Raw genomic sequence first — 120288 nt, 5'->3', positions numbered from 1 at the left:
TATAATATTGCTGTTTCTCTCTCTCTCCATATATGTGTGTGTGTGTGTATATATATATATATTGTTTTCCTGGTATTGCCCACTTTACTTTGTATGATTTCATTCTAGTCTTTCTGGGTTTTTCCGAAACCATCCCCTTCATCAGTTCTTAGCACAGTAATATTCCTTCACCTTCATATGCTATAACTTGTTCAGCCTTTCCTTAATTAATGGAAACCCACACACTTTGCAATTCTCTTCCTTGCTGTGGTGTTTTCAAGTGAAAGGAAAAAAAGGTGTGCTTATCAGAAAGGCTTATTAGAATACTTTAAAAAAGTACTGTTATTTTCTGAAGGGCATTAAAAGTTTACAAATATTTTAGAATGTAGCCTTTTTAAAATTTGAGTTGCAGAAATAAAGGTATCCTCAACCCCATAAGAATAGATGAACCCAATATCTACCTTCCTTATGCCATGGGGGCCAGCAATGTAGAACTCTGACAGAAATGGGACTTCCTAAGGCAGTTTAATCCCATTATTTCCCAGCTTTTAGACTATTTTAAATCTTTTTTTGTTATAGAGCCTTACCCAAAATATTATTTTTAAATGTATAAAATACACAGAATCAAAAACTAATTATATTGAAATATTAAAAAGCCAAATTCATAGACCACAGATTAAAAATTCTCACTGTAAGATGACATCAGATTTTTTGAATCTTAATGTGGTCCACTAGGTCTTGATTGGGCTCGTCTCACCTAGAATCCAGGAATTCTTATCTTCAATTCAGTTCTTGCTTCCTCCAATCCTTGCTTATTTCTTCTCAATAATTTGAGTCTTTTGAGGTAGCAAGTATCAAAAGCAAATGCAGAAGTTGACAAAATCATACAAATCCAATTTTAATTACTCTTCAACTTAGATAAAACTTTTGTTAAGTACATATTGCATGCAAAGATACTGTATTGTGAGTACAAAAAGGAATATCCCCAAGAGACTTGTAATTTATGTAAGAAAATAGGACATCATTTAAAAAGTCTTTTTGACTATTATAAATATCCAAATTAACTAAAAAGGATATGTGAAGGAAGATTTCTGGAGCCAGAGAACTGATAAATAGATGTGCAGAATGATTGTGTGTGTGTTTACACATATGTATGTGTGTGTACATATATACACATGTCTACTGATAGCCTCAAAGGTGGGATGGGGGAAGAAAGAAAAAATTTACATGATAACATTTAAAAGGAATAATAAGTTATACATAATAGTTATGCAATCATCTTTTTATAATGTTATATAAATGCTTGTTTAATCCATAAATTAAAAAAAACTAAATTGTACCAAATGGCATATGCTAACAGCCAAATGAGTAATGAGACATTCTATTTATATGTGTAATACTCTCAAAGTACTGAGATGGTCTTCTTTTGTGAGCTAAATTTTGAAAAAGGCTATTAGGTTGGACAAATATATTTTGAATAGCATCTATCCAGGGTAAATGAATAATACCCCAGAAGGAAGGCAGTAAGAATGACCCGGAAAGGTTTTTTGAAGAAAGTTCAGATTGAGCTCAGGAGGCTCTACCACAGATCAGGCACAAATAGTCCATTTGAACATTTGGAGTGGAATCATCTCTAAATTTGTTCATCTGACTTAAATAAGGACTTAACAAATGTTTATTGACTGATTATATAGATTAAGATCCTGATTTGAGGTACCTCAGAAGCTATCTGGCAGGGTGGTACAGAGGAAAGTGCACTGCATTTTAGAATCAATATCTGTGTTCTGTTCTGTCACTGTTCCTTCCAGCTCTGAATCTATCATCTAAATAAATGCTTGTTGAAGTGAATATAGACCTGACCAAGGAATCTTCTAACCACCATCAGCAGCACATGTAGCAGGCTTTGCTTACAACCCCTACTGATGGGGAGCCTACTCTACTTTGGGAAAACTCCCTTTTCTTCTCCCAGACAATATTCTACAAAACACACTCATCCATCTAAGATTCCCTGTGGTCTCTGGAGAGATAACAAATCAAATTTCTCTTTTATTTGACAAACTATTTTCTAACACATCTATCCATGTCTCTGTATATCTTTTTCTCCAGACTAAGCTTCCTCAGATACTTAAGCTGAATCTTGATGTATTAATCACCTCATTGAGGCTGCAGTATTGGGGTGTTACCCAGTGCATAAGATTTACCCAATGCATAAGATCCATAAATCCCTTCTTTTTAATTTGATGGGACAAAGGTAGAAAAGATGATGAGGCTCATTTTCCAGTAGTTACCAAAATCTTGGTCACCATCCATTGCATATTTTCCAGCTATGTCTAAAAATATGGTACCAAGTACTGAACAGAATGATCCATATGTCCTATTGTGCTTAGTATTCATGGACATGTTGCTAATGACTCCTACAAGATCATAATACTCTGAATTCTCAGTTATTTGCCTTATAGGTAATTAAACTATAAGATGGTTATTTGAGATAGGTTTTAAATGCTTCTGTTGTATAATCTGAGATGACCCATTTGAAAAAAAATTCACTCAAATTAGTAATGCTTAAGTAACATCCAATTTTGTGGCTAGAAGGATAGCTTTAGAATTGGGAAGACCTACTTTTAAATTCTTTTAATAAGTTATTAGCTTAGATGTCTCTTAGAGGTCCTAGGCAACCTTTTAAGACCATATATTACAGATGAGTTACTGATCTCTAGTCATAGAGAAGAATTATTTCAAAATTTCCCTACAAGATGAAATCACAGGTCTGAAGCCATGCAATACAGAATGTATATCTATTACCTTGATATGAAAATATTATCATTGTTATTGGCAAAAGTAGCTATGTCTGGAAATAGAAACTGAAAAAGAAAATTATAGACTACAAAAATCTAAGAATGATATCTTTACTACTTCATAAATAATCTTTGGATAAAATTCTTAAAAAAACTTTTAAAAAATAAGTGGTTTAATGTTGGTAGTAATAAAAGTAAATGACAGCTTCTGAGTTTTCTACTAAGATAAAAAGAAATTGGAACAGGAATTTTTTGTAGCAATAATATTTTTTTCCGGATTTTAGCAAAAAATGAAAAATTCTTCAGACTGCATAGTATGTTTTATAATAATGGTCTGTTGAAGAGCTATTAGAATTACACATGAAACCACAGAAACCTGGTCCAAACTTAATTGAATTTTTAGAAAAATTTAATTTTTGATGTTTTAAAAATAAAAGCCAATTGCAATTGAACACATTTCACACAAATTATCAAGTGTCCTTGGATAGACTTACTGAAGAAAATAAACTTGATGTTTGATTGTCTCAATTGGATCTCAGGTTTTTTTTATCATGGAATTATACATCAATTTATTTCTCCTAATGTTTTCTTAGTGATAACTTAGTAGTCTTTCAAAAAGATGATTTTTCTTTTTACTTCAAAGTACTTGAAGGGGGCATTCAGAAGGAAATGTCTGTTTTGATTAGGTAAAAGGAGTTGTTGCCCCTTTTGTTTCTCTTAAGAATTGATATTTCCCTCACTTCCCAGGATCCTGGCTACACTTAAAAATCAGGAAGTAGTTCATAAGCTTAGATAGACCTGGCCACATCTCATGTGCTTCTGAAGCCAAACTATTTTCAAAATATGTTGATAATTCATTTCTGGTAGGCAGGGGTTAGCTTCTTTACTCAGTAGATAGTTATATCTTAGCAATTCCTTTAGGAAGGTTGACTTCTTTAGTTTTCAGTAATCCCTAATAGCAAATAGTTATATTTAAATACTGAAATATTTTTATTTAATCTAAATTTCTGTCCACTATAGTTTTTTGTTTTTTGTTGTTGTTTTTTTTTTACTTCAAAGATCTCCAAAGTGGGGACTGGAAGGCCTTACTCCAACAAGAAAGCCACAAGTGGACCTCAAGAAGGATGTGATCAATCAGACGGTGGGAAGATGGATGGCATTTCACATTCTTTGTGTTGGTCAATCATGGGACCTGTCTCCAGCATTACCTACCCTTATTCTGCAACACCCCTCATCTCTTCCGCCCAACCCCTGCTTTCTGACTTTCTTAGATGCACACAGAAGCAGGTGCTTGAATGCCATTGGGAAAATATGTTGGCATTATTATCTTCATTTTACAGCTGAGAAAAGTAAGCCTGAGAGAGGTTGAATAATTTGCCAGGATTTTCCAGCTGCTGAGCATCTGAGACAGAATTTGAACTTGAGTTTTTCCTGACTTCTATTCTATCGATGGGTCACTTACAGCTCTCCTTATTAGCTTCTCAATTTTGAGGCATAATGTAAGTTTTTAGATGAGATGTATTTTCTTGTTAGCTTCCAAAAGAAGCTAAAAATATTTTTAAAGTGATATGTGTGTATGCAAACATAAGCACTTGTATATTTACATGCAGGTATGTATACACATAGGTATGTCTACAGGTATGTTTATGGTACACATGTACATGTTTCCATTCTATTTCCTTTGTTATAAGACACGTTTCTTGAGATCAGGAATTATTTTGTAAGTCTTCTTGTTTTTAACCTCCAGGACATAGCTCAGTCCCCCGAATACATAGGAACTTAAAACTTGCTTGTTGATTGAATAATACTCAGAAGGAGAAAAAAAAGATGGAGGACTTGTGAGTTGAAACATGTTGCTTGAATATTTGACCATTGTTCTTAGCAAATATTTCAATGGATCTGTGATCTAACTGTTATAGGTATTCCCTCCAGCTGTAAGATTTCAGATTATCCATAACATCAAATCTTGTGTGAAGGTTGTCTATGTCCTTCTATAGGTTTTCTCAACTGGTGCATCCAATACACTGGAGACCTCTTTTTAAGTCTCTTGATATTATGTGGGTAACAATGCAGCAAACAGTTTATCCATTTGTTAGCTCTTACTTTTTTAACAGGTAGCACGGAGAAATTGGGGGAGAATGGGTTTGGATGCTGTACAGATGACAACGTGGAAGCTTAGGTAAGCTTATTTCCAGCCATGTGTGACTGAGGGACTAAGGAAAAAGACTGACAAATTGGAGCTGATTATACAAAAAGAATTGGTGTTTCATTATTTCTTTCCTTTGTGGCTGAGTGAGAAGTAGGACTAGATTAAGCTAGAACTCCCTACCCGCTTTGAATTGGGTAAGGGGTAACAGCAGCTTCTTTGTCTCTCATATTGGCCAGTGGCAGTTATTACATGGTGTTCCCAATCCCTGTGCTTCCCTGAGTAGGAGATGGAGCATCAGTTTGTAGATATCCATGTTCAGAAATCTCGTGAGTTCAGAAGATCCAGAGGGTCCCATCAGAGGTTCCATTGGTGACAGAAGTTGCAATGCACCTCAGTGTGGTAGTGGTCCATGACAAAGGGAACATCTTCAATGGATGCTGAAAGTAATTCTAGGGCAGCAGCACTTTTGGAAGCAAGACTGCCCATGGTAAAGAAAAGTGCTGGCTATGGTTGCTAGAAAAGCCCCGAGCTTCAGAGCCATAGGGCTATAATTAAGGAGAGAAAAGGACTTCTGGGCCAGAATTAGTGTTTTTTATATGTATCTCACTACTATTATACTTTAAGCATTGGCCTATCCTTTCTATGAATATTGTATTAATTTATAGAAGAATATGCCTCAGATTTTGGGGGAGGATATTTTGTATTAAGTGTTCATGATATACCTCTTCAGCAAATACCTTTTCTAAAAGCTAATCATTTCTGTCTGATTGTTAATGAGATCACCCTGATGGGGACTGGCAAATCCAGCACCTCAAGGTTACATGAGAAACATAGTTGGGAATGCTAAACAAAGAATGCTATTACTCAGTTTGGGGATTCCTCCAATCACACAGGGATCACTATAAACATCAGAACCCATATCTTTTTCTGGCTGTATGTCTCACTGATGATATATTTCACACTATTTTTGAATACATTTCATTATTGATAATATACTTCAACCTGTGTCCATTATGAGGTTCTCGATTGTCCATTGGTGGACCAAATTTCTTTGGAGGTTGTAATATTCCATAATTTATAGTCAGATAGAAAAGACAGAGATTTAAATTGAAGTGAAAGTTGGTAGGTAAAGCTCATCTTGAAGTATCTGGTTTTACTTGTTTCTTCAAACAAACTCAACACTGGCTGTGTAGGAAGGTTACTGCTGTAATTTAAAATGTTCCTTTTGTCTTTAGAATATTCTTTTAAAATATAATAGAGTTTTATTTATATAATATAATAGGATTTTCTAGGAAAAATGGGACCTACATTCATCAGCCTGGGACCAAGAGTAAATCAACAACATTATTGTCTAAACAGCAGTTTGCAAAAAAAACAAAACAAACCAAAAAAACCTACCACCAAATCCAAAACAAAACTAAAGCCCCCAAAATAAAAAATAAACAAATAAAAGAACTCCCCAACAAACCCCAGTCAACAATTCCTTTCGATTTAGGAACTGTAATTCCCAACTATCTTCCCCCATCCATAAACTATTAAGGACCAGTTTTGGAACTAAAATTCAAGCAAGATGTAAAATTCATAGAAAATGAATATAAATGATTAATGCTAAATACATAAACATAAGCCTAACAGCAAACAGACCAAAATATGAAATAAATTTTGCTCTGGAAAATGTGAATTTTCTTTTAAAATTGAAATTATGATCCCAAAGCATGATTTTAGACTCTTCTAGGTGATCCCATGCTCAATGCTATCAGATAGATATGATGACAGTAAGGTTATCACATAAATTGCTACAAGTTTTAAATGCAAATTTAAAATGCAAATTAGCAAGCCAACAAGCATTTATGAATTGCCTACTATGCATCAGATACCATGCTAGAACCAGGGAATACATAAATAAAATATTACCTTCTCCCAAGGAGCTGACATTTTATGGGGAAGACAACATATTCATATACAAGTATCCACAAAACAACTTCAGTGAATTTTGTACTTAGAACTACTAGCCATGGGAATAGCGTAGAGAGCAAGGGGAGACTTAAAACAAAAAAGGCCACATGTATTGGCAGACTTTAACTGGACTTTGGAAATGATTAGTGGTCCTAAGAAGAAGAGGGATAAGGCAGTGAATTCTAGGCAAAGTGGACAGATTGTGCACAGGCACATTGGTAGAAGATAAACAAGGAAAGTCAATAAAGGCTGTTATTTCACAGCCTTGTGGGGCCAAATGTAGAAATCATAGTGTGTTTCACCCAAGGGTTGTCAGGCAAAATTTATTCAAAGCTATCCCCAAAGTAAAAAGCTTTTTTTTTTTTTTTTTTTTAAACACTAACAGAATTGAGAGTCTAAACATAAGGAACAGGAATAGGCAGATGGGTCACAGGAGAAAAGCAACAACCAAAATAGAGAGGTATGATAATAAGATGGTCATTGAACGGTCTGAGAGATAGATGCTTGTGAAAGGAGACTTTGGAGTATTCTATTTTATACTGTGCCATTCCATTCTATCAATGTTTATTAGGAGGGCCTGTCTGCTCAGCATACATTCAGATGGCTTTTGTTAGGGAGATCCAGTTTAAGTCTTGACCTTGATATACAGAAGCTATATGACTCTGGACAAGTTAATTATTAACTCTAAGTATTCCAGGCAACTCTTAAGTTAGTTAGATAAAAGAAGAATACAAGAGGGTATTTAGGCTATGTAAGAACAAAAGATAGTAATAAAAATTTAAATATTTTTTAAAATGCCAGTAAGTTGCAAAGAAGGTGCTCACCTGAATTGATACGAGTTTCCCATAATAATAATAATAATAATAATAATAATAAAATAATAAGCATTGATATGAGTTTTAATGTCTGCAAAGGGCTTTACAAATTTTATCTCATTTGAGAATTATGACAACCATGTAAGGCCAATACTGTTATTACCCTTATTTTTACAGATTGACGAAACTGAGTTAGAGGTTATTACAGCTCAAGGTAATTCAGCTAAAGCATCTAAGCTAGGACTTGAACTGAATGCTTCTTGGTTTCAAGTCTAGAGCTCTATGTACTGTCCTATCATCCTCTCAATAAACTCAGCTAACAACTTAGGCTCCTTAATTTCTCTTACTTTTATCCAACCTGTTGTCATGGTCCCTACTCTCCTCAGACATGCTACCACCATGGTATAGATCTTCCATATTGCAATAGTCTGCTAGTTAGTCTGCTTCATTACAATCCATCCTCCACACAGCATCAAATTAATATTCCTATGGTATATATCTCTCTATATCACTTCCATATGCAATATATTGCAATGGCTTTCTATTACCTCCAGGATCCAATTTTTACTGGTTAACATTCAAAGCCCTTCACAACCTGGCCCCCTTCTACCTTTCCAGTTTTCTTATATCTTGTCCTTTTCCTGTTCTATACACATGACACTTTATCCCAAATTGGTGTATGTCCTCTTGTGTCTGAGATATTCTCCCTTCTAGCATATACCTCTTGGACTCCCTTGCTTCCTTCAACACTCAGATAAAATCTTATATTTTACAGTAAGCCTTTCTTGATCCCCCTTAATGCTAGTGCCTTCCCCCTGTTGATTATCTCTATATTATTGTGTATAGCTCTTAATGTAGAAATATTGCTTATTGTTTTCCTATTAAATTGAATTCTCCCAGGCTTTTGTCATTACATCACAATCAGCCCTTAACATGTTGCCTGACACATAGTAGGCATTTAATAAATGGTCATTGACTGATGAACATAAAAATGAACTGTAGCAATGAAATCACATGTCCAGTTCCTTTCCTAAATATTTACCAAAGACTGCCATCTTCAAGGTAGTAGGATGCTAAAAGAAAAGAAAATGAAAGAACAAAAAGAAATGAGGAAAAGAAAGAAAAGAAAATGAAAGAAGAAAAATGAAAGGAATAAAGAATCTATACATGGAAAGAAAGAAAGAAAAAAAGAAAAGAAAGCTCTTAAGGTTAGTGGAGAAATATGAATACAAGGTAAAGCAAATTGCAGATAATCTAAGGAACCAACAATGCTAACGAAGTGGCAGCTGAGCCAGGCTTTGAAAGATGCTGATAGACGAGAGTAATCAAGTCTCTTTTTGAACCATATGGCAGTTCCACCTCTTTTTTCCTTTTGTTGTATTATATTCTTAGATTCCTTTAGCCTTTTGGTCCCCATAAAAGTCTAGAAAATAGGGCAGTTATCCCAGTTTGACATACTCTAGGAATGTCTCTGGCAGTTGGTGATTGTGGAAAGTCCTTGAGTTGGGTGGGTGGAAACATACATTCAAGTATTTTCAAGGCTAGATGTAACAAAGGCTTTAGAGATATCATTAGAAAAAAAGGATTTCAATTATTATTATTTTAAAAATAAGTTTCATTCATGCCTTCTGCCATGATATTACCAACATTTCTGGCTATTACCATTCCTTGGCCCCTTTTCCATGTCAGTATGATTCTTTAGCACTACAATGATAGGAACAACTAGCTCTTCTCTTGAAGTGAGTTCTATGAAGAAGATGGATTAAGTAAGAGAAAGGGTTTTGATATAAAGCATTGCAAAATGGTGGAATATCCTTCTCTGACCTTTTTTTTACCCACTCAAATCTCTTGATGCTCTCCAACAACCTCTCCATCAGCATGTCTACACAGTTATCTAATGCTATTTAATTATATATGTTTTAAATAAAAATAATTTTAAAAGACAAGAATAAAATAGGGTTTATTGGAGCAATATTATTTTACATAGACAGCTTATTTTAAGTATTTATATACCATGGCAATCTTAAAGTTGATTTTAATTCTTTAAGTACAAAAGATGAACTACCAAGAAGATGCATGCCTTATCTGTCTTAATTTTATTGGCTATGGCTATGAGTGACATTCTTATACATGAAAATAAATTGCACAACATCATAGATAACATTTATTTTTCTATAAACTGCCCTTGGGAAAAGCTTAATGCTTAATGGTATAGTTGGCAAATGTCTGAAGTTTCTCAGGAAGCTGAGATGATGATGTCTTACTTGCACAATATGTTGAAAGATTTGGCCTGAAAATCAAACTCATGGTTGAAGGAATAGCACTGACCTCAGAACTAGTGTTTTGCTTATATTGGGTTATTGTAATTTGAAGATTTATCTCTATGAGAATTAAATTCTTTCAGTAGAGGTCAGTTAGACTTTTCAAAAAACTTTGAAGATTTTCAAGGGGCATTCATGGACATTTTTGTTTTTGCAATGCATGACAGTCCCAAATGATATTTCTGCTCAATATGGCAGCTTCTAGGTTATGTCATCCTAGGATTAAATGAGTGCCAGAATCATATAAATCTTTCAAAATCCTGCAGGCTGAAAAGCATGAGTGGCTGAGTCAGCTGACGGCTATGTCTGAAAATGCTAGCAAATTCTGAAATGTGTATATTTGATGTTGAATAGATGAGTCCATGTTATAAAATGATATTTTATAAAGCAAAAGAAAATTAAAAAATTAAATTGTACGAACTGTTATGTTTTACTAAACCAAGGAAGTGCAACTATCTAAAATTGCTTGGCGTCTTTGCCAACATTTTGCCTGAAAATACACTGAAAGTGTTTTCACTTTGTTTCAATTTTCTTTGATGGACAAAGAATCCTGTGGAAATGTGGAAAATATGCAAATGGCTTTGCTGTGCTCTTAAGGAGAGCAAGATGTTAGACATAACAGAGAACTAATGTGGATCATATTAGAAACTCTCAAGAAATGTTAATTATTGAATCAATGACAAGAGAAATTAGAGTAAGGAAAATGAGCAAATTCTTTCTATAAACCTCTCTCTCTTCCACTCACCTCCAATGTAATCTCCTGTATCACCTTTCCCCCCCTCTCATTCTATGGCCTCTTCTGATCCAAATTCAAAACAAATTCCCAATAATTATTTTGCCCCACCCTCCAGTTTCGCCACCTGCTCAATGACGCTTGAAATTTATTTAATGGGGAACAAAGCCTTTCTTTTGACAAAAAGAAGACTCAAAGTACAGATCTGCAGGAGAGGTAACATGTTGACAAAATCATATTAAAGCAGAAATGACTGATAAGAAATTTATTCCTGAGAACAGGTTTTGATAAGGAGTGAGGGGAAGGCATTGAGTATCTAAAATGAGGAGGGGACAGGAAGAATAAAGAAAGGGGAGGCTAGGGATGCCCAAGATAGTCTTCCCTTACTTTAGTTGGCCCTGGTTCTCACTATATGTGTATATAACTATGTATCTATATATATGAAAACATATATACATATATACTTATATATGTGTTGCATGAATATACTATAGGTATATGTATATATGTATATGCACATATCAGTGGGTGAAGTGAAATGCTAACACTGACACACAATGGCCATCTCCCTGAGCTGCTGTATTGCCTGCATGAACAGATTACATATCTCTATTTTCAGGCACAGCTTACTATAATCAGTCTTTGACTTATATTTTATTTTAATCCCATGAACAACTATAGACACATCAATAGTTATCGAGTACTGTCAGAGGAAGAGATTTTAACTATAGTTAAAAGGAACAAAGACTAAAGGTTTTTGGATTTGACGAGGATTTTTTTTTTTTAATATTCTTAGCACAAGTCCAAAAAAAAATGTGAATTTCTAGAATCAAACACCTAGATAAATTATCAATGGAAATACCATTCTCAGCCACTAAGAAACACATTTCTCATAAGTACATCCCATTTATGAGGTAGTCCGATTCCTCAGATGTTATGGGCCGGGCTTTTTTGAGTTTCTGTCTTACCCATCGAAGTCGGCAAGCAATCATGAAGAGGAGCAAAGCAGTGATGGCCAAACCTAGTGCCAGGGGTAAGACTGCGCCTGCAATACGGTTCAGAAAAGTAGAAAGGGAATCAGTGACACATGGGACTGCCTACTTGGAGACAGGAAAGTCAAGCCTTTTGAACATCTGAAAATGAGCTCTATTTCCACTGCTCAAGTTTCCTGACTGTACTTTGTCACAACGATGCTTTCCCAGTTTGCTCTGACCCACTTAGAGAATACTTCTGTAATAAAATACTGACTGTACAACTATATTTATGGATCAATGCAGAATCACCCTAATTTCCAATGTAAGAGAGATTTCTGAATTCTTAGCTATATTTGGGCTTTAGGAAGGTTATTGGGGATAAGGGAATGGACTTATGATTTTTTTTCCTGAGTGGTAAAGATAACTAGTCAGTGCTAGTACTGGTCAGTGCCTTCAGGGATTCTAATCTCTCTTGGCAAGTATTCAAGGGATCCTAATGTCAATTCAGTCATTATTTGGATTATAGGATCATAAGTTTGGAGTGGGAAGGACCACAGAGGCTATCTAGTTCAATCACTTCATTTTGTGACTTATCCAAGGTCATACAGCTAGGGCCTGCACCTATTCCTCTCACATCAAATGAAGTCTTTCCATCATATTACATATTCTGTACCTAGTAATTCTTTCCCCCATTTTTTAGTTTTCTTTTTTTTTTCCATGTACATTAAATTTTTTTGGGGGAGAGAAAAATCAGAACAAAAGGGAAAAATCTTGAGAGAAAAAAAAACAGAAGGGGAAAAAAATCCAATACTCAACATCACAAGGATATACAAGGGCTAGTCTGGGTCTTGCTTCTAGCTCATGATAAACTCTTTTTCCTTTGAATTAACACAGAAATAAATATCTATGCCATTCACTCAGCACTTAGAGTATTGGGGCCTTATTTTGTTATTCTTGTATATCTTGCCACTTTCCTTAAGTACATCAAATGCTCCTCAAAAGCAATGACTGTCTTGTGAATCTTTGTATCTTTCTGTATAGGACAGTTTGGTGGCAAAGGGGAGTCAAATCTAGCCTCAGAAACTTCCCAGCTGTATGACCCTGGGAAAGTCATTTAACCCTATTTGCCTCAGTTTCCTTATTTGTAAAGTGAGCTGGAAAAGGAAATGGTAAACACCACTCCAGTTATCTTTGCTAAGAAAATCCCAAATGAGGTCACAGAGAGTTAAACGTGACTGAACAACAACAACAAGGTTTCACAGACTTATTTTTCTTTAGTCAAAATCTATCAACTATTCTTAAACTTAAAAATTCCTCCACTAGGTATAGTTTAGGAATGCTACAATAAGAGCTATTTTTAACTATCAAGATCTTGCCAGCTGGTGCAACCAGAGAACCAACGAATCTACAGCACATGTCTGAACTGGCTTCATGGTAAGTGGGCTAAAAATAGCCATTAAGCATAGAGGCTTGAGCACAGGAAGAGTTCCTATACTTCTTGAGACACTCAAATTTCATTGGTATCATAAATAATAAAAATTCATATTTATAGCATTTTATGGAGTACTTTCCTTAATAATCCAGTGGGGTGTGAAATAATAAAGATGACATATATACATATAGAAAGTTGTAAAGCACTTTTATTTTTCAAATAAATTTTAAATTAAATTTTTTTATTAATTTATATAAGACAAGTATCAATTGATATAAATATTTCTATTTGCAAAGATAAAAATAAAGGTAGATTGCATCAGAAAATGGGAATCTATTATTAACAACATGCCCTTTTTCAAAAAAAGCATATAATAAATTTACCATGATCATTTTAAAGCTAAACTGCTTGTCTTAAATTCTTTTCTTTTCTTTCCTTTCTGTGTTTTTTTAAACTACATCATTAAAAATACTTGTTCCATTCCCATCTACCATCAACTGTCACTGTTGTTGTTTTTCAGGCATGTATGACTCTTTGTGACTCCATTTGAGGTTTTTGTGGCAAAGACAATGGAGTGGTTTGCCATTTTCTTTTCCAGTTCACTTTTATAAGTGAGGAAACTGAGGCAAACAGGGTTATGTGATTTGCCCAGAGTCATACAGCTAATAAGAGTCTTAAGATTGGATTTCAGTTTAGTAAGATGAGTCTTTCTGATTCTAAGTCCAGTACTCTATCCATTGTACCACCCAGCTGCCCAACCCCCTGATCAATGCCACACATAAATAGAAATACTTTCTTGTGACAAATTTGTATAGCAAAACAAATCTACATATTGGCCATGTTCAAAAATAGACATCTAAGTGTCTATAATATTTTTATATCATTCTGCATTTTGTGTCCATCATCCCTCTGTCAAGAGTAGGTAGAATATTACATCATCAGTCCCTGGAGCCATGTTGTTTATTGCATTTCTCTGGTTTCAAGAGTTACAAAAACGTTTACCACCTTGAGTTCATTTGACCTTTTTTTTTTTTCCTTTTGAGAGGCAATCGGATTTAAGTGACTTGCTCAGGTTCACACAACTAACAAATGTCAATTTTGTTGACATTTTACAGTTGGGTAAACCGAGGCAGATGGATTCAGCACAGGGTGATACAGTTAGTACATGTCTGAGACTGGAATTGAAGTGATCTTCCGGACTCCAGGTTCAGCTCTCTATCCACTGTGTCATCTAGTTGCCTCAGGATGGATAGAGAACTTGGAATTAAGGTTAGAGGTGAGTAGGGAACCTATCATGAAGTCAAGAAAACCTGGCTTTTAGTCCTTTTTTTCTGCCATACACACACCCAGTCTATGTGACACTGGACAGACCACTTAATCCCTCATTTAACTTCTAGGCAATGATTTAAGACTATAAAGTTTGCATTAGCTAAGGAAGCTTCCTTACTGGAGAGTTTCTTATATATCAATGAAATCACAGGGGGAACGTCCTGTCCCCATTACTATGTTGCCAAACATTGTATTGGGGGTTAAAAATAGCAGAGTGGGGGCAGCTAGGTGGTGCAGTGGATAAAGTACCAGCCCTGAATTCAGGAAGACCCCAGTTCAAATCTGGTCTCAGACACTTAACACTTCCTAGCTGTGTGACCCTGGGCAAGTCACTTAACCCCAGCCTCAGGAAAAAAAATATATAGCAAAGTGGAATAATTCCTTCTCTTATTCTCTTAATTGGGGGAGACACCAAATATAGGACAGTTCTGCTTTAGGGTAGATCAGGTCAGTGATCCCAAGGACACAGCTACTAGGAACATGGCAGTCCTAGCTGTCCTTAGGGTCTCTTGGCAGTCAAATTCTCAGTGTCAGGAGCCTGGGAGTTGTATGGGTGGGGCAACTGGCAAGGTTTGTGCTTCTCCATCTTATAGGAGGAATTATAATTGATGATCCCAACCCATCCAAGTTGAGTGGTCAAGTTTATCTGGTTAGAGCAGTGGAGGCTTGGGAAGGAGGGAGTAGGGGAGAGGGGTGAAATAGACTACAGACTTGGGTTTCCTTCCACAAGGAAGGGGATGGGGTATCAGTCCAGCCAGGAGGGGGAAAAGGGAAGGCTTAGCAGAAAGGTTGGATGTGTGAGGGGGAGAGCTTTCCAAAGTCCTGAAGGGACTTATGTTTGGGATCGGGGTCCTGATAGGCAGGCAAGCCGGCTGGCTGGGATAGGGAGGGGGAATAGAAGGGAATGACCACAGTGCCTGCCTCCTGAATGGAAGAAGTCTGGGGGTAAAGAGTCAGGTGCTGCAGATTCCCAACGGATAATTCAGGTAACTAGATACTGAATTCACATGTATCAAAACGAGAAAATTATGTAGGGAAATCCACATAGTGACAGTAAAATTGGAAAAAACCTTTCTGATTTGCCAAATATGAAGGAAAATGAAATCTCACAGTATGTTTGAGTCAGAAACTTCCTCATGTGAATTTTAGTGAAAATGATTCCAGATTATATTCTGTAGTAGAATGAAAGCTTCTGAAGGATATGAATTACTTTTTTGTTTTGTTGTTGTATCTTTAGTGCTTACTATGTATATATATATATATATATATATATATATATATATATATATATATATATATATATATATATATATATATATATATATATATATATATATATACATGTGTATATATATATATATAAAATATTGCATAAATATTATATTGTATATAATATAGGTGATTAATAAATGTGTTTAGATTGAATTCTCAGGATCTGGGTGGCCAGCTAGAAATACAGTTTATTTATTTTCAACTTGTACAAATTGAAGACTAAAATGTTCTTACTCCTCCCTACTAAATCAAACCAAGTTATTTTTTAGTGACCTCCTGTGAAATTAAATTCTACTTCTTGGTCACTTGGCAGCTGAGGAAATATTTTTTGTTCTCAAACTATGCCATCAACTGCAGATGACCTATATTTCTCCTACTCTAAATTAAAGAGGATTTTGTTTTGTATTTAGAAAGCAAAATGCCTTTGTTCAATGATTTATGGAATTATTATGAGAAATGCTCATTGTGAAAATTTAAAAGATGAACTTTAAAGCTCATCTCTATCTAGTTTTAGTCAATATGTATATATCATTGATAATCTAATACTCTCAACCCAAGGTGAAAATAATATTTTCTTAATTAGTCAGTCTACAAGCTTGACACTATATCATTTTCTTCCTCTTCTTTTCCTCATTTCTAAATTAATGATCTCTCCTCACTTAGAGCATTACAAAAAATCAGGGTTATATTATCCTGGGAGAATCACTTAACTCTTTTGAACTTCTGTAAAAATATGGGGGGAGATGTCTAAATTTGAGCTTAAAAGGGCAACAGAAGGCACCTAAGCTAACCCCTTTATTTTACAGAAGCAGAAATTGAGGCCCAGAGAAACAAAGGGAATTGTCTAAGATCTTATAAAGAGGGAGCAGCACTTATGCTCAAGTCCTCTTTTCCAAATCAATCTCTTAACAATGAATCAGCCTTCTAGCTCTTGCATCCTAACTCTGTGCTAATATTTAGCTAACATAGTCTTCTATAATTTTATAATTTAAAAGGCATTTGTACTACTTCACAGGTAGTGCAAATATTATGATCACTATCTTACAAATGAAAAAATTGAGACTTAGAGAGGTAGAATTCTAGCTTCCTGAAAGGTTAGTAGTCTCCTTAAGTACACAATAATAATTCATATTTCCATAACGTTTTCAAGCCAGTGTTTTCCTCGTTGCTAACATTTCATTTACATAAGGCTTTAAGGTCTGCATAGGTATTTAGATCTATTATCTTATTTCATATTCAGAATAACCCTGTGAGATAAGTAGTGCAAGTACTATTCCAGTTTTACAGATAAGGAAAGGGAGGCTCTCTGGGCTTAGGGGAAATTTGTTCACAAGCATTCAATCAAGTAAATATCTGAAATTAGGTTTGAACCCGCATTTCCTGACTTTAGGTTCTATAAAGTGTTTTGAAGATATGAGTATGAATTAACTGGTTTTTTGCTAAAATACAATTTCTTACCTGTTTCTGGGATTGGATGTTCTCCTATTCGATTATTCTTTGACTCAGGAATATAATTTCCTTTTTTCTGGTTTATATCTTTCTCTGTGGAGCTACTATCTGGGGAAAATTAAAAAAAAAAAAGATATAAATGCATTCAATTGAAATGATACAAGAAACAGATTGATTACTATCTTTCCCTACCCTTAATCCCCCAACCTCTACCATTTTGGAAAATGAGAAAAAAAATCAATAGAAATATGAGGTCACGTCTCAAAACCTAAATAAGTCAGGATTCTTATGGTTTTGAATTTATTTTTGACCTTTGAGTTCAATTGATGTTCTGTGATTATTATTGCAAGGCAATTGGACTTTGGCAAGCAAGACCTGAGTTCCAATCTTGCCTCCACTTATTAGTTGTGTGGTCTTGAACAAGTCATAAGCTTTTTCAGCCTCATGCTTCTCATCCATAAAATGGGGATAATAGTAGCACTATATTTCCCTATGAAGTTGAGAGGATTAAAATAAGTTGATACCTGTAAATCTCTTTGTAGATCTTAAACCTTATAGAAATGTCAGCTATGTCCATGCAACTTATAATCATGAAAAGGTAGAATTTTCATACATTTCAAATGATTTCATATATATACCTTTTTATTTTATGATTTAATATAAGCTGGCTCAGAAAATTGGTATTTTCTTGACTGAATTTTCCTTTTTGGTTGGTTTCTGATTTATCAGAAAATCTTTTCCTCTATGATTTACTTATAGTCCCCATTAATTCTAACATGACTTAGTAATTTTGAGAGTGAAGAACAAATCTCTAAATGATAAAAATCAACATTTTGATTTAATAATTTGTTTATCCATTACTCAACAATGCCTTTCAACTACAAAGAAGAGGTATAAAATGCAACAGAAATAAAAATTGCGGGATTTCCCTTCATATCTGCAGGGGCCAAAATTATACATCACTATGATGTCTATCTCTCTTTTCACATTTAGCCTTATCTTCCTGAGTTCAAATCTTGCCTCATACACTTCCTAGCTGAGTGACTCTGGGCAAGTCACTTAATCTGGTTTTCCTCAGTTTCTTCAGCTATAAAATGAACAGGAGAAGGAAATGGCAGACTACACCAGTATCTTTGCCAAGAAAATCCCAAATGGGGTCACAAAGAATGACTACTGAAATGATTGAACAACAACAACATTATATGCACTATGTATTGGGTATACAAAGACAAAAAAATTAAGAAAAGCTACTATTCTCACAAAGATTATATTCTATTAGGAAAGATACATGTGTATAATTATATACAGAATAAGTATATACAAAGCAAATACAAAATAAACACAAGGCAATTAAATAAAAGTTAGTTAGGAAGGGAGGGCCCAGCAATTGGGGGATGAGGAAAAGCTTCATGGAGCAAGTGATACTTGAGCTGTATCTTAAAGGAAAAGAGGGATTCTTAGAGAGCATTCCCAGGTAAGATACAAGGTCAGTGTGAAGATATAAACACAGGAGTTGGGGTATTGTATGTGAGAAGTAAAGGGCCAGTTTATTTGACTGGATTGTCAAGTGAAGAGAAGGAAGTAATATAAAATGAGGCTGGAAAAAAGCTAGGTCTTATTTTGTGAAGGACTTTAAAAGCCAAACAGAAGACAATGTTTTCTCCTAGAAGTAATGGACACTTTATTGAGAACAGTGATAAGATTAGATCTGTGCTTAAAACTCACTTGGGCATGTTTGAGGAGAATGAATTGTAATGGGGAGAGACTTCAGGCATGAAGACAAATTAAAAGGTTTTTGAAACAGTCTAGAAAAAAAAGTAATGAGTTCCAATGAAAGGGGATAGTTGTATGGATAGAGTAGTTGGGAATGAGAGAAGTTGTAGATGTAGAAACGACAATATTTGGTAAATAATTAGAAAAGTGAAGGAGATCAAAAGGGTTATGAATCAGGAAAACCAGAAAAATACCGGTAACTTCAACAGAGGAGAGTGGTTTGGTAGAAGAGTTAGGTTTGTAGAGGAAAATAATGAGTTCAGTTTTAGACATAATGAGTTTAAGATGTTTTGGGGATATCCAGTTGGGCATAACCAATAGACTGTTAATGATGTGAGACTATAGGTCAGGAGAAAAATTAGCATTGGATATTGTGAGAAATGAATATTTTTCTCTTGTATTTAATAACCAATTATTAAATCAGGGCCAAGGTTTTTCCCTTTTTCTACTTTCTCATCCAGAAACTAACCAGTATGGGAAATCTCTCTTAAAATTTTAGCCAGACCAAGATCTAATCAGACAGTGCAAGAAATTCTAAGTTTGGGGTAACGGGTATATGTATTCCTGCTCATTGTATTTGCTCAGACAGGTTTTGGGGAAAGCTGACTCTCCCTTTTGTTAAGACAGATAATATGAAAATTGGCATCTGACTAAAAAACAATTGAAGTGTAGTATTCAATGTCAAGGAAAGACTATAATTCAATTAGAATATATATTTTTAAATGACTGGGTCTCCTCAATTGGAGATCACTTAAGTTGGAAATATAGAGAGTCTATATGTCTAGTTCCACTGTTGATTAACAAGGACTTATTTTGTTTCTGACCAGTTTCTGTTTTCTTGACTTCTCCTTTGGCAATCTGGTTGCCCACTGCTCTTGCAGGGGCTCACCATATTACTATAAGACTTGATTTGGATACCTGATCTTCATAGCCTACTATAGCTCATAAATCGCCAGACTGAGACATCTACTAGTCTCAGTTTCTCCATTAGCAGGGATTATAGACATATATATCACCACGCTTGAAAGGATAACTTTCTTTGAGAATTGTAAGTGACTTTGTTGAAAAACTGCCTTGAAATCTTATTGTAAAGTCAACAATGGAATGGAGAATGACAAAGGTTAAAATAGCCCTAATGACCCTGGGAAAATATTAGTCTTAATGTCTTTCCAGTGGTAATATTTTATTGGCATTGAAGGAAAGGCCTGCAAATACATTTTTATGTGGTATGATAGTTATTTTGAAAGATTAAAGTATCTCAGCTGTGGAAACAGTTGAAAAGAGTGTGTTTACATTGAATAATTGTGTTATTATGGTTGAAATACCTGTTGGAAGGTTTGATTAATGATGTTCCTTGAGGACTAAGAAGAAAACAGGGGATTTCCATAGGTCTTTAATTATACCATGAGAAGAAAAGAAAAAACAGAGAAGAGGATCCTGACCACTCTATTAATTCCTTGCTTTTCCTCCCCAACCATGTTTTCCTAACTTTGCAATAACCTAATCTTTAGTTAATCCTGAAAAAAAGTAAAAAAATAAAAAAATAAAAAATTTTAAAATGCCCCTAGAAAGCCTTTACTTTGAGAAATCAGCTATGAGTACGTGACTTTGAGTCTTTTTGTTTTGGTGGAATAAGAGTTTATTAAGTCCTGAAATGATGAGGGCTTAACAATGGGAAATAATTAGTAGGTCAGCATTAGAAATACAATCTTCACTTGTAGGATATCTGGGCAAATTTACTTATCCACATCTATGAAAGCAGAAAAATTGTCAACAGGCCAGGCCTAGAATTGGGAGGACTCAAGTTCAAATCTGGTCTCAGAAATGTATTTGCTATGTCTTTGGGCAAGTCACTTAACTCTGCCTCATCTTTAAAATGAACTGGAGAAGGAAATGGCCAACCACTCCAGTGGCAACTTTTCCTTTCTACTGCTCACTTCTTAAGTTCCTAGCTGTCTTATTAAGTCACACTCAGAGGTTACCTCTGATCCTTCTAGGTGGTAATGAACTTCTCTATGAGACCTTATATAATACATTTTTGTACCTCTCCAATTCATTTATCATGAAATATTAAGTAAAAAGGTAGCCAAGAAAACCCCACACAGGGTCACAAAGAGTCAGATATGACTGGAGCAACTGAACATTTATTCTGTGCTACTCTTGATCATTAGCCTGATTTTAAGTCACTTGAGGGTAGGATTCTGGTCTTAAACTTCTTTATGTCCTATATAGCCAGGCAGCTTTCCCTTGTTTTTCTCCCTTAGTCCTTTTAACCCACTGTTTCAGCTTGCACTGAAAAAAACCAATAATTTATTTCAGATCCATAGCCTGATTTTCCTGTTTTCTAAGTGGAAGTATTGAAATGAAAGAATGAATTCTCCAGAAGCTCCACTTAGTATTTACAGAGTGATTAGAATCAGGATCTCAGTAATTTGACATCCTATAATTGTCCTTGGGCAGGTTCAAGCATTTGAATCCTAGGTGAATTTTGGCTAAACCAATTAAACCCAGCTCCCTTTTGAATCCTCATTACTTCTTCCCTTAGGATTAAAGGGGCATTTACAATGGAATCATTTTCAGACTCCTTTCCACCCTCGCCATAAATCTGGCATTCTCTGTGTGAGTGTGCTGATAGGGTCTGGCCATGGCCTACTTGGCAAGACAAGTTTGTCATCTGGATAAACTCTACTTGGTGGAATCCAGTCACTGTGGATCTTGAACCTGACACTCTGAAATCTCAGAAAGAGCTGGGGCCCCAGCATTAGTGTTACAGATTATATTTCCCACTCATTTGCTTCTGATAGAAATAGAAACCCAGGGAAGCTGCTACCTCATTATCTCTCTAAACAACCGAAGAAAGTATTTTTCTTCACATGGTCTCTCCTTCCATAGTCCAGCCCCCTACTCCACCCACCCTTCCCTCACCTTCTCCCACTGATCTTCCAAATTATTTTTGGTTAGATTAATAACAAAGAACTGAAAGAAGATCAAACCTGGCTCAGAGTTGGAGTGGATTGATGGCTCTGTTGAAGTCTGCTGGGAAACTGCTCCTGTTTAACAAAAGAACAATTGGCTTAAGAAAGGGACACTAGGACAACGATGATCTGTTTTTGAAGTCTCCTTTTATATCTGACACAGTAGCAGAGGATTAGATTGTCTAAGGAATCCCGTCACAAGCCGAATGGCTATGCAATCTTTTCATAGTCTTGAATGTACAAGGCTCGGAAGCAAGTCAGTCAATTCTAGAGGGTCAATATTTTGTTTGATTGTTAGGAGGCATGATATGGATTTAGCCAGCAAAGGAAATTGAGGAATGAGATGAGTAGGAGAGCCAGGAAAGGATAGTGTCATAAAACTCAAAAACATGTGCTCCTCACTGCCACATGTAATACAATCTAAAGTCAAGAACAAGGAGGGGAGAGAAGAAAAAAAATTTACATGATAACTGTATTATATATTTAAAATAGAAAGCTGTATGTAATAGATTTGGAGTTTTCATGTAGTTTTTTTTCTTTGCTATTATGGAAATGCTTGCTTTATTTCATAAATTAAAAATAAAGAAAAATTTTAAAAAGAAAAAAGAACAAGAACAAATGGGAAAAGAACATCATATATGGTAATCAAGGTATCAATGGAGAATGCAATTTCAGTTGAGTGATTCAAACAAATCAAGTGGGAAAATACAGAATATAGGAAATATAGCTAGACCAAAACTTCTTAAATTTTGGATTGCAATTCTGTATGGGGTCATGTAATTAAATGTGGAGGTTGCAAAATATTTGGCAACAGTGGAACCTTTCTGAAAGTGTAGCAACCAAAAATTGATTCAAAATCAAATGCATAATGAATATGAGATGTTTCTGGCAGGTTTGCCCTGATGTATTGTGCAATTTCAATGCAACCTTGGTTCTGAACACACCACATGCACACTTTGCACTGTGCATGCCCTTATGCCATGTAATGCCAACAAATATTGCCAAAAACACCTTGGGCTCAGATTTGAAACCAAGTTGTGTAAAAATTTCTCAAGTGAAAAGGGTTCATGAGTGGGAAAAGTTTAAGAAACCCTAACGTAGAAATAACTTATGAAAAAGACCTGAAGATTTTAGTGGAATGGTAAATTTTATCTCAGTTATGGTAGTCAAAAAAGCTAATGTTATTTTAGGTTACATTAGGAGAAGCACAGAATTTAGAATATGGAGGTAGCCATCTAGAATGGTTATTGCTGTTGAATCATTTTTTGTGTCCCCATTTGGGGTTTTCTTGGCAGAGATACTGGAGTGGTTTGCCATTTTGTTCTCTAGCTCATTTTATAGAGAAGGAAACAGAGGCAAACAGGGTTAAGTGATTTGTCCAAGATCCCACAATAGTAAGTTTCTGAGGTCAAACTCAAGAAGATGAATCTTCTGACTTCAGCCCATCTATCACAGCACCTAGAAGTTCAAAGAATTGGTGTTCACCCCAACCAAGTCAACTAGGACAGTGATAAACATATGAAGTAGTGAGAATTTATGATGTTAATTTTGTAGGTAAGAAAATTTCAGAGGGACTTGCCAATTACCTTCAAATATCTGAAGGGCTATCACATGGAGAATAGATTAGATTTGGGCTATTTATTCCAAAGAAGTAGGCATTTATTCCAAAGTGGGCATTTAAAAAGGCAGATTTTAAATTCACATGAGGGAAAATTTTCTAAAAATTGTTGAATGAGCTTCCTAGGGGTAGTTCTTCCAACACAAAGGTTCAATAGAAGACTGGATTGCCACTTATTGGAAATGCTATTAAGGAGGATTTATATTCAGGTACAAGCTCCAGCAGAAAAAAATTTGGATTTGTTCATATCCTGGCTGTGCTATCTATTACCTCTATGATCTTGAAAAAGTCACTTCCCAATCTTTGCACTTTCATTTCCTCATTTGTAGAATGTGTCTGGTATATACATGGTGATCTCTGATACTAAATTTGTATAATTTTATAATATTTTCTTGAGGATTAGTCTTCCAAATTTGTAGGATCAAGTTTAGGAGGTTTTTTTTTTTTTGTTTGTTTGTTTGTTTTGTTTTGTTTTTTTGTTGAGGCAAACTGAATTGAGTGACTTGCTTTGAACTAGGGTCCTTGTGACTCCAGGACACATACTTCATCTATTGCACCATCTAGCTGCCCTCCAGCTTGAGATCTTAAGAGACCAACCAGGAAGTCAAAAGTGAGACTGATTCAATAAAGAGTATCTGTAGTACTATGAGAAATATCTTTGTATGCTAAATATCTTTCATCTAAATCCTCTAATTTTCAGAATCCAGGAAGAGAAAATTATAATTATAGAGATTTTAAAAAATATTTGGATCATTTCTGGTCTTGATTCACCCAGATAAATGAGATTATGCTGTATATGTTTTTACTCTGAATGGGATTTATAATCTTAGAGAGCTGTTTAAAGTACTTCAAGTGTTAAGAGCCCAGGGTCACAGAGACAGTGGGTCAGATTCAAACCCTGAGGCCTGAATAATGTTAGAAGTTAGATTCAGACCTTGATTCTAAAGTCAGTTCTTTGTCCACTAAAACAAGGTACTTCTCAGATACCTATCATAGAAAGTAACAATCCATATAGAGAAAATAACAAAGCATATTCACATATTTAGAGCTGGAACGGACAGTTTTTATTGTTATTGTTCAGTTGTTTCCTTGATTCTCTGTGACTGCATTTAGGGTTTTCTTGGCAAAGATACTGGAATGGCTTGCCATTTACACATGAGGAAACTGAGGGAAAATGGACTTAAGTGACTTGCCTATTCATAGAGAGATCAATTAAAATGTTTCTCTCATCAACACTAGGGAGGCTCTGAGTGAGTCTTTTCACTTTCACACTCATATTTGGGCATCCTCCTAAGCATTTATTTTAGTAATAGCTTTATAAAAGGAGAATGCAAGCAGAACTGGTTTTATGGAGATGGAAATCAGTGATGTGCAAAACATTCTACAGAGAATATAGAAGTCTCATAAATCAGAAGGCCAGACGGATTATCTGAAACTGCTGAACCCTCTGTAGATCCTTGGAACTCAGTCCTGGACTACCTTCTAAGAGTTACCCAGCAATGGAACTCTTTGCTTATCTTTCCAAAGTGAATTGTGAATGAGGTCACACAGCTGTGGCCATAAGCTCCATTTTCTAAAATAATGAGACAGGAATAAAAGTCAAAAGCCCAAAAATTGCAAAGCATTTCTCATAACTCCTTCACCTATTTTTTTTAAAGGTGGCTTAACTGGCTAATATTTCCACTCAGGAGAAAAATAGGTAACAAATCACAAGCATTTATTAAAACCCTTATGATATATTTGAAATTGTTGGGGATAGAAAGATTAAAAATGAGTCAAATACTAGAGTTATTTTCCTGGTTTGTCACCTCTTCCCTTTAACATTTAAGGGGTGTTTGTGATATGGTTGATGAATCAGCATAGGAACCAGAGGAGTGATTAGACATGTAGGAAGAAAACTGCAATGGAAGACATTCCAAAAAGTCCCAAAGAAGAGAGATTATACAGGAGAAGAGGATGGTAAACAGTATTAAATGCAGTAAAGAGGTCAAGAAGGATAAAGACTGAGAAAAGACTATCAGATGTAGTGATTCAGAGGTCATTTGGAAACTTTGAACATGATGATCTCGGAACATGAGTGACTCAAAAAATATCAGCTGCAAAAGTACAGAATAATGGAGGCACAGTTTCAATATGGTCCAAATGAAAAAGATCATTCTTTTTATTTTTCATTTTTTGATATTAAACTTATTTTCAATAAACAAAAATCTATTTTTTTCTCCCTCCTACCCCCTCACCCACATTGGAAAAGAAAAAAGAAAAGAAAAACTTCTATGACAAATATGCATAGTCAAACAAAACAAATTCCATCATTGTCTGTGTCCAAAAAAATATAGTATGTCTCATTCTGCATCCTGAATCCATCACTTCTCTGTCAGGAAGTGGGTAAAATGCTTCAGCACAGGTTCTTTGGAATCAATGAGTATTTCAAGATGAGAAACACTAATTAAATGCCTACTATGTACCAAGCTAAGCATGGGATTATTGCGGATCATTGTGTTTATCAGAGTTCTTTAGTTTTTCAAAGTTGAAAACAGGGCATTCTTAAGGAAGAATTTATGGCTCACCTAAATATCCCAGACCTAAATTGGCCTTCAACTTTTTTTTTAATGTACATTACTAAAAGTAATTTACTATATCTGTACCAAAGTTCCAGATTCATTTTTTGTATTCTCAAATAAAAAGAATAATTTAACGCAATTATTTTACTTCTTTGCTTCAATCACACTTTTAGGTGAATAAGCAGAAACAAACAAAAGTGCCAAGGTCAATTTTTAGTGGCTGCTAATTTGCTTGGCTGATGCCTCTGTTAGAAGAAATATAGTTACTCCTTCTATATTGAGACTTTCCCCATCATGGTTTTGATAAATCTCAGGTTAGCATGAGAAATTAAATGGGATTTTTTGGGGGGGAGTTTTGCAGAAGCCACATAAAGGCCAACAGATGACACAGAAAATATTTAGAAATTTAGAAAAGCATAGAAATAGAATAGTATTGTATAATAACTTTTTTTTATCTTTTAATACTATAATAACAATGATCTTTTCTGGTAGGAAGGTAGGACCAAACATTTTTACATAGATTTTCCAGATTGAGCACACATCCCTAAGGAATTCACCCAATATTTTCTGAGCGCCAGTTATGTGGATTAGCCCCAAGCAATATACAAAAAGGGAGTGAGACACATCTCTCTTCCCTCAAGGAATTTACAATCTACTTATTCCATCAGTAACTGCATGAATGAGTAAAAATTAGGTTCTTGAAGTAAAGTGTTTCCATTTCTTTTATAGCCACAAAGTAATTCAAGCAAAGCAGAGAAGCAACATTGTCTCTTGACCATCACAATGTTGTTCTAAAATAATTGATGTTAACCTGCACTTGACGGAAACAGGATATCTGCACTGAATTACTGAGTACAATTTTAGACTCCTTATTGACCAAAGAGATTAAATGAGATAATGTGTGTAAAACAGTTTGTAAATCTCAATCCACAAAGATAGCAGCGATTATGAGTTTGATTGGTAATGGGGTAAAGTGGCCAGAGCTGGCTAATTACTATTTGGAAGTCCTGGTTTCAAGTCTCACCTCTGACACATGTTGGCTGTGTGACCTTGCATAAATCACTTAACTTCTCAGTGACTCAGAGAACTTTCTAAGTTATAAAGGAGTTGATGATGTGCATTGGGGATGGGGAGGGGACTTTTACTTCATCAAAAATTCCTTTTATCCTTTCAGCGACAGGTTAGTTTCAGGCAATGTGATTATTATTATTAGAATCTGATAATAGAGCACTGGGACTAAAGTCAGGAAGACCCACCTTGGAGAATTCAAATCTGGCTTCAGACACTTACTAGCTGTATACTCTTAGGCAAGTCATTTAATGCTGTTTGCCTCACTTTCTATCTGCAAAATGAGCTGGAGAAGGAAGTAATAAACCATTCCAGAATCTTTGCAAAGAAAATCTTGAATAGGGTCATGAAGGGTTTGACATGACTGAAATGATTCAATGACAACAATAAATGAGAAATAGCACTGTATTCTGCCATCATTCATTGATAAGTCACATTTCAAACCTATAAAATCAACAGGAAAGTGCTCTCTTTAGATAGCACTTTTTTTTTGCTATCTTAACTATTTTGTTTTATTGTACTGGAAATATTATTTGAGTTTTATTGTAAAATAACTTCTGGTAAAAGTCCTTTTGACCTGTTATCATATTTAGTATTAGCCAGCTTTAAAAAAAATAGTTTACCAGTTTGCCAGAATAGAGTCTGTGAATAATAGTTAATATTTATATAGCTATTTAAGGTCTGCAAAATAACTTCCAAATATTATTTCATTTTATCCTCATAATCATTTTGGGAAGTAAGTGCTATTACTTGTTTCAGAATCTCACAGCTGGTCTTATTTGATTCTCATCTAAAGTCATCTTTGAACTCAGGTTTTCCTAACAATAAGCCCGGCACTCTGCACTGCACTGTTGAGCTGCCTTCTAATAAGACTACTTGTAAGACCTTTATTGTATTAATTTTATTACCAATGTGCATTTAGGGGAAGAGAGCAACCAATAAAAGTATAACAATTTTGATAAATTTTTTTGAGCTTGTCTACAAGGCTATTTATAGAGTTATCTTTTTATGGCATCAGAATGCTAGTGACATTCTGTTCTTTGACAAAATGAAAGCATCATTTTTGTCCCAAACCAAGAGATCAATCAGTGAATCTTGCTATCTCTTCACTAGAAACAAAATGACTTTCTACTTGTCACCCTGAAAAGTAATAAATTCTTATGATAAATTATTTTTAAATTCGGAGAAAACAAGAACTCATTTTGCTTTCTATTCCTTCAAGCCCAGAGTTGAGTTATGCAAAGCAATAAATGCCTAATATTGGCATCTGTTGATTATGATTGATTAAATTACACTTGTTCCCAAGACATTATCAATAAGTTAGAATATGATACTTTGATCTTAACAGAATATGATGCCCACTTTCCTTAAAACAAACTTGGGAAAAGAGCTGTTTTTCTTTTAGCAAAAAAAATCAATTTTCTTCACAGTGATAAATGAATTGGTTTTTATTTGGTCATTTATCTACTTGAAAACAAAATGCTTTTTTGCTAAGAAGGAGAGGCAATAATTCCAATACTTTAAGTCAGGAATTATGAGCACCACAAAGTGTTTGTCAAATTCCTGTAAGTTAAATCTGTCCTTCTCAGAACTAACACACACTCACACACATACAACTATATAACTATAATTTCTTGACAAGAAAACAGGAAACTATGATGATAAGAATGTATGGACAAAATCTTACAGCTAATTAAGTTACAATGGGCAAACTATCTTAGTCAGTATGAACTCTTTTAAGCCATATGCATGGTATGTAATTTACTCTCATTGCCTCTAAGTTTTAGTACTTTTTTGTGTTATAGACCACCCAGCAGTTTGGAAAAGCCTTCATCCCTTCTTAATGTTTTAAATATATAAAATAAAATATACAGGATCACAAGGGAAATGAGTGATAAATTGGAATCCAATTACCAAAACATTAAAAACAAACAGCATATTCTTAGCCCGGAGTTTATAGCATTTTAAGGTTTCCAAAGCAAAACACAGATCCTGAACTAAGAAACCTTGTATTTATGCTGTTAAACAGCTGAACTAATGAAAACTTAGAACTTTGCCACTCAACATACACATTTTGCCTCAATCTCTTAAATAAAATTATATAAATTGGATTTGAATCAAGTTATAAATGAAAAAAGTGTCAATTTTTGTGTGTATATAAAGCAGATCCTAGTTGTCTTAGTGACCAGCTTTCTTTTCCCTTGACCCAGTCAGATAAAAAGACACAGACCACATAATATGTGGCATCTACTGCTATACAGTGAAGTCCTGCCTTTTCACAGAGAGTAAACACAAGGCAGCCCAGACAATCAAAGGGCTTTATCTAGTAACAATAGAACTTTATTCTCCTTTTAATTTATGCTCTCAGATTTTCTGGTATTTATGCTGTACACATAACAATAAAAGAAAGAAAAATACCTAATCTCTTGAGACAGATCCAAGACTCTCCATGGCTTTTCAGGTCATTTGTTGGGCGTATTGTATACATGATTCCTCATGGAGGTACTGGTTAGAATAAATAGCATCTGAGCTCCCAGAATCAGAATCCCAGAATTTCAGAATTGAAAGGAAACTATTTAGTTGTGCCAGTATCTGATCAACAGAGCCAAATACTTTGCTGAAAGACTTTTTATAAAGAGATAACCTATATTATCCCAAAGCATCCAATCTATCACTTCTGTACAGTTCTAATTATTAAGAAATTTTTCCTTATGACGAAGCTAAATTCCGCCATTTTGGTATTTTCTCTCATGTTGCCTGAGTTTTGTCTAATCTACTTTCCATCTGAGACTGCTCAGTTATTAGGTATCCATTAGGTATCCTCTCTTTCCTCCATACTAAATATTGCCAGTTTCTTCAAATGATCCTTATATAGAATAGACTTGAAATCCTTCCTTGCAGCTGCTCCATATAACTTTCTAAAAGTGGTATCCTGGTCTGAACACAATACTTCAATTTTTTCTCATTCAATTTTTTTTTTTAAATTTTTGGATTCACATTTTCCCCTCTCCCACCTTTTCACTGAGAAAACTAGAATCACCAAAATTCCTTTAAAAACATATAAAGTCAAATAAGACAAATTCCTTCATTTTCAGTGTGAAAAATAAAACAAATAAAAAGTATTTCAGGAGCTAAGAAGCATATTTTATATTGAGTCCTCTAGAACTGTCATAGCATAATATTTAAGGTATGATGGGCCAACTAGTTGATGCAGGGAATAGAATACTAGCCCTGAAGTCAGGAGGACCTGAGTTCAAATTTGACCTCAGAAACTTAATTCTTCCTAGCTGTGTGATCCTGGGCAAGTTACTTAACTCCAATTGCCTCAACAAAAAAACAAAACAAAACAAAACAAAAATAGATGGTATGACAGAATATAGAGAGATGACCATTAATTTAGTCCTGAAAATTAAGCGTCTCTTAAGGCAGTCTAAAATCTCATTCATTTTCTTGGCTGCCATTTAACACTTAGATGTTATATTCTATATGTATGTGTGTTCTTTCTGAGTGTATAGACACATAGCATTTAACATTGATGCATGTTGTACTTGCAGTCCACTAAAGCCCCCAAATATTTTTCAGCTGAGTTAATATTTAATTATGCCTCCATGATACCACATTTATGAAGTTGACCTTTTGAGCCCAAGTGGAAGATTGTATTAATATTTGCCCCTATTATATTTCTTTTTGACAAATTTGGCCCAATGTTTTACCTTGACAAGATCATTTTGGTTCCTGACTCTGTGATCCAGGATTTAGCTATTGATTACAGCTTTATTTCATTAGTAGGTATGCCTTTTCTTTGTCAAAATTTCTGATAAAAATGTTACATAGTACCAAACAAGAACAAATTCCTAGGGCACTAGAATGACTTCCAAATTGACACTGAACCTTTAATGACTGTATCAACTTTCAGATTATTTAATAAAATGATCTTTGAATCTACCAACCTTTCATCCTATATAACTAGTCACTCAGAGAAATGGATCAAAAAAGAAAACAAATTACTATTACTAGGATACTTTACTTTTAATTTTTAAATATAGGTATAGCTTCTTCATTTATTATATTAGAGTGATTGGGGCTGATGATCTTCAAATGAAGAGTTATCATTAAATAATTAAATTAAATAGCAATAATCTCAGGGTTTAAGCAAGCTGATGATCTTCAAATGAAGAGTTACCATTAAATAATTAAATTAAATAGTAATAATCTCAGCGTTTAAGCAAACTGATGATCTTCAAATGAAGAGTTACCATTAAATAATTAAATTAAATAGTAATAATCTCAGGGTTTAAGCAAACTGATGATCTTCAAATGAAGATTTACCATGAAATAATTAAATTAAATTACAATAATCTAAAGAATATATTTAGTGAGAGGTAGCATAATATAGAAATAATTCTGTAATGTTTGTCTTGGATCAGGAGAGATGTGGCTTCAAATTCCCCAAATTACACTTATTGGATATGTGGCCATGATTAAATCATTTAAACTTTTTGGTCTAAATTTCTTAATCTATAAAATGAAGATAACAATGCGTGTAATACTTACCTTACAGATTCATTGTGGGGAAAGTTCACATGTTATGTACATTTGATTTAGTATTTCTATTCTGTAAGTTTTTCCCTTCCCTAACTTTGTAAAGGAATTTTGAAATTCAAGTCTTGTTATTTGTACCCAAAAGTATCCCTAAGCTTTGTCTATCAAGTTTTGGCATTCATTGTAGAGAAAAAGAATGAATTGGGTTGGCAAATGAACAACTAAGGTCATACTGCAGAATTACGGAGCCTCAGAGTTGGAAGATATCCCTCAACCAGATGCTTTGCCCCAAATTTCTAACAAATGGTCACCCATGGAGGGAGAACCACCTGCCTTCTTAATAACAGTTCTGTTGAAATGATCTTATTTACAATCTCTGAAAATTGCCTCTTTGCAACTTGTACTCATTATTCTCAGTTCTGTTCTCTAACCCCAGAAACAAGTATAATCTCCATTCGATAGGCCAGTTTTTCATATGTTTATAGGCTGCTATGATATCAGCAAGAATAGCTATGTGGTAGAGTTGAGAAAGTTCTGGGCTGGGAGTCAGAGAAACTCATTTTCCTGAGTTCAAATCTGACTTCAGAAACTAAATTTGTGACCCTGGGCAAGTCACTTAACCTTGTTTTCTTCAGTTTCCTCACCTGTAAAATTAGCTGGAGAATGAAAGGGCAAACCATTCCAATATCTTTGTCAAAAAAATTCCAAATGTTATCATTCTGAGTCATATATGACTAAGAAATGACTTGACAATAACAACAAAATGATATTTCCCCTAAATTTTCCAAGCCAAACATCTTCAGTTCCTTCAACAAATCCTATGCACATTTTTATTTCTTTCCTGGGCATCTTCCTCTGGGCAAATGTTAGTTAAGAACCTTTCCCAAAAGTGGTATAATACTAAACATTAATATTATATAAATGAGTCTGATCAGAGCAGATTATCATCTTCCATACTATGTTAACACAGCCTAATATCATGTTAGCAGGGTTTTTTTGTAGTATTCCTTGACATACGATTGACACATACAAAAATTACAATATCTTCTGTGTGCTCCAAGTAGAGAATTAAGAGATAGGCTATTGTATTTATTTAATATTTATATATATATTTTAATATATATATTTAATATTTTCTTTACTGACTTAAAAAAGATTCTGCTTCCTTTTCTTTTCCCTGTAAACATCTTTGATATGTACCCTTTTATATTTATAAAACTGATGAAAATAAACCTTAATGTTTATGAAGAGGCCATTCTTCAGATGCAGTTGCCCAAGATAAACAATAGCCAGAATGCAAAAATAGCTTAATTTCTTTAAGTCTCATTTTGCTCATGTATAAAATGAGGAGCCTGGCCTTTATAACCTCTAAACTGACTTCTGGCTTTAAGATTCAGAGGGAGAGAGTTTATGATCTCAGTTTACAAAAACCCCAAAATCAAAACAAATAAAAAACCTCATACCTAAAAATAACAACAAAAGGATGTTCTGTATTCAATATATATGTTTTCTAGGCCACTTAAATATCTCTAAAGAGGTTTAAAAAATTATATTTAGAATGAAAAATGATGAATACATTTATAAATATGAGCAGAAATGGTACAGTTCATATTCTTGAATGAAGAAACCATTATATTAATTGAATCACTAACAAAAGGTAGAATTTTTTTTTGGCAGTACCATGATATTTTTCATCCAATCACAAAACTTTTGGTTGAATGAGACCTTTGAGATTTTGCCAATTCCCTAATTTTATAACTGATGAAACCATTGGGAAAATAAAATTTTTTCTGAGGCATAAGAACAGATTTGAAAATGAATCACCCATGTAGAGAAAGCTTGACGAAGATATTTATATAATCATTTGACAAGTAGATGGACAAGATAAAATAGAGAAAAATGCCAGTGTATGTTAGTTCATAAGATCATAATGTAGAAGGGTCTGAGTTAGCCTACAGTATCTTTTCTTATAAATGTACACCCAGCACACCCCAGGAAATTTCTGGGGACTCCCAGGACATGAGCACTTATTGCTTGGGGGCTTTTGGAGATGATAAACTTTCTGGCTTCTTCTGGATAAGTGGTTGCCTAGAACTGAAAGGATTTTGCAAGCCCTCAGGGATCCCTTGCTAGTGATTCATATGACTCCAGTGAGGGTGGAGAAAGATGGATATCTTGATGACCTTGTCTATATGGCAACTACACAGGGGTTTACAACAATGTGAATTTGCACCAGATCCATAACTTCCTTTGTTCTTTCTGTGTTTTTTAAATTTTTTTTTCCTCTTCTCATCTCATGTGAATGAGTATATTGAGATGGCTGTATCCAAGACTGGAGATGGCCTTGACTGAGGTACCATGAAACTCAGAATTGAACAGAAGCATTGGGTTGGTACCTTGTAACTACTTTAACAATCTGGATGGGATGGCCAGTGCTACTTTATGTTATGACACAGTTAAGTATCAATCTTCCAGAAGATTATAAAAGTAGTTAAAAGAATCCTTTTAATTTGTTTAATCCTGTTTCCTAAATGTAAATTTATTCAACCTGAATCCAGTTTAATTGTCCTGTTAATTCATGCTTCTAAATTTTTTGTGTTTAGCATTCCTTTTGTGTGCAGGGAGAAAGTACTTCTACCATTTCTGATTCATATTATATATTTAAAAGAAATAGCAAGTAGTATATAATAGCTTTGCAATTACATGTAAAACCATCCTTTTCCCATTCCTACTGTGTTATCAAAATGCTTGTTTTATTTCTAAATAAGTTCAGAATAAAATAAATTTTAAAAAGAAAGGAATAAGCTATTTGTCCCTATATCCAATTCATATTATATACTGAATACTTCTTTTACTTCCTGCTTTGGGGACACCTATACCTATGATATAAATTATAACTTTTAAGCAATTTTTTGAACTGAATTTATTTAAAAATGGCATTAATGAACTTCTAATCATTAGATACTTTAAAGAGAGAGGCTGGATGTGTTTAGAGGGCAGGAACTTAGAAATGTGGAACTTTAAAATTACCTTTAAGTTGTAAGACTTTATTATTCTACTCTGTTCAAATGCTAAGTAATATTAAGTTGTGGGGCAGCAAAATGGTACAGTGGAAAGAGTTTTAGGGCCTAGTATCAAGAAGATTAATCTTCCTGAATTCAACTGTAGTCTGATTTCTATTAACTAAGTAAAAACAATTGTGAATTTCAAGATTTATCCAAAGCAAAAAAAGAAAAACTCATCAATTTTTGACCCCCAAAGAAATAAAATTGTATATGCTCACTGATTGAATATAAACTTTATTCAGAAGGACAAAGATATAGGGAAAGGCCTCATGCATATAAGAGTACTTATAATAGTACTTTTTGTTACAGCTAAGAACTGGAAAGAAACTGCCTGCCATTTGGGGAATTGCTGCACAACTCTGCATGATGGAATATTATTATGCCATCAGAAATAAAAATACAATGAGTTCAGAGAAAAATGAAGAGCTGAGGTGGGGCTGAATGAGATACATAATTTCAGGTATGACCAACGTGTTGGTTTATTGGGCTTATCTATACTTATTTGCTATAAGGAAGAGTTTCTGTTTGGGACTGGAGAGTGATAGAAATGGGAAAAATAGTGCATTAATAAAATATTTTTGGCAAATGCAGGAAAGGATACAAAAAGAAGCTCAAAAAGGGACATAACAAATAGGATGGTTCTATCATTCCCTTGTTAAATTTAAGATATACTTTAAAAACTATAGGTAACAGAAATTCTGTTTCTTATACAATTCTTTTTCTGTTTGTTGTATATTGAAAAGTTTGTGTTTGCTAATGATTATAAATTTGTATTTAAAAAATAATTTCTTAAATCAGTGACACTGATAAGTCCTTACCTGGCATTAAAGCACTCATTTGATTCTTTGGTCCCTGAGACACTGAATGGTTACTTTTGTCTGCATTAGCTGATGACAGCAGCTGTTTCCTTGTGGGTTTCTGGATGTTCTGTGAAGGGAGACTTCTGTCCTCATCTTCAGTCAATCCTACAGTTCTTTGTTGGGCTGGACTCAGTACAGCATGAGTTATTGTCTTGCGGCCAGGATTCACTGAATGAATGAAGATAAATTAATTATTGTCAGATTTTTTTTGTGTGTGTGTAAAACAAACTGAAAAACACAAAATCCTCAGTCTACTTCTAATGATAACATTTTGAAATTATGCAGAATTCTAAATTCAGCTTTAAATTAAAAAAAAATAAATCCATCATTTCTGGCTTTTAATGGACAGTTTTTGTTGGATCTTTTATTTTCCTTTAAGGTTTAATGACAGAGTCAAAACTCAAACCCAACATTTGTAGATTCTTAATCAGTGAACATTATTAATCTTTTTAATATTGCTATTTTCCCTCTGGGATGTGTTTCTTTGGTATCTAAAACTAGAAGAGTAGTTTAGTGTGTGATTTGGTCTTCATAAATTATATCAAACACTGGTCATAAGAAATCTGAAAATTACTTAAAAGTAAAATGAATATTTATTTAGATTTTAAGAGTGCCCATTATTTGGGAAATGGCTGAATAAATTAAGGTATATGCATATAACAAAATACATTATACCACAGAAACATGGAGACTTGTACAAACTTATAAATATAGGAACAAGAGTGGAATAAACAAATAGGAAAGCAATTTGTACAAGAACACCAATGTAAAGACAAGCAACTTTAACAATGAATGTAATGATCAACCATGATTCAAGGGGCCCAATAATGAAGCAGGCTTTCTACTTTTTGAAAGGGTGGGAAAGGACTCAAAGCAGAAGGCGGCATATGCATACATTTTTCTATATGACCAATTTGGGCATTTGTTTTGCTTGACTATGAATATTTTGATTACACATAAAAAAATTATTTTTTTAATGGGGAGAAGCTGAGGAGAGGAAATGAATGCTTGCAAATTTAAAAAATATATACGCTATGAGCACTTTGGGATCAGGAAAGGGTTCTTAAGTATTAAGTGGTGATAGGATATGGTAGCATCAAATATGTGAGAAATTCCTGAATTATAGACCAGTATTTGAAATTTGATTTACATTTAATCTGACAATCATCACTATTTCACATTTTATATTGAACAGAATCTGCAAAATTAGACTGAAAAACCTGGTTATCAATAACAAAGGGTCTAATAATTTACCTCATTTTAAAATTCAATTTAGTGAACATTTATTAAGTGCCTACTACATGCAATTAAGGAATAGCCATACGATGATGGACAGAATACTGAATTTGGAATCAGGGGTTCAAATATTACTATAGAATCTAATTAGTGTGTAACCACTAGCAAATCATATAAGTTCTCTAAGTCTCTGTTTCTTTACCATTAAGAAATAAAAAGGATGATAATAATAACAACTATAACAAGCAACATTTATATAGTCTTTACTATGTGTCAGGCACTGTGCTACGCCCTTTACAGTTACTAACTCATTTGATCTTTGTAACAGCCTTGGGAATATTATTATACCTATGTTATAGATGAAGAAATGGAGGCAAGGATGAGTACAACTAGTAAAATCTGAGTCCAGGTTTGCCTCTCATTACTGTGTCATCTAGCTGCCCTACAATAATATTTACTTCATAGGATTTTGTGAAGTTCAAATGAGATAATATATATGAAACACTTATAAAAGTTTAAAGCACTATATAAAGGTTTGATACTTCAAAAATGTGGTTATCAATGACAAAGGATCTAATCATTTGCCTTATTTTAAAATTCAATTTAGTGAACATTTATTAAGTGCCTACCACATGCAGTTACAGTATAGTAAAATCTAAGTCCAGGTCTGCCTCTTATTACTGGGTCATCTAGCTGCCCTACAATAATACTTACTTCATAGGATTTTGTGAAGTTCAAATGAGATAATATGTAAATATGTAATTTGTATCTATGTGATATGAATATATAATATATTATAAATATGTAAAAATAATATGTAAATTTGGTAAAAGTTTAAAGTTTTATATAAATGTTTGGTACTGTCATCATCATGTTATGCTCTAATAATACACATCAAGATAGAAAACCCACCCAATGGCTGTCTGAAAGAAGCTGCTTGTTTTTTTTTTTTTTAATTTTAATTTAATTTAATTTATTTTTTTTAAGCTGCTTCTTGTTGTTCAGTTATAAAGTTCTGTCCAATTCTTTGTGACCCTGTGGACTATAGCATAGCAATACAATCTGTGGAAATTTCTTGGTAAAGATACTTGAAGTAATTTGCCATTTCCTTTTCCAGTGGATTAAGGCAGACAGATATTAAGGATAACCCAGGATCACACAGCTAGAAAGTGTCTGAGGTCACATTTGAACTCAGGAAGGTTTCTACCTGACATGAGACCAGGGATCTATCCCACTCAGCCACCTAACTGTCTCAAAGAAGATTGCTTGCTTATAAATAATCATGTAGAGGACAGCTAAGTAGTGCAGTGGATAGAACACCGGCCCTGAGGTCAGGAGGACTTGAATTCAAATGTGACCTCAGATATGGAACACTTCTGGCTGTGTGACCCTGGGCAAGTCACTTAACCCCAATTGCCTCAAAAAAAAAAAAAATAGATAGATAGTCATGAGGGCATTTGGGCTGTGAATCCGCTTCCCTGGCCAGCCAAGCCATTCCCTCCTGGCCACTCACCACTCTGGCAGAAAGCTTCATCAGATCTGTCAGGGCACTGATCCACTCCATCGCAGGCCAGTGTGATGTCAATACAGCAACCGTCATCACAGAAGAAATGATAGCGGGAGCAAACTTTCAAACATTCTGTGTATAAAGCAAACCTCAAATCATTGATAAGCTCCAGCTAAGGGGAAGGGGAAGATAAAAGCTGTAACTTTTAAGGATGTTTGGGGCAACAAAGAATAGGCAAAAGAACTCTAAGGGATACTGGGAAAGTTGGTGTGTCTGGGGACATCAGCTGGCTGAATGAGATGCATTTTCAGAGATGGTTAATGTGTTGATTTCTTTTATTGTTTATTGAATTAGATTGGGCTTTGTATGACTACATTTATTCATTTTTTAAGGGAGGGCTTCAATTTAGGGTGGGGTGATTAATGAAAAGCTATGGAAATACTCAAAAAATCATCAACATGATATAAAAAAATGGAAGAAAATGAAAAAGTTCAGAACAAGTCAGAACCAAATAAGGCAAGCTTCTATGATACCCACTATATAAAACAATAATAATGAAGATTTATGTAAACACAAAAGGAATAAAAAAAATCAAACCAACAAATAAATAAAAGAAAGATATTGTATCTCCACCTGGCTTTCTGGTTCATCTCTCTAACAATGTATGCAAGAATCATTATGGACTTTCCCCTTCTACACATCTCCATTAAGCCCATTTTTGAGGGAGGGACATACTAGAAGGGTGAATACTGGGTCAGCAAAGATCATAGATTTAGAGATGTTAGGTAATATGATTAGTTGACTTGCCAGGGTACCATGTTTTCTTTTTTAATGGCCAAAAGCCCCATACTCATTTACTCATTCATTCATTATTTCAGAATGTTACTGAGCTTTCACTGATGATTTCTGCCACTCACTCCTGCCATTTTCCCCCCACTATATAGATCACATCTCAAGACCTCTTTCCCAAGAACAATAATAGCTACCACTTATACAGCCCTTTAAAGTTTGCAAAGCACTTTAAAAATAATGTCACTTCATTCTCACAACAATCGTGAGAAGAAGATGCTACTTCCATTATATGGATGAGGTAACTGAGGCAGACAGTTAAGTGATTTGCCCAGGGTCACACAGCTAGTAGATATTTGAGGCTGGATTTGAACTTGGCTTCCTAATTTCAAGTCCAGTAATCTACCTGCTTTGCCTCCTAGCTGCTCTATCTCCAAGATGATACTTTGATTTGTTGCTCAGCTGTAGTTGTTATCTGGCTTCCTCGTGTCTCCATTTGGGGGTTTTCTTGGCAAAAATACTGGAGTGCTTTGTCATTTACTTTTTCAGCTATTTTTACAGAAGAAGAAACTGAGGCAAATAGGGTCAAATGAGTTAAATCCAGAATCAAATAGCTATTAAGTGGCTGAGGCTGGATTTGAACTCAGGTCTCCCTGATTTTAAGCCCAACACTCTATTCACCGAGCTCCTTAGTTGCCTCTGACATTATTATTTCATTATTTTTAAAGCAAACACTATACCTCACCATGTGTCACCACATCATGTTTGTACTATATACTCTCCTCGCTAATAGTTTCTTTTGCTTAATCTTCAACCTGTGACTACTGCATCCTTTCAATGAATGCCACAGTGTTCCTGGCATAGGGCAGTATCTTGCCAGAATCTCTGGCTTCTTATTAATGACAAATTTATTTTTTCCAGGTGATGAAATCATATTCCTTCCTGGACTCTCAAGACCTTTTATCTAGTTTATCTGATTAATTTCTAAGGAGAAAGTGGTTTTTTTTGTTTGTTTGTTTTTTTGAAGGAGAATTTATCTACTCATAGTAAGATAGGTCTCATTAAAATTTATAAGAAACAGGAAGAATTGAGGATCTATCTAGACTAAAGGTACCTGGCCAGAGCCAGATCATGAAGAGTTGCAGACATTTCTAGAAACAAGGTGGCTTAAACAGCTTTTTTAATAATGCATATGTCATATTAGATGGGGAGTAGAAGGTACAGTGCATTTGCCCAATAAAGCTTCAGAGATTTCAAGTCTAAAAAAACAAATGAGTCAATTATGCAGTTGGGAAAGTCAGGAAAAAGCAAAGGAGGATCATGAGGAAGTTAGGGAATAACTGGTATTAGAAAAAAAGAGAATAAGGGGGGGCAGCTAGGTGGCGCAGTGGATAGAGTACCAGCCTTGAATTCAGGAGGACCCGAGTTCAAATGTGATCTCAGACACTTAACACTTCCTAGCTGTGTGACCCTGGACAAGTCACTTAATCCCAGCCTCAGGAAAAAAAAGAGAGAGAGAGAGAGAATAAGGTAAGAGCAGTGATAATAATTATCACCAGGTAAAGAACATGTGGAATAGGGCAGGCATTCCAGAGGAATTCAGGAAAGATGGAGAGAAGCAACAGCTGGAAACACAAGGAATGAAAGGATGCAGAGGAGTTTTGAGGTAGCAAAGTCCTTATTAGGTTACATTTTTCCCCTAAATAGCCACAAAAACCCTCTAGACAATAAAGACTTAACAAAAAAAAAATTGGCAAATTTAAATGAACCATTTGTCCTACTTTAAGAGCACACACAAAATGTCAGCTCATGTGTAGAAGAGTTACTTGGGAAAACTTCTTAAAGCTTTCTCATTGGAAAATACACAGCTTCTTCATACAAAATCTAATCCCCCTGAGCCAGATTTCATTGCACAATCAGCACTGTCTGCTGCCTGCTGCTGTGTGATGAGGATGATATGGTAATAAAGTAGCCTTGAATCACTACAGCTCTGCCTGAGCTACAAGGTCATTATTATGTTGCAGAATGATGAGCAGTGTTCAAAATGTTTCCACCTCCTGTTTTCAGTATCTCAAAGTATTTCACTTCCAGGATCTGATTCCTAGAGTCTTATTCATAAGGCAATGATAAAGCCCCAGCTGTAAGAGTGACTCAAGAGAACATTTGTGGTAACTATACTGTTAGCTTGCTTTGTAGAGATATACAAGGGCATTGGAAAGAAGGCGAGGATACGGAGCCTGAAGCTGCTTTTTCAAAGGACATTCATTTCACTCTGTCCCAAGCAACTTCAAAGACATTTTCTCATTTATAATTGCCAAGTTGCTACTGGAGACTGTAGAATCTGGCCAAGTGAATGGATGAAGGCAAATAAATGCTTGGCTAGTTGCCGGCCATCTGTCTATCTTAGGCTACTTTCTCCCTGCCCCCAACACACATAAGAGTCAGCCAGTGAGAAAACAATGCTCCCATATTGTTAGAAATAAAGCTTTACTAATTTTTTTAAGGAACCAGGAATATATTCACCTATTATTTCACAGGTGGACAGAGACAAAGCCTAGTTCTAGGTGTAGGCTCCTTAGAATCAATATTAAATTTGGAGCCTTGGTTAGCCAAGAGAGCCCTCTGACTCTGATACACACTACTCAGAGCAAACCCAACATTTGATGCATGTATAGGACTTGAATCACGAATCATTTAGATTAACACAGGTATAATTTATTCCAGAGAATAAGGTATCATATCCTTCTTGAGAGGAATGCTAGTGAAGCTAGCCTAGGAAACAAGAAATCTGGATTCAACTCCTAAAGTTCATTAAACTAGTTGTGTGACTTGTGGACATACCACTTAAACTTTTTTGTACCTTAACTACCTAATAATAAAATGGGGATAAGAATGTGCCTTTATTTTTTTTTAGAATTTTTTTTCACAGTATATATGCATGAGTAATTTTTTTTTATAATATCCCTTGTATTCATTTTTCCAAATTATCCCCCCCCCTCCCTCCATTCCCTCCCTCCAATGACAGGCAATCCCATACATTTTACATGTGTTACAATATAACCTAGATACAATATATGTGTGTAAATACCATTTTCTTGTTGCACATTAAGTATTAGATTCCGAAGGTATAAGTAAACTGGGTAGATAGACAGTAGTGCTAACAATTTACAAAGAATGTGCCTTTATTATCATGCAAATAAGATTTGTTAAAAGCTTATTATGTGCCAGGAACCAGACTACAGTTCCTGGGATACAAACAAAAGAAAAATTTTAAAAGTCCCTACCCTTAAGGAACTTACATTCTAATACATTTAAATATGTCCAATAACTTATAAAGCAGATGTAAGGCAACCTTAGTGGTGTAAGTAAGCACTAGCTGTCAGGGTATGGGGAATAGGAAAAATATTGTTCAGAAAGTGGTGCTTGACCTGAATGCTGAAGGAAACTGTGTCCAAGTGAAAAGACCTTCCCTACTTTAGGTGACCTTAAAAAGGTATAGAGATGGGAGAAGCCAGCTAGAAAGTCAGCATGATTGGACCACAGAGTGTGGAGAGGAGTAATGAAGAAAAAGCTGAATAGGTAGGATGCAGCAAGGTTGTAAAAGGCTTTAAATACCAAGTTGGGAAGTTTATATTTGATTTTAGACATAATGGAAACATCTGGAGTTTATGGAGTTTGAGGGAGGGGACATGGTCAGACTTGTTCTTTAGGAAAAATCATTCTGGCAGTGGTAAGGGAAATGAATGGAGCAGGGAGAAGCTTGAGGCAGGAAAAGCAAATAAGAAGCTATTCCAGTTCAGGCAAGAGGTGATGAGGGGCAGAACAAGGAAGGTGGCTATGTGAAAGGAAAGAAGGAATTGCATGTGTGAGAGATGTTAGTGCTCTTTAAACTGTAAAATCCTATATAAATGTGAGTTATTATTATTCTGATATATATATCTAGTATATTCAAATGTGTGCTCAAGAGATTGTAAGTCTCTACATGGAACAACTGTTAATCAAGTGCCCACATCTGGACAGGAAATCTACTGATATGGCTATCAACTGACTTATGAACTATCAGCCCAGTGGTGGATCATGGGTAGAGTTATGAATTTTCTTACATGCTCCCATTGCTGGAATGGAGAAGAGTTGTCTAACATGTTTACACATATGCTAACTTCACAGAAAGCTTCAAGTATAGATGGCTAAGAGATGGGCAATAATTTTTTTTTTTTACTTTGTGTCTTTAGCATGTTAGATAGACCTCATGAGATAAAATTTGGGGAAGACATGAACAAGAGCTGCATAATTTAGGCAAATATAAATTATGATCAGCATCAGTGGAGATAATATCTACATCACTGGGATCACAAATATAGTAGAGGATATTCTAGTGAAAAGTATAATGCACTGGTAGATTGTCAGGCTCCATAAGTTTTGAAATCTTAGAATTTTTTTTTCTAATTTGCATGCTTTGATATGAGCTTAGGATAGTTATGGAGAAATTATATTTATATTCTAATTCTTTTCTCCTTATTTAACCCATTGTGTTAATTCCTTTGCAAATAATGGAGAGTCCAAGAAGGTCAAAGGCTTGCTGCAATTTTAGGAAAAGTATGCAACTTTCTCCAAAAATTACTTTTTTAATAAGGCTTAAACAACTTCAGATGTCTCATCTCCAACTTCAGAGCAGCCTAGTACCATTTGTGATCAATGCAAACAACTTATATTGTTTTTTTATATTCATTTGATGTATTCATTTTAGAAATAGAGAGTTTTTAGAAGATAATAAAGGTTGGTGATTATTCAAAATAATGTTAAAGCAGTGAATTTCTTTGGATTTTAAGGTTGCATATTTTAAAAATTACTATTGCTTATATATTACTTATATCTAATAACACAATCATTATTATATATTAATGTGATAGTTATGCAATAGTCCTAAATAATTAAAGCAAAACAAAATCCTGACAAATGTGTCTTATTTATTTTTATTCATTTAGAATTAAATATTGGCAGAGGCTCTCTAGGAAATATGGATATATTCACACGCAAATATGTATATGAATATATATATGGGTTGTGATATATAATACATTTATATATACATATATATATGTACATATGTACATACATATCTATACATATACATATTAAATCTATCAACAATCTTTCATTAACATTCTTTCCAACAAGAGGCCAAGAATTTAGAAGAAATTGGAAAGATCAAAAAGGATGGGGCTACTGTTATGCCTTAAAGCTGTCACACTCTATTAACCATCTCATTGTAAGTTTCAGAAATAAGGACCTCTTATTTTGCCCATACTGAAGTGTTAATCATCCTGAAATGATATCAGATTTGGGGTTCCAGAAAATAAAATGTAAGAAACTACAAAAACCCTTATACTTATAGCATAGGAAGTCTACAGATCCCATAAATAATTTGGCTTTTTTGTTTTTTGTTGTTGAATTATCCTCCATTGATACTTTCATTTTTCTCCCCCTCACCTACTGCAGTTTGTGCCTTGGGGAGGACAGTCACAGAGACATTGTCAGAGCTCCTTTGACCAGCAGTGTCTGTCACAGTCAGCTGGAAGATGTATACTCCTTCTCGCAAATGGGATAGCTTCAGGATTCCTGATTGAGGTACCTGATCCAAAAACAGGAAATATCACATTTCACTTTGAAAAATTAAGATATAGAATTAATATCAAAATTATAAACTGGCAGTCAAACTGGCACGTGCTAACTCATTTCTGTTGCTATGGTATAATTTAACATTTGTTGAGCATGAATAATATTCTAGGTCAGTGGTTTTCACGTTTCTTTGATCTTGCATCCCTGTCAGTAAAACATTTTTAAGCTTTCTATCCCCAATCCATGTGTCCTTGTTTATATATATGTACTACCATATATTAACTTACATTCTAATGCTTACACAAAATAGAAATTAAAAGATTAGATAAAGATGAAATAACTAATTCTAATTTCAATAGCAAGTTATTATTGTTGATAAGAGTAAGGAAGCAACATATTTAGACCTATGCTTTAGGAAAATCACTTTGGCAATTGTGAGGAGGATATATTTATAGAAAATAGACTTGAGGCAAGAGTCACAAATATTTTACAAAACACCTGTGGAAGTGGATACCTTTTGACCCAGCAGTGTTACTGCTGGGCTTATATCCCAAAGAGATCTTAAAGAAGGGAAAGGGACTCATATGTGCAAAAATGTTTGTGGCAGCCCTCAAAGCCTATCCATTGAGTGGATGCCCATCAATTGGAGAATGGCTGAATAAGTCGTGGTCTATGAATGTTATGGACTATTATTGTTCTATAAGAAATGACCAGCAGTATGATTTCAGAAAGGCCTGGAGAGACTCACATGAACTGATGCTGAGTGAAATGAGCAGGATCAGGAGATCATTATATACTTCAACAACAATACTATATAATGATCAATTCTGATGGACATGGCCCTCTTCAATAATGAGATGAAACAAATCAGTTTCAATAGAGCAGTAATGAACTGAACCAGCTACACCCAGCAAAAGAACTCTGGGAAATGAGTGTGAACCACTACATAGAATTCCCAATCCCTCTAATTTTGTCCACCTGCATTTTGGATTTCCTTCACAGGCTAATTGTACGCTATTTCAAAGTCTGATTCTTCTTGCGCTGTAAAATAACTGTGTGTGTGTGTGTGTGTGTGTGTGTGTGTATATATATATCTATATCTATATATCTATAGATATATAGATATAGATATATAGATATATAGATATCTATATCTATCTATAGACATAGATATAGATATATTGCATTTAACATATACTTTAACATATTTAACATGTATTGGTTTACCTGCCATCAGGGGGAGGGGGTGGGGGGAAGGAGGGGAAAAATTAGAACAAAAGATTTTGCAATTGTCAATGCTGAAAAATTACCCATGCATATATCTTATAAATAAAAAGGTATATAAAAAAACCAACAACATCTGTGTAAACCAAACTCCAAGATTCTAAAAAAAATGATAAGATATATATATGAATGTATATATACACATATACATATAAATATGAACCACACATAAACATATTTATATGTGATATATACATTTTTTTCCTGTTTGCAAATATTATCTTGTTTTAGCTTCACAATAATCTTGGAAGATAGGTTAACTGAGTTGCTCAGGGTCACACAGCTAATAAATCTCTGAGGCAGGATTTGAATCAGATCTTCCTGGGTCCATTACTGAATGCACTATGTCATCCAGTTGCCTAAAAAAGAAAACAATCCTCATGTTCATATAGTTTAGCTGAAATGTCTATTATTCAGAGGAAAAAACCCTGAAATTTTAGTTTGTATCCTCATTTCTGCAAATAGAATATGTCTCTCCTTTTATAGTGGAATTCTTTTTTTTATTAATTTTTAATTATAATTTTTTTTTGACAGTACATATGCATGGGTAAATTTTTTTTTTACAACATTATCCCTTGTATTCATTTTTCCAAAATTTCCCCTCCCTCTCTCTACTCCCTCCTCTAGATGACAGGCAATCCCACACATGTTAAATGTGTTACAATATATCCTAGATACAATATATGTGTGTAAAACCAAATTTCTTGTTGCACGGTAAGGAATGGATTCCGAAGGTATAAGTGACCTGGGTAGAAAAACAATAGTGCAAACATTTTACACTCATTTTCCAGTGTTCCTTCTCTGGGTGTAGCTGTTTCTGTCCATCATTGATCAACTGGAACTGAATTAGATCTTCTCTATGTTGAAAATATCCACTTCCATCAGAATACATCTTCATCCAGTATTGTTGTTGAAGTGTATAGTGATCTCCTGGTTCTGCTTATTTCACTCAGCATCAGTTGATATAAGTCTCTCCAAGCCTCTCTGTATTCATCCTGCTGGTCATTTCTTACAGAAATAATATTACATATCATTCATATACCATAATTTACCCAACCATTCTCCAATTGATGGGCATCCATTCATTTTCCAGTTTCTAGCCACTACAAAAAGAGCTGCCACAAACATTTTGGCACACACAGGTCCCTTTCCCCTCTTTAGTATTTCCTTGGGATATAAGCCCAGTAGTAGCACTGCTGGATCAAAGGTATGCACGGTTTGATAACTTTTTGGGCATAATTCCAGATTGCTCTCCAGAATGGCTGGATTCTTTCACAACTCCACCAACAATGTATCAGTGTCCCAGTTTTCCCATATCCCCCCCCAACATTCATCATTATTTGTTCCTGTCATCTTAGTCAATCTGACAGGTGTGTAGTGGTATCTCAGAGTTGTCTTAATTTGCATTTCTCTGATCAGTAGTGATTTGGAACACTCTTTCATATGAGTGGAAATAGTTTCAATTTTATCATCTGAAAATGGTCTGTTCATATCCTTTGAACATTTATCAATTGGAAAATGGTTTGATTTCTTATTAGAGTCAGTTCTCTATATATTTTGGAAATGAGGCCTTTATCACAACCTTTCAATGTAAAAATATTTTCCCAATTTGTTACTTCCCTTCTAATCTTGTTTGCATTGGTTTGGTTTGTACAAAAGCTTTTTAATTTGATATAATCAAAATCCTCTATTTTGTGATCAATAATGATCTCTAGTTCTCCTTTGGTTATAAATTCCTTCCTCCTCCACAAGTCTGAGAGGTAAACTATCCTATGTTCCTCTAATCTATTTATGATTATAGGTGGAATTCAGTAGGACTCGATGGAAGATTGGTAAGCTCTATAGAGATATAATTCCTATAGAGATCATAGGAATATAGGATTTAAAGCTATCGATCATCTAGTTCAACATCCTTATTTGAAAACAAGAAGGGATAAGTAAATGGCTCGACCAGGGTCGTGACTATGACCAACTATTATTGAGACCTGTGCTTTAGGAAGATTGATCTGACATCAATGTTACAGGAGGGAGTAACGAAAGGTTAGTTGCTTATTGTAGTAGTTCACATGTGAGATTTTGAAAGCCTAAAGGAAAGTAGTAGCAGTGGGACTGAGGGGAAAAAAGATATATTCTAGAGAAATTGTTGAGATAGGAGCAATAGGACTTGGTGACTAATTAGATGGGGTGGCAGCAAGAGAGATAGAGACGGCATCACAATTTTGAATAATGGATAACTGGGAAGATGATTATAGCATTAACAGAAATGGTTGTTTTTATTCAGTTGTTTCAGTCTTGTCTGAGTCTTCATATTTCCATTTGGGGTTTCTTATCAAAGATACAAGAATGTCTTGCCATTTCCTTCTCCAGCTCATTTTATAGATAAGGAAACCAAGGCATACAGGGTTAAGAGACTTGCTCAGTGTCACATAGCTAGTAAGAAACTGGATTTAAGACCTGACATGATCCACTGCACCATCTAGCTGCCTCTATATGAACAAATACAGATTCTATTAATTCTCTTCTCAGACCTGGACCTGCCAGCTTTTGGGTCAGTTTTATAGTTTCCCCTGTGCTTTTTTTTTTTTTTTTCTGTTCTCTTTCTCAGTGGGATATAGGATAAAGAATTGTTAGCATCTTCAGATAGAATTGTAAAAATTACAGGCAAAAATATGAGAAACAGCTCTGCTCTCCAGCAGTCTCCTTGGCTCAGTCATAGATTTTTTATCTGTATCTTCTACTTTCTATCTGTATCTTCTAGTTTGGACAAATGACTCAATCTTTCTTGGTCTGTTTCTCCCTGTGTAAAATGAAGGATTTGGAGTAGATGGCTTCTAAGGGTTCTTTTAAAAATATATGCTCTTATCTTAATTGGTTTTGTATGATTACTTTTATATATAGTACCTATGGGTAATTAATGAAAACTATTTGAGATTCTTATTTACTTGCACTGAAGTTTTTTGGCTTATATGACAGGATAAACCAACTTGTTCATAAGATTTCTTATCTTTTCTTTGCAGTTTTTGTCTTTGTGGGCCTCCATCCCCCAGGCACTGAAATAGTACTAGGTAATAAAATTTAAATTATATTATAATTTCATTTGGCATCAAGCCAACATAGACCTTCTGGTTTTTGCATGCAGCACTGACAATTTTTTCCCAGGTGCTCACTATTCTATATTTTCAGTTGTCAATTTGAAATTAAATCAGATTTGTTATCATTATGAGATTATGTGTCTAGTTTGGGGCCCTTCTCTCCATTCACAGACACATTCCTGGTTCTGTCCCTCATCACCTCTGCCTGAACTATTATAATAGCCTCTTAATAGCTCCCCTTCTGGCCTCAAGCCTCTCTCTGCTCCATTCATCCTCTTCACAGCTGCTAAAGTGATTTTCCTAAAGAGCAGTCTAGCCATGTCGCCTCCCTCACACTCCATAAACTCCAGATGCTTCCTATTTTAGACAGGGCCATAGGGCCCCAGACTATTAGAAAATGTGGAAAAACTATTTCTACCTATCTTAAATTTGGCAAGTTTCTGATTCATTTTCCCCGATTTTTTGCTCTCTTGGGTCTTTTTTCTGTGTCCAAGAGTAGGTAAAGATGTGTGTGTATGTGTGTGTGTGTGTGTGTGTGTGTGTGTGTGTATGTGTGTGTGTGTGTATATGTATACACATATAAGACTTGGGCTTGGCTCCTGCCTCAGACACTTATTAACTATATGAAAATTAGCACTCCTATGAATAGTAGTACTCAAAGTGTGGTCCCAAGAATTCTGGAGGTCTCCAAACCCTTTCAAACCTTACAAATTTAAAATTAGTTTTTATTTCTAATGTGCTAAATTTCTATAAACATAGTCCACAAAAACAAAAACTCTTTGGACAGATTTTCAATCATTTTTAACCATTTGAGAACTAAAGTTTGAGAACATCTAGAGACAGATATCTTGGTTCAAATTCTACTCCTGATAATTTTAATTAAAAATGAAAAGTCCAAACTTAAATACACAGCAGAACAGAGAGAAAGAAATGCATATGAAACAGTAAATTGCCGTTTCCTACAATTTTTTAAAGTATATAATAAATTTCATGTTTTTAAAAGTCTAGTTTTTTTTTGCATTTTTTTTGTACTTTCTTTTAAACTTCCTATTCTCTTTTGTGCATAAAAAAAAAATTCTGTTCTCTGGCATTACTACTGCTACCTCTCTTCTTCCACTCTCAAATTTTAAAACTGTAAGAAAGAAAAACACTTTAGAATAAATAAGACTAGTTAAGAAAAATAAATCCTTGCAGTGGCCTTGTATGTCCAAAATATTTATGTTTCTCTGTGCACTTGCAGTCTATTTTCTTTCTGTCAGGAGCTATGTAACATATTTCATCACTGATCAGAGTTCTGAAGTCTCTCAATATTAAGTGTGTATGTGTGTTACAATGTTATGCTTCTGTAAATTGTTCCCCTCACTTCATCTAGTGTCAATTTATAATACTCAAGATTCTCTAAAATCATCTCTTTATTAGGTCACTGCTATGGGACAATAATAATCACATATCACCATGTGGTTAATCATTCCTCAATTCATGCACACCTTCCTTCCATTTTGTTTGCTTTTATTTTTTCCCTTTTAATCCCACATCCCTTTTAGGATCAGGAAGTTAGTTTTGCTCACACCTATTTACTCCTCAGTTTTCCCTCTCCACCTCTACTTCTTCCCTGCACAACTTCTAAACAGAATACATGTGTGTATATTTGTGTGTGCTTGTTCAGTCTTCCTTTTTCAGATGAGGAGCTTTAAGTGATGTCCCTTCTCTCCACCCTTTCCTTCACATTAGTATACACATCTTCTTTTAAGAAATGTCAAGTTCCAGCTCCATCTTTCTCCTTTCTTTAAGAATATAATATTTTAACCTTCCTTTTCTTTTCTCTCTTTAAAATCTCAGAATAGAACCAATCTACCTTCAGGATCTCTGTTTTTCTCAATTAACTTCCTCAATACCCTTTGAAGATATGATCATTCTGAAAGAAACATTAGTTTCTTCTTCCTATATTAGAATTAGCATTTAATCATCATATAACCTTTTTTCCTTCTAGGCTTCTCTTGACATATAGTTACAAGGTTCCACTCAGCTCTGATCTTTTCAACAGAAATACTTGAAAGTACATTAAAAATCCAGTTTTTCTACCTGTAATATTCTATTTACCTTTTAAGGGAAAATTATTCTTGGTTACAAGTCTACTTATTTTGTTTTAGAATATTTAATTCTGATATTTCCTCTTGTTTATAGAAGAAACTCCCATGTTATTGACTATGGTTCCTTGGTACTTGAACTGCTTCTTTCTGCATGCTTACTGTATTCATTCATTCATTTATTTGTTTGTTTATTTATTTATTTTTGATGTGTGAGCTCTGGATTTGAGTTATGACAATTCTAGGACTTTTTATTTGCTTTTTTCAGAATGGTATTGGTGATTTTTTTTCTATCTTCTAAAAGATTCTAAAAGATCTAGGCAGTCATTATTTATGGTTTTTTTTGAAATATAGTATCCAGGTTTTTAAAAAATTTGTTTTCATATATTGAATTGTTTGCCATCTAGGGAAGGAGATGGAGGGAAGGAAGAGAAAATCTGAAACACAAGGCTATGCAAGGGTCAATGTTGTCAAATAATCTGTGAATATGTTTTGAAAATAAAAAGCTTTATCAAAAAAATTTTTTAAATAGTTTTCAGTGAGTTTCATGATTCTTAAATGATCTCGTCTAGACTTGTTTTCCAGGCTAGTTGTTATTTATATCAGATATTTTACATTTTTGCAATCCTTTAAATTTATTCAAATTTTTTTTTATTGTCTTATGGAGTTGTTGATTAATGTCAAACCAATTCTAGTTTTCAGGGGGTCGGTTACTTGGGCAAGTTTTACTATTTTCTCTTTTAAGTTCTTTATTTTCCTTCCAATTATTTCCTAAAGAGATTTTATTTAACTTTTCATCCCTCGCTTCATTTTTTTTTTTTTTTAGTACTGACTGACTTCCTTTTTCCTTTGGGGGCAATCTATATGTCTACAGTTGTTTTTCATATTGGTTAATGTTTTGTTTTACTCATTTCTCTAGTCTTAATTTCTGATCTGGGATCTTGTGTCAGGGTCAGGTTAGCCCCTGCTATGCTTTTGGGATTGTGTATGATTGTCCTTCCTAAGTCTTGCCCTGGTTCCGCTAGGTTCTGACCTCCACTTTCCCGGAATTATTTCTGTTTCTCTTCCATGCCAATCTTGAAATTCAGAATGCTGGATCTTTAGGGCCATTTATGGCATATCAGAACAGAATGCTAAGGACCTCAGAGTCCCTGAGTTTGAGGTATCCTGATTTAAGTAGTGCCACATCATTCCAGAGACTTCTAGGGCCCCACTTGAGTTTTTTTAATTATTCTGGTTGTTTCTGGCACTTATTACTTCTTTGAACTAAAAAATCATTTAACTTTCTTAGCCTTCAGTTTTCTCATTTATATAATGAGGGGTGCTAGATCAGATGACCTTTGAGGTTCTTCTGGTTCTAGATTTTACTAAATTCTTAAGATTTACTCAGCTTTAGTTTCTTCAATAAAACAGCATAATAACAGCATCTAACTCAAACATTGTTGTGAAAAACAAACAAAATAATATATATGTGTGTGTGTGTGTATATATATGAGTTATCATTACCATATGTGCTTAGCATTATTTTCCCTTTTAAAGCACAATTTTTTCTTTGTTCAATTTTTTTTTGGTCATGTCCATCAATCTAGTTGGGATTTTCTTGGCAGAATGGCTTGCCATTTTCTTCTTCAGCTTATTTTAAAGATAAGGAAACTGAGGCAAACAGGGGTAATTGACTTGGTCAGCAACATCAGCTAGTTAAATGTTTGAAGGTTGCATTTGAATCCAGAAAGATGAGTCTTCCTGACTTCAGGCTCAATGCTTTAATCACTACACCTCTTAGCTGTCCAATTTTTACTCATTCTTCCAAATGTCTATTATATACTTATCGAGTGATCTCAGAAATTATTTTAATTCCGTTGGATGATTCTGCAAATATCAAGGGACAACAGATATTGCATTGGCCATTTAAATAATCAATCTGTTAAACGATATTGTTAACTATTATATAGTTTTACACACACACACACACACATATATGTATGCATATATACATACATACATATATAAAACTAACCACAGTCAGTATGGAAAAAATACATTAATTGCACAGAAATTTTCCTTGAACATTTTTTTCCTGGATAAAAGATCCATACCTCTTACAATAATCATCACATGCTAATTTGACAATATATTTGTTGAAGTCCCTGGAGTACAGATCTATTATTTAATTTATTACTCTCATTACATGCCGATTTTTATTGGCAAAACTCTAGAAATTGACATTCTACAGTTTCCAGATAGAACATGCTGTCATTACTATGCCTTATAATGGAAAGTATGTTGTGATTCACTAACTTTATTACAGATTTAAAAAACTAATGTGTGAAATTTTATACTATTTCTGTTTACTGAAAGAAACATTAATTCATTGTGAAATGATTGACTTTCACATCAGTGAAAAAAGACAACATGGGTTGTTGGGTGGTGTGGTGGATAGAATGTCAGTCCTGTAATCAGGATGACTCAGCTCTGAGTTAAAATATGATTTCAGATACTTGCTAGCTGTGTGATCCTAGGCAAGTCACTTAACTCTGTCTCTGTTTTCTCATTGGTAAAATGAGATGGAGAGAAGGGAATGGCAAGTCACTCTAGTATCTTTGCCAAGAAAATCCTGAATGGGGTCAAGAAGAATTGTATACAACTAAAACAACAACAGCAGCACTAAAGGCAACAGCTAAAGAGCAGGATTAGAACCTCGACTTTTTAATATGTTACAAATTTCTGGTTTGGCTTTCAAACTGATTTTAACCATTTTTTAGATGATTTAACAAAACTTGATAGTGTTAATCATCAATAAAATTAACTATATATTTTTTTTGTTTGACCTATCCATTTCTGTTCATTTTCCTTTTATAAAATCACACTAATATTCATACTGTTCTCCTGGTTCTGATTTTTATTTTCCCTTTGTATGGTTTGATGAGGGTTCTTCTAGATTTTAAAATATTTCTCATGCTTATCTATTTTAATTGCATTATAGGAATTCATTTCATAGGATTATAGATTTAGAGCCAGAGGGAATTGTAAAGTCATCTGCTCTTGCTCCCTCATTGCTCTAATGAGATAGGTCTAGTGAAGTCAAATTACAGGCATTAATCTAGCAGAGCTGGGGTTTGACATTGGCATCTCCTCTGATTCCAAATCTAGCAGGTATTATTCTATTTGATGATGATTCTATTACTGGATTACAGTTGTTTTATTCATTTCCTTATTATTAGACATTTTGCATGTTTTCAGAGTTTTTTTTAATACTTATAAATAATATTGCATTGCCTAAAATAAATACAAAATAATATAAATACTGAAATGGATTTGTGATTTCATCAGTCTGGATGTTTCCTTCCTAGTGATAAAGCTTATGTTATGTGACTCATCCATGTCTTCTCACAAATTCACCATAGGAGATCAATCCAACAATCTAAGGGCCCTCAATTTCTCTTGATACTGAGGCCATGCAATTGGAACCCCTGGGCTGTCATCCTTCACCTTATTAACTCTTCTTATTTTTTTATCATATGTTTCCCTGGTGACATCCTTTACTCCAATCCTTCTCTGAAGTTTCTGATTTGTTACACATTGCAGTCTATTCCCATAAAAAACACTACTCACCATTGTCTACCATTTACACTAATTTTCAAATTTTCAGATTGCTGAATCCCATGGCACGTGTGACATGGAACAGTTTCCAAAATAATACAAATATTACAAAAAAATCTTTGTAGCAAATCTATTTGCTTCTCCTTTCCCCCAAAACATTCTCCTTGTAGAGTTATAGCAACAGAAATACTAGGTGAAAATGTAATATTATTGGGGAGAGGATTCTGGAAAGATAGCAGAGTAGGTCAGAAAATTCCAAGCTTTCCAGATTTTCTCAAACAATACAACATAATGTCTCAGGGTAAACGTAGAATAGTTAGTCCTCCTGGGATAACCTGAGAAGATCAGAAGAAAAGTACCAGGGCAGAGGTTTGGTGATAGCAAAATATAAACATCTCCAGATTAGTTTTATTGAAACAAGTGGTGAGCTCTGGAGTTGGGAGATAGCCTTAGCCCCAGCCACAGGAACTTTTACTTCCCAGACACTTTGGGGAGTCTGGTGTCTGAATTGGGAAAGATTGAGGGAACATCTGCTAATAAGGAAAAACCAGGCCCCAGCTGTGGTGCTGAGACATAGCTCTGGGTGAGAAGGAACCAGCAATCCCATGGTGAATGCAGAAGCAGTGGGACAGGAACATGGTTGTGGGGCACTTATAGGAGGGCTGAGTTCTTAGCTTTGAGTTCCAGACCAGAGGGGAGTACTGAAGGAGGACATGAGACCAGAGTCATTATTCTTTCCCTCCTCCCTTCCCCCACTAGAATGATTACACTAATAGGCTCTTATTAAAAAAAAGATTGAGTAGGCAAAGGAGGAAGAACCTACCAAACAAAGTTACTATGGGAATAGAGAGGACCGTGTTCATCTTTAGAGAAGGATATTAAAGTTAAAAAAAAAAAAAAGTGCCTCTCCTACACCAAAGAGGTTAAATAGTTACTGCCCAAAAAGAATTTTAAAAAGAACTCAAAAAAGATTGTAAAAATCAAATAAAAGAGATTGAAGAAAAACAAACAAAAAAGAACAATCCAAGAAAAATAAGATTACAAAATAAAAATTCAACCAACTAGAAAAGGAGATCCAGACTTTTACAGAAGAACATGACTCTTTGGGGGCAGCTAGGTGGGGCAGAGGATAGAGCACCAGCCCTGAAGTTAGAAGGACCCGAGTTCAAAACTGGCCTCAGACACTTAATACTCCCTAGCTCTGTGACCCTGGGCAAGTCACTTAACCCAACTGCCTCAGGGAAAAAGAAAAAAAAAAGAACATGAAAATTGAATTGAACAAGACAAAGTCAGTGAAGTTACAAGTGACCAAGAAATAATAAAGCAAAATATAAAGAATGAAAAACAGAAGAGAATGTGAGACATCTCATATAATCTGGAGATCAGGTCAAGAAGAGAAAACATACGAAAAAGTGGACTACCTAAAAACTATCCCACCTCAAAGAATCTTGATGCAATAAGAAATAATTAAAGAAAATTGTTCTGAAGTAGTCAAACAAGAGGGGAAAGTAAAAATAGAAAAAAAGTCCATCCACTACCGCCTAAAAGAGATTCTACAAAGAAAACTTAGAGGAACATCATTGCCAAATTTTGAAATCTCCAGATCAAAGAAAAAAATTTTATAAGCAACAACAACAGCAAAAAATTTCAAATACATTGGAGCCACAATTAGAATGACACAAGCCCTATTATCTTTAGCTATTAGCTATTAGCAGCTACACTAAAAGACTGGGATCTGGAAATACTATACATTGAAGATCAAAAGAACTGAGATTGTGGCTGAAAATATTGTATTTAGCAAAATCAAGCATAATATTGAATGAAAAAAAGGGATATTTAATGAATTGCCAGACTTTAAGGATTTTGTTGCAAAACCCCCTGAATTTCATAGGAAATTTGACATGTAAGAGCCAAGAGAAATATAAGATAAAGATTAAAGACTAAATTTAAGCAACTCAATAAAAACAAACTGTTTATATTTTTTTAATGTGGAAATGTAAACAATATGTCCAATATCATTATTAGTAATTGGGTAATTCAAAAGAAAGATTATGATAGAGCAGAGTATGAAGTGATTCTAAAAAGCAAAACTAAGTAGGAAAAGATAAAAACAGTAATTATATTACAAATGAGGTATGTGAGCAAGAACTGATACAAAGGAATTAGATGGATGAGGAAGACTAGTAGTTCTGAAATCCTACTCATATCAGAGAGAACAAATATCTAGATGGGTATGAAATTCTTCAAATTTTATAAAGAAATAAGAGGGGAAGGAATTTTACAGTGGGGGAATAAAAGGGTTTGTATTAATGGAAATAGGATAAAGAGGGAAAGAAAGGATGGGGGAGACAAGATAAGGGGAGGAGGTAAGGCAGAAGTAAAGTAGAGCAATAAGGGGAGATAGAAAGCAAGAGATATACACAAAAACAATAATGATCAGGATTAGAATTTATTAGGAAAAAAAAGTAAACATTGACTCAGACAAAGTCAAAGTTAAAAAAGATTCAATCAAAAGAGAAATTTACACTAGAAGTCAGTCATATTAATATTGTTTTAGATTATTCACAACAAAGAGATAGTATAAGTTTGGAATATTGCTCTGGCATAGGAAATGATGAGTTGGTGGACTTAGGAAAATATGGAAAGACTTGAACCTAAAGAGGATGATGTTATCTACCGTCAGAGAAGGATTAAAAAAAAAAGTGTAGTACAATCTTATATAGATGTATATGAATGTATATGTCTATATATGTGTACAGTTATAAGTATCTATATATGGAAACGTGTGTGTGTCTCTGATGTATGTGTATGTTGTTCTTGAAGAGGACTTAAAATGACATCACTATATTAGAGTTGAATTACAGTGCATTCAACTGTGGCTGATCAGCCCAATATGAATTTGGAACGCTCTGCCACAGGTCAGGCACAAATAGTCCCTATGAACATTCAGGGTTCTCTACCTTTGTGTATCTCGAGTTTCTTCTGAGCTAATTCAATTCTGCTTTGCTCATAGAGCACAGCACTTTTCTCTGATAAGGGTACACTGTGTGCTGGGTGGTTCTGTGACAGTGTTTCCCATGTCATATAATTGATTCTAAAGTTTGTATATACAGATAAATCTTTCTTTAACTGTTCTTCTTGGGGGAGATGGAGGGGAAGAAAGGGGAATAAAAGACTAAAGTAAAAACTGCACAGCAGAGAATAAAAAGAAAACCCACAATGGAGAGTTCTGAATACAATATGTTCTATTATATGCTATCTTGAAATGGAAATTTATTTTTACATATTTTGAATTATCTTTTATGTTCTGCTATACATATGACAATTTTTTCTTTTTCTGTTTGTATGTAAATGCTACATAAATTCATTTAATAAAAATGTAATGTTACTTATTTAACATTTGCTGTTTGCCAAATTACACCTTTGCCATCACTGAATTTTGTTTCTTTTGTCTTTTGCCAGTTTTGCAAATTAAATAATTAATTTGATGGACAAGCTAAATCAAAGTTAAATGATTTTTTTGATTATTAGTGGTGAGTATTTTTTCAAATAATAATTACCAATTGGCTTTTTCTATTTTTTTTTTTTTTTTTATAAACTATCCCTATGGACTGGATATTGTCTATGGATAGTTCCTTATATATTTTAGTGTTATTTATTTAATTTAAAATATTTTTCCCAATTCAATATAAAGCAATTTTTTACATTTTTTTTTTAAACTTTGAGTTATAGATTCTCTCCCTCTTTTCCTACTCGCCCCTTCCCCATTGAGAAGGCACATGTGAAATTATGTTGTGAAAGAAAACTTAGATTCCTCCCCAAAATTTTTTTGAAAAAAAAAATTTTAAAAAATGCCTCAATCTGTATTCAGATCAATCAGTTATTTCTTTGAGTATAGATGGCATTTTTCATTGTCTAAGTCCTTCAGAGTAGTCATGGATCATTGTATTGCTGAGAATAGCAAAATCATTCACAAGTGATCATCCCACAACATTGCTATTACTTTGTACACAGTACATTTCACTTTGCTTGAGTTCATGGAGGAATTTTCAGGTTTTTGAGAACATCCTCTTCATCATTTCCCATAGAACAATAATATTCTATCATAATCAGATACCACAGTTCATTCAGCTATTCCCAAATTTATGGACATTCCCTCAATTTCCAATTCTTTGCCCTGAGAGCTGCTATAAATATTTTCATACATATAGGTTTAGCATTCTTCTTCCCTCCTTCCTTCCCTCCCTCTTTCTCTCTTTCTTTTCTTTTCTTTCTTTCATGAGGCAATTGGGGTTAAGTGACTTGCCCAGGATCACATAGAAAGTGTTAAGTGTTTCAAGTCTGAAATTAACTCAGGTCTCTTGACTCCAGGACTAGTGCTCTATCTACTGTGCCATCTAGCTGCTCCTTAGCAGTTATTTATTAACCAATATTTTTTTACATAAAGTTTGTTTTTCAATCTGTATTTTTTCTTTTGTCTTATTGCCATAGCTAAAATTTTCAGAACTGTATTAAATACTAATGAAGAGAGATACACTTGTTAATGTATTGAGAAAACTTCTAGAGTTCATCTTTTGCAAATAATATTAACTTGTGATTTTAAATTTGATTTTGACAATGTTAAAAGAAGGGATCTTTCGTGCTTATGTATTTTTAGAGTTTAAATATTTTTGAAAATTATTTTTATATCAACTTATATCTTTTATATAGTCTCTTTTCTGCTCCTCAGACCCAAGATCTTAAAACAAATAGTTTTTTTAAAAGAAGCTAATAAAAGAAAAAGAGGAAGAAGAGAAAATACATATAGCCAAGCAGCCAGTGCATAAAAATATCTGATGTTATATGCAATGTTCTATACCAACGAACCTCTACATCTGAAGCAAAAGAGTAGAGGGAAGGTAACTTCTCACATCTTTTCATTAAGGCTAAGCTTGTTCTTTGTCATTTCACTACATTCAATTTCAGCTTTTTTATGGTTGTTGTTTCTTCCATTTTCATTGTTGAAGTCATTTATTGTTCCCCTAGTCTGCTTATTTTATTTTTCATTGGTTCATGTAAGTCTTTTCTTGTTCTCTCTAGAGTTTGGGTATCAAGACGATGTTATTCTTGTAAAAGGAGATTGGTAACATGCCTTCTGCTTCTATTTTAGAGAATAATTTTTGTTGAATAGATATTGGTTGTTCTTTCTTTCTTTCTTTCTTTCTTTTTTTACTCAATAGTATTTTTTCCCTCAATTACAAGTAAAGGGAGTTTTCAACATTTACTTTCATAAGATTTTGAGTTTCAATTTTTTTTTCTTCCTTCTTTCCTTATCTCTCCCCTCCCAAAGACAGCAAGCAATCTAATATAAGTTATATGTGTACTTGATTTTTCTTTAAACCTTTGAAAGAATTCACTAAAAACATGTGATTTTCTTTGACAGTTTATTTGTGGTTTACTTAATTTCTTCTGAAAGATTTCTGCTCTCTGTTATCTGTTAATTTGGATATTTTAATCTTTGTGGAAATTGACATGATTTCCTTGGCTTTTAGTTTTGATGGCATATAAAAAGGTATGGTGATTTTTAAATAATTTACTTTATTTCCTTTTATTTATTCCTATTTATTTTATTTTCCTTTATTTTATTTATATCCCTTTTATACCCTATCAGTTTAGTTAATGATTTATATACTTTGGTTAGTTTTAAAAAAAAATCAGCTTTTAGTTTATCAGTTTTATATTCATTGATATACTAGAATCCATTATTCTTCACCATATATACATATATATTTATATTTACATATACAATCTATATAATATGGAATCTTTCTATAAATGTATTATAAAATCTATGATTTTATCTAGTTATAGAAATCTATGACTCAAAATAGCCATTGGTGTTATGATTGGAACTTCATTAAATATAGGTTATTCCAAAAGTCTTCATATAGTTTTAAACTTCAGTTAAGTTAAAATAAACTTTTAATGCAGAGACTTTTTGGAACATTCTGTATATGAAGTGTATTGGAAATATTGTCACTCTTATTGTATCTGTTTGTGCTTTGTGTGGGAAACTGGGTGGTTCTGGACCTAGTTGAATAGATTGGTATGTGGATGTGAGATAGGGTGGATTATTCCCTAGATAGTAATTTTGGGCCTTGCTTGCTGAGGATTTCTATGTGGGTGGTGGCAGGGAATTTAGGGTGTATAATTGAAAATACAAAATGGAAACAAATCAGGATGAGTACAAAAGTAGAACTGAGGGTAATGAGTGATAATCTGGGAACCAGGGCAGCCACAAGAAAGCATATACACATACACTAAGAAAGATTTGCTTTGGATTTGGCAAGATGTCTTGCACAGATTGTAGTGATGTGAAAGCAGGATGGTGCTCTTAATCAGATTATTGTTTCAGTGTTGAATCAACTACAAATAGAAACGGGCTAAGGATACATCATAGGCCCAGTTTTTATTTTTCTGTTTTATCTCCTTTCATTTTCCTGTACAAATTCAATTTTCCAGTTAATTAGGTGAGGTGTTATCCCACAGTACATCTGGCATTTTCCTACCTCTGAACAAATCTGCACAATCTTCCTCCTAGGATGTTTTCCCCCCAATCTTTGGCCATAGAAATGTGTTGACTTATATGAACTTAATGTAGAGGAGGAAAATTTTTTTATTCAAGAAGACCCTTTAAGTCTGAGTTTTTTCCTATTAAATCAAGAGCTTACTAGATAGAGAAATTTAAAATTTCTACAGATCCTAGTCTATGTGACTACATAGATGGCATATACTATAGAAAATTATCTGCAAAAGTCTTTTTAAAAAATTATTATTCTGTGTTTGTGGCAGCCCTCTTTGTAGTGGCCAGAAACTGGAAACTTGTTGGATGCCCACCAATTGGAGAATGGCTGAATAAATTGTGGTATATGAATATTATGGAATATTATTGTTCTGTAAGAAATAACCAACAGGATCATTTCAGAAAGGCCTGGAGAGACTTACATGGACTGATGCTGAGGGAAATGAGCAGGACCAGGAGATCATTGTATATTTCAACAACACTATATAATGATCAATTCTGATGGACGTGGCCCTCTCCAACAACGAGATGAACTAAATCAGTTCCAATAGAGCAATAATGAACTGAACCAGCTACATACACTCAGTGAAAGAACTCTGGGAGATGACTATGAACCACTACATAGAATTCCCAATCCCTCTACCTTTGTCCACCTGCATTTCTGATTTCCTTTACAGGCTAATTGCACACTAATTCAAAGTCCGATTCTTTTTGTACAGCAAAATAACTGTTTGGACATGTATACATAAATTGTATTTAATTTATACTTTAACATATTTAACATGTATTGGTCAACCTGCCATCTGGGGGAAGAGGTGGGGGGAAGGAGGAGAAAAGTTGGAACAAAAGGTTTTGTAATTGTCAGTGCTGAAAAATTGCCTATGCATATATTTTGTAAACAAAAATCTATAATAAAAATTTATTCTGAACTTGACAAGCATAACAAACGTCAACCTTTATACATAAAATTAATAGGAAAAAGATTGTATGTGAAACTGCTAATTTCTCTTTTATACAGGTATATTTAAAATATGGATAAAAAGTTTAACATGTTTCAAAGTTGTTGCTTGTATGTCTCACTCTGAACTTCCATCTCTTCTCATATTCAGTGATACTTTATTTTCTTCTTTCATAATCCCATCTATCGTTAACTCCTCTCCTCTTCCCTAGCTTCCCCCATCAAAAAATTAAAATGATTTTTTTCTTGTTATAATCATCATCAAGCAAAACAAATCACATGTTGTCACATCTGAAACATCATATTCCACAACTCTAGTCCATCCATCCATTCTTTGTCTGGAGGTGGGTAGCAGCTACATTATCTTCTGGAGTCCAGATTGGTCTTTACATTGAACAATTTTTAAGCCTTTCAAAATTATGGCTTAAATACAAATTTTTTTTTTACAATGTTGTTACTGTTGAATAAATTGTTCTTCTTCTGCTCACTTCATTCTGCATTAGTTCATACAAATCTTTCCAAGTTTCACTGTGCCCAATAATAAAACTCTGCATACCCTTTGATCCAGCAATGTCTCTACTGGGTCTGTATCCCAGAGATCATAAAAAAGGGAAAAGCATACATATGTGCAAAAATGTTTGTAGTTACAAGGAAGTAGAAACTGAGTGAATGCCTATTAGTTGGGGAATGTCTGAATAAGTTATAGTTTATGAATGTGATGGAATGTTATTGTTCTATAAGAAATGAGTGCAGAAAAGCCTGGAAAGACTTATATGTATCGATGCTAAATGAAGTGAGTAAAACCAAGAGAACACTGCACACAGCAACAATGATCAACTGTGATGGACTTGATAATGATTCAAGTTAATTCCAATAGACTTGTGATGGAAAGAAAGTATCCAGAGAAAGAACTATGGAGATTTAATGTGGATAGATACATAGTATTTTCACTTTTTAAAAAATTATTATTATTTTTTTCCTTTCTCATTTTTTTCTCTTTTGATCTGATTTTTCTTGCACAACACGACAAATGTAGAAATTTGGAAAAATTGCACATGTTTAACCTATATTAGATTACTTGCTGTCTGAGGTTGGAGGAGGAAGGGAGAAAAATTAGGAACACAAGGTTTATAAGGGTGAATATTAAAAACTATCTTTGCATGTATTCTGAAAAATAAAAAAATTATTATTATTTCAAAAAATCTTTCCAAGTTTCTCTGAAATTTCCTTGGGCATTTTTATGGTGCAAAAATATGCCACTACATTAATATGACATAATTTGTTTGGCTATTTCCCAGTTGATGGGCATCTTATTTTCCTGTTCTTTGCTAGCATAAAAATTGCTGCACTAAACATAATGATATATATGGGTCTTGTTTCCTTCATCTTTGATCTTTTTCAGGTTAAAGCTGAGTCATGGTATTTCTGGGTCAAAGTATATACACATTTATGGACTTTTGGGGCATAGTTCCAAATTACTTTCCAGAATGGTTGAACCAGTTCATAGGCTCCACTGACAATGCATTGATTTGCTTTTTTTCCCCACAATCCCTCCACATTAGTCATTTCCTTTTTTGTCATTTTTGTCAATATGATGAATATGAAATGGAAACAAAGTTGTTTTAATTTGCATTTTTCTTATTATTAATGATTTAGACCACATTTCCCCCACAAGACTTGAATTATAGCTTAGATTTTTTCTTTTCCTCTAGAACTGCCAGTTCATATCCTTTTACATAGCTTTTGTTCTTTTATATTTGAATCGATTCCTAATAGACATTAGAGATCAAACCTTTATCAGAGAAACTTCCTGAAAATCTCCCTTCTCTTCCCCTGTACTCCTCCATTTCACTATTTCCCTTCTAATTTTAACTGTAATTGATTCTTCTTGGGCAAAAGCATTTCAATTATTATATAATCAAGAGGAAACTACATGATGCATTGAACTAGTCTTGGAGTCAAGCAGATCTGAGATAAAATTTGACCTCAGATATTTGACACTAGCTGTGTGACCCTGAGCAAATCACAACCCCAACTGCCTCACAAAACAATTTTATATAATCAAATTGCCCATTTTGTCTGTTGTGATCTTCTTTATTCTTTGTTTGGTCAAAAACTCTTTCCCTATTCATAATTATCAAAATATCTCTCTCCACTGTCCTCTAATTTGCTTAGAATCAGACCTTTTATATCTACACCACGCATCCATTTGGAGTTTATTGTTATATAGTATGAAATATTTGTTTAAACAATTTCTACAGCACTATAGAAATTTTTGTTGAATAGTGAAACCTTACTCTAGTGGTTGAAAAATTAATAAGTTGGTCTGTCAGTCAGTAAATAAACATTTATTAATGACTTTTTATAAGGCAGGCATTGGGTATACAAAGAAATGCAAGAGTGAAGTCCTTGCTACCTCACTACTCACATTCTATTTGGGGAGACAAAATGCAAATTAATGCGTACAAACAAGGCATATAAAGGATAAACTGGAAATAATTCTTTGCTTCTTTATGCTTGTACCTAAATTTTAAAAACTGATTGATTTTTCTATTTTTCTTAACCAAGTGCTAACATAGAGATGATCATTACTTTGTAGAATAGTTTGAGATCTGGCACTGCTAGATCTCTTTTTTTTTTTTTTTTCTCATGGACATTCTCTTTTTACTTTTTTTTCCTCAATAATCTTGACCTTTTGTTATTCCAGATAAATTTCACAGTTTTTTTTTCTAGCACTCAAAAGTAATCTCTTAGCACTTTGGCTACCATTTCAGTGAATAAATTGCTAGGTAGTAAAATTTTTAAAATTATATTGACATGGCCCATGAGCAATTAATATCTTTATCATTATGCAAATATACAGCTATACTATTTGAAGCAATAAAAGTAGAAAAAAGATACAATTCAGGATATTCTGAAATTCATCCTCAATCAGATAAATAACAAATTTAAATATTTAAGCAAGAATCAATACCAGCACTAAAATAAAAGAACATGTAGAGTTTTTTTTAAACAGAAGAGGAAGTAAAGCTACAGTTAAAGATTGAGAATAAAGGATAAAAAAGTTGTATATATAGAAATTATAAGCAAAACATTAAAAAAATCAATGGAAGCTACTAAAACCAGAGTTATTACAGAAAAAAACCCCGAATTTCAGATAACAGAGGTTAAGTGGAGAAATGAGTTCACAAAGTTATTCAGTTATTGAAATGATTATAAATTATGCAAATTTTAATGGCAGACTGCAGAATATAAAGTATAGAATGCTGGAGTTGGAGTCCAGAAGAATTGAGCTCAAGTTTCATCTTAGACATGTCCTTATGGTATAATCATGACAAAGAAACCTTTTTGAGTCTCATGTTAGTTATCTGTAAAATACTACCTACATCATAGACTTGTAAGGATCAAATTAGATGTTTACATTGCAAATCTTAAAGCACTTGATAATTTCCAGCCATTGTTAATATCATCAATAACTTTGGGCTTACTGTCATCTCAGGAAATTAAAAAAAAAACAAAAAAATTAAGTATTATATTTCAATTTCAGGAAAATTTTCCCCCAAATTATAAAAAGAGTAGCAATATATGCTAGAAACAATTTATATAGCTACAATCTGGAAATATTAAAAATTAAACTTCCTAGGCCAACTATCATTGTATCATTGTGATAACTCTTACTCTATAGTAGCAAGTCGTGACATAGTAAAAAGAATGGATTTAGCTTCCACATAGGACCACACAGAGGAATTAAATAGAATATGATGGGTCCAAAATTAATGAGAATGAGAACAAAACTTTTTTCTAGCAAAGCTTCATGTGATGAATGAGGTAAGAGATGAGCCATCTATAAAGCATATGGACTTGGAAAAGTATGTAAAGAGCAGATATACATAAAGAAAGTTTTTAAGCAACCTTAAACTTGTAAGCCCTAAAATTAAATACTTAAAAACAACTTATACCTCTCAAATAGAGACAAATCAGTTATTAATTAATTTTGAGAACCTTTAGAATAATGTTAAATCATTAAATATTTCAGAAGTGTGTCATAATTAAAAACTTTCTTTTAAAAGGATGAAGGGGAGACAGGGTAAAATTTTACTCAGGTGATTTTCAGTCATGTCTAGCTCTTTGTAATTTTGGATTTCTTATTTGGAGTTACTCAGCAAGGATCCCAGAATGGTTTGCCATTCCTTTTCCAGCTCATTTTACAGATCAGGAAACTGAGACAGAGATTTGCCCAGAGTCATGCAGTTAGTAAGTGTCTGGGGCTAAACTGGATAAATCTTTCTGACTCCAAGCCCAGCACTCTAGCTACCACCTAGCTGCCCCCAGGGCAGGATAGTCCTAAAGCAAATTCCCCTGCCTTTGAAGAACTGGGAGTCCAGAGAAATTTGCAAAACATAAAACAAAAGAACTTTGTTACCATGATCTAATTAAATTTGTTAGTAAACAATATAAGTAAGTTTATATCAATCTGGTAAACTGAATAATGATAATTTAACAAAGAATAGTAAAAGAAAGAAATTTAACAGTCATAAAACTAAATAAGTAGACTGAATTCTTCAATAAAAAGAAAGTCATGTTATTGGTTAAAAATTAGGATTCACTATATATTGTTTGTGGAAAGCACATTTGATCAAGTAAGGTTTTCTCAAATTATATGCATACACACACACAAAACATTTGATTATAAGATGGAGAAATAGGAAAAGTTATTTCAATCCTTCTTGCATTAGTTCCTCTTCCATCTATGCTATAAATATGTTTTATATATATAATTAATGAAATGTTGTCTGTCCCATTAGGATGTGAACTCTTAAGAGTTATTGTGCCTTTCTTAGCATCCCTAGTATTTGACATGTTTGGAATAGATTAACTGAGGGTTGTATAATGTTACTACTTTTTTTAAATTTGTCATAGTTTTAGAAATGTTAACCAATCCCTATAAGGTATGACAAAAGAAAAGGATTGAATATTAGCAATTTAGAAGTTAAAATATTTTTATTTTTGGTTAGCATGATTTTATGTCCAGATACCCAAAATATTCAAACAACTCAAAGTAATAAATTACTTTAACAAATAGGAAGATATAAGATAAATTCACACTCACAAAAATGTGTTCTTATAAACTGTCAAACAAAACCAAGAGAAATCGATAAAGAGATTTATAGTAATGACAAAATGCTTCCAAGAATGGGGCATTAAACTATTTCAGACAAATTGAAGACTTATGAGGAAAATTTAAAAAGATTTTTGACAAAAATCAAGTTAAAACTCAACAAATGGACAGAGATTGCCTGTATAAGTCAAGAAAAGAAGTAAAAATGTCAATACTTCCCTGGTTAATATATATAGATAATAAAATATCAATCACAATATCGCTACTGTACTTCATAAGACAATATCCACAGCAAAGTTTATATGGAAAACAGGAAGAAAAAAATATACATACATATATATATATGAACAAGGTAAGTGATTGACTTATTCTTCCCCTGTCAGGAAGCTATTAATACACAATTCCCACACTATCTAGGAAGGAACTTTTTATCAACTCCAATTGTTCATCCCCCCCCAACCTCTGGGTATCTTCAAACAACCTTTTGAGGTACTGATTAGCATACCTTTTTTTTTTTTTTTTTTTCCTGAAGCAATTGGGATTAAGTGACTTGCCCAGGATCATACAGCTAGAAAATGTTAAGTATCCGAGATAAGATTTGAACTCGGGTCCTCCTGACTTCAGGGCTGGTGCTCTATCCACTTTGCCACCTAGCTGTCCCAATTAGAATATCTTTGAGACAGGTCTAGGGACCTGATCTGCCAGGTACATTCCATTTGATCCTGACCCTTCCCTCTCAGTTTTCCCTTTTATTTCTCAGGTCTCCCTGAGAAACCCCCCACCCCCAAGGTTACATTTCCACTATAAAAGATCTAGTTATGATGAAGATCTGTGCTAAATTCTTTTCAGGACTAAACCTACTCTTTCTCTTTCTCCTCATAATGCCTTCTTTCTCCATAACAGCATCTTTATCCTTACTCTAGCTAACACCTGTTACTCTAACTATATGCTCCCCCAACTTTATTTCTTATTTGCCACTCCTGGTCCCTAGTTTATCTCTTATTTTTGTCTGTAACCTCCTCTCCTAAATAAACCTGATTTTTGCCAAAGAGAAGGGCCATTGTGAATTTGCTACATATTTATTTCGAACTAGGAATTGTTACCCTGACCCCATCAGTAAGGGACCTAATATACCAGATTTCATAACCTATAATTAAAAGATGATTTAAAAAAAATTTCCCAGAAGGGAAAGAAAGATAAGTAAATTAATAGAACCCAAAAGATAATCCTTACAAACACACACACAAACACACAAGAATGCAGAGATGATTGATTCTAGGAAAGGTTTTTTTTCCTTTTATTTTCACTAATAGTAGAATCATTATTTTTGCTCAATAAACACTACCAGGAAAATTGAATAGCTGCACAGTGAAAAATGGGTTCGATCTATTCTTCCCCACGCTGTTCTGTACTATAGATTTTTATAGAGAGATTTTATTTTTCATCCTGGAATTCACACAGTGGAAGTGCCTTCTACTCCTTGGCCTTTCCCTCTGATTGGATAACTTCTCTCATTTAAGGAGCTATATCTCATTCCCCTGTAGGCTACAACACAGTCTAGATTTTCTCTACAAGGTGCACTCCCTCCCAACAGGTACATTCATTCCCCAATCTCTTCTCACCCTCCACTTGACCATGAAACCCTCAGTTTCATTTTATGTATAGTCTTCCTCCATTAAAATGTAAACTTCTATAGGAAAGAGATAATCTTTCTTTCATCTTGTATTTATATTCCCAGTTCTTAGTATGGTGACTAGCACCAGTGCTTAATAAATGCTAGTTGACACGTTATTTTAGTTGATTTGCACAAGGTGCTATAGTTTTTATTTCCCCTATTTTTATAAATGAGGAAAGTAAGGGCAGTCTTTGACATGTACTGGCTATCTGATTCAGGGCAAGTCACTTTTGAGTGTCCTAGGCAGAGCAGATTCAGGGCAAGTCACCTTTGAGTGTTCTAGGCATAGCAGAACAGAAGTTGATTAAATTAGCAGAGAGTTTCCCCACTGAATTATCTATCTATACCAATGAAATCACAGGTCTAATCATCCAGTCCCTCCTCATTATTATTGTGTAGTAAAATCAATGGGATTTTTTTGGTATACATTTAAAGTAAAATTCTAAAAAACACTTTGCCAAATTCTTGAAAACATTTGTTAAGTATGTATGAGATAAAACAATGATTTCTACCCCTCCCCCTAAATCCTATCCCCTTCTCAAATCCAAGTGTTTCCCTAAACATATTTATCATTAGACTGAAGTTAAAGTGTATGGAAAACTTTGATACTATGATTTTTAAAAAGTTACCTATCATATAGTTCAATGATCCTGATGTGTAAGCAGCAACCTGAGAAGCCAGTCATTTTCATCTGAATAATTACAGACTAGACTAAATTAAAGAAAGGACATTTTCTTACTTCAAAATTGCCAGCTACAATTAAATAGAAGCTCTTTATGTAAACTTGGCCCTCAATGCAGGGGTTCAATTATATTTAAGTCACTTTTATCTTGTGGGAAAAACCAGGTGTCAGGTAACACTAGATTTAAGGTACATTTAAAGAATGGTTTCTTTCTTTCCATGTTTATGTACAGCAAATAAGTTAACAAAAGAATGGCAGGAGCAATGATTACCCGAAACTTCTGTTACTTAGCAGTAAATCGATTTCCCTCAAGAAGTGTATTATTCCTATGTGATGAAATAATTCTTCCCTTCCTGTTACTGGAGTTGTGAATTGTTAAACTATGTTTAAAGTGTTTTAGACATTGTATAACTGCAAAGTGATCTTTAAAAAAAATCTAAAAAACGTTTAAAAAGTTTGCAGTGGGGATGGTGGAGTGGGAAAAGAGGAGGTACTTGAGAAAATAGGTAAGTAAAGAAAGCTTGAGCCCCAAGAAATATAGAAATACTAATAAAAGGGATGGCTAAGGTTCCCAGAATTTGAACGTGGGGAAAAGATAACAGAAGGGGTGTAAAATTTGAAAACTGAAGAGAAAGGGAGTCAATTCTGAATGCAGGGCTGACTTTAAGCATCAGGCTTTTATAGAACTTTAAGATGTCACAGCTGTTTAAAATTTAGGGTCAGAGAATTTTACAGCTTGAAGGAAACAGACAAATTTTATGGTTTTGAGGTTCTCAATCCTTTTTTTTTTTTTTTTTAGTGTTATTGATCCCTGTGGCAGTCTGGTGAAAGCGATGGAACCTGAGTAAGAAAAATATTTTTCAATGCATAAAATAAAATATATAGGATTGCAAAGGAAATTAATCATATCAAAATACTATCAAAATATTTAAAATCTCCAAATTTCACAGACCTTAAGTTAAGGATTCCTTAGGTTCTAATAATGATAGTGATAATAGCAGTAAGGATGGCTAACATATATAGAGTATGTACCAGGTAGTATGTTAAGTTAATTATGATCTCAATAACTCTGAGGGGTAAATGCTATTATTATCTTGATTTTACACAAAAGGAAACTGAGGCAGATTGTCCAGATCACACAGCTAGTCAGTGTCTGAGGCTGAATTAGAACTCAGGTCTTCCTGATCCAGGCCCAGAACTTTTTCCATTGTATTACATCGTTGCTTTATTCTAACTTTTTTTCATGTTACAAAAGCAAATGGAGGTGAATAAAGATTAAATTTGCTCAGGACTTCCTGATCTAGGCCCAGAACTCTTTCCATTGTATTACATTGTTGCTTTATTCTAACTTTTTTTCATGTTACAAAAGCGAATGGAGGTGAATAAAGATTAAATTTGCTCAAGTTTTGAATCTATTTTTGACTCAAGTCAAGCTTCTTCTGCTATAGCACTGGGCTTAGGTTAGGCTAGCATTCTTCACCTGAAGATGGAAACTGCCCAAATCTGAATCAGGGATAGGAATAAGGCTCCCAACAAAAGATCAAGAAAGTTAAAGTGAAGAATATGGTTATACCTTTGTAAAACTACATATGTATTCACTATTTCACTTAATATTATTTGTAGCAATAAAAAGTGACATTTATATACTTCCCTTTGAACCTTGTAAAGCACTTTATATGCATTCTCACTTGAACTTCATAACTTTCCCTCGAAGGAGATGGATTCTCAAAGACATGTTAGTGTCCACCTCAGGGAAGGGATTAGATTGTTTTAGTTGGGTCTTGGAGCGAAGGTTTCTTTCATTCCCCCCACCCTTCCACAAGCTGCTCCTAATTTTCCAGAGTACATTTCTTCAGAGCTTGGTAAGTGTTACTGTTAAGTGGTATAGCAGGTATATCTCCCCTTCATCTGGAATCTTTTGGCCCCAGCTCATATCCTTATGCCTCCATTAAGAAGCAGATCGGAAATCTCAGCATTATATAGAGACAGCTCTGGGTTCTCAAAGTCTGTATCAGTTAATATAAGCCCTAGCAGGTTGCACCAGCCTGAAAGAATTTTAAGTACATGTATACAAAGTAGTAAAAATATTCTGAGATGACCAGCTGTAAATGACTTTACTGTTCTTAGCAGCACAATGATTTATGATTAATCTGAAGGACTTAATGATGAAAAATACTATTCATACTCAGAGAAGAAACTGATGTGTCTGAATACAAACTGAATCATTATAAAAAGAATTTTAAGTACAGTTCCAGTAACAAACTGTACCTGCTCTGGCTAAGAATGGCTAGGCTACTTGCCAACAAGTTGGTTATGGGCTGATAACATCCTATAAAACAAACAAAAATACGAAATGTACTTCTGTTCTGTACTTCCACAGTGATGGTAGCAGAGTGTCAGAAAAGGAGGCAGAGAGAGGGAACAGGAGAGGATATTTTTAGATTGTCCCTATTTATTCATCCAACTGGTGGTACACTACATGTGAAATCTCTGTCTAGTTACCAATGGAATGCTATCAGGAGTTTAGAACCTAAGATCTGTGAATTTAAAATATTTTTTGATAGTGATATTTAAATATAATGAGTTTCTTTTGTAGTCTTATGTATTTTATGATACATAAATATAATATTTTTTTGTTTTAAAACATTCTGAAAATAGATCCATGGGCTTCACTAGCTTGCCAAGAACAAAAAAGACTAAGAACCTCAGTGAGTGGCATTTCCACTATAAGTGAAGATGAAAATAAGTTACAATTAATAGAAATACCATTTAAAAGTTCTCATGGGGAAGTGAATAAAGAAGTTGATGGAGATGTTTTTATCTTGTGCCCAAAGGCATCAAAAAAAACAAAAACCCATCATTTTATAGGACACTTAGTTACCTTCCCTTGTATTGATCCAGATGAGCATAAGAAAAAAATTATTGTGAATAATTGCAATTCAGATGCCAATCTCTGTAACACTGGATGAAGAAGTAGAGGAAATCTGTGAAAGACTTGAGAAGCTTTCAAAACTAAATGAATGAGATTTTGCTATGAAGTAACTGCATTGTGAAGGAAGGCTTAGAAAAAAACAAAACAAATCAAATCAACAAGAAGCTAACCCTTTGTAAATAAATTCTTTCATCTGAATAATGAATAAAGTTCTTTAAGAAGAGAAATGGAAAGCAACAAACATGGTGAAGTCCAAAGGACTTCATAGAAAATGAAATTGTCTTTATCTTTGTGGAGAAGAAATGATTTGTTATTGACAAAGGAGTAATTTCTGAATCAACTGCTTTATACCCCAACCCTCATTAATTTAGAACAGGGATATAAATCAACATCAAGTTAGGAGAAAGGATAAGATACTTTATGCACATAATTCCCAATTTAAGCCATGTAAACAAACAAAATCTTACTCTGATTATGAAGGGTTTCTCTGTCTCTTTGTTTTTCTGTTTCTCTGAACTTCCCTCTCTGTCTCTTGAGTTTGTGAAATGGAGAAGAGACAGAACATATTTTGAGGGGGAAAGGGAAGGAAGGGAGAAAAAGAAGAAGGGAGAGAGAAAGAGAGGGAGAGGGATAAGGAGAGGGAGAAGATAAGGGAGAGGGTGAGGCAGGAAAGGAAAAGAGAGAAGAAGAGGGGGAGGGAGCAGAGGGAGAGGGAAAATATGATTGAAGGGGATAGGGAAAACTGCCAGAAGAAAAAATAAAGGATAAGAGTAAAAGTAGAACTTGAAGAATTGCCTTTCACTTTTACTTCCTTTTTCCTTCTCACAAGCTGAAGAAAAGAAGAAAAGAATGAGGAATTATGTTGAAGGGATTTGAGGTATAAAATTGGATAGAGAGAAATCATGCTAGATAACCTAAATTTTCTTAAGTATGAGGTAAAATATGAAAAAGAAAGGAGAGGAGTGATAATGGATTCTACTACCCACCAAGTAAAGTTAAAATTCCTTTGTCTAGCACTTTGTGCTCTTCTACAGCAGTCTTATCTCAGTTCTGTCCTTATACACCATACTCTCCTCAGATTGGAAAATTTTTTAGTCCCTTGAATATTGTTTCCATGCCTTTGTTAGGAGCGTTTTATAAATGTCCTCTCTTTCCTTTTTCATTAATTGAATTGTTGATCCTGTAAAGCCATCTCCTCCAGGAAATCTTTTGTGTTGCCTCTGGTTGATAACACCCTTTCCTTCAAGCTTGACTCATATGACATTTTGTTTTGTAATTCTCATATGCTTATTATGTAATAATGGGAACTTTCACTGATATGCCTATCTTATTTTCTTTACTAAATCATCACTTCTTAACTCAGTTTTGTATCTGCCAAGTGTCTAGTTCAGGACTTTGCATGCTACACCAAATAGATAGTTGTTGGACCCTATATGATCCTGCCTTTCCTTTCCTATAACACACTTTCAGCAAATAAATATTTATTCATTTATTGGACAACTACTATGTTTAAGGTACTATATCAGGGGATGATGATAAGATATGTGAGAAATAAAGTTTATCTTCAAAGAGCACAGAGAAGATAGGATATACATAATAAAATAACAATATGCAGAATAGAATTAAAAGTATATGAAGAATGATGTTTTATAAAAAAAATAATCTGAGAAGGTAGAAATTACTTTTGACTGGGAGGGTAAAGGCAAGCTTCATTGAAAAGGCTTCATTTAATCTGGGCCTTAAAAGATGAAAAGGTTTTGATTAGGAAAAAATGGGAGGTGGGAAAAGATGCAGAGGAAATGATTTTTATGCTTAAGAGATGGTGAGTCAACATGTAGAAATGTGAAAGGCAAGAAACAGATCAGAGAATAGTAGTATTCTAATATGGCAAGAACGTAAGAAAAAATGTATATATTTTTAAAAAATGGTATAGTATTGAATGGTAGATTTGATACTCATCCAAAACATAGATTTCACATCAATTGGGAGAGATTCTATTTTGGTGGTTGTTTCCCATGGCACTATGAGTAGTTGAAGAGAAGAATGGTTTCTGGTGTCATATCGCTAGCCAAATTCATGCCTGAAAGAAAGTAAATCTTCTTGGCTATTTCTAGGAGAATCTGTTGAAGAATTGGATTATTTACCCATTAAGGTCCACAAGACTGTGTGATATTACATCACATATATGAGAGAACTGAGGGATAAGAGTACACTGATGTTCTACTTTGAACCTCAAGAATCTAATTGCTTAGAGACTAGACCCTGAAGTTAGCACTAAGGGAGTAGTCACTTAATTGTTACATCAGTATCATTAATTATGAATTCCCCTTATATAGCTTTTGTTGAGAAAAGTAGAGTTGACTGAATTAAGTATAATTTATTCTCTACATGGCTAGCCAGTTTGGCATTTGCTGGGAACCAGTAAAGTTGACATAGAATGCTGTCTATAGATCAGTGCTATTTTTTGGCAAAGGGGGCTCGACTCTGATCAGAAGTTTCCAGGATTCATCCAACATTTATAATGATTCAAGAGAAAGGGCTCCCACTTACTCCATCATTAAATGAGGTTTTCATCTTATAATTTTTAACATAGTGCTCTTCAAAGAACGCATTTTCTGAAGAATCTCTGATGAAAGAACTATTCCCTTTAGCCCTATGGATATTTACATGCCCCTAACCTACTTTAGTAAAAGCCTCTCTAAATCCTCTATATTATGGAAAACAATGCTTAATAGCATCCCATCAGGCTTTACCCGAAGAGTCACATAAGGGCATGGCAGGAGTCGTTTGATTTTCAAGGAAACTCTTGACCAGAATCAGAAGGGATTGATAAAGCCCTACTTTTTTTTTTTTTTTAACCTGATATTTAATATAGCTTAACAGGGAGAATCTCTTATTCAGATTATTTAATAAAGAGCACTGGATTTGGAGAAATAGAGCCCAGACTCAAATTGTAGCCCTGTAGTGTGAATAAGTCATTTACTTTCTTTGGACCTCAAATACCTTTATCTGAAAATTAAGGGGAATTGGATAAAATTCTTTCCACTCCTGCTTTAAAATGTGATACTTTAGATTTTGCTGGGTTTAGTCCCTGGAGAATGTCCTAGCTTTCTTGTATTCATGATATCTCCTGCATTTCTTGGGATTATAAATAACCATGCAATAGTTAGAATTATATTTATTCAAATTGTCTTGTTGCAATTGACTCGGTCAAATGATTTTGTCCTTTCAGTCTTAGGACTGTTTTCCTAATTATAAAATAACTGAGTTGGACTACTAGATGTTGCTTTTAAGTTTGCTTAGTGACTCTTTGGCAAGAGTTTTCTGTAAAGGCAGAAGCAAGATTGGTGAGAGGCTGCATTTTTCTTAAATGAGAAGATCAAAGGAAAAACAGATCTTCCAATGGAGATACTTAGGGCAGAAACTTTCTTTGTTTCCTTAGGACTGAATACTATAATAGCTGATAGAGAATGCTCCTATTTTTAGAAAAGCAAATTTCCTAAATTATTGCTTAATTAGTACAAAAGTTAATCTTGTGTAAAACATGCTAATTTTATTAGGTGAATTTTATATCTGCTTTTGTTGACTTTAACCAGAATAAAAATGACAATAAGAGGCAGTGTAAACAGACTAAACAATACCAGGATTCGAATTTGGCCAGGAACTACATTCATACAATCTATATTACCTTCATATCCAATGATGAGTCACCTTGCTGCAAAGTCCATTCATATTTAATGATTGCATGGTCATCTGTGCTTTCTCGGCCATCCAAAGTCAACCAATCTGTAGGCAGCTGCAAAACTATGTCTTGTCCTGCCTTGCTATGTGGAGGCTCATCATATTCTAAGAAAGAAAAAAACATATCAGTGAAATAGAAAAAAAAAAATTACCTCCTTTTTAATGGCTAACTCCTTACCCCTAATTTGTTTCTTTTCTCAAAATTCTGTTACTGTTAGTCCTTTCTCTAAATCAGGGTTCTTAACCTGGGATCTATGCACTTGTTTTAAATCTATTTTGTTAATATTTCATTATCACTAAAATCCTATTTGTAATCTTATGTGTTTCATTTTATCAATTTAAAAATATTTTCTGAGGAGTCCATAGACTTTACCAAACTGGCAAAGTAGGCCAAAATACCACAAAAGGTCAAGTCTTTTTACATAGTCTCTCTGCTCCTTTTTAAAAAAAATCCCATCTATGGGGCAGCTAGCTGGCGAAGTGGATAGAGCACCAGCCCTGAAGTCAGGAGGACCTGAGTTCAAATTTGATCTCAGACACTTAATGCTTTCTAGCTGTGTGACCCTGGGCAAGTCACTTGACCCCAATTGTCTCAGCAAAACAAAAACAAAAACAAAAAAACACTAAAAATCTCATCTATGCCTAAAATTTCATACCACCTCTATGCTGATTACTTCCAAATCCTTATCCCAAACTTTTTACCTTTCTTTGAAACCCAAAGACTTCTAATTCTAATTGCATGCTTAATAGACTTGATATTTCAATTGCACCTCAAGCTTGATGTTCCTTACAGGTAATTGTTCACTCTTTGCCTCCAATGACTCTTCTTTTATTCCTTCCTACCCTCCCTCCAGTCACCTAGGACTGGACACTTAGAATCATATTTGAGTCGCCCATCTCTCATTTTTCACATCGAGTCAGTCCTACAGATTCTCTCTGTGTCCTTTCTATTACTACTGCCACTAGATAAGACCCTCATTACCTCTTAACCATGAAAATTTATTTCAACAGTCTTCTAACTGCCCTGCTTATTCCTGTTTACTTCTTCTTCCTTTTTATTTTAAGCTTTTTATTTATAAAACATATGGATAGGTAATTTACAACATTGATTTTTGCAAAACCTTGTGTTCCAAATTTTCCCCTCTTTCCCCTCATCCCCTTCCCTAGATGGCAGGTTATCCAATACATGTTAAATATGTTAAAATATATGTTAAATCCAATATATGTATACATATTTATCCTGTTTACTTCTTAGTATGAAAATCTATACTATCTTTTGCTGCCTGATTCATTTAAAGGTCATGGAATCTTAGATTTCAAAGGGACCTCAGAAATAGTATATTCCTATATTTTACTTGATAGATGAACATCTTTGAAAAGAAGGCATCTAGCCTTTGCTTAAGCAATTCCATTGATATAGAATATTAGTATTTCACAGTATAGCTCATTATATTTTTGGAGAGTTCTAATTGTTGGGAAGATCCTTCATATTTAAGCCCTTGCCTACCTTCTATAACTGGCCTTAATTCTGTCCTTTGGGACTTCATAGAATGAAATATTACCTTTTCCACATCACAGGGTCATCTGAAGACAGATGTCACTTAGTGGTTTCTTTCCAGATTAAGCAATCTCACATTTTTCAATTGTTCTCCATATAACATCTTTTTGAATTCCCTTACCATCTTGGACATCTTTTCTGTATACTTCAGCTTGTTAGGGTTCCTTTCAAAATGAGGATTAATATGGCATGGTAGATTGTGTGCTGAACTGAGAATCAGTAAGATCTGAGTTCAAATGATGGCTCTGATACTTATTAGTTGTGTGAAAATGAGCAAGTCACTTAACTTTTCAGACCTCTGGATTCGTGAAATTCCCTAATGGAGTTGTTCTAGCAAAGGCTAGATGGCCTCTTTGCAGGGATATTACTTTCTCAAGTAGAATACAGGACCATATTATTTTTGATGTCCCTTTGGAATCTAAGATTTCATAATACTTAGGCAGCAGAAAACAGTATGGATTTTTATATTAAGAAGTAAAAAAATATAAAATAATACTTGTAGCTTTGTCTCAAAGGATTGAGACTCATTGAAATTATTTATTTAAATATATAATTTATTTATGCTTCACAAACTTAAAAAATATGATACAGATATCAGTTATTTTTAGTGTATGCTATTTCCAGAATTAAGCATTATATTGCAGGTGTGGGCTGATTAGCACAGAGCTCAGTATCTCCACAGAGTTAACTATCTATATTTTTTAATATAATGTAAACATACTTTCAGGTACCTTTAAATCTTATTCCCTACAGCCTAGCCACATCTCTCTAATTTTGTATTTATGAAATTGATTTCTTGAGTTGAACTGCAGTACAATTATTTGATTTGGTCTTTCATTACAACCTTTTTGGATCCTGATTTGATCAAAGTTGTTATCCATCTCAGTTCATTTTATCTGTCAGTTTGTTAAGCATGCCAGCTGTGTCTTCAACCAAGTCACTGAAAAAATACTGAAGAGGCCTGAATCTGATGGAATAACATTAGAGTCCTCTCTCTAGTCTCAGTGGATTTAGATGGAAGGAATCTTAAAGATTATTTAGTCTAATGATATTTCAGATCTTATTTTACTTATATTACCAAAAAGAAACTATCTACTGATAGAGTTTATGATGTAAACTTACATTTTCTGACTCAATACAGAATTCTTTCCTTTTACCTCCAGCTGAAAGTGTTATCTCCTTTGCCTGAATTCCCACAGTACTTGCTTTATATCTCTCTTATAGCATTTTTTCCCACATTCCATCTTGTGTTTATAATTTGTTTTCTTGTCACCTTCCTAGCTAGATTATGAACTCTTTGAAGACATGATTTCTTATTTCTGCAGGTCTAGAGCATGTCCCCTATGCATTTATATTCTACTTCAAGCTCTAGTTCTTTATCAATTCATCTTTTCTCACTAGCTAAAATACAAACTCCTTGAAATCAAGGACCATGTTGTTCATCATTGCATCCTCCTGGCAACATAATCCTTTGAAAGTGGTAGGTAACTCAATAAACATTTGCTGAATAAGAATATTACTCTCCCAAAAATATTATTTGTCACTGAACATTAAACAATTTCCTTAACAGAATGGAGGTACTCATAAAATGATTATTGATAAAAAGAATTGCTGCTTATTAAAATCTGCTGCATTAATGGCTTCTTAAAAATTAGTATTCTGCAGAAATATTTATACAACCCTTGGATATAGTAAATAATACTGTTATGAATCCTATTGAAGAAGACATGGGGAGCTTGGTTGTCAATAAAAACAGACCAATATTACAAGTACAGAATCACAGTGTTATATTCTATGATTATTCAAGCTTGGTAAAGTACTGTGTCTTAAATTAAATTTGTAATAATTCATATAACAAAATTTTGTTATATGACTACAAGCATTACATCCTTGTTATTTTATACTTATCAAAATAATTTTTAGGGCAGCTAGGTGGCACAGTAGATAAAGCACCAGCCCCAAAGTCAAGAGTACCTCAGTTCAAATCTGTCCTCAGACACTTAACACTTTCTAGCTGTGTGACCCTGGGCAAGTCACTTAACCCCAATTGCCTCAGCAAATAACAATAATAATAATAATAATAATAATAATAATTTTTAAAAGCTTATATTTGTATGTTTATATTTGTATATAACTCCATAGTTCTTTATCTTTATAACTCCAAATTTCTAATCTTTTAACTTATTTCCTTCTTCTCCCTCCTATATCTCATTCAGTAACCCTGGCCTTCTTGCTGTGCCTCACACAAGATTTTCAATCTCTAGTCAGCAATTTTCAGTTCTCATCCCCTCCACATATGGAATACTCTCTATGTCCATTTCTATCTCCTGGATCCCCTGGGTTTTCTTTTATTCCAGATAAGATCTCACCTTCTGTAAGAAGGTTTTCTCAGTCTCCTTTAATTTTAATGCTTTCCAAGATTCTCTCTCCAATTTATATTCCTTTCTCCCAAATTTTCATTTGAAAGTGATTTGGTGACTTAAACATCTCTATTAGAAAGTTGTGATTGATAGAAGCTACATTTTGCTTTTTTACAAAATAATATATAAACAAAGTTATTGCCCATCGTTTGGGAAATGTCCAAACTGTAATAACTGAAAATGATGGAATGTTGTTACACTGTAAAATAGACGAATATGAAAAACACACAGTGGAATAGGGAGACATGAACTGTTAAAGAGTGAAATAAGCAGAGAACAGAAAACAATATACATATAAAATTATTCTAATAATATAAATGGAAACAGAAAGACATAAATGATGAAGCCTGACCCTGACAAAGAGAATGTTTTCTCCTTTCTTTGTAGAGACAGGTGATCATAGATACAAAACACTACATAAGTTGTTGAACTTGATAGAAATGTTGATTTATTTATTTATTTATTTTTAGGCTGGGGTTAAGTGACTTGCCCAGGGTCACACAGCTAGGAAGTGTTAAGTGTCTGAGACCAGATTTGAACTTGGGTCCTCCTGAATTCAAGGCTGGTACTCTATCCACTGCACCACCTAGCTGCAAAACGTTGATTGATTTTGTTCAACTTGTATTTTATTATCATAAGGGATAAACAACTTTTTGCATAGGAGAAGGGATTAGGGATATTCTAGAAAATAAAGGTAATATAAAACAAAAGATATCAATACAATTTTTTAAAAAGTTAAGGTAAGATATACAGCGAAATGATATTTTTAAAATGAAAAGAGAAGACATAGAATGGAAAAGTAAATTTAGAGTAAATAAAGATATGAATATATAGCTCTAAACCAGAACAAAGGTTAAAAAGAAATGAACTAATAATTTTTGAAAGAGAAAATAGAAGTTTACAATTACATGAAAAGATGTTCAAACTAATAATCAGAGAAGTGCAGACTGAGACAAAGGTATCATTTTACGCTTAAATAAAAAAATATAGCATAAAAAGATGAAATTCAATAATGATATAATTATGAAGAAACAGATACTAATACACATGGGGCTGCGGACCAGCATAATTTAACACCTGGACTATTTTAATAGACTTCTGGATGGTTTCCTTGCCTCAAATCTTTCCCTATTCCAGTGCAGGCTCTATTCATCTGTTGTACTGATCTTTCTTAGGAGGAAGTCTGACCATGTCACTAACCTATTCAATAAACTCCAGTGGCCCTTTATCACTTTCAAGGTCAAATACATTCAAAGCTATTCATAACCTGTCCCTCACCCAACTTTCTAGTCTTTTAACTTATTTCCTCCTTCTCCCTACTATATCTCATTCAATAACTCTTTTCTCCTTTCTGTGCCTCACCCAAGACACTCAGTCTCTAGTTGGCAATTTTCAGTTCTTATCCGCTTCACATATGGAATACTCTCTATGTTCATTTCTGTCTCCTGGATTCCCTAGTTTTCTCTAATTCCAGCTAAGATCTCACCTTCTGTAAGAAGATTTTCTCAGTCTTCTTTAATTTTCCAAGATTCTCTCTCCAATTTATATATTAAAAAATTTTGTTTCTAATTACATGTAAAAATCTTATATATGTATGTATGTGTATGTATATACGTGTATATACATATACATACATATACATATATATATAATATATACATACATATATATACATATATATATATATATATATATATCCTTGAACATAATTGTTTCCATGTTGTTTTTGGATTAGACTGTGAACTCTGATAGACAAAGATTGTAGTTTGCCTTTCTTTGTATCTCCATTGATTAGCATAGAACTTGACATAATGCCTAATAATTTTCTGACTTGAAGAACAATGTAGCAATATACAGCAATATGATCACAAAGTTGATCATACTTCTTGGCACTTTGCTTCCAGTATGAATTTATTCTAAAATGTATAATAAAAAGAAAAAAGCCTTATCTATACAAAATAATTCATAGCAGCTTTATTTATGAAAGAAAAAAAAGATTTAAAGACTCTTGGTTTAATAAACGATAAAATATTAATATAATAGAACTCCTAACTCCCTTTAAAGCTCAGCTCAAGGGCTACTTCCTTTGAGAAGCATTTTCTGATTTCTTGGGTGGCTAGTTACTTTCCCCCAGGAGTATTTAAATATGACAACGTATAAAGCACTTTGCAAACTTTAAAACCCCACATAAATGCTTCTAGTCACTAAACTGTCTACTGTAGTGATGACTTCCTTCTCTGATCCTTCTGTACTGCTGTTGGGTTCAAGCAATATTTATAGAGTAAGGCAGAGGTTTGCTAGTAAACATTCAACAACTGTTTTCTCTGGAAAAAAATAATGTATTTTTTAATTTTAAAATATCACCTACATTAGTAATACTTTATTAAGTCTAGACATTCAAATGATAAATCAAGCCCTAATTTGTAGGAGGTATAAATGCTCACACTGAGAATTTAACAACTGAGGGATTAGAGGTGGTACTACTATACCTTTAGTCTTATTCTTTCTTAGTTTTGTCTTTGTACTCAGGTTTGGGTGGAAATAAATTATCTGAATAGATTACCCAAGGATAGGGGTGATCTAAGTATGACATAATGTCACTTTCAGCCCCTCATTATAATATTGATTATCTCATTAATTGTTAAGCACTCCTAATTGATTGCCATCTGATGGGAAACATCCCTTTTCAATAGGCATATAAGTTGTGCCCACTGCCATGATTGTCTTTGGTCTAAGAAAGAGATGACCAATGACCATCCTTTTATTAATAAACATGCTGGCATTATTAATAAAAATGATTAAATTACCCAGAAATTATGTCTCTCAAACTTTTAAAACATCATAATAGATAACTTTAGCATAAATTTTAATAGAAGAAACATTATGTCATAAGAAAATAATAATGGTGATGATAGCTAGCATTTGGATAGCACCTACTCTGTGTCAAGCGCTGTGCTGAGTGTTTTACAAATATTAACTCATTTGATCATCACAGCAACACCAGGAGGTAGGTGCTAATGAGAAAATGTTCTGCTTCTTAAATAGCATTTTTACAGCAGATTTATTATTTCTCTCCTACTTCCCACTAACAAAACCATCCTTCAAATTTTGGTCTTGACTAACCTCTGTTCTTTCAATTAATTTGACAATGCTCTCAAGTTATTTCTCTCACCACTGAGATGACTCCACTCTATTTCCAAACTCTTTAATCATACTATATGACCTATAGTATATGGCACCTCCTGACTGTTAATTTAGGTAGTGGTATATTTATTTACAAGAGCTTTTAGAGACAAAAAGAGCTCTATAAAACTGTGTGTGTGCGCACGTACTACATAAGTTAAACTGTAATTTTTAATTTTCAGTTATAATCTTGAATCTAAGGTAATATTTTAAGATTTGCAACATTATTTCCTCATAGCAGCACTGTGAGGTATGTAATACAAACATCTTCTTTTTACAAATGAGGAAACTGAGGGCTTGAAAGGTTACATGTCTTGACTATAGTCGCAGTTATTCAGAGAAAGGACTCAAGGCTTCCCCCCCCCCTTTCCACTTATATGGTCTGCATAGAAAGAAGTATAAAATAAAATGGAAAATATGGTAGAAGTGGAGCAAGAGAGAACATCTGTTCCCATTGGTTGCTTCCCCATTCTCTTTCTGTAGGTGTAAATGCTGCCAGACAGTCTCCTACACAGCACAGCAAGGAAACTGCAGATGTCTATTCTATAACAAAGAATCAAAGTGAATTTGTAGTTTAAATGTTTATAACTATTAGCTATGCCAGTCACTGTCTTTAAAGGCTTCCTATTTCCACATCTAAACCAGGGCTCTTCCCTTCATGACTTTAAGATAAAACTTCTATTTGGATTAAATAGCACTTTACAATTCACCCCCAACCCATCTCTTGTCTCATCATCCATTACTTATTGTCTTTTCTGTAATCTTTAGTTTTTCTTCCTTACTCGGTGCACTTCTCTTGCTTCTGTCTTTGCAAGCAGTCTCTCATGCCTAAATACGCCCTCCTAACCCCTCTCTCACGAACTCCTTAATTCCTTCAAGATGAAGCTTAAGCATCATGTTCTATACAAAGCCCTTTAACTACTTCTCTTGTTTCCAGGAACAATTAGATGGTGCTATGGATAGACTCAAAGATGGTCTCAGATAGTTACTAGCTGTGTGATTCTGAGCAAGTCACTTAGCCCTGCTTACCTCAATTTCCTCATCTGCAAAATGAACTGGAGAAGGAAATGGCAAACCAGTCCAGTATCTCTGCCCAGAAAACCCCAAATGGGTTGTGAAGAGTAGGAACTGAACAAAAACAATCTCATGGTGATTTGTTCTGTATATATTTATTTATGCATTATCTGGAGAAAGGAAGGAAATAAGCATTTCTTTAAGTCGGGCATTATGCTAAGTACTTTACAAATATTTCTCATTTGATCTTCATAGAAACCCTGGGAGATAGGTGCTATTATTATCCACATTTTATAGTCTAAGAAACTGAAAGAGATTAAATGACTTGATCAGGATGACATAGTAAGTGTGTGAGGTCATATTTGAGCTCTTTACTACAGATATAGAACCATTGCTCTACCCATTGTGTCACCCACCTGTCTGACCCAATAGAATGTAAACTCCTTTAGAGTACTGATTTTTTTTTTGTCTTTGTATTTTAGGGTCTAGTAAAGTATTTGTTAAATAGAAGGTGCTTGATAAATCCTTGCTGATTTATTACTTCCCAATCTTCTCCATAGTACCAAAAATGATCCTTACCTCCTCTTATTCTGTAGGTTATACTCTCTCCCTATAATTAGGACTTATATCTATATGTTTATATATGGAGAGATAAAGATAGATAGATAGATATTCCTCTAAATGAATATTTAATCCAGAAATAAGCCATTACTCAATTTACTTTCTTTCCTTGTAACATGGTCTTTTCCCCTCCTTCAAAGACTAGTACTTAAATGAAGGGCTTCTAACCCTTTCTGTCCCAAGAAAAATGTCTCATTTACATTTCTTTATTCTACATTCAAAATGAAAGGAAATAAATCTTAGAGTTTTTAGAGTATCCACACAAGAAATAAAGATTTTTGCTAATAGAAAATATAGTTATTTTCCAAGTTTTCCCATACTCCTTCTCACAAGTTTGGAAACTCTTGATTTATATAAAATCTTTCTTTACAGGATAAAGATATGTGCTCATTGACTAGAAAAACGTATTTCTATCTTTATTCAACAAGTTTTAATTGAGTTCTATTCCAGGCACCAATTTTTGACTGAGTGGTACCTTAAATTATCAAACTCAATCACTTCATTTTACAAATAAGGAAGAGAAAGATAAAGAATTTTCTCTAAATCATAAGCTAATTTATTAAAGGTCTAGGACTAGATTCCAAGTTTTTTATTCACAGGTTACCTCCCTGAAAACTCATAGCAACATCTTGTTCTACCTGTTTACACTACTAAATAATAACAGTCATATTTATACAGTGCTTTCAAGTTTATTTTTTATTAAAGCTTTTTATTTACAAAATATATGCATGGGTAATTTTTCAACACTGACCCCTGCAAAACCTTGTGTTCCAAATTTTTTCCTTCTTCACTCCATCCTCTCCCTAGATGGCAGGTAATCCAATACATGTTAAATATGTTAAATCCAATATATGTATACATATTTATAGTTATCTTGCTTTCAAGTTTATAGAATATTATTCCTTTTGACATTCCTATCCAACACTTCCTCTGCCTCTGAAATCATGAATTAATAACAAAGCATGTCTTGAGCATATGCTCCTTGCACTGTGAAGTAGAAGATGAAATGAGACATGAAATAGAGATATGAACTGAAAAAAATGAGTTAGTTCCTGCTCTCAAGAGAATCACATCATGTTCAATACAGCTGTTTACCAGGCAGGGGAGTTTAGATGATATATTTTAGGAAGAATTTTTTAAAAGTAAGATTTCTAAAGGACTATTAAAAAGTTCACCTGTAAAAATTTGACTACCTTATTCATCCAAAATATTTTACCCCATATTTTCCTTAGTGTTCTGAGGTATCAATTTATTGAAATGGTGTTAAAATTTAAGAATTAGAGGTTCCCTTCAGATACAGAAAAATGCTTTATTCCTTTGAAAAAAAAATAATTCTAAAAATAGTTTGTTAGCTAGAAAATCATATCCTTTTCTGGGATATAAATAATGAGGAGGAGGAAGAAGAATATTGAGTCAGCTAAAAGCTTCAATATTTTAAATCTCTCTTTGGATAGAAGTAGTTTATTTGGCTTTTTAGCTTTTTTGACTTAAAGTTTTAAAAACTTCAGATATTAAATTTATAAATGAAATAATTTAGCATGCATTATAATATATTTGTTTCATTAAAATAACTGTGGTTGCTATTAAAGTTCAAAGTATCATATATTTAGCTTTGGAAAAGAAGTTAGGGGTCATTTAGTTTAATTCTATCATTTTGCCGATTTGAAAATTGAGGCACAGAGAAGTTAAAAATAGCTTCAATAACCCCCAATAAGCCTTCCTACATTAAGCTTTTGCTCTCTCTAATTCATCCTCTAACAAAATTATCCAGGAAAAAACCCCAAAACAATACAGAATCTATGGAAGAAAAAATACGTTTAAAGAAAGTTTGGCAAGAGACCCAACTTAGTAAAATAACTCTGAAGGTATCTAAGGATGAAATTGAAAAGAGGATAACAAGCAGATGAAAGATAGAAAAGTATATATGGAGATTTCTATAATAAATCCTTTTTATTAGCAATAAATGTATACACACACACACACATATATATATATATATATAGATGTATGCATAGAGATTAGAATAACCAACTATATTGTAACATTATAGTTGGGTTTGGCTAGAAATGTTATGATGAGAATGATGATAAAAATTTGCTTGAATAAAGTTTATTTTTTCTTTTTTTTATAATAGCTTTTTATTTTTTAGAATGATAAAAAGATAGTTTTCACCATTGACCCCTTCAAAACTTTGTGCTCCAAATTTTTTTTTCCTCTTTCCCCCACATCTTCACTCCCTTAGACAGCAAGCAATCCAGTATAGGTTAAACGTATGCAATTCTTCTAAACATATTTCCATATTTATCATGCTGCACAAGAAAAATCATATCTAAAGGGAAAAACATGGGAAAGGCCAATAATAACAAAAGAAGGTAAAAATACTATGCTTTGATTCATATTCAGTTTCCATAGTTCTCTCTGAATGTGGATGGCTCTCTCCCTCACAAGTTTATTGGAACTGGCCTGAATCATCTCATTGTTGAAAAGAGTCAAGTTCATCAGAATTGATCATCATATAATCTTCTTGTTAATGTGTACAATGTTTTCTTGGCTTTACTAATTTCACTTAGCATTAGTTCATGTAGGTCTCTCTAGGTCTTTCTGAAATCATTTTGCTGATCATTTCTTATAGAACAGTAATATTCCATAACATTCATATACCATAACTTTTTCAGCCATTCCCCAACTGATGGGCATCCAAATTCCTTGCCACTACAGAAAGGGCTGCTACAAACATTTTTAACATTTTTTTATGATCTCTTTGGGATACACTGCTGTGTATCACAAGTAGAAACACTGCTGAATCAAGGGGTATATGCACAGTTTGATAGCCCTTTGGGCATAGTTCAGATGCTCTCCAGAATGGTTGAATCACTTCATAATTCCACCAACAATGTATTAATGTCCCACTTTTCCCATATCCTCCCCAGAATGTATTTTTATCTTTTCCTATCATCTTAGCCAATCTGAGAGGTGTAAGGTGGTTCTCAGAGTAGATCAATCTGTTTAGAAGAGGTCTAGGCTGTTAAGTGAAACAAGTGTGAGGGCCCTGGGGAACGAAGTTTCAAAACGACTGAAGAAGATATTAAAATATGGGGAAAAAATTTAAGACATTGTTATAACCAAAAAGAAGATGAACAAGAGAACATATATTAATAACACTTATCTATTTCTCATCTATATAAAATTTCTTTGGGAATAATAATACATACACTGAAGCTATTCTTAATAAGGATATTAGAAGGGAACAAGAAAGGCTTTGTTGGCAATATTCCAAAGAAGACAATTCTTTACAATCACAGAATTGACATAAAGATCAAAAGAATATTGTGCTTATTATTTACTGACTATAAACAAATTTATGCTGTAGAGGGAAGGGAGGGAACAAGCAATTATTAAGTGCCTACTATGTACCAAGTTGGATAAGTGCTTTATGAATATTATAATCATTTGCACACAGTATTCTAAAGTCCATGCTCCAAAATGCTCTCTCATTCATGTAAAGATTGTATAAGATTCCTAGTAAGATATAGCAAGAAAAATAACCTCATTCAATGACTCCCTAATTATGAATATCAACTGATGTATATAAAAGTGAGAAATGTATGCTTGCCAAAGTATTTGCTACTGACATGAATGAGATCCAGATTGGAAGTCAAGTCAAAGTGGGATTCCCAATGGATTATGCTCCAGTTTGGGGGAATTCAAGACCTGGAACATTGCCAATTTTTTTTTGGATGAGATCCATAACAACTCAAAAGTGTATGGCCTAAACTAATTATATGGTAAAAAACCAAGTGAAAATAAATATTTATTCTCTATTTTAATTATAGGATATAAAATTTGGTTGACAATCTATAGCATTCATTAGTAGAAATATCTTGGACATACTACAAATGGGCCCAGAATTGAACCAGAGGAAGTGGGATGAATTGCTTTGGAAAATTATAAAGTTCCTTTAATAAACTCAAATTGTCCATGAAAAAAAGTCCAGTCTTTCCATTGGCATTACATGGGTACAAATCATGAAATACTTTATGGTTTCCAAAGGCTAATGGATAGAAACATTATAAACGGAATTATGAAGGAGGAAGGGAGAAAAGGTTGTCATCCAAGGAGCATCTATACAAAACGAACTGATTAGTAACATGGTAAGAGTGAGAGATAAGAAATGGATAGCTTGAGAACTCTTGGTGTTCTAGGCATGGATCTGATTTGATGAAATGGAATGCTTGAAGTCTGAGTATGAAGACAAATAGTTGTTTCCTGAGATAGAAAATATTTCATAGTGATAAAAAATGATCACAGTTTCTGAGTAGAGGCAACATGTAAAGAGTTAGCGCTGTCAGCTAAGATTAATGATTTGTTCTTTGAAAGTATACTTCTTTTTGGATGGTTCTTCCCCAAGTAATCTATGTCGACACCCAAAATTATCCACCTGGTAGGAGGTTCCTTATTAACTCTAGCTATACCATATCTGCACTATAGACTAACTAACACAACTTTCAGCTTACCACAACTAGTAGCCTTCCAATGTTGCAAGAAAGCTAGGAAGACCCACACCAAGTTAGGTGGAAAACTCATGAGAAGACATAGACAAGTCACAGGCTGAACTGGATTGTGGAGGCAATAACTACATTGATCATAGATCTATATAAGTACAATTAGAATTTTTGGTACTAAATATGATCTGAAGGAACAAAAACCCAGTAGGACTTTCAAAAAGTAATAATCTATAATGTTTAATTCAGGGGTTCACAAACTACGGCCAGTGGACCAAATGCGGCCTGCAGGCCAGATGCTGTCGCTGGGTTATGGCAAATGGGCTGAGGGGCGGAGACAGAGTGTGAGCTTTTGTTTTTACTCTAGTCGGGTCTCCAACAGTCTGAGGGACAGTGAACTGGCCCCCTGTTTAAAAAGTTTGAGGACCATTGGTTAATTACTCTACAATGTATAATTGGGCAAATTATTCTGTTGTAAGAAAATTTATATATTTTTTAAACCACAGTAATGTTAGAAAAAACATTCTAGGCATTGAGTTGTTTACAATGGCATGGGAACATGGACTTCTTTAAATAATCATTTCAGTAGTGTTAGTCAGGGAAACAATTGTGAAGCACAAAGAACTTGACAGGCTTCCCTTACTACTGCCTGATCCTAGGACCGCCATGGCTCTTCCTCCCTTCTAAAATATTCCTCAAGACTCCTCATCTCTGCTGGTCCTATGTTCTTCTACCAGTTTGACTATATGGTAGTCAGACTGTAATGGATTGCCTATATTCTGGTCTTGGGACTCATGTGATGGGAATTTGTGGGATTAATAACAGTAGTGAAATATTCTAAAGTCTCTGTTTCCTCCCCTCCCTTCCTTGATTATACCAGATGCTGGAATTCCCAGCTAAGGCTCTATTTCTGAGAGATCACTTTTGGAAAAGGTCTCAAATTAGTATTATTTATTCATTCATTTATTTGTTTAGCAAGGCAACTGGGATGAAGTGACTTGCCCAAGATTACATAGCTAAATAAGAGTTAAGTGTCTGAGACTGGATTTGAACTCAGGTTCTTCTGACTAGAGCTGGCACTCTATCCACTGCGCTATCCAGCTGCCCCTATTATTCATTTATTAAATAAATAACATAGTTTGAAAGCATGACGGAATATAACTTATATAAGAGGCATTTAAATATAACTTGATTTTTTCTGAGTGATACTAATATCAAGAAAATGATGATCCTTTTCCTTTTATTGTATTGTATTCTATATGTAGAAATATCCCCATTTGTAGGTGTATTGCTATTTACAAATAGCCAGATATACTTTTCTTAAAAACTAAAAATCAAGAACGTGAAATAAGGGGTTTATTAGCTCTAAGGACACTCCTGGGTCTGGCATTCTATGATTCGGGAAGTTCAGTAACTTGTGGCCAGCAACTCTGAACTGAGATAAGCCAAAAATCCAAATTCTTGTCTGGGGTGAAAATCCAGACACCCAGCTTTCTTCACTCCTAAGGCCTGAATACTTCACAATCTGTTCTAAAGGACTGTAGTAATTAGAGATGTTGGCTTGGGAAAGAAAAGGAAGACTGGGGTTTGCATGTATGTGAGGAGATAGCTGGCCAGAGCTGGGAGGAAAAACAATTAGAACTGTCCAAAAGCATCACTGGTTTGTTGGGGCACAGTGTCTTTAAGCAAGGGATAAATGGTTACTTTTCATTTATGTTGTAGATAAAAATCTTATTCAGAAGTAGAAGGGCATACATAACTTCTGAGATTCATCCAACTCTGAAATTCTAGGTTCTATTGTTTATTTGTGTCAAATGCAATAGAATGTAAGCTTCTTGGACACAGGTATTTTTCATTTGCTTTCAGCCTCATTTTTTCATCTAAAAATGGAGATATTAATAGCATTCATCTCCCAGAGCTATTGTGAGGATAAAATGAGATATTTGTAAATCACCTTGTAAATTAAAATGCTATATAAATATTAAAAATTAGCCCATTATTCTTTGTATTTATATCCACATATTCAATTAACAAATATCCACTTATTTACCGCCTCTGATTATTGAGCAAAGGAAGGAAGGTGTGCCTCTTAGTTCAGATTTAGGTAGAATACATGACAAAGTACCATTTAAAAAGAATAAAAACTTTCCTACTCAGAATCAGAATGACATTACAATATTGAGCTTAAAATGAATGAACATTACCAGGGAGATTTAGGGAAAAATCAATCATTTATGGCATAGGCATTTAACTTGGTTGTTGAACAAGAAAAATATCATTCAAATTAGATTTTATATCACTGCAGTTTAATAGAGCTGAATGTTTGTTTTTCTAATATATTCTCATTAAAAATAAATAGTTGTTGAAACTGAGGTAAGTTATGAGTGATAAATTATAACTATTCTGGCTAAATAAAGAAAATACTTCTTGAGATATTCTATTAAGCACTGTCACCTTAAATACGCTTTATTGAAATTACTGTAAAATATGCTTTTGGTGAGTTATAAGATTGCAAAACCACAATGATCAAAGCAGGAATCAGCTGTGGGGGGATAGAAGAAGAATTTTTGTATGTTAAATAAAAATGTTTTCATTTTCTTCTTGAAGTTTTTTTTTCAGGAAAAATTAGAAACTCTTCTTGTAGAAAGAGAATCATAGCTTCTAGAAAATTTTAATTGATACCCCTTCTTTAATGACCTCTTTAATTTCCTTTTTTTTTTTTTTTTTTTTTTTTTTTTTTTTGAGGCTGGGGTTAAGTGACTTGCCCAGGGTCACACAGCTAGGAAGTGTTAAGTGTCTGAGATCAGATTTGAACTCGGGTTCTCCTGAATTCAAGGCTGGTGCTCTATCCACTTAGCCACCTAGCTACCCCTTTAATTTCCATATGCTTAAGAAAAATAAACTAATTGACTATTATTTAATCCTACCAGTACTTTTCCTACTGTTGGAATTCTAAAGATAATTTATAGATATAAGGATAACTTTGCTTTTCTTAAAATTTCTAATTAATTATATTTCAAGAATTCTTTAAATTTCCTCTGTTACCTATGCTGTTTAACATGATACACTTGGAACTCTGTTGATGTGGAGAAGTGGAAGCATTGCTGAGAATTAAATTAAAATAGTAACTATTAAATTAGGCAACAAACAATCACAAAATAGGTTTGATTTCTTCTGTTTTGCTCCAAAATGACCCCAACTTCCTTTCATCCTGAGATAAAATTCTATGTTTCCGGACTACCAGGGATAGCATTTATAGTTCCATTGATATATCTTAGGGTCAGAAATGTCATGCAGCCAAAATGATATAGAAAATGTGCCACCAAGAATTTTTTTTTCTGTCCAAGGACATTATTTTAATTCTTTCAATATGCTTTCCTCATTTTCTCTTTTTAAAAAATATGCTCAAAATGTATGAATTTTGACCTTTCTCCCTCTGGTATGTTTTCATGTATTTATTTATTAGTCTTTTCCCATTATGTTAATATGGCTGCTCAATAAATTGCAATATATGATTTTAAAGAGCCTGATGTGGAAGTCTTGTGCTGAGTTTTGGGAAAACAACCACCACAACTACAAAACAGTACCTGTTTCCAAGAGGCTTACATTCTTCTGGGGGATGCACCAAGAGAGAACACTAACAATTTGAGGGTGAGGAAGGGAGTTTAGAAATGCTTCCTTGAGGAGGTATCCCATTAGCTGAGACTGAAAGGACATAAAGGAGTCTAAGAATGGAAAATGAGAAAATGCATTCCAGGAATGAGGTAAGGCCAAATGACAAGGTGTGGATGAGATGCTGAGTTCTAGGAATAGCAAGTAGGCCAGTTTGGCTGAAAAGTAGCTTGTACAAAAAGGATTTATGCAAAATAAGCCTGGGGAGTAGGCTGGAGCCAGATTGTGAAAGGGTTTAAATGCCAAGGTAATCCTAGAAATAGAAAACTATTGAAGATTTCTGAGCTGGGAGTGACATGATCAGAACTGTGCTTTAGGAAGGTATATATTAATTAAATTCAATTAAAAAGCTATAGTTATCCTTTCTATACTGTGACTTTCCTCATCATAGTTTTGATATATAAAATAGATTGGAATAAGAAATTAAATGAGAATTTTTAGAGTTTTATGGAAGCCATCAGCAACACTTGAAGGACAGCAGATGACACAAAAAAATTAGAAACTCAGAAATACATAAACCAGACACATAATAGTGTATAATATCAACAAATTTTATCTTTTAACACCATAATGATTCAGACTTCTCTGGTATGAAGGGAGGGCCAAAAAATTTTCTGCAGATTTTCTAGATGGGGGAAAGGGACAGGAATAGTGACTGTGATGTGGAAGGGATAACTGTATACTTCTTTCTAGATCTTTATATCCAAGAATATGCTATATCTCTATCTCACTGATTCAATTTACGAAACATTTATTAACACCTCCTATGTTCAGGACATTGTGCTATGCACTGGGAAAAATACAAAGTACCTTAATGTACATACACATACACACACACACACACACACACACACACACTTGCTGAGGCAATTGAAGTTAAGTGGCTTGCCCAGGGTCACACAGCTAGGAAGTGTTAAGTGTCTGAGGGCAGATTTGAACTCAGGTCCTCCTGACTCCAGGGCTGGGGCTCTATCCACTTCGCCACCTAGCTGCCCCAGGTAATTTTATATTAATAAAACTAGTCCTTGGTCTCAGCAGGATAGACACCACGAGAATGATCAAGAATAGAGTCAAGATTCTTTATTCTGGCCCAGTCTTGATCTTAGTGCAGGCGGCATGAAAGTCACAAGGAGGATGGTCAAAGATAGAATCTCTCCCAATCCTTCTTAGCCCTTATATACCTTATTGTAATTACTTCATTAAAACATACTGATTATGTGTGAATTAGAGAACCATTACATCACCATGCTAAGTATTAAATAAATATGTGAACTACAGAGAACTACATTATCTCATCAATTCTACTGAGTTAATACCTTGTTTCAAGTATACTTCTCCAGAGTTCTGGCTCTCTATAGATTACAAAATAAAGCCCAAGGAGGAATGGCAATATAACATTCTGATGATATTTACTGAACACCAGTAGATTATTTTTATAGGAAAATTGGGTTCTGGTTAAGATCTTTTGAATGATGGCTTGGTTTCCAGGCTAGCCCACTATCATCCATTAAAACTGTACTTGATTAGTAGTATTTGTTCAAAATTACTTGACCATCTTTTAGCATATTGTTTCTGTAGAAAGATATATTCATACTGGGCAGGCGTACTGGGAACTTATTCCTTTTTGCTTGCAAAAGCAGGTTGTGATCAAACAGGGTAGTCTCTTTGAATAGGAATAAGAGCTTTCCTTATTCTCATTCATGTGTTATCCCAATCACAGTCTGCTCTCTCTAATCCCACTTTCTGTGAATTGCAAGCTTCCCTTTGTTCACTCCCCCTTTACTAAGTTAATACTTATCCTTTCTCTGATCTTGTGTTCCTTTCACCTAGATCTCCCAGATGAAAGGGAGAAGGTGGGAATGAAGTTTCCAACTTCTTGGCCACCCATCTGTCTCAGAAATAAACATGGAAGACCATTTCCCTAGGTTTTCAAACTAGTTATTACTAGGAAAGTTAAAAAAATACAATTTGGGATTTCTTTAGTGTAGGTAATTCCTCATGAGGAAGCCTCTTTTGCCAATGCAAATGAGAGACTACTCTGCAACTTAAGAGTAGTGGACATTGACTTATTGGGTGTCTTGCTCAGATAATATGTATTTGGAGGAGATACACAACTTCTGGCAGTTGAATTCTGATCTTCCTGATTAAAGTAGCATCTCAAGATCACAGATTTGGAGTTGAAGAGTACCTTTGAAATTCTCTCCCTCTTTTGACCTACTCATTTTTACATATGAGGAGAGAGGCTCAAACTGTTTTGCTGTCTTGCCTTATGTAGATAATAAATGATGGGTGGAATTTGAACCCAGATTCTCTAATTTCAAATTCAGTGTTCTTCCCACTGTATACAAGGGTTAAAACATCAAACTAAAGAGAATGATAGAGAATTTAACAAAGTTTTAACAGCTTATGGGAGTAGCTTAATCCCAGCTTCAGTGAAAAAATATATATTATGTATACACCCTTCACTTCCATAGATCCTTCCTGTCTATTTCTGTAAAGTCAATCTCATCCTCTAAAATTTCTTATGTTCTTTATATACCCGAGGCTGGATTCCCATGGAGTTAATAGTATTCGTTTTCAGAAAAAAAAAAAGTTTTACTTGAGGTAACTACACCCCCTCACCCCTAAGAAAAAAATCCTTCCCCTTCATAATTCTCTCCTAAGAATTGAGATCCTAGACATAATAAAAAGGAGTTGGGATTCAGTTATGCATAAAGAATGGAAAGAGGTTATTTAAACCATAGAATTTCTAGATGTGTCAGTTTCTAGATCTATATCTTTGGTCTTTATCTATTAGACTTTATTTTGGAAAGTCATTTTTGATTACTTCCTTACAACCAGTCCTGGGCAATACCTCTCTAAATCTGTACATCTGCATGAGAACAGACATATTTCTGATCATTCATCCTTCAGATGTTTTGAATGAGGGCTATAGCAGGCATCAGAGATAAAGTTTAGTGCTTATAAACTGGTCTGCAGGTGCTTTGAAGATGACAGTTTAATTGGAGTTGATTTAATTGATGTAATATTCTTGAACTGGAGGTAAACAAATTATTTAGGAGGGAAGACTCAGGAAAGACAGGCAGTTTAATATGTAGTTATAATACCATGGACTAGGAACCTGAAAATTTGGATTCTAGAGCCCTTTCTGCCTCTAACTAGTGGCCTTGGTTAAGTAGTCTTAACTTTTCCAGATTTCAGGTTATTGATATGTAAAATGAGAAAATGGGATTTGGTGATCCCAAGATTCCTTGTTGCTCTAATGTTGTTTTTGTTTGTCCTTCTTAGAGGACCAAAACTTCCCAATGAAAGTGAGTTGGATTTAAATGAGGGAGGGCTGGGCAAAGTCACCAGCCTCACTTTCTCTTCCAGAGCCATCTGGGTCCAGTAGCAAGATATAGATCAGGATGACATGATTCTATACATTAAAGATAAATATGCTTATTATATGGTATTAAAAAAGAAAGAAAGAAAGGTTAGCCAGAGTAAATCTCTATCAGAAAAAGAAAAGTGACCTTTTGGTAATAGATCATCATAGTCTGGGTAGTCTAAACCTTGGGGCAATTAAGCAAAGCTGCCAAGGCAAAGAGCCTCATGGCAATTACTATGATGTCAGTCATAAAATTAGAGTAGCAGGCCATTAATGGATCATCAAACATATTCTTAAAGTTAAATGGAAGAAGCTTTATAGATTAAGAGTTTTAAGAATTAAGTCCAACACCCTCATTTTACAGATTACTGAGGGAAGAGTATTGGGAATTGAGTGGGTGAGTGGGACTCAAAACAAGCTTCCTTTAGGGGGTGGCAATGAGCTGAGCTTGAAGAAAGACAGGAATATTGTGGAGCTGAGAGAAAAAGACCATGCATTCTAGGTATGAGGTAAAGCTTATATAAAAGTGCAGAGAAAAGAAATAGAATGTCACATACAGCAATCAGACCCAGAGAGGGTTAAGTAGTGTACTTGTGGTTGCTGTGCAGAATGTAGGAGATAAGTCTCCTGGTGAAATATTTACAAAAGGAAGGAATTAGTTAAGTACCTGAAACAAGAAAGCAACCTTGAGGAAAGAAATTATAAAAATAAACAAACAGAATAAAGTGAATTGGAATATGTGCAACATAGGATGGTGGAAGAAGAAAATTAAGTACTATGACATATAGGAACATGAGGTGTGACAAGTAAAGCACAAAAGAGGATGGGAGGTGGGGGATATTATTCAAGTCATTCAATTGAATAAGCTTTTATTAAGCATTTACTAAGTGCTAGTCACTATGTTAGTCACTGAAGGCACAAATACACAAAGAAACCCTGAAATGATTTTTGCACTCGAGCTCACATTCTGTTGGGAATATGGAACAATACATGCATAGGAAATTTAATGTAAAATATATTTACAAAATAATTTCTGAGGAAAGGGTATTAGAAACTGGGTGGGTGGGTAGAACTCAAGCAGGCTTTCAGGAGGTGGAAAATGAACTGAGCTTGAAGAAATGAAGAGTTTCTGTGAAGCAGATTTGAGAAGGTCAGGCATTCCGGGCATGAGGGAAAAGCTTGTATAAAAGAGATGGAATGTTATGTACTGAGAACAGCAAGCAGGTCACTTGACTGGAACTCACAGTTCTGAAAGGAGAGTCATGTGTAAAAATCGAGGAAAGGTAAGCTGGAGCCATATGGTAAAGGGCTTTAAATGCCAAGCAGAGAAGTTTGTATTTATTTAACCCTCTTGGTAAAAATGAGTCACTGAATTTACTCGAGTCCAGGGAGTAAAGTGGTCAGAATTGTGCTATAGTAATTACAACAGGCTCCTGAGAAGGATGTTTGACAAGTTGCCCATCAATTGTACAGTTGAGAATAAGCAAACATGACTACAAGATGCAAAAATGGGCATATGATATTGGAACCATAGCTAGAACTAAGTACTCCTATCAGATCTTTGATTGAACAATTCTGAGTCAAAACTAGAAAATCAAAACCAAACAAAAACAAAGATTGTTTATAAAAAGAGTTTAAAAAGATTATTTGTAGCGAGCTGTCGTCTCTAGAAGCTGCTGGATCGCTCTCTGGGAAGAGATCTGCTGTGTCTACTCAAATCTCTCAGACAGATTCTTCTTCCTGTAACGAACCGTTGTCTCCAGGCAGTTGCTGTTAACTCTTGTCCAAAGAAGTGACTTCCCTTCCTGCAGAGAGCCCCGTCAAGCCTGATGCAATTCAGAGTCTTCCTCTTTCTCTGAGAGTCCTCTTCTTTTATTCTCCCAGAGAATGGGCGTGGGATAATGCAAGGGCTTCTGGGAAGAACCACCCCAGCCAATGAGCTTGCCCCCTCTATCAAGTCAACCTGAGTTCTCACCTTGTAATTGTCCAGAAAACCTGAATTCTCACCTTGTCACTGTCCAGACAACCTCAGTTCTCACTTAGTAATCCTAACAATTATTATTATTTAAAATTTTTATTTATTTACTTAATGTTTCCCCCCATTACATTCAAAACAATTTTTCAAACATTTGTTTTTAAGATTTTTGAGTTTAGGTTCTTCCCCTTATCCCCACTTACAATTAAGAAATCACATGTAAAGTTAAAAATGCAAAACTTTTCCACAAAAGTCAAGTTGTGAAAGAAAACATAGAACTCCTACTCTCAAGAATATAATAAAATTTTTTCTCAAGAAAAATTAAGTTAAAAAGAAATAGAGAAATAGAGAAGGTTTCAATTTAGATTCAGACACAATCTGTTCTTTCTCTAGGTATAGAGAGGATTTTTCATTATAAGTTCTTCTGAGTAATTATAGACAAAGTCATTTATAGCTGATCATTCCAGAACCTTGCTATAACTTTGTATATAGTATATTTCACTTTGTTCATGGAGGACTTTCTAGGTTTTTTTTTTTTTCCCCTTAGAGCATCCTATTTATTGTTTCCCAGAGAATAATAATATTCTATCACAAACACATACACATACCAGTTTATTATTCCCCAATTGATGGACATCCCCTCAATTTCTATTTTTTTTTGTCCTAAGAAGAGAGCTGCTATGAATATTTTTTGTACATATAGGTCATTTTCCTTTACTGTTTTTTTCAGAATCTCTTTTGGTATTCATGCCTAGTAGTGGTGTCATTAGGTCAAAGATACGCATGAGTTTGCAGCCCTTTGAGCACAGATCATATCTTTTGATTATTTATCAATTGGGGCATGGCTCTTATTATTATTATTATTTTTATAAATTTGACTCAGTTATTTCTATGCTTGAGCAATGAGGCCTTATCAGAGAAACTTGCTTTGAAAAGTTTTTTTTTTTTAACCATTATTGCTAATTGTATTTCTCCCATTTATTCTCTCTCTTCTTTCACCCTGTTTCTCCTCAAAAATATTTTGCTACTGAGCACTCCCTCCCACAATATGCCCTGTCTTTTACCACCCTTCCCCTTTCCCTTTTACCCTGCTGGAAAAGGTAGAGTATACGTGTTATTTCCTATTTGAGTCAATTCTAATGAGAATAAGGTTCACTCACTCCCCTTTTTGTCCTCCTCTTTCTCTCCATTGTAAAAGTTTTTTCTTGCCTCTTTAAAAAAAATATTAATGGACTATAAAACAAAACTAAGGAAGCCTAGAAGAGCTCACTACATTTGTTGGTTGAAATAGGACTAGATTACAGATGAGAAACACGAGAATGTCTTCAAATAGATGAAAATATTCATTAACTGTTTAGGAGAAAAAGATAAATTGAAATAGAATATGTGAAACATGATATAGAATAACATTTTTCAGAAATGAAGAAGATTCTTATTTGCAAAGAAAAGTTTTAAGTGTAGTATGTCCTTAAGTCAGATCTCTCAGTATGTCTTCCAATGAGATATCAATGTGGTACAGTGAAATAAGGGACAGCTAAATGGTTTCGTGCATAATCAGGGAGCCATCTTTCTGAGCTCAAATCTGCTCGCAGACACTTCTGGCTGTGTCACCCTGGACATGTCACTTAAGCCTATTTGCCTCAGTTTCCTCTGAAAAATAAGCTGGAATCTCTGCTAAGAAAACCCTAACTGGGATCACAGAGAATTGGGCAAGATGGAAAATCAACAAAAATAGTGTAGTGAAATTGGCACTGGGGTCTAAGAACCTCTGGGTTCTGCCTCTGGGCTTCAGTTTAAAAGAAAAGGATGGACTAGATAGCTCCTCCAATCCCTTGTTCCTACAGATCTATGATCCCTGAAATTGTCAAACTCCTCATAAGTTAAGATACATTTTAAGGTTGGTGTGAAACTCACATCAATTTCTAATCAAGCTAACAAAGTGTTTTTCTTTTCTGCCTCCATTTCCCTTCTCAATAGATCTTCTGGGTTGCCTTATGTTTTGTGATTCCAGGTCCAACAGGAAGAGAATATTATTCAACCATTCACACTTGACATCTCTGTAAAAGCACAGTTATGGGTTTGTTTCCTTCCTAACATTTTTTTTTCCTTCTGGGACCGTATCATTTATATATTTTAAGGCTTTATTCATAGCTAAACGGGGAATACTAAAGTACGCATGAAGTAAACCCACAGAATCAGCAGTAATTTTAAAGGTATTAAAAACAAAAACACCTGACCTACGATTTCTGTTACTATTATTTACTGAAGTAGTGTCCTCTCACTTCAACAAGAGAATAACAGCTGGTAAGCCATTACCAAAATGAGGTGCATATTTTTCTTCCCTGCAGGAAACAATTACAGGTGGAATCACGAGAGCCATATTTTTAAAAGGCAATGGTGATTATGAAAATCAGCTGTAATCACCAGGCAGTTCACCCACAGTTGCACTTGTGACAATCCCACCTAGGTCCTATCTAATTACCCAGTCACGATTCAGTATAAAAAGGAGATTGTGGGTGTGTTTTTAAATCTGATTCCTCTGCTTCATTTTAAAATCTAATTTCATTCTTTAAACTTCCATCAAAACCCAGGACCATCTGGTAGAGCTGATTCGCTTTTTGCTAGTTCACAAAATGAAACAGGGTCTTACTGAAACCACAGAACTGATAGGAAGTCCCCGAACTTCTCACAGAATGGCCAGCTACTAATCACTTAGGGGAGCCTAGCAGGAAAAACAAAAACAGAACTAGAAAACAGAAAACACACACACACACACATCACTCCTCCTCCCGGCTTTGATCTGAGTTGGCTGTGCATCCCACCGCCATTCAGCCTCGGCTTAGTCCGAGAGCCAGGGAGGCGAAAGGACACGACGGATAAGGAGGATGACGGAAAAGTGTCAAGCTCGAAAGTGGATGGAGGCGGGGAGGGGAAAGGGAAAGGAGAGCCCGAAACTCTTTGTAGTGGTGCTCTTACCCAGGGGTGTGGAGGAGGCTGAGAAGGCAGCCTCTGCGGTCAGGGTTGGGCTTTGCAGCGGTTTTTTCCGGGCGCCCAGAGGTGCCGCCGGCCTGCCTCTGCTGCCCCCCGGGGGCCCTCCGGGGCGGGGGGTGGTGTTGCGATGGCTCTCCGCGGCCGGGCTCAGACTGTAGCTGCTGTAGCCCCTGTGCAGGGAGAATTTGCAGACGTTGCGGCCGCGGTAGGTGCAGTTGAAGAGGTAGCAGTGCAGGTCGCCGGCGGCCTGGGGCTGAGGCAGCTCCACCACTGCCACCGTGCAGAGGGGCTCGGCGCAGCAGGCGGCCACGCACTGCTGCCAGTCCCGGACTGCGGCGGGCGCCGTCAGGAAGGTGGCCCCGGCGCCCAGCGAGTCCTTGGTGCGGATGATGGAGTCGGGCTTGACTGTGTAGCCGCCGCCGGGGCAGCCGGCTTCCGCCCCGGTACGCTGCGGCGCCGGCTCTCGGTGCTCGTCGCTGTCGTCCCGCTCCCGGACCGGCGGCTCCTGCTGCAGCTGCTTGCGGAACTCTTCCAGCAGCTCCTCCACGCCCGAGATGGACGAGCGTAGCTCGGCCAGCGGCGCTGAGCGCTGTCCGCCGGCTGCCTGGCCCAGCAGCCACACGCCGAGCAGCAACGGCAGCCCCAGCCGCTGCACCTGCCGGCCCCGCGTCCTGCTGCCGGGGGGAGCCCAGGCCATGGCTGCAGGCCCGGGGGGAGATGGAGCGCCGGGGCTGCGTGCGAAGCCTCCCAGGTCGCTCGGGCCAGAACCGAGGAGGAGCAGAGGAGATCGGAGACGAAGGAGAAGAGAAAGGAAGGCAGGGAAACGCCAGTGAAGTGCGGCTCCCCTCACTCCCCAGAGCCCCTTTTCACTCCAGCCACTCCGTCCCCGGCTCAGTGTATCCCGCCTGAAGGGCTTTTCTGCACCGCGGCCCGAGCCACCTCCCCGGCCCGTGGAGCAGCCACCCGAGGCAGCATGGCCTGGCCGGCGGCGGCGGCAGCGCTCCTCTTCGGGGGCTGTTGTTGATGTTGTGATTCCCAAACCTCTGTCTTCCTGGGCGCACACCCACGCGCCTGACGCGGCTCCGCCGGCGTTCTCCCCTCCTTCTCTGCACCTGCCCGGAGGTGGGTCTTGGCGCTGTTTGCCGCCACCAGACTCGGTATCGTGCCAGAGACGCCGAACCGCTGGCTCACCGCCCCTGGAGGCTCCGCCCTCGCTCCCCTCTCCTTTTCCCTCTATCCGCCGCCCGGGTCCACCTCGGTTCGGTTAAAGGGGGTGAAGATCGTCCCAACCCTGCTAACGGAACGTGCACGGCCTTTCGGAACCAGCAGCGTTTTCAGGTCAAGGGCAAGGGGTGGAGCGAAATCTGTGATTAAGATTCACTGAGGCTTTATTAATAATCTATGTCTCCCAGAATATGAGCTCTGCGGGGGCAGCAAGGCACGAGGAAAAGAGCACCGAATTAAAACACGAGGATCCTGGGTTCAGATTCTGACTTCGGATTACTATTTATGTGACTTTGGGCAAGCTCTTCATCGGTGAAAAGGGGAGAGGGCGGGAATAGTTATAACTCAGACTCGGAGTAAATTACAAGTGAACGGATCCTTTGGGAAATATACATAAACACACATATTTGTTTCATGTATGAGTATGTATGTGTATTGCATATGTATGACTATATTATCAGTCAGAAGTACCTGAGTTCAAATACAGCCTTAGATATTTACTAGCTGTGTGAATGACATAAAGTAGAAAAAAACAAACAAGCCCACAACGAGTTAATTAATCTTAACTTATCAGGTGACTCAGTAGATAGAGCTTTGGACCTGGAGTCAGGACAGACCTGGATTAAAACCCAGCCTCACACACACTTACTATGTGAGCCCCTAGGTAAGCCACTTAACCCTGTTTGTCTCCGTTTTGTCATCAGTAAAATGAGCTGGAGAAGGAAATGACAAACCGCTCTAGTATCTTTGCCAAAAACCAAACCAAAGCAACAAAAATCCACCCCAAATGGGGCAGTGATGAGACGGATGTGACTGAACAATAATAAATGCAACAATTAAATACTAATGTAGCCTAATGACATTTATGTACACTTTACAATGATCTCATTTAAGTTTTGGATCAACTCTGTTAGATAAAGATATATTATTCCAATTTTGCAGATGAGGAAACTGAGTGACTTCTCTTATCTAGTAAATATCAGAGACTAGATTTCCATTCAGGTCTCTCTTGTCTCCAGGTCCAATCCTCTGTCAATCATACGGTTATCTAGTAAAATAAGATTATGTTCAAACTGCTATTAATCCAAATCTCCCTATCCTGTAATAGTTGATTTGTTTCAACTTTATTACTGAATTTGAAATTTAATAGGGAAAATATACTCACTGGGTTTGGGGGGCTCTTTTGGAATCCTAATTTTGTTATCCAATATATTAGTTATCCTTCCAAGTTTTTTGTCATTCACAAGCTTGATAATCATTTTTTCTTTATCTATTGTCTATTGTACATGACAGGAGGCTCTGTGCTAAGTCACTAGCAATTTCTATTTAGATTGTTTTGCTTAATCAATGCTCTTTGATAACTGTTAAATTGCCTAGTACTCTTCCTAAAATTTCTTTCTGAAACAGACCTCTCTAAGCTGTGCATGAATCAGACAAAGTGGACTAGAGTGAATTTGATCTCTCTGGTATTATCATTGCTCAGTCTGTGGAGGATGAGGCTGGGGTCTAGCAAGGAGACCACTAAAAGTGCCCTTTTGCATATAGTGATGTCTTTGCCAATAGCCTGTTTGAAACTATCCCCAGTATTTAGTACATGCCTAGAACATTTGTTGTTGTATTGTTTCAGTTGTGCTCAATCTTTCATGACCACATATTGAAGTTTCTTGGCAAAGACACTGCAGTGGTTTGCCATTTCTTTCTTTAACTCATTTTATATATGAGGAACTGAGGCAGACAGGGTTAGGTGACTTGCCCAGGGTCACACAATCAGTAAGTGTCTGAGGAGTTTGAACTCATGAAGATGTCTTCCTGATTCCCAGACCACCCAGCTTCCCTGTCTAGTCCATAATAAGTGCCTAAACAAGTCTTTATCTCTTCTCATGTTCACTAGGTAAGCTACTCTTCAACACACTGGCTCTTAAATTCAACCCTGAATTCCTCCTGCTTTTCAATTCGTATTTCTATATTTGCTGTACTCTGGTTGGCTCTTAAGTCTCTCAAAGATAAATATAATAGCTGGGTGCCTACTTTCTGATTCTCCTGAATACTTCCAAATAGATTAGCTGTCACTTGCTTCCTTCTGCAATCACCCTAACTCATTGAAGATGAGGGAGAAAATGCTTTCAAACAAATGGGAAGGAACTGTGCTTGTTTCCCCCCCCCCCCCCCCAATCCCTGTTATATAGTTAGATCGTGATTTTGCCTGATTTTCTGAATGCCTTAAGTGGAGAAATTGCATATCTTTGTTTAACCGTCTCAGTGAAAGGTATAAAGCATCCACCAGTTCTCTATCTCTCTCTTTAGGTTGAGGGGTTTGAACGGGGAGAGACTTTGACATTATTTTTTATTGTTCCATATTTTATGACCTTTCTTTTGGGCTTCCCTTAAAACCTCCTTTTCAGAGAATTGGGTAGTGTGGAAACCATTCCCTTCCCCCCACTCTTCCAGCCCCAAATTCTTCTGTCCTCTGGTCCTGCTGAAGTCTATCCCAAAATGTGGACTTGAATTTAAAGTCTTATCCATGATAGTTCTTTTCCTCCCTTATTCCCAAATATACTGCTTCTCTGTCACCCTGCACTTAAAGCCAGAAAAACATTGGTCAGCTCTTTCCCACTTTTTGACCTGTGATCCCCAGACTCCTAAGGGTCTGTGAATAGATTTCCTAGGGGGAGGGTGCTTATGAACTTGGATGGGAAATTTTTACATTTATCTTTATTAACCTCTAATTAAAATTTAGCATTTCCTCCAATTATTTAAAAACTTTATTCTGAGAAATGTAACATATAAATATTTAAGAGTGAAGGTCTTAGATTCCAGTGAAAATTTATTACTCTCTGTTTAATTTTATCCAATCTATTCATGGCTCTTCAAAGATGGTTGGGGTTTGCACCAGATTATATAATTTGCCACAAAACTTGCAACCCTTAGCAACTTTAGGTCATCTGGTTCTTGACTTATTGTGTGGAAGAGTTGACCTTCTGGGAGAAGTTAAGTATGTTCTCATTTCTCTATGTCAGGCAAAGATGAAGACCCAGTAGATGACAGTGAAACAGAATGTACATTTTCTTGTTTGATTATATGAGGACATTCATGTGGATTGAATTCAATTTAGATTAACTAATTATGAAGTTTTCTTTTTGTTCCTTGAAATTCCTACCTAACCTTAAACAGGATTTCATCCTAAGATTAGCTTCTCAGCAAAACTATACATTCTTTTTATTTTTTTTAATAATAGCCTTTTATTTTCAAAATACATGCAAAGATAGTTTTTAACATTAATTATTGCAAAACCTTGTGTTCCAAGTTTTTCCCTCCTTTTCTTCCACCTCCTCCCCTAAAGAAAAAATAATCCAACATATGTTAAACATGTGCAATTCTTCAATACATATTTCCACATTTATCATGCTACACAAGAAAAATCAGATCAAAAAGAAAAAAATGATAAAATAAATGATAAAATCATTTAAATTTTAAAAATTAATTTTATAATTATAATTTTTTGACAGTACATATGCATGGGTAATTTTTTTTTACAACATTATCCCTTGTATTCACTTCTTTTCCAAATTAGAGCAGACATTCTTAATTTGAGGTCCATGAATTTATTTTTTAAAATAAAATGTTTTGACAGCTATAGTCCGATGTCATTGTTTCATGATCCATTTAACTTATGCATCTGAGTGCATAGCCATCATCACATTGCCAAAGAGGTCTGAGACACAAAAATGAAGAACATTTGAAGATAAGAGTTTTTGAGTTTTGTCTATCCCTAGTATCTTGCGTATCATAGGCATTTCATGGGTTTTAAATTTTTTAAAATTTGAATCAGATGGCTGGCATTTATATGGAGTAGTGTTACATAAGGATTGTCTAAACAAAAGGTAATGAGGGCCTGATGAAGGGTGGAGGAAGTAAGAGGGAAAAAAATTGAATAGATATGAGAGATGTGAAGATATAAGTAAAAACAAAACAAAACAAAAAACCTTGCAAATGACTGAATGTAGGGAGGGAAGGAGAGAGGAAAAAAAAGAGTTAAAGATGACTCTAAGGTTTCTACTTTGGGTGACCAGGTCAAAGGTGCTAAAAATGAATAGAAATAGGGAATTTGTGAAGGACCAATGTTTTAGGGGATGATATGCTAAATTCCATTTCAGATATACTGAGTTTGAGGTATTGGTGAGTTATCTAATTTGAAATACTGAGCAGCCAGTTAAAGCAGATCTGAGGATAGATATTTGGACTGGATGATAGACTTGGAAGCTATTTGCATAGAAGTGGTAATTTTAACTATCAGAGTGGATAGAATTATCAAGGGAACAAATGGCTGTATCCCACACATTTTGGTATGATGTCTCATTATTGTCATTTTCTTGGGTGAAGTTATTAATTATGTCTATGATTTGCTGTTTTACCCAATCATTCTTTAGTATAAGATTATTTAGTTTCCAATTATTTTTTGGTCTATTTTCCCCTGGCTTTTTATTAAATGTTATTTTGATTGCATTATGGTCTGAAAAGGATGCATTTACTATTTCTGCCTTACTGCATTTGATTTTGAGGTTTTTATGCCCTAGTATATGATCAATTTTTGTATAGGTTCCATGAACTGCTGAGAAGAAAGTATATTCCTTTCTGTCTCCATTTAGCTTTCGCCAAAGATCTATTATATCAAACTTTTCTAGTATTCTATTTACCTCTTTGACTTCTTTCTTATTTATTTTGTGGTTTGATTTATCTAATTCTGATAGTGCAAGGTTGAGATCTCCCGCTATTATAGTTTTGCTATCTATTTCCTCTTGCAGCTCTCTTAATTTCTCTTTTAAGAATTTAGATGCTGCACCACTTGGTGCATACATGTTTAATATTGATACTGCTTCACTATTGATGCTTCCCTTTAGCAGGATATAATGCCCTTCCTATCTCTTTTAATTAGATCAATTTTCGTTTTTGCTTGATCTGAGATGAGGATGGCTACTCCTGCTTTTTTGGTTTTGCCTGAAGCATAATAGATTCTGCTCCACCCTTTTACTTTTAGTTTGAATGTCTCATCCTGTTTCAGGTGTGTTTCCTGTAAACAACATATAGTAGGATTCTGACTTTTAATCCAGTCTGCTAACTGCTTTCAAGGGAACAAATGTAAATAGAGATGAAACAGAAAGAAGACAACATGGCTAAATTGTTCTTATTTTTTGATCTAGCTATAATCATTCCTGGGGATAAATATTTCAAAGTGAGAACAAAGACAATCTGCTGTAGTAAAAAGAATTGTCCACTGGCTCATTATGCTTCAGTAATATGAATGTCTCCTAAGATTTTCTTTCCTTTTCAGATATATTGAGTTTGAGATTGGTCGACATGTTCAGCAGCTAATCAGAGATGGAAAAGTAGAGATATTTGAAGCAGAAGTATTTTCTTAATTAAGAGTTTGTCTTCTTATTCTAGTGATATTGATTTTTTAATGTAAAAGCAAATTATATTTATGTAATAACTTTGACATTATTATCTTTTAAAAATAGAGTCAGTCTAATCATGAACAAGCTACAATAGTTTACAATTGTTTTTAAGCCTTCCCTTATTTTTATAAAGTGTTTTGTAGCTGTATTTACTCCAAACCAGCAGAGCAATTAAATGTTTCACAAATGTTTGTTAAGTGAATGAATTCTCTTGAAGCAACACAAGAATTTCTTTGCTGATAGCTATTGAGTGCCTGAATCAAGAGGAGAGATTTGTGGCTGAGGTGCCAAAGCAGACTTCCTTTCTTGTACTGCTTCAAAATCAGCAGGAAGCATTTTCATTGTGGTGGGAATGAGACGACTACCAAATTGTGGCTGAGAACTTCCAGTCAGACCTGACTCCTGGTCCTACCCCAAATCACAGAACTTCAGAGTTGGAAGAGATCTCAGAGATCATCAAGTCCAAATTGCAGGCAAATTAGGAATCCCCTCTTTAGCATACCCGATGAATACTCATCTAGCAATGATTTCCAAGAATGGGGAACTTTTTTCTAAAGAGCTTTATCTCATCTAAGATTCAACTTTTTAAAAAAAATTTATTTATTTATAATTTTTTGACAGTATATATGCATGAGTAATTTTTTTAAAAAACATTATCCCTTGTATTCATTTTTCCAAATTATCTCCCCCTCCCTCCACTCCCTCCCCCCATGACAGGCAATCCCATACATTTTACCTATGTTACAATATAACCTAGATACAATATATGTGTGTAAATCCAATTTTCTTGTTGCACATTAAGTATTAGATTCCGAAGGTATAAGTAACCTGGGTAGATAGACAGTAGTGCTAACAGTTTACATTCAATTCCCAGTGTTCCTTCTCTGGGTGTAGTTGTCTCTGTCCATCATTGATCAACAGGAAGTGAGCTAGATCTTCTTTATGTTGAAGATATTCACTTTACAAATCAGAATACATAAGATTCAACATTTTAAAAAATGAACCAGTCATCTATTCAGCCTACATTCCTATACTTTTTCATGAGTTTCCCTTTCATTTTGGGTTGAACCCTCAGAGTTTCTCTTTGAATGTTCTTATTTCTTTCTTCTTATTTTACAGAACAAATTAATTACCAAGCATTGTCATTTCTATCTATGCAATATTTCTTGAGTCCATCTCTACCTTTTGACTTTCTCTGGCCATTCCAACCCAATTTCTTACTGCTTTACCCTAGACTATTATAAAAACTCTCCAAATTGGTTTCTTTAATGTTAAACCAACTTCCATTATCTTCAGGCTAATCTTCTTTCTGTATATCCTTCATATCATTGCTTGAGAATTCTTTTTAATTGATAGTTATCACATATTTTTTATTGTCTTTCAGATAAAGTAAAAACTTTAGGTTCTGACATCCAGGGTCCTCTATGGATTTGACTTTAACTCCACTTTCTAAGTTTATCTCATGCTACTCTACCTTTTTACTCTGAATTTAAGCAAACTGGTCTATACTGTTTCAATCCTGTTCTAATCTGCCCTCTCCCATCTTCATTGAGAGCTACTAATTAGATGGCACAGAAGATAGAACACTAAGCTTGGAATCAGGAGTCCTGAGTTTAAATCTGAGTGTCTGCTAAGCTAGTAGCTGTGTGAACCAGAGCAACTCACTTAACCTCTATCTTCCTCATTTATAAAATGGGGGTAATAACAGCATCTGTATTCCAGGATTGTTAAGAGAATAAAATGAATGTTTATAGAGCATCTAGCCCTATGCCTGACATGTGGGAGATGATTAATAAATACTAATAAATCCATAATTTAATAATGTCCTTTATACTTGGATTAGACATTTGCCATATCTCTCAAGGTGCTACTTTTTCTACAAAACCTTTTCTTAATCCCATGTAGATGAAAGTTATTTTCCTACCCTTAAATTTTGCATGGGACTTTGCCAGTGTTATTCCTTTTATTTTATCACATTCTCTTTTATATAATATTTGTGTATATCTTTTTCACCTGAAAGATGTAAGTAGTTTCCAATGTACTGAAAATATCACAAAGGGTAATGGGGAAGTGTGGGGTGGCTGTGACCAGGCTGCCACAATCAATAACCAACTCTGAAAAAATCTGGGATGATTAGAAAAGGACATGGACTGCACATGTGGTAAGGGCAAAAACTGACTGTGGACAGGATGAGTTGGGTCCTTCACCAGTATCCTTGTCATCTTAGGAAAAAGAGAGGAAGGCTTCTAGTATATTGGGTAGAGACCCATGATGCACATTGGGGAGGATGAAGACAAGAGCTTCACAGAATAAGCAGACTTGTGTGAGTTGTGAGTTGTAGGGGAGAACATCCAAATTGAGATGATCATGATCATGATAAAGTCATAGATCTATTTGAGTCTTTATAATTATCCCTTTCTCTCCTTTACTATACTGACCCCTTTCCTCCCTCCCAGCTTGTAAATGCTACAAAATATTTTATAAATTATAGGGCTTCATCAGAATTTAATTTATTGAAATAAGTTTGAACTAACTGGTTTTAGTTCAAGATAATTTTGTCTCTCCCCCCTCCCCCAGGCTGGGGTTAAGTGACTTGCCCAGGGTCACACCGCTAGGAAGTATTAAGTATCTGAGATTAGATTTGAACTGGGGTCCTCCTGAATTCAAGGTGCTCTATCTACCTTGCTTTTGTCATTCACATATTAATATCAGTATAGTGCTTTTGTGTTTTGAAATCTTTTTCACTTTGATTGTCTCTTTAATCTTCATCACAAGCTTTTGAGCCTACTAGAGATAGGCCCTGTGGAAAGGGGCAAAGCTCCTGTTAAAGAAAACATTCTTCACTAACTGTCCTGTCCTTCCTCACTATCTTGTAAGGCAGCAAATGTATCTTTCCACTGCATGACAAAAAGATCATTTGAGGTTAACTTGAGATAATGACTTACTATTGAATCACCAATATGTCTTGTGAGGAAGATCTGGGCTGAATTGTTTTTATGATCAAGGATCATTTATAATTATTTTATCTAAGAATTCTGTTTCTTCCTTCTGTTTAACACTGATCAAGAATGAAATATATTTATTGTCAAGGTCTAAGCATCAGTATTCCTATCACTAGAGAAAAGAACTTCTAAATAAGAAGTGACTAAAATTATAAGGACTCATTGATCTAGAAAGATGAAGGCTAAAAAGAAATTATGATTTAGTAAGCAAATTCATGAAAGGCAGAATATGGTGAGCATGGTTTTTCTCCTCTCAAATCCTCCAATGCTAGAACTGGAGAAAACTAAATTTAAAGCAGGAAGTCATATTCTATTTTCTCCATTTTACAGATGGAAAAAAAAAATCAAGGTCCAAAAGATCATCTAGCTAGTTAGTGCCCCTTAGTTATTAGTGCCCTCTTTTCCCTCAGATCACCAAGTATGTTTGTGTACATGTTTACAAATATTAGAAAACTTTATATTTATTTCTTAGGGTTATTTTGGAAGATCTTGAAATATTTTATTGGGGCACAAAATGGCAATGACACAGCTAAAATGGGGAGAGAACACGACTAGAGTGTTGCAACCAAAACAGAATGCTGATTCATAGGGAGACTGTGTATGATTCATCAATGCCTGTGCTCTTCTTCTAATGATCAGCTCTGTCCTGTATCAGAGCCCAGGATAGGGTCTAATGAAGATTGTGGCTTGGCAGAATTCCATGAACACCCATGGCTTCAAATGTCCATACACAAATACAAAAGTATGGGCAATAAACAAGTTGAACTAGAAGATCCTAAAACAAAGAGAGAAAATTTTCCTCAAAGATATTATTGAGATATTGTAGGATAAACCTATGACTAGAATATGGATCTAGATGTTTATACTTTATTCAAAAGAAACTAAATAGGTAAACGGTAAGGTGATAATCTTTCTATATACTAAAAAATATTATTAGGTGAAGAAATCTAGGAATCAAAGAAGCTTTGTGAAGAGCATTTGGATAAATAGAGATTAATGGAGGGAGATACATTAAAAAAAATAATTAAAGTATACTATAGACCAGAGCTTCTTAAACTTTTTCCATTCATGACCTCTTTTCACCTGAAAATTTTTTATGTGAACTTGGGTATATAAACAAATCAAACATTTATTTATACCAAATTATAACTTTGTGACTCCTACATTCAGTTATGAGGCTTCATATGGGGTTGTGACTCACAATTTAGGAAGCTGAGCTAAGGCCACTTGGATAAAAAGAGGAAATAGATGAGAATTTGGGAAACAGCCTCATTCAGGAACATAGACATGATGTTGAAGTGGTAACAGACTTCAGTTATCCAGAGATCTGTTAGAAGTCTCCCTCTGCCCAAAGCAGAATAAATACTAAGTTCTTAACTTGCTAATCATAATTTATACTTCAAAATGTGGAGGAACCAATGGTGGTGAATTCTATTCAAAATGGGATTTTGCTAAAAGGACAACTGATTTCTAGGGGCAAAAATGGTAGGACCTTTGGGGAGAAGTGACCTATGCTTCACAAACTTTGTGACAGAGGAGAGAAAACTGATATGCACACTATATTCTCTATAATTTATGAGAATAGATTACAGAAAGATCATAAAAATATCATAAAAAGGATCTTATGGACTAAAATACATAGGGAAAGTTAGCCAGACACATGGGAAATTGTAAAGAATAAAATATAAAGACCCAAAGAGATATACTTCTGATAAGGAGGAAAAAATGAGAGTTGTCTAAAGTGAATTTATAAACCAAAGTTGATTTCCCTCACTAGGAAAACCAATTAAATCATAGTTATGGATTAATAAAGAAGTATGGGAGATAAAATCAGATTATAGAGGATAAATGTAAAATTATGATATAATATTATCAGAAATGCTAAAGCTCAGAATAAGTTGTGCTATTTGAGAAATACTAACTATACTAAATAAATACTAAACTATACTAAATAAAGTAAGAAATACTAACTATAACAAAAGTTTTTCAACACTCTTTGAGGAAAGAGGAAGATCAAAACTGGATGGAATTAGGAGTTTTGATCTTCTAATTCCATCCAGTTTTGATCTTCCTCTTTCCTCAAAGAGAGTTGAAAAAACTTTTGTGCACTTGCTTGGGATAGTTAGGGTTTCCAAGCAAGAGCTTAATTCCATCCAGTTTTGATCTTCCTCTTTCCTCAAAAAGAGTTGAAAAAACTTTTGTTACCATAAGTAACAATAATGAGAAGTAGGCTTGCTTAACTTTTGCTTCTGTTTTTGCTGCTGAAAAGATTGGCTTCTTTACATGAAATTGTAGGACTGAAATAGTAAATGGGGAGTTGAAACTGAAGATAAATAAGGAGATAGTAAGAAAGCCCTTAGATGTCCTTTGTGGATTCAAGTCACCTGGGCCAGAGAAGCTATGTCCTCAAGTACTGAAAGAACTGATAATTGTAAAAAACTGAACAATGGCTAGTGATATTTGAAAGATTATTGAAAATTGAAGAGACAGTAAAGGAATGAAGAAAGGCAAAAATTGTCTTGATTTAAAAAGGGGGAGGGCTGAGGGAAAACATCTATGAACTTGGCTTAAGTTCCTTGAAACATTTTTTTTGGAAATGTATTAATAAAAAGATGGTTGGTGAACATCTTAAAAAGGAAGAAGGGATCATAAAAAATAGCACAACTTCACAAAGAGTAGATCTTGATAGATTTGTTTCATAGATTTACTAAGCTAAGTCATTCATAGTTGATCATTTTATAATATTGCTGTTATGTGTATACAATGTTCTCCTGTTTCTGCTTATTTCACTTTGCATCAATTCATATATGTCTTTCCAGGATTTTTTGAAATTATCCTGCTTATCATTTCTTATTGCAAAGCTTCTTAAACTGGGGGTTGCGATCCCATAAAGGATTGTGTAACTGAATGTGGGGGGTCATGAAAAATATGGTACCATTAAAAGATATCAAAAGGTATTCTGCTAAAATGTAATTCTTTATATAAAAGTTAACAAGCAATCCAGTTCATTAGCATGCAAATTTGCTTTCATCTTTAATAAATGGTAAAAATTATATGTATAAGAAAGAATTGTTTTAAAATAAATTTCTATATGATTTATTATCAGTAAATATTTGATTTGCTTATCTATTTTATATACTTATATACCTATGATCATGTAAAAATTTCTTGGGCAAAAAAGAGTTTTGAGTGGAAAAAATTAAGAAGCCCTGTCTTATAGCACAATAGTATTCCATCACAATAATATTGCACAACTTGTTTTGTCATTCCTCAATCGATGGACATCCCCTCATTATCTAGTTCTTTGCTGTCACAAAAAGAACTGATACAAAATTTTTTGTATATATAAATATACATATATACACATATACATATATATACATATACAGAATGAGAGAGAGACTTTTTTCTTTTTAAAAAAAATTTCTTACTGACCTAAAAAAATAACAAAGAACAGAACAAAAGGTCAAGAATTCCAAAGGAATTAATAAAGAGAAAAGCAAATTAAGATGGCCTAGCTGTACCAGATCTAAAACTATATTATAAAGCAGCAGTCATCAAAACCATTTGGTATTGGCTAAAAAATAGAGAAGTTGATCAGTGGAATAGATTAGGTTCACAGAACAAAATAGCCAATGACGATAACAATCTAGTATTTGACAAACCCAAAGACCTCAGCTTTTGGGATTCACTATTTGACAAAATTTGACAAATTCACTATTTGACAAAAACTGCTGGAAAAATTGGAAACTAATATGGCAGAAACTAAACATAGACCCATACCTAACACCTTATTCCAAGATAAGGTCAAAATGGATTCATGATCTAGACATAAAGAATGATATTATAAACATATTAGAAGAACATAGGATAGTTTACCTCTCAGATTTGTGGAGGAGGAAGGAATTTGTATGCAAAGAAGAACTAGAGATCATTATTGATCACAAAATAGATAATTTTGATTATATTAAGTTAAAAAGTCTTTGTACAAACAAGCAATAAACTGGGAAAGCATTTTTACATCCAAAGATTCTGATAAATACCTCATTTCTAAAATATATAGAGAATTGACTCAAATTTATAATAATTCAAACCATTCTCCAGTTGATAAATGGTCAAAAGATATGAACAGACAATTTTCAGATGAAGAAATTGAAACTATTTGTAGCCACATGAAAAGGTGCTCCAGATCACTATTGATCAGAGAAATTCAAATTAAGACAACTCTGAGATAACACTATATGCCTGTCAAATTGGCTGAAATGACAGGAAAAGATAATGAGGAAATGTTGGAGGGGATGTGGGAAAACTGGGACACTGATACATTGTTGGTGGAGCAATTTGGAACTATGCTCAAAAAGTTATTAAACTGTGCATACCCTTTGACCCAGCATTGTTTCTATTGGGATTATATCCCACAGAGATCTTAAAGGGGGAACAGGGACTTTAATGTACAAAAATGTTTGTGGCAGCCCTCTTTGTAGTGGCAAGAAATTGGAAACTGAGACATTGGAGAATGGCTACATAAATTATGATATATGAATGTTATGGAATATTAATGTTCTGTAAGAAATGACCAGCAGGATTATTTCAGAGAGGTTTGCAGAGATTTATATCAACTGGTGCTAAGTAAAATGAGCAGAACCAGGTGATCATTATACATGGAAACAAGAAGATTATTTGATGACCAATTCTGATGGACGTGGCTCTTTTCATCAGCGAGGTGAATCAGGCCAGTTCCAATGATCTTATGATGGAGAGAGCCATCTTCATCTAGGGAGAAGATTATGGAGACCAAGTATGGATCACAATATAGTATTTTCACTTTTATTTGTTGTTGTTTGTTTGCATTTTGTTTTCTTTCTCATTTTTTCCATTTTTGATCTGATTTTTCTTGTGCAGCAAGATAATTTTGGAAATATGTATAAAAGAAATGTACATGTTTAACATATATTGGATTATTTGCTGCACAAAGAGAGAGGATGGGGGGGAGGAGGAAGAAAAAAATTTGGAATACAAAGTTTTGTAAGGGCTAAAGAATGCTTGTGAATTAATAACCTCTGTTTCTTAGGATACAGATTGAGGTTTTATAATGTTTCAGGCTCATTTTGAGTAGACAGCCAATGAATAGCATTCTGTAGTGGTTTAATATAGAAAACTAAACAAACATTCACAGAAGAGGGAGGTTTAGAAAGGAGGGAGTATTTAGATTGCATTTGGCAGGATTTATTATAAGAAAACATTCCATGTTCAAGGACAAGAGACAAAGGCAAAGTAACCAAATACTTTTCAATTGTTAAAGAAGTCTGTTTAGATAAACCTGCAGGGTTGAAGTAGCCATTTAGACCAGACTACAGGCTTCTCTTATCTAAGAACAAGTAGTTATTACAACAGTGAACAGGACTCTGATTTACATATCCTTGCAAAGTTTGTTATATTCTGTCTTTCCTTTGGTAGTAGTTAAGGACTTTCTACTATTAGGTCATCATATGGTTGGGGAATTATAAAATGATATGTGATCTCTATTTTCTGAAATAAATAGAAATGCCTTTTTATCAAAGAATGATGGTAAGACTACCATGTCACACATGGATTTCTTACCATAAGGTCTTCTTACCAAACTCCTTATATCAAACATATGGTCAGTTAATCTGTCATTATCTATAACTGAGAAACAATCATAGAATTTGAGAGTTGGAAAGAACCCCAGAGGTCACCTAGTCCATTTCATCTGTGAAAGAAATTTCTTTTCTAACAATCCAACAAGAAGTCATTGATCTCTGCTTGAAGATCTTCAAGGAGTCCCTCCTCTTCTCTGAAGCAGTTTTCTTACTTTTGGACATCTTCTAGTCTTTAGAAATCATTAAATTATGAACTCTAAATTGACTGTAATTTTTTTTTTTTTTTTTTACCCATGAATCTAGTTTTCTGAGGCCCAATAGCACAAATCTAATCTCATCGTCATATACTTGCTGAACAAATCTCCTCTCTCTTCATCTATAGTTAAAGGACTATACAGTCCTGATACTTGAAACCTGCTATTGTATCCTCCTAGAATCTTTTCTTAAGTCTAAATCATAATTTCCACAAATACCCCTTAGCTATATTGTACAGTTTACATATAGATATGAGACATGGGACAGTTTTAATTTACTCAACAAAAAATATACAAGATGTAAAGGACTCATTTGAATCCAAGAATAAATATTGAAATGTAAAGCACTCAACTAGCCCATCAGCTCCCCAGGAAGAGAGCTGAACTTAAAGTTGCTATTAGAACAACTTTTTGGCATTTTGGTAGATTTACTTTTCCCACAGAATCCTACATAGTCTCTGTAGGGTAAAAGAAGAAGGAGCTGTTTCTAAAGAGCATTGCCAGCAACAGGTTTATATGATGATCATTTCTGATGGATGTGGCTCTTTTCAGAGGTGAGATGATTGATGCCAGTTCCAATGACCTTGTGATGGAAAGAGCCATCTACACCCAGAGGGAGGATTGTGGGGATTGAAGATGGATTACACACAATCCATTACTCACTCTTTGTTATTTGCTTGCATTTTATTTTCTTTCTCATTTTCCCCCTTTTTGATCTGATTTTTCTTGTGCAGCAAGATAATTGTATAAAGATGTATGCCTATATTGGATTTAACATATTTTTATCATGTTTAACATATATTGAATTACATGTCATCTAGGGGAGTGGGTGGAGGGAAATGTGGGAAAAATTGGAACACAAAGTTACCCAAGAGTCAATGTTGAAAAAATTATCCTTGCATATGTTTTGAAAATTAAAAAAAACTTCAATGAAAAGAGCATTGCCATAGGGATAGTAGCCACAGGAGGTTGGAGGATTACAAATGGTGCATAACATAATGAGGTACCCCATTCCCCCCACTATCCCCACCTCTATGGGCAAGCTAATGACTCTGGAAGCAGGGAACCTGGGTTCAAATCCCACTTCTCATGCAGATGACATTTGTGACCATGGCCAAATCATTTGACTTTGTTTTCTTATCTGTAAATGAGGGGGTTGGAGCAGAGGACCTTTGGGGTCTTTTCTAATTCTGTCTTTATGAGCCTATGATTTCTCAGGCTACATGCAAATACATCTCTACACAGCTGTCTGCTTCTGATATGTTATCATCATTGCCCCAGGGATCTGGGCAGGTGAGAAACTCCCTTCCTTTGTGGTGCTCTGGAAAATGGGACTCACTGGAAAAGATTGATATTGGGGAATATTGAAGACAAAAGGAAAAGGGAATGGCAGAGGATGAGAGGATGATGTCACGGAAACAAGAATGTTCATTATTGAGCTACTCCTCTTCCCACAGATCTGCTCTCAGCTTTATGTATGCCACTGGCAAATTTGATAAGCATTTTTTTTTTCCCTCTGCCTTTAACCAAGCTATTTAAAAATAAACAAACAAAAAAATCCCACAAATGTGGAATAGAATGAGACCAAGGAGAGATTCTGTATTTCTCCACTAGAGGTAGTTTTCCAGTAATAATAAACATTATTTTTGGATCTGGTCATTTAACTGGTTTCCAAATTCACAACACTGTACCAGCATCTGAATCACATTTTCTTCATCTTGTTGATGTGGCTATCATGAAGGACTTTGTAAAATGCCTTGCTGAAATCCAGGCATATGATGTCTATGACAATTTTCTAATCTCCCAGTTTAATAACACTATTTAAAAAGAAAATGTGATTAGTCTAGGATGACATGTTTCTTTTTTAATATTTTTTATATTTTATATATATATATACCAGATATATGCATGGGTAATTTTACAGCACTGACAATTGCCAAACCTTTTGTTTTAATTTTTCTCCTCCTCCCCCCATCCCAGATGGCAGGTTGACCAATATATGTTAAATATGTTAAAGTATAAATTAAACTATATATATATGGTTTTTTAAAAAATATATCCAAACAATTGTTTTGCTGTACAAAAAGAATCGGACTTTGAAACAGTATACAATTAGCCTGTGAAGGAAATAAGAAATGCAGGCGGACAAAAACAGAGGTACTGGGAATTCCATGTAGTGGTTCATAGTCATCTCCCAGAGTTCTTTTACTGGGTGTAGCTGGTTCAGTTCATTACTGCTCTACTGGAACTGATTTGGTTCATCTCATTGTTGAAGGAGGGCCATGTCCATCAGAATTGATCATCATATAGTATTGTTGTTGAAATATACAATGATCTCCTGGTCCTGCTCATTCACTCAGCATCAGTTCATGTAAATCTCTTCGGGCCTTTTGAAATCATCCTTTTGGGGATGACATGTTTCTTGATGATGATACTGATTTGTTCTAACTATTGAGTCTCTCTCTCAATGCTTACAATGATCAGTGTTACATTGCAATCTAGTATTTAGAAATTTAATCCAACTTTCTTGGGCTATAGTCTGAAGACTCTACTTTTTTCTTTTTTTGAAACATTGGCAGATTTACCTGTTTCTAGGCAGCTCCTTTCCTGTTCTCTAAGATTTTTCAGACATTGCTGAAATCAGATCAGCAATCACATTTCAACTCTTTCAGTACTCTCTAATTTATCTAGGCCTGGTAATGTTAATTCATTAAAGGCAATCATGAATTCCCCTAACACTTATCTAGGATTTCAAATCCTTGTTAAACATTTTAATTCCATACGTTCTAGTCTCAGATCATTCTTCTACAGAGACAAACAGAAGCAAAGAAATATGGAGAATTCTGCCTTCTCTTTATTACCTATGATCTCTAACCCAT

At 34.6% G+C, this 120288-nt stretch overlaps 1 protein-coding gene across 2 annotated transcripts; it reads right to left on the bottom strand.

Moving 5' to 3' along the window:
- Nucleotides 1-11502: 11502 nt before the first annotated feature.
- LRP11 (LDL receptor related protein 11) lies at nt 11503-103195 on the bottom strand. 2 transcript variants are annotated; one of them, XM_074309570.1, is made up of 8 exons: nt 101841-103195; nt 76497-76654; nt 44689-44830; nt 38416-38541; nt 35625-35834; nt 21971-22027; nt 17214-17312; nt 11503-11793 (listed from the first exon to the last, which is right to left on the bottom strand). In XM_074309570.1, exons 1-8 carry the CDS (start codon nt 102550-102552, stop codon nt 11639-11641), a joined length of 1659 nt encoding a protein of 552 aa, XP_074165671.1. In that variant the 5' UTR covers nt 102553-103195; the 3' UTR covers nt 11503-11638. The 2 variants fall into 2 exon arrangements, with proteins under 2 accessions (XP_074165671.1, XP_074165672.1); XM_074309571.1 differs by lacking the exon at nt 21971-22027 and having other exon boundaries at nt 101841-103047.
- Between the last annotated feature and the right edge of the window lie 17093 nt (nt 103196-120288).

This window comes from Sminthopsis crassicaudata, chromosome 4 (genome assembly GCF_048593235.1).
Source record: "Sminthopsis crassicaudata isolate SCR6 chromosome 4, ASM4859323v1, whole genome shotgun sequence".
Taxonomy (NCBI): domain Eukaryota; kingdom Metazoa; phylum Chordata; class Mammalia; order Dasyuromorphia; family Dasyuridae; genus Sminthopsis; species Sminthopsis crassicaudata.
This window is presented reverse-complemented; position numbering and strand designations above follow the sequence as displayed.

What these genes read in the sequence shown, in the direction of transcription:
- LRP11 (XM_074309570.1), bottom strand. Translation starts at nt 102,552, where the DNA reads ATGGCCTGGGCTCCCCCCGGCAGCAGGACGCGGGGCCGGCAGGTGCAG. An exon ending in AGCCTCCTCCACACCCCTGG is followed by an intron (nt 76,655 to 101,840) that starts GTAAGAGCACCA and finishes TTTCTTTCTTAG; the next exon opens with AATATGATGAGCCTCCACAT. An exon ending in AATGAGTGCTTTAATGCCAG is followed by an intron (nt 22,028 to 35,624) that starts GTAAGGACTTAT and finishes TTTGTTAAACAG; the next exon opens with GAGCAGTTTCCCAGCAGACT.